At 40.9% G+C, this 144179-nt stretch overlaps 2 long non-coding RNA genes across 2 annotated transcripts; one reads left to right on the forward strand and one right to left on the reverse strand.

Annotated features, from left to right (window-relative positions):
* Window positions 1–6813: 6813 nt before the first annotated feature.
* Window positions 6814–114621, forward strand: LOC122426408. The gene is made up of 3 exons (XR_006265157.1): window positions 6814–6942; window positions 57740–57791; window positions 114556–114621. It is a non-coding gene; the product is annotated as an uncharacterized LOC122426408 (long non-coding RNA).
* LOC122426407 lies at window positions 68199–105298 on the reverse strand. Its single transcript, XR_006265156.1, has 3 exons — window positions 105184–105298; window positions 71314–71511; window positions 68199–68878 (listed from the first exon to the last, which is right to left on the reverse strand). It is a non-coding gene; the product is annotated as an uncharacterized LOC122426407 (long non-coding RNA).
* Window positions 114622–144179: the final 29558 nt, after the last annotated feature.

Genomic DNA, 144179 nt, shown 5'->3' on the forward strand with positions numbered 1-144179 from the left:
CAATAGATCACTTCTAAAAATTCCCAGACAACATGGTGCTTTTCATTAGGCAAGGATATTAGGACTCTTCGAAGAAAATCTTTGAGATATTCTAACATTTCTAATTGGCATTCCACTACTGACAGAAAAGCATGCATTATTCTCTGAAATGTTTTCTAATAATATTCTCCATCTTGACAAAGTGGAATAATTTCAATCTTTTCTCATTCCTTCTACAAGCAGAGAGAGAGAGAGAGAGGGAGGGAGAATGGCAGTAGAAATCATGAACAATTTTAGTTCATTCGGAAGTTGAAGAGACTTATTTTTCAAATGTATTCTTTCAAATCCAGATTCCTATAACAGATGCTCTCAGCTCCCAGGATCCTTCCATCTGTAATTCAATTTCCTTCCAAACGTGATGCTGACATCTGTTGCAATGCAGATACACACTCAAGTACCTGCGATTTCTCTGTCAAGCTCAGTGTCATGTTAAAGAACTGTGAACTTTGCAGGTCTGGGGAGCAGACACTGGAATCCTCAGGGCTGCAGGCAGAAAGAAATGTAATGTCTCTTTCATGGTTCTGATGTCTCAGCATCTTTTCCTCTCTGACACTTGGGCTTTTGTTAAAGATTTTTCAGGGAACATAAAGTGTTTATTTAATAGTGCAATTAATTGTTTCAGCTTCACTTCTGGAGCCACCTGAAATCAGCATGTGCTAAGATTTAGCGGGGAGGCAGAGATTGCGTCTTCAGATTCTTCCTGACAGAGTGAATTAGATAAATTACCACCCAATTCTCTAAAGTATTTTAAAAACAAAGACAAAGCACTGCATGTTGCATTTAAAGATGCTGATCTTTGCCCTGTTTCTTTTCTACCCCCTCCCCCAGTGCCTTTCTATAAAGCAAGCCCATTTGAGGCATGGATTGAATTCAATCATTCCATCATTAATTAATTCATTAAATAAACATTTATCAAGTCTGTATTCTGTGACTGGTATTATGCTAGGTGCTGGGGAAAGAAATGATGTAGGATCCATCAGGAATCCTTCAGTAGTGCTTTATTTTAGAAAAAAAGTACTAAATCTTACTGAGGTTCCCCGTGATAGGTGAAATCAGAGTTTTATGCCAAAGGAAAATTTTTATATTCTGACAAGATTACAAACCTATTATTGAGTTAAATACTCTTCCGTTTTAAAAAAGCAAGAACTTGTTTTTGAGCTTCATAGGAAGGTAGAAATCTTTGCTATTTATCATCTAATTTGGAGCTGATGAGAATAGGGGAGAATGGACTGTTCCTTCTGACCCTTCCTGCCTTTCTGATACAGACAATCCACTGACTTCTGAAGGGTGACACTTGATTAGCCATGTCATTGCTTCAGGTAGCTTTGCTGGGGCTGTGTTAAAATCACGAACATTCATTCAGGCCTTTAAAAAGGTTTGACACAATAATATTTAACCTGGACACCTTCTCTACCAATTACCATCTTTTCAGTTTTGGACAACACCGTCAAAAGGCTCAGCGGGTTGTGTGAATGTGGCTTGTATTGTTCAGTAGTGACTCAAGGAGGAGTCTGGCTGTGAGAGCCAGGCCAGTTGTGACTGGCAATAGGCAGAGGATAGGACTGTAGGCTGGGGTCACCAAGCTGCTTGCAGGCGGATCTGGTGTCAAGGACAGATAGGGAGGGTCTGAATTACTCACTGTAGTTTCTCAGGCATTTCCTTTAACTTAAGATATTACCAGTTGTTGGGCCTGGGCTGAACCTGGTCCACAGATGTGTGATATTGGGCCCCCATTGTATTATTATTTTTATTTTTTAAATTGATTGCTCTAATGTAAAATTTGGGAGATTTTATCGTCTGTCTGAAAATTGGAATATCTAGCAATGCAGGGTCTGCATGGCTCCATGACGAGCATCACTCAGCATCACTGATGTAGAGCTGAATCCCAGTTTTCCCCTTAGGTGGGTCCTGCATGTTTCCTATAGACCCAGTCCCCACCACACCATATTGTCGCATACCTAGCCTGCTTCAGTATTCGGTTACCTGCCTGGGTCCCTGATCTACATGAATTAATTAAACAAAAAGTATTTTCGGTCAATCAGAATGTTTTTATTGGATCACTTCTCTACTTTTAGATGCTTATTAGGTAGTGTAGGAGAAGCAAATGATGTAAAATGTGAAAGTGTTAGTTGCTCAGTTCTGTCCATGGGATTCTCCAGGGAAGAATACTGCTGTGGGTTGCCATTCCCTCCTCCAGGGGATCTTCCTGACCCAGGGATCAAATAGTACTGCAGGCAGATTCTTTACAATCTGACCCACCAGGGAAGCCAAAAGATATTCCTGCCCAAATGAGGAATAAAACAGTAATAAATGCAACAATCAGAGACATGGCCTTGAATAGACCACAAATCAACACAAGAATTTGGAGAAAGGAATATTGATATACTTAGTCATTAGGCTTCTGTATTTTATTACTTCTATTTTCCAGAAAAGGGAAAAAAACAAAACAAAACACTTCTTGTTCATGAAAAGGAAGTTCTTAGCAAGTTTAGAATGTAGCTATTTAACACATCTAAGTGTGTAAGGCATTTGTATTCTAATCACATTTTTAAGAAAATCTTTTTGTTTATGCAGAAAAAGAACCCAATCCCAGGCAAACATGTATTACTTACACCTGAGAGAATATAAAAAGCAATGATGCTGAATAGACTATAGAGATTTAGAAGAAGAAATAACAATACCAGGTCTATTCTGCAGGTCTTCAGGAGCCTGCACAGAAAATCTAATGCTTAAAACGGATTGTAATTGTTGAGAAAGACCTGGGCAATGTTTTAAAATTCTAGGTTTAATTTAATATCGACTCTCTGGCTAGACTTGTGGTCTGGATTTGCTTTGTGAGAGGATGGCTGACATAGAAAGCAGGAAAGGTCAAGGTCTTATTGGCATTAAATAGGAAACAGTTGGCTACTTTCCCTAGGAGCAAACTCATCGTCCATTACCCCAGTGCTTTGTTTATATCTGAAAACAAGAACTAGTCAGCACAGCTGGACAATTTAAAGCCACCACTGAGGGCTTGGAGATTCTAGTCTCTCACATGACAGTGTTCACATGTATATGCATGAGATGCCATGCGTCCAGTAGTGAATGCTGATCAGTGAGGACACTAAGCAGCTAGCAGCACCAGTGAAATCCTTGTTTGAGCCTTAATAAAAGTTAACGTTTATTGACCACTTATTATGTCTCAGACGTTGTGCTAAGTGCTTTATATGTTTTATTTAATACTTACTACAACCTTACGAAGTATGCTCAAGTAACACCTCCTTTTACCGGTTAAAAAAAAACAACAGACATAGAGAGGCTCAGGAACTTATCCAAGGTCACCAGCTAGCAAGAGGCACTGATAGGAACTGAACCCACACTTGATGCCTGTGTCTCTATGGTGAACCACAGGCTACACTCTAGGTACAGGACACCTTGGCCTTTCCTGGTATGGGTTATCAGCCCTCAACCTTTCCCTCTTTGGAGGAAGCTGCATCATTTTTTAAACATCCTGGGACATCTATGGATTGCAAGCAGTCCCTAATAGTAAGGACAGAACTTCAGTCATTTTCTTTAATCCTACTCCTGCACTTTCAGCCCTTGCTAGAGAAAATTACAAAATCAGGGCAAATTGGTTTCACTATGAAGTCCACAGAAACTCAGAAAGGGCCCCAGAGCTGCTGAGCCTGGCTTGCATTCGCTCGCTGGGGAGCCCAACCCAGCAGCTGTTTCAGACAGCCAGAGTCTTAAGCTGTAGCTCCCATACAACCCCTCCAGGGTTAGAGACGCCGGCAGATACCTTTGTTCTAATTCCACAAGAAAATGAGACCTAGGGGACACAAGCTAGCCTCCCTTGTCTTGCTAGAACACTCTGTGTGCTCACCCCATTTCTATTCTTTCCCTCTGATCTCGGCAGAAGAAAAACTCAAATCTTTCTAAGATTCACTTGCTACTGTGCTCACCAACCCCTCCCCTGGTGCTGCCTCCAAGCAGCCCTGCTTCCCTAGTTGCTCCTGGTATTTCTTGCATCTATAATCTGTCTCCTCCCCACTGCTCCTTCCAGGGTAGCAGGGAGGCAGTGGCCTGGTGACTGGAGCTCAGCCTCTGGGTCAGGCTGCCCACCACGTGCCTATGTCTTAGGCACTGTCACTGACCTCTGTGTGACCTTGGGCAATTTACTTCATTTTCTTATGACTACACTTCTTCTAAGCACTTTGCTCATAATAACTCATCTTAAATTTCTGAACCACCCTAAAAGGAGATGAGAAACTGAGAGAGAGAGAGGTTAATGAAAATTGGGAGTATAATAAGAGCTTATTTCTTTAAGGGGACAACAGAGGATGAGTTGGTTGGATGGCATCACTGACTCAATGGACATGAGTTTGAGCAAGCTCCAGGAGATGGTGAAGGACAGGAATGCCTGGCATGCAGCCGTCCATGGGGTTGCAGAGTTGGACACGACTGAGTGACTGAACAATAAATTTCTTTAAGAGGAAGAAACCTTTTTCTCTTAAAGTAAGTAGTACCAGAGGGTCTAGGTAGAACAGGAGAATCATGCCCATGGGCTCTGGGATCTTACTGCATGTGTCCATACTCAGTTGCTCAGTCACATCCAATTCTGTGCGACTCCATGGACTGAAGCCTGCCAGGTTCCTCCGTTCATGGAATTTTCAATTTTCCAGGCAATAATACTGGAATGGGTTGCCATTTCCTTCTCCACTGGGATCATACTGCTGCTGCTGCTGCTAAGTCGCTTCAGTCATGTCCGACTCTGTGCGACCCCATAGACGGCAGCCCACCAGGGTCCCCCGTCCCTGGGATTCTCCAGGCAAGAATACTGGAGTGGGTTGCCATTTCCTTTTCCAATGCATGAAAGTGAAAAGTGAAAGTGAAGTCGCTCAGTCGTGTCCGACTCCCAGTGACCCCATGGACTGCAGCCTACCAGGCTCCTCGGTCCATGGAATTTTCCACACAAGAGTACTGGAGTGGGTTGCCATTGCCTTCTCCGGGATCATATTAGCTGTGTTCAAATCCCAGTGTTGCTTCTTTTTCTCTGTGTGGCTTTTGGCAAGTTCATTAACCTCTCTGTGTCTCAATTTCTCATCTCTGTATAGAGTTGTTGAGAAGTTTAAGATAAGTTTTTTTTTCCATTTATTTTTATTAGTTGGAGGCTAATTACTTTACAATATTGTAGTGGTTTTTGCCATACATTGACATGAATCAGCCATGGATTTACATGTATTCCCCATCCCGATCCCCCCTCCCAAGATAAATTTTTATAAGCCAAGTGCTTAGAAGAGTGCTGGTTATGATTAAGCATTTGGGTAAATGTTACTTGTTATTATTAGAATTGGCACTTGTAGACCTCTCGTGTCCTGGATCAGTAGATCAAGTAAATACACAGAATTACAGGGATCTTAACATCACATTCAGAGGCAAGGGAAGCATGTGTTATCACCAAGAGGCTCTGTTTAATAGAAAAGGAAGTATGAGGCTACCGTAATGTTCAGTTCAGAATAATAAAGGGCTGGAACCTAGCCTCGTTCCTGAAGTGACGGCCTGGGAATCTTGATGAAGTCCAGAATTCCTTTTAGGTAGGTTTAAAGTCCTCCTGCCATACCAACCTCATTGGTTCTGATGTTACTTTAATTAGGACAGTCTGCCTCTTGAAGGAAGTTGGGAACATAAGCACAGCACATGGCAAAGCTTAAAGGGATGTTGGGATCCTGGTCCAGCTTTCAGTTTCTATAAGCTAGGAGAGTGTGCTGTGATGCTCACAGACTGACCTTATCATTTGGAAAACAGTGGGCTTCTAGACCCAGGGAGCCCCTCTTCCAGATGGTGAGAGGCGGACCTCAGAGAGACGGACCTCAGAGAGACATGTGCTGACTATTGACTCATTTTGTGCATTTCCTGTGTGGTTCTTGCATCTTCCATCTAAGTTACTGACTCAGCTTAACCCTGCTTAGCTTTCAAGACCTTTCAGGGAAATCAGAGAACGAGATGCAGTCACTGCAAGTTGTCACACATGATTAAGGAGCTGGAGGGAGTGATTTATGTGGAAAGATTAAAATCCCTAAATATGGATGGCAGTGCTGCCCTGACTGAGTGGGGCTCTAGGTATTTGCAAACTGCCCCCGGGAAGGCTGCAGACTTCAGTGGAGGTAGGACTGCTTTAAAGGAGTTGAAGGGCGATACAGATAGCAGAAATGTGATGATATGAAAATAGGATACTTCCTCCTGATGAAGCTGAAAAGACTTGATTCAGACAGGAAATTCTTCTGTGGCTTTTATTTTATCGGGCAACTGGCTGTCTCTGGAATTTTCTACATGAACTTCAAGCTCTGTGCTATCAGACAGCTATCAGTAGCTCTTACTTCATCCTCTGCAGGGTCCCTATTCTTGGGGTGCCTTTGCTTTCTCCCACTGTCCTTCCACTAAGGCTCCTCCCTCTAGGGTCTCTCTTGCTACTTTGTTGCTCCCCACCTCCCCAGTACCCCTCATCCACACTCCCAGTCAACTGGAAATTCCTGGTGTTCTGACTTTAAGTTAGGACTATGATGCTAGAGTTAATTGGATAAACTACTTCCTGTTGAACTTAAGCCAGATAATTAATTGTCTGGTTTTCCCAGATAACACTGACCAAGCTCTTAGCGAGTGTGAGACTTTTCAACACTTGTTGTGTGGGCGAGGGTTGTACGTCTGTGTGTGTGTGTGTGTGTGTGTGTGTGCCTTGTGTGTATAAAGAGGGAAGGAAAGGGCAGGGTGCTTTTTAGCAGTCTGTACATGATCCTGTGCAAACCAGACTACTCTCAAAACAGCTAAGCACGGATATGGTCATTGACCAACCAAAGTGATCAAGGAGGACTTTTTAAGGAAGTGATGCTGAAGTCAAAGACGGAAGGCTGAGTCTGAGTTATCAAGGTAAGGGAGGTAGGTGAGAAGGGGGATATATATTAAGTTTCTGAAAACAGTCTTATTTTTCAATACTCTGCTCCATGCAATGATTTGAACAATTTGGTTACTGTACCATTAACTGCAATAAACTAATTTAAAGAAATGGTGCCCTAGCTGCATGGATTTTCTTTTTCTATAGAGTAAGTCAAAGACAATCTATCCATGCCTCTTTCCTATCCTAATGGCCGTCCTCTGGCATAACAAGCCCTCAGCAGTCTTCACCTGACCTTTCTCTAATGTTCTTTATGCTCTGTCCTTGCAGCTCCCAGATCACACTGTTCTTTTTGGACCTCTGTACCCTTGAGCAGTCTTTTTTTTCCTTTCCTCTGAGTTATTTCCTTACTGTTTGGATTTGGCTGCCAAGCTCTTGACTTTTTTGCCAAAAGCCAACTTAAAAATCATCTCCTCTAGGAAGCCCTCCATGATTAAGGACATCTTCCACTATAGCATTCTGGTGTCTTACGCTTCTCCATATTTGGCACATGTGTCGGTATCATGTTTCTTTGAATATGTTACCCCTCTGGCCTATCAGTAGTGCCTACCATAGTGTTGGGCATAGTGTAAGTGCCTAGCAAATATCTCTTGAACGAACAAATAAACAGTGGCATACCTTTCTATATTCCATAACTGTAATGTGCATGTATAACCATTCACCCAGTAGCAATAAACAGGAGCTCAGATAGTGAACATTTGGACTTTCTCTTTTGTTGGGTAATTGAAAAAAGGTACATAGTCAGTCCATGAAGTATAATTCTGTGTTTTAGTGGGTAAATTGCAGATGTCTATCTTTAAAAATAATTTTCTTAAATGTGATAAAGTTTATTTTTTGGTTCGTATTTGTTAGGTTGTCATAGTGTTTTAAAATATCTGGCTTAGATCACTTAAATTTTTAAAATTATACTTCAAGTAGCTATTAGCTTAATGATATTATCTATTAATAGAGATTCCTACAGGAGTAAAGGTACCTGCAATTTACATGAAATCAGAAAACTTGGTGTGATTAGTAGCATCACAACAAACCCAGCATGACTATTGTAATGACTACATTTCCCATCACTGTAATTATCTCCTAAAACTTTTATTGGGAACATTGATTGCCATTTGCTCACTCATTCACTTTGAGAAAGTGGACTGATGAACATGTGCCAGGAGTGAAACAGTGGCTGTGCAGGTCCTCTGGAAAATACATGCTGGATGATTACAAAATGAATCATTTGTATCAGCCAGGAGAGCTGTCTGATCTTTCTGGGTTCAAAATAAATGATAGATTTCTTATTTCTTTCAATTACTAAGAATTTAAGTGAAGAAGATGAACAGGAGATGGTATTCTAAGAGAAAATGTGAGATGATTATTCCTACTTGAAGGACGTTAGACAAAATGTCACATCCCCTCCCCGCTGTAGTGTATCATTCCCCTTCATGCAATTGAGGGAAGGTGGAGATTTGGCTCCTTGAATCCGTCCACTTCTCTCCATTTTCACTGTTAAGTCTGTAAGCCAAGCTGCCATTGGCTCTTGTCTGGACTACTGCAACTGCCTTCTAACTGCTCTCCCCACCTTCCACTACGCTGCTTTCCAATTCATTCTCTCTACTGCAGACAAAGTGCTCTTTCTAAACAGCAAATCTGATCATGTCACTCCCCTGCTTAAAGTACTCGGACTCCCCGAGTCTTTATTCTGGTTTATAAGGCCTTTCACTATCTGACCCTCTCTTAGCTGTGCAGTCTTATAACTCACCATATCCTGGCCACACGGAAGCAGAAGGGCTCTTCTTCCTTACCACTCCCCTCCCACCCTGTCTTTGATCTAACTTCTGATCACCTTTCAGGGTTAGATATTCCCCTCTGCATTCCGAGGGCATCCTCAGCTGACTTCTCTTTGTGCACTTATCACACTGTCCTGAAGTTGCCTCTTGTCTGTTTCTGCCCTGTTCTGTAAACTGATGAGAGCAGAGTCTGGGTCTGACTGGTTCATCTTGTATCCTTAGCACTAAGCGTGGCGAGAAGACAGCCAGACACGGCTAATAGAGGGAGCAATTCTGTTTTCCAGTTTTGCTTGTTGCTGCTTTTAATTCAGGTCAAAGGCAAATGTTAATTTAGCCTCAGTGTCTATTTTTAGGCATTGCTCCACACTTTCCCTATACTAGGGATTTTCTTTGTGGAAGATCGCTCAAAGAACAGAATGAAAAGTGCGATCGTGGTCCTCATTGGTTGTTCTGAGCATAGGAAATATCACTGTGGGTGACCATGTTTAGTCTGTCCCTCCCAGACCCAGGCAGTGAGGACTAGAGGCTGATCAAACAGAATTTCAGGGTGTGTGTGCGCATGCGTGTGTGTGTGTGTGTGTGTATGCGCACACACATGCCTGTGTGGGTATTTAGGTGTGTTGTGTTGCCGGGCACAGGAATGGGTTAGCTTTGTTAGAAATTAATGCTTGTGAGTTCTTCTGATAAAGCAGTTGCTGGGCTCTGCTTTCTTTGCCAGAGAATGACCCATGTGTGTCAAAACGGTATGTCTCAGAAAGGAAAAAGTTGCCAGTCCTAGAAGGTTACCCTGAGATGTATTGATCACTACTCTGGTCATTAAAACTAGCCCAGTTTTAATGACCAGAAAAGTTTTCTTTTAGTCTTTTTGGATATGGCTATGTATGTGTGTATATGTGATTAGCATTGGAGCAAACCAATTTAGAAGAATGTAGCTTTTATCAAGAAAATGAAATTGCAGAATATGAAAAAGGTAACCTGGAGTATCTAGTTACAGATTGGTGGTAGAGATCTTGATTTGAATTTTTGGCATTTGTTAAAATTATTTTGAATGCTCATCTTTTTTTTAAAAAAAGCTTTTTTTCCCCCCCTCAAAGTCTCCCTGTAGCTCCCATTGAACCCTCTTGGGAGGTATGTTACACAAACCTTGCTGGATTGCTTCTTTCTGTCCCAGACTAACAGAGAATTGTGGCAACCTTTTGACATCACTTAACTGTGTGGCTGCAATGGGCACCTTCGAGCTGCATGTAGCCCTTTGTCTCACGAATAGTGCAAATTGGGTAATGCGTTTGAACAAGCCTGATGGATTCCAACCAGGATAAAGACAGAGTAAAGAGTGAGGGAAATCTAAAAGATGCCTGTTTCACTCCCTCCCTCCGCTTCCCAGTGCTGGATCCCCAGAGTCCAATGTAAGCACCGAACAAGTTGGCTTACAGAGATATCACAGAGCAAGGCTATGTGTCATTTGCATTTCCTGAAAAACAATCAGGTGGTGAGAGCCTGCCGTGGGCTGCTGGCAAGAAATTCAGTGATTATATAGCCACCCAAACAATTTCTTCTTCCCCCACTTTTCCGTTTGGGCTTTAATTTGTATCTTGTTTCTTTAAGCAAAACAGCTGACTTGACTTGTGTCTGACTTCTGGGAAAAACTGAATTCTTCTGGCAGGGGCTAAGTAACCAGAGAGCAGCAAATGAAAATTTCACTCTGAAACACACCCACACTCACCCACACACAGACTTGTGGGCTTGTCCGCAGCACTCTCTGTGGTTTGGAGAGAGAGATTTGGAGAATATTTGTGTATTATTTGCCTTTTTAATTTCCCAGCCCATTTTAAGGGGTCAGAGCTATAAATCTCAACATGGGATGTGGGAAAGAGAATTTTTGTCTGATCAAGAGGCATGTGGATTCTTAAAAGTTGAGAAAAACCGTGATGGCGAGAAGTTGGGTTGCTTTGTGATTTCTCTCAGCCCTGCTTTTATGGAAAAACCTTGTTAGGGAAGGAGGTCAGAAAGGCAGAGAAACTAACGATAGTTGAATGTTCAGTTCCTGTTCATGCACTTTGAGTGAATTAGCGTATTTAATTTTCACAGCAAATCTGCTACTCCACCTATTTACAGATGATGAAAATGAGGCTTGGAAGGATTCAGTAATGTGCTCAAGTACACCCATCCCGTAAGAGATAGAGTCAGAACTCAACCCAGATCTCTCTGATGCCAAAGATAGATCCAATTATATCACTTTAAATCACTGGGGGGAAAATATCTAAACCTACATATCTGTGATTGTGGAGTTGCTTCTCCACTTGTCACAGCCCTGTCTTTTCTCTTGCTCCCTTGCTTGCCTGTCTCCCTGCTTTGGAACACCTCATTAATGCTGGGTAGCTCCAGGGAACAACCTGAGTATGGCAGGCCTGCCTTCCTTTTGAAGTTGTACATGGCACCAGCTTGCATGTTTTTACGCTGAGTTGGGAAGGAACATTTTTTTCTTGTTTTTAATTTATTTGAATTTGAAGGATAATGGCTTTACAATGTTGTATTGGTTTCTGCCATGCAGCATGAATCAGCCGTAATTATACACATGTCGTCTCCCTCTTGAACCTCCCTCCCACCCTCTACCCCATTCCACCCCTCTAATTGTTACAGAGCACCAGGTTGAGCTCCCTATGTTATACAGAAACTTCCTACTAGCTAGCTATTTTACATACGGTAACGCATATGTTTCACTGCTACTCTCAGTTCATCCCACCCTCCCCTTCTGCTGTGTCCATGAGTCTGTTCTCTATGTCTGCATTTCTATTCCTACCCTGAAAATAGGTTCATCAGTACTATTTTTCTAGATTCCATACAAATATCTTAATTTATGATATTTATTTTTCTCTTTCTGACTTACTTCACGTTGTATAACAAGCTCTAGGTTCAGTTTACTGAACTAAAATGAAATTCATTCCTTTTTATGGCTGAGTAATGTTAGATGAGAATACCAGACCACCTGACCTGCCTCTTGAGAAACCTATATGCAGGTCAGGAAGCAAGAGTTAGAATTGGACATGGGACAACAGACTGGTTCCAAATAGGAAAAGGAGAACGTCAAGGCTGTATATTGTCACCCTGCTTATTTAAATTATATGCAGAGTACATCATGAAAAATGCTGGGCTGGAAGAAGCACAAGCTGGAATCAAGATTGCAGGGAGAAATATCAATAACCTCAGATATGCAGATAACACCACCCCCTTATGGCAGAAAGTGAAGATGAACTAAAAAGCCTCTTGATGGAAGTAAAAGAGGAGAGTGAAAAAGTTGGCTTAAAGCTCAACATTCAGAAAACTAAGATCATGGCATCTGGTCCCATCACTTCATGGGAAATAGATGGGGAAACAGTGGAAACAGTGAGAGAGTTTATTTTTTGGGGCTCCAAAATCACTGCAGATGGTGATTGCAGCCATGAAATTAAAAGACGCTTACTCCTTGGAAGGCAAGTTATGACCAACCTGGATAGCATATTTAAAAGCAGAGACGTTACTTTGCCAACAAGGGTCCATCTAGTCAAGGCTATGGTTTTTCCAGTGGCCATGTATGGATGCGAGGTTTGGACTGTGAAGAAAGCTGAGCGCCGAAAAATTGATGCTTTTGAACTGTGGTGTTGGAGAAGACTCTTGAGAGTCCTTGGGACTGCAAGAAGATCCAATCAGTCCATGCTAAAGGAGATCAGTCCTGGGTGTTCATTGGAAGGACTGGTGCTGAAGCTGAAACAATACTTTGGCCACCTCATGTGAAGAGTTGGCTCATTGGAAAAGACCCTGATGCTGGGAGGGATTGGGGGCAGGAGGAGAAGGGGATGACAGAGGATGAGATGACTGGATGGCATCACTGACTCAATGGATGTAAGTTGGTGATGGACAGGGAGGCCTGGTGTGCTGCAGTTCATGGGGTCACAAAGAGTCGGACACAATTGAGTGACTGAACTGAACTGAATGTTCCATTGGGGCTTCCCTGGTGGTTCAGCTGGTAAAGAATCTGCCTGTAATGCAGGAGACCTGGGTTCGATCCCTGGGTTGGGAAGATGTCCTGGAGAAAGGAAAGGCTACCCACTCCAGTATTCTGGCCTGGAGAATTCCATGGATGGTATAGTCCATGGGGTCACAAAGAGTCAGACACAACTGAGTGACTTTTACAATATTCCGTTGTATATATGTACCACAACTTCTTTATCCATTCATCTGTCAATGAACATCTAGGTTACTTTCATGTCCTGGCTGTTGTAAATAGTGGCATGCATGTCTTTACACCCACTTAGGAAAGAACTTTTTTTTTTTTTTAAGATTTTTTTTTTTTTGAGCAGCTTTAGGTTCATAGCAAAACTGAGAGGCAATCACAGAGATTTTCCATCTACTGCCTGCCCCCACACATTCACAGCCTCCCCTGTGTGGGACGTTGGTCTCACACCAGAGTGGTATATTTGTTACAACTAATGAACCTACATTGACACATCATTATCACCTGAAGTGCAGAGTTTGCATTAGAGTTCACTTCTAGAGGTGTACATTCTATGGTTTTAGACAAATGTGTAATGACATCCATCCATCATTATAGTATCATACAGAGTATTTTCACTGCCTTAAAAATCTTTTATGTTCCACCTATTCATAATTCCTCCCTTGTCCCCGCAGTCCATGGAAGCCACTGACCTTTTTACAGTCTCTATAGAAATAGTGTTAGTCACTTGGGTGTGCCTGACTCTCTGTTAATCCACCTACTGTAGCCTGCCAGACTGTAGCCCGCCAGGCTCCTCTGTCCTTGGGATTTCCCAGGCTAGAATACTGGAGTGGATTGCCATCCCCTTCTCCAGAGGATCTTCCCAACCCAGGGATCAAACCTGAGTCTCCTGCACTGCAGGCAGATTCTTTACCATCTGAGAAAGACCTACAGCCTCTATAGTTTTAATATATATATGTATATATATATTTCTTACAGCTGGAAAGGTAAGGCTATGGGATGATTTGTTGAGCTCACCATTACTTTTCCATCCATTCAGGACTGGCTTGTACATTTACACTGAGTCAACAATCGACACACATTCATGAAGGCCTGTACTAGTCACCTGCCTGGGAGATACAGGAGGACTCTAGCTGCAGTTAGGGCTTGTGAGCAGCTTAACAATCTGGTTAGTGGGATGGACAAGATATATCCATCTCCATATCTGTTTTGATCTCTGTATCTATGTCATTGACTACAAAATTAGAGCAGAGAGAAAAATTTTCAGGGCTTCCAACACCTGTTAATTGAGAAAGTGAGTAAATATAACCAGAAGGTTTTGAAAAGACTTGAAATTGAACATGTTATTTTTTAGAACCTGGTAATGCCTGCTTATTAGCTTTTTATGAGGATAGATAAGGGTTATTTTTTTTAAAAAAGCTCCTCTTTTGTACAATAGTAGCCCAAATAGTCAGGGGTTGGCAAAGCCTTTTCTGATGTTTATTGGAGCAGCTGTGGAAATAATTTTGTACCATTAGGAATAAATTTGGGATTGGGATTTATTTTAAGGCTTTCAAAAACTGGAAGTGCTCTGGTCTCAGAATTATTTTTTACTAAACATTGTCTCCCTGGCTACGTTTTAGGTGCTGGCTGAATTCCTCACAGTGGATTGTGTTAGCATTAGAAATGCTGTTGAATGATAGTAATGACAATAAATTTCATTGGAAAAGACCCTTATGCTGGGAAAGATTGAGGGCAAGAGGATAAGGGGGCGACAGGGGATGAGATGGTTGGATAGCATCACTGACTCAATGGACATGAGTTTTAGCAAACTCCGGGAGATAGTGAGGACAGGGACGCCTGGCAGTGGTGTAGTTCATGGGTCACAAAGAGTCAGACACGGCTGAGCAACTGAACAACAGCAACAATGACAATAAATACATGTATTAAAGGATGGAATTGGGTTCCAATTCTGTTTGGCTAAACTTGATATTTGACTTTGCTGACTCAGTTTGGGCATCCTTAAATATAATTTATATGTACTCTTACCTGGGCACAATCATGCTTGAAAAAAAAGTGAACCCTTGAATACAGGTGCTTTGAATGCAAATTGTTATATATTTCCATCAATACGTTTTACAGATTGACTTCTTAGTCCAGAAGGAAATCTTCCCTGTACTGTCAGTTCAAGCTGACTTCCAAATGAGGATTGAGTAAACATGGTGGGCAAGGAGGCTGGGAAGATCTTGACTTTCCAGGGGCAGCATTGCCACCTTGCTGCCACCATGAATGAGAACCGCATTCTTTTTCTCACGGTATCTGATTCTGGAAAGACAAGTTGCACGTTTTGCTCCCAATACATAGCCATGTACCCCAGCCTCTTTCTCACCCCATTCTCACTTTCTCTTCTCTCAAGCTCACTAATTCTCTGTCTCCATGGGAGCTTCCAAGAGAAACAGAGTGAATCATTCAGCAAGGAGAAAGCACCACCCAAACATCAACCATCAAACACCTGGAATCCTCAACACTGATTTAGAATCCACTTTCTTATGGTTTCTCAGTAAGGCTATATAACAATGTACAGAGAAGAGAAAAGTGGTTCATCTAATGAGGGCCAAGGAGACAAACTGAAATGTACTGCATATACTCTGAGTCAGGGCCCAAGGGAAATATACAAAATATGAAACTTGTTTTTGGTCTCTAGGAGCATAAAATCAAGTAGGGAAGAAAAGCATACTGACAGTTTATGAGACAGGATGAGACAGGTTATAGCTTTTACCACAGCATCACTTTGCTTCCATTTTCAAAATACAAAGCCCTCTTTCCTGGCTCTCAGGGCTCCTGGAAATCCATATGCCATCTCTTTCACTGTCCACAAAAGTATGCTGGTAGCAGATGGACACCTTGTCTGGGTGAGGGAGCCACAATCAAGATTGTCTTCTATAGTAGACTCTCTCCCAGTTCAATTCACAGCCACTCCCAGTACCATAAATGGATCCCCCAGTGCTTGGACATGAGAGGTTCAGATTCTTGGTCTCAGAGTCCTGACCTCTTTTCTTTCTCTGTAGCCCTGGCAGACTCATCCCCAAGGTCTTGAACTGTCTTTTCATATATCTTTCTTTTGTAAAAAAATTGATTTTGTTTTTGGCCTCACTGTGCAGCATATGGGATCTCAGTTCCCTGATCAAGGATTGAACTCATGTTCCCTGCAGTGGAAACACAGAGTCTTAACCACTAGACCAACCAGGAAAGTCCTTAGATCTTTAAAACACATAATTTATGAGTTTGGAAAAATGGAACCACCTTCCTATTCTCATTATGTAGATACCCTGATGATGATTACTATCTTAAGGACTGCTAAGCTGATCTTCCTTCTCATCTCCTGTTAAAGGGGAGAAAAATAAAGAAAGAAAATGAAAGCACAAGAATGGTTAATTATCAAGTAAGCAAAAAAAAAAAAAAATGTGCTGAGCAGCAGCAAAATAACAAACATTTTCATATACGTTATTCTATTTAATCTCCATAATAAAGACCACAAAGTGGTTGTTATTCTTCCCATTTCATTGAAAAAAAAAGTTGGGTCTCATAGGAGTTAAACAACTTGCTCAAAGTCACACAGTTAACAGAGCCAATACTGCTTATATTTCTGTTGTCTAGGACAGTATTCCTTCTACTACAGCTTCTCCTAGGTCAAAAGAGGAAGGACTTCCTGTGGGTTGGAATGTTCTCAGGGCAGGTTTATGAGGAGGAGGTATCTGAACTGGCTCTTGACTGAATTACAGGCTTTGGCTAGACAGTGGAAGAAGGCAAACCTATTTCTGGACTGGGAGGATTTGCATGACTAAAACCACAGGTTGGGAAAGTGGAAGGTGTATTTGGAAGACTATGTGTAGTCTGCGTTGGCTGGAGAGGAGGGTTCTTTCATAGAATGAAATGGCATCCAGCCAAAGAGAGGAGAACAATGAAGACGGTTCTGCCATTGTTGCAATTCGGGAGTTTCAGGCACCTCTGTTAAATGAGGATAAACAGGGCTGACCTTCCCTCATAGGCAGTCTGGGATTCTGAATCATCAGTGACTGGGAAGTGGCATGCTCCATTATTTGAGGCATGATATTATATCCACCAGCTATTTTGTGCAGTTGAATTTTTGTTCCATTGAAATGATTCTCTCAGTGTGAGCTCAATAGCAACGGGCATGATGGTGGTTTTTCTGTGTTGCCAGAAACTAGGTCTGAATTTCTTCCAGCTCCTCCTGCTCTAAAGCACCTCTTATGATTAATTAACCTTTTGTGGAGTAACTAGGACATCTGTGTGGGATGAGATGTACTTTGGTCAGACTTCAGTTTTCAGTTGTTCAGCAAGAGGGTAATTAATTATAAGAGCTGAATCTGAACAGAAGATTGTTGGAGGAAATCCAAATGAAGCAAAACATCTAATTATCAATGAACAGGAAGGGTTTTTTTTTTTTTTATTGTTGTTGTTGTAGGAGTGAACAAAATACTTAATGCGATGTAAATAAGAGATAGTAACAACTTAAGATGTCTTCTTGTGGTGTACACATAATGCAAAAAGTGTGAGATATTTGTATTTTTGGAGATACAATACAATGAACTAATTGTAACAAATAGGACAAATAGGAAACAGAGGCCAAGTTAGTGTCTGAAATAAATATGTATTCCCCCTGAGATAATTGTTATGTTGACTTTAACAAGGATATATCTAGAATCATCTGGGTATTATTGCCCCTGACAAATAACAGTAAACACCTCTTGTCTACAGAAGCAGGTTGGATTACGATGCAAAATAAGAGATAAAATTCAGAAGCTAAAAACAGCTTAAAATCAATTTCTTTAACATCAATGGTTACTGTGATAGAGATGTAGCTAGCTTTTTGAGGTGAGTCACCTCTAGCATTTAACTCACTTCTACTTGATACAATCTCCCCAACCCCACCACTAAGCCTGACAGCCAGAGATTCTAGCTTGACTTACTTAACTATGATGAGGGGGTACCTTAGTGGAAATGTGAGAAATTTCCACTCTCAAACAAAATGATTCTCAAGGGGTTGTGCACATTCACCGATAACTTCTATACAAATGCTGCATGATTCAATTTCTATAGGGGAATGTGATTCTGTTACCAGAAGGGGGGACCCTTCTAGGGCCCAAGGATGGACTCTTGTCTAACACTAGGAAATGAATTGTCTAAGGAGACACATGTGCTGACAAAGCAAAAGACTTTCTTGGAAAGGGATATTGGAGAATAGGAGGGTAAGGGAAGCTAAGAGAACTGCTCTGCCACGTGCCTCACAGTCCCAGGGTTTATGGTGGTGGGGTTCCCCTTCCAGGTTATCTCTGGCCAATCGTCTTGCCTGTGTCCATATTTGGTCCAGTTCAAGGCCATTCCTGGCAGTGTGTGCATCTCCCAGTCAAGATGGATTCCAGTGCAAGGGTTTCTCTGAGGTTGGTAGGATATATTAAGGGCTGGGGTCCCCTCCCTCTTCTTGGCTCTTCCCAATTCTTCTGGCTGGCAGTAGCTAGTCAGTTCTGAGTCCCTTATCAGGCCCTCCTGTTGTGAGATAACTCACAAAAGCGGTTATTATCATGGCTGGCCAGGGCTGGCAGTTTTGGTCAATGGCTCTGTGACAGCACTAGTTCATGTTTATAAATACTATCAGGCTCCCACTGGTATGAAGATGCTGTATCCTCTCTTACCTATTTCTTCTGCTGCTGTCAAATAATTTCAATTCCTACTTTTCTTTTCTCTCTACTTCTGCTGTCCTGTGTTAGAACTTGCTGCCTACTCTTTGTGTCTCTTAGTTATCATAACTTTCCATTGTATGTTGTTGTTGGGAGACAGCCCTTTGTGGGTCTCTTGTGTTTCTGCACATCTTTCAAGCAGAGGCACTGACAACTTATTCGCGACCATCTTTTCATGAGTGTGTATTGGTGAGCAGACTTGGAAGATGGAGACAGTGTTTCCCTCTGGAGCAGAGGGCAGCTTCACTTGCCATTCAGTGTAATAATATCTCTCTTATGGGGGCAAAGATAAGAAGGTTTGCTAGTAACTCATTATGAAAGATTTAGGTTTCCTAAGTTTGAATTTTCTCGGTGTTAATTGCTTAGTTGTGTCTGACTCTGAGACCCCATGGACTGGGGCCCACCCAGGCTCCTCTGTCCATGAAATTCTCCAGGCAAGAGTATTGGCTGCTGCTGCTGCTCACTTCAGTCGTGTCCGACTCTGTGCAACCCCATAGATGGCAGCCCACCAGGCTCCTTTGTCCCTGGGATTCTCCAGGCAAGAATACTGGAGTGGGTTGCCATTTCCTTCTCCAATGCATGCATGCACTCTAAGTCGCTTCAGTTGTGTCCGACTCTGTGCGACCCTGTGGACAGCAGCCCACCAGGCCCCTCCATCCACAGGATTCTGTAGGCAAGAATCCTGGAGTGGATTGCCATTTCCTTCTCCAGGGGATCTTCCTGACCCAGGGATCGAACCCAGATCTCCTGCACTGCAGGCAGATTCGTTACCATCTGAGCCGCCAGGGAAGCCCTGAGTTTCCTCAGCTGTGATGCAGACCCACTGCATCACCTGGCTGCTCTGTGTCACCCTTTTGGTGACTAAAGGGGTGAAGGACAAGGGGAACCAAAGCAAATATGATGTTTACGCTGCCTGCTGTGCTGTAAGAAGTCCCTTGTCTCTGATTCAGGTGTCTTGTGTCTCCTGCCACCATCCACAACAGTGTGGCAGGATAAATTGCTAGCTTGCAAGAAAAGTCAGATTTCTTCATACTTCTTGACATGTATGTCTTACATCCAAACTCCCCCAGAGAATCTGACTGGGTCAGGTAATCACCATCTGGTACAGAGGACTCCTGTAATATTGACTTCTTTTTTTCCCTTCTAGTTTTATTGAGATATGATGGACATACAGCACTGTATAATTTTAAGATGTACAGTGTAAGTATTTGACTTGCCTGCATCATGGAATGATTATCACAATAAATTTAGTGAATATCCATCATCTCATATTGATACAAAATTAAAGGAATAAAGAAAGTTTATTTTCCTTGTGATGAGAACTCTCAGGATTCACAATCTTAACAACTACAGTAGTGTTAATTATATTTTTCACATTGTATATTCCATCCCTAGGACTTTATCTTATAACTGAAAGTTTGTATTCAATACATTCGACTGCCTTCATCCAGCTTCCTCTCTCATCACTGAACTCCCAGATAAGACCCTCTTATAGGCTAGTCAGTAGATCACTGCTTTTGGATCAGGTACTTGTGCTTCGACCAGTCATCTGTGGCCAATTTTTCAAGGTCACTTTGTTCAAATATTGGAAACAGTGAATGAGGGACAGGAACTCATTGAAAGAGGATGTGAGCTTGGCAAACCCTGTTAAGTTCTCAGAAGCAGACATTGTATCTTGCACTTTTCGTAGATCATCTAGGAAAAGTTACTGAGGAAATGGCAAATTCACCTTAACTCTCCTTCATAATCTGGGATTTGCAATATTATATTAGTTTCAGGTGGACAACATAGTGATTTGATATTTTAGATTATACTCTATTTAAAGTTGTTATAAAATATTGGTTATGCTTCCTGTGCTGTATATTATATCCTCTGTCTTATTTATTTTATACTTTGTGGATCTTTTCAATAAGTACTATACTATTACATGATCCATGGTTGGTTGAATCCATGGATACAAGACCATCACTATGGAGGGTCAACTGTAAAGGTACACATGAATTTTTGATTGTTTGGGGGTTCATGCCTCTAACTCCACGTTGTTAAAGTGTCAATTGAACACAACTTTATGTGTGGAGATTATATATTAATATATTATACGTATTCTATATCTATACATATGTGTCATTGTTGTTGTTCAGTCACCCAGTCACGTCCGAGTTTTTGTGACCCCATGGACTGCAGCACGCCAGGCCTCCCTGCCCTTCACCATCTCCTGGAGTTTGCCCAAGTTCATGTTCATTGCATCGTTGATGTTGTCCAGCTATCTCATCTTCTGACACCCTCTTCTCCTTCTGCCCTCAATCTTACCCAGCATCAGGGACTTTTCCAATGAGTCACCTGTTTGCATCTGATGACCAAAATACTGGAGCTTCATATTCAGTATCAGGCCTTCCAGTGAATATTCAGGGTCGATCTCCCTTAAGATTGACTGGTTTGATCTCGCTGTCCAAGGGACTTTTAGAAGTCTTCTCCAGCACGACAGTTCAAAGGCTTCAATTCTTTGGCATTCTGCCTTCTTACAGTCCAGCTCTCACATCTGTACGTGACCACTGGGAAGACCATAGCCTTGACTATATGGACCTTTGTCGGCAGAGTTATGTCTCTGCTTTTCAACACACTGTGTATACATATAAAACTTATATTTTATATGTATAAACAGTAAGCATATAAAATATAAATTTTATGCATATATACATATAAACATACATATAAAACATATACAATTTCCACACACACATACATATTTCTATCTATCCACACACATACATATAATCCACATATCTCTATCTACCCATATACCTATCTACATATATCTATATTTATCTATCTATATTTCTGTTGAGAGATATTTGTTATGAGGAATTGGCTCACGAGATTTTAGAGGCTGAAAAGTTTCACAGTCTGTCATCGTCAAGCTGGAGATTCAGGAAAGCCAGTGGTCTAATTCAATCTGTGTTCGAAGACCTGAGAGCCAGGGACCTTGATGGTATAAACACCAGTCTGAAGATAGGAGATGAAATGTTACAGCTGATGCAATGAGGCAGGAAAGAAAGGCAAGTTTTTCTTTCACCTTTTGTTCTATGCAGGTCCTCAACCGATAGGATGATGCCCACTCACACTGGTGAGAGTTAATCTACTTTACTGAGACCACCAATTCAAATGCTAATCTCATCCAGAATATCCTCACAGTCTGCCCAGGAATAATGCTTAATCTGGGCACCCTATGGCCAGTTTAGTTGACAAAAAATTAACTATCACAGTCACCAGGAGGGAAGTTAGTTTGAAAATAAAGGTGATACTTGGAGGAAGAAAGAGCCAAAACAATAGCAAAAATTGGAGCCAGAGCCGTAATCAAATTATCCCCAAAGTCTATATAGTTTCTGGGCATGACACTTATGTAAGCCAATAAATTAACTTTACTATTAATATCAGTTTGAGCTGGATTTTCTATTACCTACCAACAAAAACATCCCAAGTGATTCATGTAGTAGTTTTCATAACATCTAAAGTCACTCAAGGATAATATTGGAGGTTACACAGGTCATACAGACATCTTTCTGAAGTTGGGAGAGTGCATTTTAGCCCTGGAGAGGTCAGATGCAAGTCTTATAGGTGCAATTCACTGTTCTTTCCAGTGCTGGAGATGATATTACCCATAAACTGCTGTGGAATGAATCCATGAATACTGCCTATTGCTTTTCATAACTTATCTGTTATTTCCTGACTCTGATCACACCTGCTTCATCATTAATGGGCTTTTGCTGCAGAATTTGGAGGATGAGATTAGTTACTAAAGAGTTAAATGAAAAGACCAAAAAAATCATGCTGTTTCCACAAAACAGTGACCCATGTCATCTTGGCCTCCACATTCTTTAGGGGTGGGTTTCCATACTGGTGATTCAGCAGGCCAGGCCATACTACTTAATCAGAAGTTATAATTTTGGTTTGAACTGGTCAGTGGTCCATTATAGTCTACAGTTTACATCTTGTGGAAAATGGAGAGATTAATCATTTTGCTGGAGTACAATCTTATTTTCTTCAGAAAATAATTAGACCTAGAGCTGTGTTTTAGATCTCAGCACTGCCCTTTGGTATTTAAAAGCATATCCTCTTTCCTAACTGAAAACTAACATTAAAAAAAAAAAATAAGTCAAGACAGAGATGGCCCTACCCCATGAACAGGAATCACTACCATCTGTTATAAGTGGAAGTACCAACAAGAACCACACCCAAAATGAGAGAATAATACAGCCTAGCTAACCACGGCTGAACCATGTTAAAATGATGAAGAATCCTGATGGGAACGCAGGTTAATACTCCCAGCTTGCCAGGCCACATGCTTGCTGATATCAGGATTTTCTAGTAGATGTGGAAAACTGTTGAAGTCAGAATATCTGGGTCAGCATAACTGAATGTGCACTGACAAAAATCTAACATGAACAGCCTTCCCCAATATGTTCTTTTCTTCTCTTTCAAATGCTCTGTGATACTTGAAGAATGGAATAACATCTCGAAATGTGGCCCGTGGACAGCAAAGCCAAGTTGCAAGTTGGTAACAGGGTTCTTAGGCAATCTGGGAATAAGGCACAAAGGCTTCTCCCCAGAGGTGCATCATTTATACCATCAAATACACCCACAACCCTTAAAATGTCTTTCTGGAATCTCAAAGGTGGTTCAAAGGGAAACCCAGGCCAAATAATTGTCTTATAAGTAGAGCTAAATCCAAGGCCATGCATCACTGTGGAGAGCAAAAAGCTTGTTGGAATTTTAAGCAGAAAAGGGCTGTTTGTCCTGGTCAAACTTGAATTCAGAGAAATCCTTTGGTTAAATTCTCCATGGTTTTTCCAATTGAGTTTCATTTCAATATTCATTATTTCATTAATATAGCTTTATGTACATTTATTTTCTTAAAGTAAGTCTATCCATTCATTTTCTTTAGTATTTAGAAGTCCAAAATACTATCATGCTATCATCACTTTCTTTCCAGCGTCAAGAAGCATCTTGACAGGTTTAGATTGCCAACTGACTTTTCTCTTCTGATCAGAAAAAAAAATCCTGTTAACCATTTCCGCATAATATTCTTCTCAGCAGTAAAATTCACAGCAAGGCTACTTAATTTCTTAGGTGCTCGTTTTTTCTTTCCATAAATGAGACTGCCAACAGACGGCCATATAATGGAAATCACCATTGACTCTCATGGATTATCTCTACCTGAGCTTTGTAATCTGCATCAGGAAAGCATTTTCAATATCCTCTGTCTTCCTGGATGGTCTGTTTCTACAAATTCTCTTCACTGTGCTTCTACCTTCTTGTGTGGACATTTCCGTACAGGAGTATATCCCTTTATTCTCATTACAGCTCTTGATTGTACTTACTTTGCAGTATTCTTTTCTTCTCTAGTGTCTTTTTTTCTTTCAAGCATGGATTTATTCCATCCAGATGGTTCCAAGAATAGGAAGCACATCTTCTAATTCTTCTTATGCCTCTAAACACCGCTTAACATGTTGAAGATGGAGAATAAATATGCTTCCCCAGTAATTTCAGTTTCCTAGTCCTAGCTTCATTTGCATTGGTTTCCTTTCCCTTAAAGACATCCCTCAAATTAATTTTTTATAGTTAATATTTAAATTGTTTAAAAGCCATTTGCAGCCCTCTTTTTTTTTTTTTTTGCAGCCCTCTTATAAGCTAATTTCACCTGGTTGCAAATATATTGAAACTGGATCTGATTAGAAAGGAGACTTAGGTGTATGGACTATGACTGGATATATTCCTTGTTTATCTTAGCATCTTGTTTATGTTCTTTTTGTTGTTAATGCTCTAACTGGTTTATTAAATGTGCTTAACTCAGTAGGGTTTAACCAAGAAACGTATTTATCTTTCTTTCTCGATAGCCGTTAATTATACTTGGTCAGTTTTCTCTACCTCCTTGATGACAAATTGAATAGATCGCACAGCTTTTCAGTCAATTTCTAGGTGTTAATAAATAGGTTCACTCTCAAGTATTAAATGGCAACTTTAATATCTCATCTAACTGAGGCTCCCTCCCACCTGTGTCCTTCCGTCCCCCTCCACTGCCCACCCAATGCTCAGAGAAGACAAGAGCCCTGGGCTGGTGGGCTTCCCAGGTGGTGCTGGTAGTAAAGAACGTGTCTGCCAATGCAGGAGACATAAGAGACTTGGGTTCTATCCCTGGGTCAGGAAGATTCCCTGGAGGAGGGCACAGCAACCCACTCCAGTCTTGTTGCCTGGAGAATCCCATAGACAGAGGAGACGGGTGGGGTCGCAAAGAGTTGGACACGACTGAGGCGACTTAGCACGCACATGCACTTGGCTGGTGGCCGGGCTGTGAGGCAGGTCCCAGCTTCCCTTTGCTTCTCCACTTTGCTCTTTCCCTCCAGGTGTCTGCTCAGAAGGCTGTTGCTTCCATCCTCCTCTGAGTCAGGCTGGCAAGTGGGGAGGACAACCAGATGATGACAGTTTCTCACTTGCCTGGTACTGGTATAAATGACCCCCTTGTTCTCTCTGGCATATGCCCCAGTGCTGGGATTCTCTCAGGAGTGTGTTTCATGACATCTTTGTCCTGCACAGGTCACACATTCTCTGGCTGACCTCTGTGATGCCCTCCGAGTTTCTTTGCTCTGGCTGTGTACCTTACTGAGTGTTTTTTGGGGTCCCGGTGCCCTGCTACCTGAGCCCTTTCAAGACAGGGCTGGCCTGTCTCCTCTCTGTGGCATTCAGATGGTCCAGAGTGCCTTTATCCTACTGGGACAGGTAGAAGCTCAGCATGCTCACTCGGATGTTGTCTCTGTTTGTTTATTTGCCAGGAATAGCTGCTGTCTTGGTGGACAGTTCAGATTCTCTTAAAAATTTTCTAGCCTCATTCTCTGTGATCATCAGTCATGAACTAAGGTGCTCTTATTCATGTATTCAAATAATTGCGCTGCAGCACTTTCTAGCTGGCTGGGTGTTTTGCATGGGAGATGGGAGGCAGAGCACTCCCCCCATCCCCCAGTTCCTTTCTCCATGGAAAAAGGATTGAGAAATCCACTCCCATGAATTTTTCTAAAGAATCTTTTATTTTATTTTTCCTTCCAGGTTATGGGCTCAAGTTCTCAGGACAGGTTTTGGCAACATCTAAGCTAGTCCTATAGGGAGGGTTTTTGGATTATAGGGTGTGAAGTTCCTTGTTCTCAGCTTTGGTTCATCAGATGAAATTCCAATTAATTTGGAATTAATTAATGTCATGATGCAAAGCAGCTTTTGAGACTAAAAGTTTTATGTTTCTCTAGTGAAAACTAAAGTATGAATGCACATTCTTTCAATGTTTATTCCAGATTCTTCTATAGGGTTCTTAAAAATGAAACAAGGCACTTTGAAAGCTTAGATGTTTCCTTTCTAAGTTTAGTATCACACTGTATTACCAAAGTCAGTGCATATGATTAAAGAAACACGAATTAGATGGATAAAAATTAGAGTGTAAATTTGTTGAGTGATATTTGAGTTTGGATTTCTTTTACTCCTCTTTTAGTTGGTCAGTTATTTTCATTGAAATATTATTTGGTTGAGAAACCTACTATAAAGTAGGCTTCCCTGGTAGCTCAGTTGGTAAAGAATCCGCTTGCAATGCAGGAGACTAGGGTTCGATCCTTGGGTCAGGAAGATGCTCTGGAGAAGGAAATGGCAACCCACTCCAATATTCTGGCCTGGAAAATCCCATGGACAGAGGAGCCTGGCAGGCTATAGTCCATGGAGTCTCGAGAGTTAGACATGACTTAGAGACTAAATTACCACCACTATAGAGTAAAACGTATTGTCTGTGATTCTTGACTTTAGAGAGTCTAGTTTCTGATATGGTTTAGAGGTGTCTTAATGCTGAGAATTGGATTCGCTTATTCGCACCAATGGGTTTCGAGTTAGGTAAACCGCTTAGCTTCATGATTTAGGACAAGGCATTTTTATGGGACTAAGTAGTACTATTTTTAAATTGAGAACATATTAGTGGGTAATTTTTAAAGTCTTTCAGAGCTCTAACAGTTTGTGACATTTGGATAATATACATTTGTGTTGGTGTAAATTAAAAAATACCAGCTTAAAAAAACCTGCTTTTTAAAAAATATCTGATTCAACATTCACATTATCAATAGTGTTGTTAGACAGAATTTCATCATTCACTATAATTCATATAGTCTTTAATTTTATTACTTAGTTTTGCTATACTTTCAATAAAGGAAAGCTTAATGATCAGTGACTTTGATTAAACATTTAATCTAGCACTAGCATTTTCCCTTCGCTAGCTGTGAAACAAGTTACTGTTTCCTTCAGAATATATACTAAAAATAAATGTTATTTATTTATTTTGTAGACTTCTTGATACTAAATATATTTAGTTTTCCCATCTGGACAATGGGTACAATAACAGTCAAAAAAAGCTAAGTATGTCTTCAGGGAAAGCATTCCTCAGACCTTCCTGCCAGAGAATGTTTCACCAAGTCACAAGACAGGGAACTCCCATGACTATTCTTTCCCCTCAAACTGACATCTAATCAGCTAGAAAATCCTTGGCTCAACTCCAAAGAGGGTCATGCATGCTGTTACCACCGATTCTATAAATTCTTGCCCAGATTAAGCAGCCACAGTGGTCCTTAAATCCATAAACCAGGTCACCTCCATCCTCTCCTTGGAAGCTTCCAGTGGCATTTGTATGCAGTTTGAATAAAATCCAAGTTCCTTGTCAGGGTATATTAGTTAAGATGGTGATAAATAAAACTCAAAACATCCATGGCTTAACACATGAAATTTTACCCCTGGCTCGTGTACCAGTTCAGTGTAGGTGATCCTGGTTTTGAGCAGATCTCCTCCACTGATGATTCAGGGACTCAGGTTTGTCATCTTGTGGTCCTGTGTTTTGCCAGCTGCCTCAGAATCTTCTGCATCTTGTGGGAGAATGGGTGGGAAAAGGTGCATCCTCTTAGTTGTTGTGGCACTAATATGGCTGCATTACAACGCTCACATTCCATTGGTCATATGACCCCCGCTAGAAACTATGGGGGCTGGGAAATGTAGTCTCTGGCAGGAACCACATCCCATGCACCTCTCTTCCCTCTGGAACAGGTGCATAAATTTTTAGGGGACAGCTAGCCATTCTGCCATACACAGTCTTGAAAGTCCCCCCAGTTGTCCCATCTACTTCCCTAGCCCCCTCTCATACACTTTCTCCGGCTGCGTTCCAGCTACACTAGCTTTCTCTTCTCATCTTAAGCTCATCCTTGCTTTAGGACTTCTGCATTTTCTTCCTCCTGCCTGGAAAGGTTTATCCCCAGACCTTTTTCTGGGTCATTCTCTTTAACTCTCAAGTCTCCGTTCAAATGTTGATACCATCTCCTCAGGAGTTCACTGCCTGACTGCCAGTATGGTCCTCGCCCATGTCACCAGGTTTAGTTATCTTCACAGCCGGAGTCAACTCTCTGGAATTATCTATTCTGATTACGTAGTTATTGCCCATTTTCCTCCCTGCTCTCACTCCTTCTGCCCTACTCCCCACCCTTACCGTGTGCAAATGTAAACTCTGTGCCTGACTGTCTTGCTTTCTCCCCTATGTATTTCCAGCATACAGAACTTCACTGGTAAATATAAGTCACTCAATACATATTTATTGAATGAATCCTGAGTCAAAATCCACAAAGAAGAGTTTATATGGGAAGGCTGGCATCACTCCACATTTTCAGTCACTAGGATTCAGCTCAGCTAATCAGTCATTCAACCGATACAATCACCTATCTGTTGCATTAAATCCTCATTGTAGTACCCTAGAAGAATCTGGTAGGGTATGTTAATCCAATGAACAAATCTTGGGCCTGTTAGAAGTCCATTTTTGCAAGATTTTTAAAACTGTACTTATGTCTCTTGGAATTTTAAAGCAGTCCTTTTCTGGCTAAATGTGAATATGCATTACAGGTGGTACACTTTACTTGTGAATGATTCCCATTGCTACTAAAAATACAACTGGGGAATACAAATGAACCAACACAAAATAATTCTAATGGCTGCTCCACCAGTCAGTTTCAAAACTGCTAATGGAACCTGAGACTTTTGAGTTTTTCATATACTCAGAATATTAGAATGACTATTTACTTCCATTTCCCTGCTATTTCCAGAGTGGAAACTCAAAGCCCTTTTGAATATTCTTGATGAAAGTATTCACACAGTTGTGTTTTAAGAAGATGTATTTTACTCTACTGAGAGGTGACATACGTGGGGGAGTAGAAAAATATTTATTTCAGAGCCCCAAACCCTGAATTTGAATACTTTGGGTGTGCCACTTACCAACTGTGTGACCTTGTGTAGGTATTACACAAGGGCTCCAAAATCACTGCAGATGGTGACTGCAGCCATGAAATTAAAAGATGCTTACTCCTTGGAAGAAAAGCTATGACCAACCTAGACAGCATATTAAAAAGCAGAGACATTATGTTGCTGACAAAGGTCCATCTAGTCAAAGCTATGGTTTTTCCAATAGTCATGTATGGATGGGGGAGTTAGACCATAAAGAAAGCTGAGCACTGAAGAATGATGCTTTTGAGCTGTGGTGTTGGAGAAGACTCTTGAGAGTCCCTTGGACTGCAAGGAGATCCAACCAGTCCATCCTAAAGGAGATCAGTCCTGGGTGTTCATTGGAAGGACTGATGCTGAAGCTGAAGCTCCAATACTTTGGCCACCTGATGTGAAGAACTGACTCACTGGAAAAGATCCTGATGCTGGGAAAAGTTGAAGTCAGGGGGAGACGGGGATGACAGAGGATGAGATGGTTGGATGGCATCACTGACTTGATGGACTTGAGTTTGAGCAAGCTCCAGGAGTTGGTGATGGACAAGGAAGCCTGGCGTGCTGCAGGCCATGGGGTTGCAAAGAGTTGGACATGACTGAGCAACTAGACTGACTGTGTAATTTTTTTTCTGTGCCTCAATCTGTAAATAGAGAAAAAAATATCTGTCTCATTGGACTTTTGTAAGGACCAAATATGACTGGTTAGTCTAAAGCCAGCACTTAGTAGGTACTTAAAGAATGTTAGTTTTTTTCCTTTATGGTATGTGAATATTTCTTTACTCAACTTAGCTCAAAGTTCTTTAGAAGAAAAAGCCCGTTTTTTGACAATTGTTCAAAAAAAAAATATGGAACAATTTTACACAAAATTTTTTACACACACCCAGGAGCAGATTAGAAATGTTGGAGTCACCTTTTTTCCATTGATTATACATTTAATAAGTTATAAGTATTGTTGATTCTACTCCTGAATTATCCGTAGAGGCCATCCACTTCTCCCTGGACTTCACTTCTGACTTTCTCACTAAGATAATTCCCAAATGGTCTTTTTAGCTCCTTTCTCTTTCAACTCTATCTTCTACATTGTGTCAGCATCAGTTTTCTAAAGTTCAGATATAATCATACTACTTTTCTTCTTAAGTCTCTATGATGGTGAATTTTATGTGTCAACATAAAATTATGTTGTTTAATTTTTTAATTATGATGTTTAATTTTATGATTGTGGGTTGCCCAGGTGTTTGGTTAAACATTATTCTGGTGTGTCTGTGAGGGTGTTACTGGAAGAGATTTGAATTGGTAGACTGAGTAAAGCAGGGTGAACACTGGTGAAAATCATCCAGTCCACTGGGGTCTTGAATAGAACAAAAATACAGAAGTAGGGAAAAAGTCTCTGTCTCTGCCTGACTGCTGAGCTGGGACACAGGTCTTCTCGGACCCTGGAATTGGGACTTACACTCAGTCAGCTCTGGTTCTCAGACCTCTGGGCCTGGGCTGGAACTTACCTGGGCTGGACACTGAATTTCCTGGAACTCTAGCTTACAGATGGCAGACTCTGAGACTTCTCTGCTTCTGTAATTTTGTGAGTCAGTTCTTCATAATAAATCTCTTTATGTATCATATTGGTTCTATTTCTCTGGAGTTGCCCATAGGTAAAAATTTGTCCTTACAAATACTTAGCATGGTATCACTCTAACAACCTTACTAGCCAATATTTCTTTCTTTCTACCCTCTTACATGCAATATTTTCATTATAGTGACTTTTTTTTATCATTGCCCAAACACTCAGTCTTCTATAAGACTTTCTGCTTGAAAAGTAGTTTTCTCTGTTTAGGATACCCTATCCTCTGTTCTCTACCTGGTGAACACCTACTCATCCTTCAGGACCCATTATGTCTTCAGGGTGGTTGACCATGTAGCATTGGTGAGAGTCTAGAGTTGCATCTACTGCTGAAGTATAGGCTTGTCTAGTAGAATAACAATTGGGGTGGGTAGTTGGTCCCTTCTGCTGACAGCCCTGTGATGATGTATAAACATTTTATGAAATTCAAAACATTATTACATTAACTTAACTATATTACTTAATAAGGTAAATCCTATGTTTAAAAATCTGAAGATAGAATTTAAACAAAACCATATAATATTTAAAAAAATGCTGTAAGAAGCCACATTTTACAAAAAGAGGTCTACAAATTGAGTCTAGGAAGAATAACATAAACCAGCTTCAAAAGCAACTTATTCAACAATAAAGCTCGATCACGGGTACAACATTAAAATCAGATAGTGCTGTGTGTGCTAATTATAAAATATATGAAATTTTAGCTTGCAATGAAAACCTCTAGTGAAAGTGAATAAAAGGATAATGCTTAAGTTGGTGATATTGCATTTTCTGATAATAAAAATATGGCATCTTTTACAAGTGCGATCTGCGCGCTTTAAATTAAGTAGTTATTAGTTAATCTACATGCAGACTCTGGGAGATAGTGAAGGACAGGGAAGCCTGACTGACTGCAGTCCATGGGGTCGCAAAGAGTCGAACATGACATAGCAACTGAACAATAGCAACAACAACGTGCAGAGAATATTGCTCCTCACTGCTTTAGGCAACCCACCAGGAATCAGTCAGGACACAATTTCAGAGTGTCCTCTATGCTCTGGACACTGTGCTGGGCATTGTGGGGATTATCAAGAAGTATAAAGAGGTGGTGCTTGTCCTCAGGGGGCTTTCAATCTGTTCTCTTGCTCATCCTTGCTTCATCTCTGATTTTGTCTCCTAAGCCTGTACTCAAAACTTTGATTAATGAGCACTGTCTGTATCCATACCATTCTTCTGTGTTGCAACATCAGCCCATCAAGTCCCTCACTCCAGTTAGGACCACCCTGGTCTGTATCTATGCCTCCTACAAGAGGGGATTTGAAACTGGTTAATGTAACTCCCATCTTACCCCAGAGGTCTCACCACTGTTTTTAAGAATTAGTGCCCTTTATTTACATTTAATTGTATTTACTTCTGTCCCTCTGACTCTTTCTCTCTACACTCTCATTTCCAGATCCTCATCTTATTGTTAGTTCTTTACGTTTAGAAAGCTTTTTGTTTTCTTCTTCTTTTTTCCCTAGAAGACTCTTAAAGTCCAAAATGACCCAGGGTAGACATTATGTCACATCTTAAGCTCTTTCACTTGAATTTTCACTAATGTTTTATCCGGAGAGAGGAAGAGTGAAACTAAGGGTAAGTGGAGGGATCGATTTGAAGAACGTGGAGTGGGGTGAGGACTCCTGAAAAAAGAAAGAGGAACTCACAGGAGAGGTGGGAGGCAGGGTTAATGATATGCTGTCGAGTCTTCCCTTTCCTCTAACAACTGGCCCTGAGTAATTAAAATGGCTTCTCTATTCAGGGTCTAGTTTCGTGAACTCTGCTGCTCAACACTTTTTTTCTAGTGAATATTTATTACCCCAACTGTAATCCTTCATTTAACATAATATAAAAATTGTAGAAAAAGAGAGTAATTAGTAATAAATCATCATCTCATCCATTAGCAGCAAATAATGCCACTTTGTCAAAGTCATAATCATCAAGCAGTCAGTTAGAGGTGATTATGTGTGCTCCCCAACTGGAATCAATCCAAAAACAAACCACAGCTCCCGTTTATTATCCTAATTATGCCTTAATATGATGCTGTCTTTTTCTCCCATAAACTTGATAACAATAAAAGAGTAACAGTGAAAACTGACAGGATAAATGAGCAAGAAAGGTGGCCTGAGAAACTTACCAGACCTGCCGCCCACCAACCTCTCTAATTTCTGATGCTGCAAAGGTTCTAAGACAGAGGAGGGAGCTGAACAGAACAGGGTAACTCTTGGGGTGTTGGATTCATGACTATATGGGATAATCTTTTGTCCATTAGTCCCTTAATCCAGTTAGAATACAGGCAGTCCTCACTTTACACCATACCACATTAACTGAAATGTGTGCACACCTGAACCGTGTCATTGTTTTACATGGTTCAGTGATACATTTTTGTTACCATGGAATTGCGCAGAAGAGAGAACATGGTTCTGATATGCACACAATTGAGTTAGCATGGTGCCACGCAAGGCGAGAACTGCCTGTGTAGTCTACTGTAAACAAATCTTTGTTAACTTGAGATTTATCAGACTGTTTGAAAGTGGTGGAGTTGATGGAAAATGAATGCAAGAGATATAAATGAGGCTTTCTGACATCCTAACCTATTACCTGGAATGAAAGATATACATCCTCTGGGTTAGGTGGATCCATGGTAGAAGGATGAGACTTCTGGAGAGGGTGAGTGAAGGATAGGGCAGGGGCTAAGAGAGCTAGTTGTCTAAAGATCAGAGTTAGGTGGAGAAAGCAGATTGAAATCCAGAAGAAGAATGCAGGTATGGTGACTGATATGGTTATGGGAGGTCCAGCTTAGGAAAACTAGGGCATTTCCCAGAACCAAGAGAAAGTCAATAAAGGACCTGTGTGGAGAAAGGTTGGGGAATCTTCTTTGAATTTGCTACTTAGGTAACTGTTATGATAGGATTTCTGACCTTTTGTGGAAACTCCCTAGAGGATTTGCCCAACTCAAATGAACACCTGACTGCTCCAACTGGCCACAAGCTCAACTTTCTGGTTTAAATTAGTCTGAGAAGGTTTCTATTCTTGCAATCAAACAATCCTAATATATGATAGAATTTAAACCCTAAATGGTTTAGGATAGAGAGAATGAGGATGAATGAGATCTTGATTGGGAGGAAAAACAGGTTAGATGAATAAAAAAAGTCTTGGTGACCAAAGGCTGAGTCCAGGGCAGTGGCTTGTGGCCAGAAAGTTCACAAAAACCTCTAGTGATTGGAATAGTTTATACCCTGTTGGGTGATATGAGATTTACTTGTGAAGTAACTATATTGTTTACTTATATATATATAAATATATATATATTCTTGTGAAGTAACTAATTGCCTCAACTATAGAAGACTGATGCTCTGCAATTTAAAAATGTTACCAAACAAGATCTGTCATTTTCTGGTCCTTATCTTTAAGTCTCACTTTAGCCATTTGTTATTTCATCCTATTCAGTCACCTCCAGCTGAATTGCTTTCAGTTCCTTTAATGGACGGTGTGGCTCCTAGCCCCTCTTCCCCCATATAATCTTGCCTGGAAGGCCCTGTTTCTTCGCACCTTCTCTACCCACTAAGTGCCTCCTAGGTGTCCTTCTAGGCACCTTTTTGAAAATAAACCTTCCCTAAACCCTATAAGCAGAGTAAATCTCTTCATCCTTTACCCCACAGACTGTCATTGCCTACTTGTTTTTATGTCTTCCTCCCAGACTCATAGTTTGTTTAGGGCAGACAGTAGGTCTTCATCATCTTTATTTCCTCAGTGTGAACACAGTTCACGAACCATATTATATGCTCAATAAACATTTACTGGCTCAACTTAATGACTCTTTTCAAGCCTGAATACAGATGGAGGAGATTGTCCATGAATGGCGTAAATGTGCTGAGGTAGGCTTGCTGAGGAAGGTGTACCTCTAGTGAACAGGGGATGAAAAACAGTGGTAACCTAAGAGCTGTGATTGCTTTGAAGATGGTATCTACTCTCTCCCTGATTCTTACCTATTCCAGGTTCTGGAGGTAGAAAGTCACTCAGGTGAAAGTCAGAAGAACCAAGGCTGAAGGCACGTTCTCTTTGGGGGATGCTCTGAGGATGACCCATCTAAACACACAGACACACAGGCCAGGACTTGAAGGAAATTGGATTTTGTTGATGCCCGTCTTGCTGCAATGTCCAAATCTGAATCTCTCATCAATTTCAGAGTGTCATTACAATGTTATCAGCTGCCTAATGGACATTGCGGATGGATGTTACTGGAACTTCAAACTTAATGAGTGTAAAACTAACTCATTATAATACCTCCCACCCCAGGTCCTTCTCCAGCCTTGTTAAGGTATCATCATTTTCTCATTCTCAGGCTCAAATGTTGTAATTTTCTCCCTATAGCAAATGATTAAGTCTAATCTCCTCTATGCTTCCCTTGTTGTGTCTTTTAAATACACTGTTGGTGGGAATGCAAACTAGTACAGCCGCTATGGAGAACAGTGTGGAGATTTCTTAAAAAACTGGAAATAGAACTGCCATATGACCCAGCAATCCCACTCCTGGGCATACACACTGAGGAAACCAGATCTGAAAGAGACACGTGCACCCCAATGTTCATCGCAGCACTGTTTATAATAGCCAGGACATGGAAGCAACCTAGATGCCCATCAGCAGATGAATGGATAAGGAAGCTGTGGTACATATACACCATGGAATATTACTCAGCCGTTAAAAAGAATTCATTTGAATGAAAGTTCTAAATGAGATGGATGAAACTGGAGCCCATTATACAGAGTGAAGTAAGCCAGAAAGATAAAGAACATTACAGCATACTAACACATATATATGGAATTTAGAAAGATGGTAACGACAACCCTATATGCAAAACAGAAAAAGAGACACAGATGTACAGAACAGACTTTGAACTCTGTGGGAGAAGGTGAGGGTGGGATGTTTCAAAAGAACAGCATGTATATTATCTATGGTGAAACAGATCACCAGCCCAGGTGGGATGCATGAGACAAGGCTCGGGCCGGTGCACTGGGAAGCCAGAGGAATCGGGTGGAGAGGGAGGTGGGAGGGGGGGATCGGGATGGGGAATACGTGTAACTCTATGGCTGATTCATATCAATGTATGACAAAACCCACTGAAATGTTGTGAAGTAATTAGCCTCCAACTAATAAAAAATAAAAAAATAATAAAATAAAAAAAAAATAAATAAATACTTTCTCCCTTTCCAGTTTCACTGTCACTGTCCTCCTTCAGCCTTGTTGTTGTTTAGTTGCTCAGTCATGTCTGACTCTTTGTGACCCCATGAACTGCAGCATGCCAGGCTTCCCTGTCCTTCACTATCTCCCAGATTTTGCTCACACTCATGTCTGTTGTGGAGAAGGAAATGGCAACCCACTCCAGCGTTTTTGCCTGGAGAATCCCAGGGATGGAGGAGCCTGGTAGGCTGCAGTCCATGGGGTCGCTAAGAGTCAGACACGACTGAGTAACTTCACTTTCACTTTTCAATTTCATGCATTGGAGAAGGAAATGGCAACCCACTCCAGTGTTCTTGCCTGGAGAATCCCAGGGACGGCGGGGCCTGGTGGGCTGCCGTTTGTGGGGTCGCACAGAGTCGGACGCGACTGAAGCGACTTAGCAGCAGCAGCAGCAGCATGTCCATTGGTCAGTGATACCACCCAACCATCTTATCCTCTGTCACCCCTACTGCAGAGCAAAAATGAATCTGTGTTCTTTCAAATAAAAATAGTATTCCATGAAAGAGATAGATCAATTAGCAACTCAAACAATTCAGTTCAGTTCAGTCACACAGTTGTGTCCAACTCTTTGCGACCCCATGGACTGCAGTATGTCAGGCTTCCCTGTCCATCACCAACTCCCAGAGCTTACTCAGAATCATGTCCATTGAGTCGGTGATGCCATCCAACTATCTCATCCTCTGTCATCATGTTCACCTCCCGCCTTCAATCATTCCCAGCATTAGGGTCTTTTCAAATGAGTCAGTTTTGCACATCAGGTGGCCAAAGGATTGGAGTTTCAGCTTCAACATCAGTCCTTCCAATGAATGTTCAGGACTGATTTCCTTAGGATGGACTGGTTGGATCTTGCAGTCCAAGGGACTCTCAAGAGTCTTCTCCAACATCACAGTTCAAAAGCATCAATTCTTTGGCACTCAACTTTCTTTAAAGTTCAACTCTCACATTCATACATGACTACTGGAAAAACCAAAGCTTTGACTAGATGGACCTTTGTTGGCAAATAATGTCTCTGCTTTTTGATATGCTGTCTAGGTCGGTCATAACTTCTTCCTAAGAGCAAGCGTCTTTTAATTTCAGGGCTGCAGTCACCACCTGCAGTGATTTTGGAGTCCCCCAAAATAAAGTCTGTCAATGTTTCCATTATTTCCCCATCTATTTGCCATGAAGTGATGGGACCAGATGCCATGATCTTAGTTTTCTGAATGTTGAGCTTTAAGCAAACATTTTCACTCTCCTCTTTCACCTTCATCAAGAGGCTCTTTAGTTCTTCACTTTCTGCTATGAGGGTGGTGTCATGGCATATCTGGGGTTATTGATATTTCTCCTAGCAATCTTGATTCCAGCTTGTGCTTCATCCAGTCCAGCATTTCTTTTGATGTATATAAGTTAAATAAGCAGGGTGGCAATATAGAGCCTTGACGTATTCCTTTCCTGATTTGGAACCAGTCTGTTGTTCCATGTCCAGTTATAACTGTTGCTTCTTGACCTGCATATAGATATCTCAGGAGGCAGGTCAGGTGGTCTGGTATTCCCATCTCTTTCAGAATTTTCCACAGTTTATTGGGATCCACTCAGTCAAAGGCTTTGGCATAATCAATGAAGCAGAAGTAGATGTTCTGGAATTCTCTTGCTTTTTCTATGACCCAGTGGATGTTGACAATTTGATCTCTGGTTCCTCTGCCTTTTCTAAATCCAGCTTGGATATCTGGAATTGTACATGGTGCATGTACAATTGAAGCCTGGCTTGGAGAATTTTAAGCATTACTTTTCTAGCATGTGAGATAAGTGCAATTGTGCGGTAGTTTGAACATTCTTTGGCATTGCCTTTTTTGGGACTGGAATGAAAACTGACCTTTTCCAGTCCTGTGACCACTGCTGAGTTTTCCAAATTTGTTGGTCTATTGAGTGCAGCACTTTCACAGCATCATCGTTTAGGATTTGAAACAGGTCAGCTGGAATTCCATCACCTCCACTAGCTTTATTCATAGTAATGCTTCCTAAGGCCCACTGAGTATGCATTCCAGGATGTCTGGCTCTAGATGAGTGATCATACTATCGTGGTTATCTGAGTGATGAAGATCTCTTTTGTATAGTTCTGTGTATTCTTGTCACCTCTTCTTAATATCTTCTGCTTCTGTTAGGTCCATACCATTTTTGTACTTTATTGTGCCCATCTTTGCATGAAATGTTCCCTTGGTATCTCTAATTTTCTTGAAGAGATCTCTAGTCTTTCCCATTCTATTGTTTTCCTCTATCTCTTTGCACTGATCATGGAGGAAGGCTTTCTCATCTCTCCTTGCTATTCTTTGGAACTCTGCATTCAAATAGGTATATCTTTCCTTTTTTCCTTTGTGTTTAGCTTCTCTTCTTTTCCCAGCTATTTGTTAGACCTCCTCAGACAGCCATTTTGCCTTTTGGCATTTCTTTTTTTTAGGGATGGTCTTGATCACTGCCTCCTGCACAATGTCACAAACCTCTATCCATAGTTCTTCAAGCACTCTGTCTATCAGACTTAATCCCTTGAATCTGTTTGTCACTTCTACTGTATAATCATAAGGATTTTATTTAGATCATACCTGAATGGTCTAGTGATTTTCCACACTTTCTTCAATTTAAATCTGATTTTGGCAATAAGGAGTTCATGAAACTGAGCCATAGTCAGCTCCAGGTCTTGTTTTTTCTGACTATGTAGAGCTTCTCCATCTTTGGCTACAAAGAATATAATCAATCTGATTTCTGTGTTGACCATCTGGTGATGTCCATGTGTAGAGTCTTATCTTGTGTTGTTGGAAGAGGGTGTTTGCTATGACCATTGCATTCTCTTGGCAAAATTTTGTTAGCCTTTGACCTGCTTCATTTTTACTCAAACGCCAAATTTGCCTGTCACTCCAGGTGTTTCCTCACTTCCTACTTTTGCATTCCAGTCCCTGATAATGAAAAGGACATCTTTTTTGAGTGTTAGTTCTAGAAGGTCATGTAGGTCTTCATAGGACCATTCAACTTCAGCTTCTTCATCATTACCTTTTGGAGCATAGACTTGGATTACTGTGATATTGAATGGTTTGCCTTGGAAATGAACAGAGACCATTCTGTCATTTTTTAGATTGCATTCAAGCACTGCATTTCAGACTTTTGTTGACTATGATGGCTACTCCATTTCTTCTAAGGGATTCTTGCCCGTAATAGTAGATATAATGGTTATCTGAGTTAAATTCACCCATTCCAGCCCATTTTAGTTCGCTGAGTCCTTAAATGTCGATGTTCACTCTTGCCATCTCCTGTTTGATCACTTCCAATTTGCTTTGCTTCACGGACCTAACATTCCAGCTTCAGCCTTGGACTATTATAATAATCCTAAAGTCTCTTGGCCTCAATACATCTCATTCTACAATTTATCCTGTATGCTATTATAACTGAATTAATCTTCCCATCTCATCATGCTAGTCTCCTAATAAAAATATTCAGAAGTACCCAGCACAGTGCCATACAAAAAGTTTGTAAGTTCATTAAAATTACAAATTTTCTTGCCCTTTGGAATTCTGACCATAAGATTAAATATTTAAATTGCTGTAATACCTTCACTATTATAAGTAGAAAAATTTATATAGATTGCTAGATGTTTTGTACTGTTAAAAGTATTTTTTTCTATATTATTGTACTCGATGTGGTGGAAACGGTATAAAGAGAAAAGTAGCAGTCTTTCACATTCAGTGGAGCAAGCGATTTGTTCCTTTATCTATTCAACACATTTATTAAGTACTTACTATGCATGGTGTTAGGTGCTTGGGTGTGTCAGAGAGAGAAGAATTGAGTGAGGAGAGATAAAGGGAATGTGATCCTGTTTTGAACCAAATGTTTGTGTCCTTTCAAATTCATATGTTGAAACCCTAACCCCCCAGTGTGATGGTATTAGGACGTGGGGCTTTTGACAGGCAATTAGGTTTTGGGTGTAGAGCCTTTATGTATAGGATTAATATCCTTTTAAGATGAGATAACCAAGAGTTTGCTCTGTCTGCTGTCTTCCATGGAAGGACCCAGCAGGTAGATGGCCACCTACATGTCAAGCAGTAGGCCTTCACTAGACTTTGAACTATACATATATAAATATAGAGGAGGTGCAGGAGATGTGGGTTCAATCCCTGGGTTGGGAAGATTCCCCAGAGGAGGAAATGGCAGTCTAGTCCAGTATTCTTGCCTGTACGAATCCATGGAGAGAGGAGCCTGGAGGGCTACCGTCCATAAGGTCATAAAGGGTCGGATATGACTGAGCAACTGAGCATGCACACACATGCACAGATGTCATCTTTTCATCTCCTGGATGGAGTTATGTGCCCTAAATTGCTCAGTTACATGTCCCAGGAAAATCACCCCATCTCTTTTCTAGCTAGTGTTGTTGCAGATGGTTTGACCTGTATTTTCTGACACTAGCAACTGGATTTTGATTAACAAAGGGATTGCACAGGGACCTAGTGAAGAAGTGGAAAATGTTACGATTATAGAGAGGGCTGAAACAAAGCAAAAGCTATTGTGTCTGGTGACATAAGGAAGACATTGCAGCATGAAATGCAGGGCACTGAAATAATTTCTCAATAGGGTGATGTTTTTGCCACTGGTTGAGATGGGGCCGTGTTATAAGATAGCAGCTTTTCAAAGCTTCAACTATAATTTAAAGAATGCATGTAGGAAAATTAATATGATTTAAAAATTTAAAACTATAACTTTTACATATGAATAATTTAATTGAGTAGTGTGAATTATTATTAGCCCTGCTCCATATGATAAATCACCTAGTTAATTAAAAAATTCTGTTATTGAGGATATTAATAAATACGACATCAATTCTCGATTGGCTATTCTCATTTTAGATATAAGGCAGTCCCAATAGCCACCTCTTTAACACTGACTTGGTTGGCAAAAAGTTATGCTTTCCTTGACTAGTGAAAGAAGCAGCCGTGAAGTAGGATGGCAGACAGGTGATTGAATTAGCATTTATACTTGACAGTGTCACAAGTACAACTTTAAAGGGAAGCAAGAGGCAATTGAGAGAAAAGAACAGAGATATCTAGATAAGAGTGGGGGGTGCCAAAGAATTCTTGAGGAGTAAGCTTGAACTGATATTGGAGAGTGAGTAAGAGTTACTAGATGATGGAGGGGCTGAGGGCATCCCAGGCATCATAAATACAGATGCATGGAGGACACAAGCATCTCAGGATGGCAGAAATGAAATGTGCATGTAGCCGAGGTGGGAGATGATGGTAGAATGGTAAGCAGGGACTAGGGACTTTGTGTGTTAAGCTTCAGAATTTGAACTCTGGCTGTAATTTATGGATCACCACTGAAGGACTTTAAAACAGAACAATGACCATTTATTTAAATCTCTCAAGACATTTTTTAAAAGCCTTGACTGCATTTGGTGCTAGTCATAATTGCATGGCAAATCAGGAAATGAGCAATTACTCCTATCTGTAGGGTGTTATAGGGAAAACCTTGACTATCTATGAGGCTCTGATCAACAGGACTTCCAAGGAGTGACTGGGTCATTGTTCTCATGGGGCTTAACCAAAGGCCTTAGGGAGAAAGACAGTACTTTGAGAGAAGGAGGCTTTGTACCAGAGGGTGGGTACTGATTCAAATTCATGTGTGTTGAGTCCCAGCTGGGGCCTTGACATTGATCTTCTGTACTCCCGGATCTGAAATAAATTCAGAAATATCATCCTTTGGAATGAAAGCAAAAATGAGGGTGGGAGAGAAATGGGAAAAACAGAAAAGAATTAGCCTTACTTTAGTGAGAAATTCCCAGCAGGGTATTCTTTTAAGTAGCATGTATTCTGTTCTGTTCCATTAATTTTAAAAGGAGAACCACTAGAAATGACTTATCTGAGTAACCCAGAAGATTCAGATCAGCTAGTCAACTAATGGGACCCAGGTCACCTTTTACATGAATGATGCATGAGTAGATGATAGATACAAAGAGCTTTACGAAGTCTGCTGATGTTCAGTGTCTAAGAAATTGAAGGGTTTCAGTCAGATGAATAAAGATTCTTCCAGTGTAGTGATTTCTTGTGTTTTAGAAGATTAACTAGTGTATGCTTTCACTAACAGTTTATTTTTCTGCTTTGACAAAGAGAAAAATGAAAGAAAAAGAAAGGGTGATATGTACATGTATTAGGAAGATAGGGAATTTTTAGAACTGTACTGTTTTACTGTTTCTGAACGACCCGTTTTTAATGGAAAAGAGACCTGTGACCTTATTTGCATTTCAAATATTCTTGGAGTGGAATGGTGAAGATCAATGAATTGATTGTCAGAGAAACAGCATGAGTGACAAATTTCTTAGTAAAGAGAAAAGAAATATAAAGGAAGAGGATAGTAAGGTCTTCTCAATTCAGAAGTAATGGAACAAAAATATCTCCATTCTATTCCTGGCCTCATTTTTTTTTGAAAATTCAAATAATCTGTGAGGATAAGAAGAAAAATGCTGACCTGAAAAGTGCAGTTTAATATTTTCTCAGTGCATAATGATGTGACATTTGATTACGGCCTGACATGTATTTTAGTGGTGGGCTGCATTTATCTTGTCTGGGATATTTTGAGAGGTGATACAATGTAATAGAAAATGGGTTGTCTTTGGAAGCTGAAGGCCACCTGTCTAGAAACCCAATCCTCAACTATTCAGGGCCAGAGGGTGGGCTTCTTTTCAGAATGAAAATTCTTCTCAGAGTAGTGGAAACATTTATATATTCAGAGGAAGTCTCATTCTATAGAGCAGGGTGTATATTAATACTAGTTCTATGCCTCTAATAAAATAATCACTTCATATGTCATTGTTCCATATCTGAATGGCTTACAAGTACTTATCTTTACTGATCACTGACTGGGTTAGGCATCTACCTGCGTGATATCAGGTGTCCTGTCTGTGTGGAGATGCAGCAAGGTCAGGGCAGCTCCTTTTCACATCCCTCCTCCACTGAGGGGTAAGGAGCTGGTCTGTAGACTTTCCATACCATTCATTACATCTGCTTTCCCATCTTGTCTGAATGGAGGGAGGCTGGATAAGGACTTACGCTGATTCATGAGCAGGTTGTGTAGGGACATGGCAAGAAGAATGAGATTGCTTACTTAGGGGTTTGGGAAATGGAAATATGATTAGAAATCTAACATGAGCCCAGAGTTAGATAATTTGTATGTTCTATGTGGATGCTCATTGTAGAATTGAGTTGTGTCCCCCCTAAAAGAGATGTCTAAGACCTGACTTTTAAGAAGTGTGAATATGACCTATTTGGAAATAGGGTCTTTGCATGTGTGCTAAGGCTGTGTGCCTTCCAGCTCTGTTCAACCCCATGGCCTGAAGCCCACCAGGCTTCTCTGCCCATGGGATCCTCTAGGCAAGAATACTGGAGTGGGTTGCCATGCTCTCCTCCAGGGGATCTTCCTGACCCGGGGATCCAACCTGTGTCTCTTAAGTCTCCTGCATTGGCAGGTGGGTTCTTTACCACTAGTGCCACCCAGGAAGCCCCAGGGCCTCTGCAGATGTATTTAAGTTAAGAATCTCAAGAGGAAATCATCGTGAATTTAAGGGGTGGGCCCTAAATACAATGACTGATGTCCTTATAAGAGAAAAGGAGATTTGAGATACAGAAGCCTCTCACAAGGGGAGAGGCCATGTGCAGACAGGGGCAGAGATTAGAGCTATGCTGCCATAAGCCAAGCAATATCTGGAACCACCAGAAGCTGGAAGTGTCAAACAGCCTTTGGAGAGAGAAGGACCCTGCTGACATCTTGATTTTGTATGTCACTAGAAAAGGTCTCCACAGTCTGGAACTAAGAGAGAATAAATTTCTGTTGTTTTAAGCCACCAAATTTGTGGTAAGCTGTTACTGCAGCCCAAGAAACCTAGTATACTTCTGAAAACACTACTTTGGGGACTCCAGTCAGAACCCCACACCATTGGGAGAAAAGGTCCAACAGGGGGTTATGGTTTTGCTGGCTTGTCTGACCCTAACACTGGAAGCGAAATGGGGTCGCTACTACAGTGCGAGAGGGAGGAGGGTGGACACCTGGTGGCAGAAATGAATGGAACACCCTTAGTCACCCTGTATTAATGGGACTGCCATCGACTCAGATCCTGCAGGAAGAAAACTCTGGGTCACTCTTTGAGGCCCAGAATACCCAACTGAGCTTCTGAAGGCGGAGGAACCTTTAGAATGGGTATGGAATCCATCAGTTCAGTTCAGTCGCTCAGTTGTGTCCGACTCTGCGACCCCATGGACTCTAGCTCGCCAGGCTCCCCTATTCATCACCAACTCCCACAACTCGCTTAAACTCATATCCATCGAGTTGGTGATGCCATCCAACCATCTTGTCCTCTGTCGTCCCCATCTCCTCCTGCCTTCAATCTTTCCCAGCATCAGGGTCCTTTCCAGTGAGTCAGTTCTTCGCATCAGGTGGCTATTGGAGTTTCAGTTTCAGCATCAGTTCTTTCAATGAATATTCAGGACTGACTTCCTATAGGATTGACTGGTTGGATCTCTTTGCAGTGCAAAGGACTCTCAAGTGTCTTTTCCAGCACCACAGTTCAAAAGCATCATTCTTTGGTGCTCAGCTTTCTTTATGGTCCAGCTCTCACATCCATACATGACTACTGGTAAAACCATAGCTCTGACTAGATGGACGTTTGTCAGCAAAGTAATATCTCTGCTTTTTAATATGCTGTCTAGGTTGGTCATAGCTCTTCTTCCAAGGAGCAAGCGTCTTTTAATTTCATGGCTGCAGTCACCATCTGCAGTGATTTTGGACCCAAAATAAAGTCTGTCACTGTTTCCATTGTTTCCCCATCCATTTGCCATGAAGTGATGGGACCAGATGCCATGATCTTGATTTTTTGAATGTTGAGTTTTAAGCTAGCTTTTTCACTCTCCTCTTTCACTGTCATCAAGAGGCTCTTTAATTCCTCTTCACTTTCTGCCATAAGGGTGGTATCATCTGCATATGTGAGGTTATTGATGTTTCTCCTGGCAGTCTTGATTCCAGCTTGTGCTTCCTCCAGCCCAGCATTTCTCATGATGTACTCTGCATGTAAGTTAAAAAAGCAGGGTGACAATATACGGCCTTGACACACTCCTTTCCCAGTTTGGAACCAGTCTGTTGTTCCATGTCTGGTTCTATTGCTTCTTGATCTGCATACAGATTTTTCAGGAGGCAGATAAGGTGGTCTGGTATTCCCATCTCTTTAAGAATTTTCCACAGTTTGTTGTGATCTACACAGTCAAAGGCTTTGGCATAATCAATAGAGCAGGGATAGATGTTATTCTGGAACTCTCTTGGTTTTTCTATGATCCAACGGATGTTGACAATTTGATCTCTGGTCCCTCTGCCTTTTCTAAATCCAGTTTAAACATCTGGAATTTCACAATTCACGTACTGCTGAAGCCTGGCTTGGAGAATTTTGAACATTACTTTGCTAGCATATGAGATGAGTGCAATTGTGCAGTGGTTTGAGCATTCTTTGGCATTGCTGTTCTTTGGGATTGGAATGAAAACTGACCTTTTCCAGTCCTGTGGCCACTGCTGAGTTTTCCAAATTTGTTGACATATTGACTGCAGCACTTTCATAGCATCATCTTTTAGAGTTTGAAATAGCTCAACTGGAATTCCATCACCTCCATTAGCTTTGTTTGTAGTGATGCTGACCTAAATCAAATCCCTTATGATAATAGAGTGGAAGTGAAAAATAGATTCAAGGGATTGGATCTAATAGACAGAGTGCCTGAGGAACTATGGACGGAGGTTGGTGACACTGTATAGAAGGCAGTGATCAAGACCATCCCCAAGAAAAAGGGAATCTGTAATTACCACTTATTGACTCATGACCAGCTAAAGTCTTTTTGATTGGGTTAAACATATTTTTATACTTTAATCTTCTTTCTCTTCCCTCTTCCTTATTTTCTGTTTCCTCCATTATGTTCATAGGGTGAACTTATGGGAATTAGCTTAAGAGTTTGTTTGGTTTAGAGGGTACAGAATACCAGAAGGTCAGGATAGAACTAATGTAAGAATGGACACTGAGAGATCTTGGAGCTGGGCGTAGGACCTGGGGAGACCCTGGGTCTTTGGATGCTCTTCGTACTGTGGGCATGAGGTGATGCGTCATTGATTAAATGAGGGATGTTATGTTAAGCAGCAATATTTTAAAAAGCAGAAGCATGGGAATAAGGATGCAAGTTGATATTTAAAAGCTAAAATGTGGACATTTATCAACTGTTTTGACACCCAGCGTCTGAAGTCACTATCTCTGTGTGGGAGATTCACTGCCTTATGAGTGTTGAGGGAGGCAGAGTCTGCTTTGTACAGGAAAAGCTAAACAGGTTCTCAGCCTCCCGTGCAGATAAGGCACAAGCGTGTGACCTGGGCCCCACCAGTCAGACTTACCCACCCAGAGCTGGAAACTAGAGATAGCAGGTGAGATGAAGCAAGGGTCGCAGGGCCCCTGTTGGCTGCAGCTATCCCCTGTCCAGTTTTGAGAGGCAGTGTGCTAAGGTTCTAGTGCCCTCATCAGAGTTCCGTGCTGTTGGCTTGGCGATGTAAGCTGTAGTGTCTGTGTTCGTGACTTCCCAGGGCTGGCTCTGCTGCCTGAGTTCTTGGTTGACCCCTAGACTGGCCTTCCCATCCTTCTGGCTGTTCTGTGATCTGCCCAGTATCTTATTAATAAGATCTTTTTTCTGTTCAAATAACCCAAGGTTGGTTTCTTTGCCTGGAGGAATCTGACTGATAAAATACACCAATAGGGCTTGAATTATCTTTTGAAAATATATCTTTTTATTTTATACACACCAAAGAACACACACACACACACACACATGTATGTTACAAAACATAATATTTATTCAAGATAAGACTGAGAATATTACCTTCCTTCATAGGAGATAGCCACTATCCTGAAATTTGTGTTTATTGCTCCTTTGTTTCTTAAAATAATTAATTTTATCACCTATTCAGATTTGTCTAAACAATATAATCTTTAGCTTTGTTTATTTTTGATCTTTATTAAATAGTATGAATTTTCCATATAGTCTTCCAGGACTACCTTTCTTAAAAAAAAAAAAAAAACAACTCAACACTATTTCATGTATCTAGGTAGTAAGAGAATTAAATTAGTGACATGTTTACTTTTTGACTTTTAAAATATTTATCACATATTGAGGTAGACAATTTTATTTGTTACACATTCTCCACTAGAATTGCTTGTAAGAAAATCTGACAGACCTGGAGAAGAACTGCACTTTCTAGGGAATGCTTTATGCTTTTCTTTCGTGAACAACAAGGAGAGAACAGGTACATGGAATAGGTATTGTTTAGGTGCTGTGTCATCCAGGTTTCCAGAGCGTCTGTGACTGACTGGCTAGAAGAGAAGTCTTTTCTTTTAGTGTGGCATGCGGGATCTTAATTCCCTGACCAGGGATCAGACCTGCACCCCCTGCATCGGAAGCTTGGAGTCTTAACCGCTGGACCACCAGGGAAGTCCTATGGAACAGAAGTCTTGATGGTGACACATTCAGGAAGGGCCTGTAGGTGAGGAATGGTAACAAGGGAGATAGCATTTTCTCAGCAAGGGATGATGAGAGAAAAAAAGCCATGGTTCCTGGGTGTGTGTGTGTGCAGGTGTGTGTGTGCATATGTGTGTAGGGATTTAAAAGAGCAAGAGGCTCTGGAGAAATTTTAGGTTGTGCAATATCTATAGAGAAGAGGAAAGGGGATTTTAAAGAAGTGTTTTTGTAAGACAAAAATATAATTTCCTCTAATACTCTTCAAAAAATGAGAACAAAATTTAGATTGCCTTTAAAAAATTTTTAATGACTTTCACTTTTTTTACAATAGTTTTAGATTTACAGAGAAACTGAGATGATGTACAGAGAGTTTCCATATACCTACCTGTATGCAGTTTTCCCTATTATTAGCATCTTACCTTAGCATAGTACATTTGAACCAATTACTGAACCAATATTGATACATCATTATTAACTAAAGCTCACAGTTTATTCATATTTCATTTAGCTTCTACCTCATGTCCCTTTTCTGTTCCAGAATCCTATTCAGGATACTACATTACATTTAACTGCTATGCCTTCTTTTTTTTCATTTATTTTTATTAGTTGGAGGCTAATTACTTTACAATATTGTAGTGGTTTTTGTCATACATCTGCTGTGCCTTCTTAGACTCCTTTGGGTTGGTCGTTTCTCAGGCTTCCCTTGTTTTTGGTGACCTTGCCAGTTTTGAGGGGTGTGGGAAGGTATTCTGTAGGATGTCTCTCCATTTGTCTCCTGTTTTTCTTATGATTAGACCAGGTTATATGGAGGAAGACCATAGAGGTAAAGTGCCAATTTCATGGTATCATATCAGGGGCACACACTATCTACGGATGTCTTGTGCAGTCATTTTGTTTCTTGGACTTAAAAAAAATGCAGCTTCATCTAATAGCTGAAACTGAAGAACTATAGGATTTATTCTGGTTGCAATTGAATATAGAAGAAACACCTGCTTGTTAAAACAACAACATGAGAATATTAGATATGGCTTCTAAAGAAGACTGTTACAGTATAGAAGCTGCCATTGCGTGTTGTGCATTATATCCCTTAACTCCAGCTGTGTCTCCTTCTCTGGGCCTCTGTGCTCCTGGGGGATAGATGTGTCTTAGGCAGCTGGTCTTGGCTGGTGCCTATTTGGTATGTTATTTACCTTGTTTTGCTCGTGTTTGCACTTGGAGTGTAATATTAGGAAGAGGCAACTCTAGATCTGGCCTCTCCCTTTTTTCCTCAATAGGCTCCCTGTTTCTTATTCAAATCTATCTTGCCCGTTATAGGCAAAATGGTTAGGAAGAGGGAGTCTGGGGTTTGTTTGTTTATTTTCTGAACATCATTGGAATTATCTTTAGAGAATTCTGGAGACCCTAATTTGTACATACCTTTGGGGAAGTAATGCTGCGATTCATGGGGTCGCAAAGAGTCAGACACGACTGAAGGACTGAACTAACTAACTAACTAACCACACAGAATGTCATACTAGACACTTTCTTGTCACATACAATGCATATGTGTTATGTTAGAGTTTGCAAAGTGCTTTTGCATACATAAAGATTTGACTCCCACAACGGATGTGTGAGGTAGGTAGACCATGTATTATTGTCTTGCCTTTGTAGGAATTAGAGAGCTTAAGAAGTAACTTGCCCAAGACGACAGGACAAGTCAATGATGACAGAACTCCACACCAGGCCTGCTGATTGCAAGTTATTAACAAGTACATTAGTTTGTTAGAGCTGCTATAACAAAGTACCACAAACTACGTGGCTTAAATAACAGAAATTTCCTGTCTCACAGGTCTGGATGTTAAAAGTCCAAGATGACAATGTCAGCAAGGCCATACTTGCCAAGGAAGGACCTGTTCCAGGCCTTTCTCCCAGCTTCTAATGGTTCCTTAACTTGAGGCAGCTTAACATCAGTCTCTACGCGGAGTTCTGTCTGTGCACTCCGCCTTTGGCCATGAAGCCACACGGCCTCTCTCATCATTCCTCGTTTCTTTCATCGGCACCTGGCTGTTTGGTTTCTATCAGAGATCCTTCACAAAGTTTGGAAGCATCTCTAATTTCAGGATCTTAAGCCTGTCCCTCCTGTGAGTAGGGAGAGGTTCATCACCCCTGCCCCCGAAAGGTGCAGGCAGGCTGAACAGCCCTGACTGACTTCCTTTTAAAATGCCAGAACCATTAAGTACAGCAAATTTGTTCTACTAGAGCGGGTGGGGTGTAGTCAGCGGGAGTAAAAGCCGTGCCACTTACTTGTCTAAAAAGGTATTTAGCAGCTGCAAATAACCTCCTGGATTAATGGAATCAACAGCCTTTAGGTCTCCAGATGTAAAGGGACCATTTATTCGACATCCATTCATTTATTCAACAAGCCGTGGTGCCGGTTTGGGTTGAGTTAACTCAAAATCCAGGCTGCTGTCCTTCCTCTTAAGGCTTTCTTCAATAATTATTCTGTTATTGACACATCACTGACCCAGGCATGACTAATGGGTTAGTATTACTGAGAGATGCAGCTAAAGGTCACCTCAGGGTGGGGGCCGCCGGGGGAGAGTCGAGCTGACATTTCCGTGGTGCAATGGTGGAGCAAATGGAGATTTTTAAGGGGGCAGACCCCATTCAGTCTTTACAGGAGACTACAATGCCATTATAATGCTGTGTAATCAGATTTCTTCCTTTTCTGTAATCTTTGTCCCACTTATTAATTAAGTGAAATGACACAAGAGGGTGAATGCTGGCGGTCTGTGACACATTTTCGTGTATTGTTAGGACCGTGGCACAGGCTTGATCACAGTCAGTGTGAACAGTAGCAGGTTACTTATTGGGTAATAAGACTGACCCAGGAGTGTCTTTATGGGAGTTGAAAGAGAAATTTTCAGATAAAAGAGAAAAAAAAAATGTTTTTAATGAAATTTAGAAAATGGGGTCAGAGTATAATTTATGGACTACATCTTGCCCTCTGGCATCTGCAAAAATAGATAGAAGCCAGGGAGGAGGAAAGAGTCCAGAGCTCAGGAAATTTCTCATTAGCTCACTGTCTGTCCTGTTCCTGCCCATCTATGACTCCATGTCAATGGACTGCCTACATTGGCAGGCAAGATTTGCCATCATCTCCTCAGATGCCTTTTTTTCTTTTAAATACTGGATGGTTGACCTGTAAAAGAGTTGAGCTGATTGCTTTTCTTCATCATCAGTTTTCCTATGTATAAAATGGGCAGGTGAGTCCTTGATACTGTATTGCCTCACAGAGACTTCTGGGGGCATGATGAGTACAAAGCTCTTTGTGTTCTCTGCGGGCAGACATGCTGGAAACGCTCATCAATCATTGTCGATGGGAGCCATGCCCACTGAAATGATGCAACAAATGTTTGCTGAAAGGATGTGCATGCCTGCTCAGTCACTCAGTCACGGCTGACTCTGCGACCCTACAGACTGTATAGCCTGCCAGGCTCCTCTGTGGAATTTTCCAGGCAAGAGTACTGGAGTGGGTTGCCATTTCCACCTCTAGGGCCGTGAACAGATGAACCCCAAAAGGCCTGTTCTATTTGCTTCCTGTGGTGCTGATCAGATCCCTTCTCTGTCCTATGGGTTTGATACCTCCAACTGCTGGGGTGCTGTGGGCAGCCAGCCCCTCTGGGTTCTCTCTGATGGGGAGAGCTGCTTTGAACAAGGCCACACCCCCTCCCTGGGATAGCTGCATCCGAAGACTGCTTGAGCAAGGGGTAGGGAGCCCTGGCCCTCTCATCCAAATGGGACAGCATTGAGAAGCCAGCCTCCAGAATGTTGGATGAGATGTCCATCGAAACTGCATTACAGGGACTTCCCTCGTGGTCCAGTGGTTAAGAATCCACCTGGCAATGCCGGGGACTTGAGTTCAATCCCTGGTCTGGGAACTAGGATCCCACATGCTGCAAGGCAACTAAGCCCGCACATCACAACTGAGACCTGACCCAGCCAAGATTAAAAAAAGAAAAGAAAACAAAACAAAACTGCATTGCAGCCCGACTTCCCCCTCTGTCCAGTTTTACTTCCTTCCCTTCCTTTCCCTTCCCTTCCCTGGGTGCTGGTATTGCAAGAGCAGCCCCTAAAAGTACCCTGCACTCTAATCTCTGACTCAGAGCCTGCTTCCTGGGACACCCAGGCTGCCACAGTCATGAAATTCTGTAGGTGTCATGTGCCGTACTACAAATGCAAAAAGATCGGGGGGCTGACAGGGTAGGGAAGACATGTGCTGCTCGTTGACAGCTGAGACAACTCTTGTTTGTAATGAGAACCTTAATGTGGCATTTGCAGGCTAGAACACGGCAAATTCTGCCAGCAGCCTCACCCCACCCTGTCCCTGTTTTAAGCTGGTGTCTCTTGGCTATGGCTCCCTTGGAGCCAGCCTCTTTTTGAGTCTCTCCCTTTTAAGGCTGTAGCATGTAGGACCTGGTTTACTGGAAATGTGACTATATTATACAGCAGATGTTAATGAAGAATGGGCACATGAATTTAATAGTACTTTTTGATTGGCTTATCGCATTGTGAAGAGAACACTGAAGCTATTAAAATGTGCAGTTGGGAAACAGAGCCTATGATGCCATCTACATATTCCTGTGACTCATGTTTAAGGGTTTCATTCAGTTCTCTAATAAGTGAAGGGAGCAGTTCTGACAGTGCCTGCTCTTTGTTGTTTTCCTCAGTTTTTCTTTTTTTCCAGGGCTGAGGACATGCAGACCTTCTCTGCATCCTGGATCTATGTTTACTTGCTCTTGCCACTGGCTTGGCCCTGTTGTTAAGGGAAGAGAATATGAGAGAAGAAAAGTTATGCTCCTTAGAGGCTTTTCTAATTAACTGTTTGAAAGAGACTTTTAAAAAATGCCTAAGTGTGAGGTTATTTGTATGCCTAATTTCGTTTTTATGTTACACTTACTTTTAAGTGTAATTTACCAAGGCTTAACACTTGTATTCTTTCAGGGGCATTACAAAGAGCATTGAACATTTATTACAGCCCTTTAAATGGCTGTGTTTTATTTCCATATGCTTTTAAATGGTTATTGAGTGGATTTGGTGCTCTTCCTGTAGTTAAAGTGCATTTTTTTTTATTGTGCATAAATGGTAAATAATTGATACCTGCCATATGCTTCGCTCTCCCTTTTTGAGCTCCCCTTTCCCTTTCCCTCTTCATTCTCTTCCCTTCTCTGTTCCAATTGGTTTCTGCCCTTATCTTGCTCTTTATCCTTTCCTCTGCTCTCTCTGCAGGTCTCCATTGCTTTCAACACCATTTCCCTTGCCGCTAAATATGCTCATTTGAGAGGGGGCTTTTACATGAATTCTTGAGACCATCGCATTACTCTGTGGGGGTGAAGGGGGTGGGTAAGGGCATCAGCTTTTTATTAGGTGATGCCAATATCAAGAATTTAAAATAAGAGAATGGTTTTAGAGAACATTTCTTGAATATATTTTCTTCAGATTGCAAATGGATGCAGGGCTAATTACTGTTGCCTCTTTCTCTGACTAACCAGTGACAACCTCTAAAGCTTGGAATTAAGAAAGATGTGGCCAAGTGTCTGAGATTGTTCTTAGCAGGCAAAGCTTCTCAAGCTGAACAATTTTAAAGAATCTCTCATTAGGGAAAGAAGAGGATAAATAGTGCAAGGGAAAATTTAAAGAATGTTCAATTGGATGAATTTGTTTGTGGGAAATTCCTACTATACTGAAGCCACAAGACTAGAAAAACTTTGATTTCTTTGTTCTTATATCCCCAAAAGGCAAAAAAAGAAAAAAATAAAATTATATATGTGACAGCTCACCAACACTGGAAGAGCTTTTCTTTTTGAAGTTTTAGAAAGGAGTTGAGAATTAATATGCAAATGTAAGGAACCCAGAAAACCCAAAAATAATCTTGGCAAAAAAAGAACAAAGTTGGAGGACTCATATTCCCGATTTCAAAAGTTACTACAAAGCAACAGTAATTGAGACAGTATGGTAGCAGAGTATGGATGGCCGTACTGATTGATGGAAAAGAAATGAGAGCCCAGAAATAAACCTACATATCTACTGTCAACTGGTTTTTGGGAAAAAATGCCAACATCATTCAATGGAAAAAGAATAGACTTTCCAACAAATGGACAGCCATTCTTCATGCAAAAGAATGAAGTTGAATCTCTTCCTTATACCTCTACAAAATTAAATCAAAATGGATCAAAGGCCTGAAAGTAAAGCTAAAACTGTAAGACTCTTAGAAGGAAGCATAGGAGTAAATCTTTGTGACTTTGGATTTGGTGATGGATTCTTAGATATGACACCAAAAGCACAAACAACAAAATGAAAAAAAAAAAAAGATAAATTGGACTTCTCTAATGTTAAAAACTTTTTTTTCCTTCAAAAGGTACACTATCAAGAAAGTGAAAAGACAACCTGCAGAATGGGTGAAAATATTTCCAAATCACAGATCTGCTAAGAATACTTAGAATATATATTTACAATATGTAAAGAATTCTTACAGTTCAATAATAGCTAGATTTTAAAATGGGCAAATGATTTGAGTAAACATCTTTCCAAAGATGGTACCACTTAAAAGGAAACAGGAGTAAATCTTTGTCACTATGGATTTGGCAATGGATTCTTAGATATGACACCAAAAGAACAAGCAACAAAATGAAGGAAAAAAGGACCAACAAACTAAAGAAAAGATGCTAAATGTCATTAGCTATCAGGGAAATGCAAATCAAAACCATCATGTGATACCACTTTATATATGCTGTGATAAAGAAGACAGACAATGGCAAGTGTTGTCAGGATGTGGAGAAATTAGAATCCATATACAAGGATGGCAGGAATGCAAAATGTTGCAGTCATTTTGGAGAAGAGTCTAGTGGTTCCTCAAAAGATTAAACATAGAGATACCATATGGAGTAGAACCCAGCAATTTCACTTTTAGGTATATACTTAAGACAAATGAAAACATATGTCCACACAGAACCTTGTACATGAAATGTTCATAGTAGCATTACCTGTAATAATTAAAAGGTAGGAATAAACCAAATGTCTATCAACTGATAAATGAAAGAAAAAAATGTGTTATATCTATAGAGTGGAATATTATTTAACCATAGAAAAGGATAAGTACCAATACATGCTACAGCATGGATAAACTTTGAAAACATTATGCTAAGTGAAAGAAGCCAGACACAGAAGTCCATTTACAGTATGATTTCATTTATATGAAACATCCAAGATAGACAGAAAGTAGAAACAGATGGCTGATAGGCAGAAAGTAGAGACAGAAGTTTGATTGTGGTTACCTAATACTGGAAGAGAATGGATGGGGAGATTGAGGTGTGATAGATAAAGGATATAGGCTTCTTTTGGGGGTGATAAAATGTTCTAAAATTGATTGTGTTGATGATTATATAACTCTATGAATACACTAAAGACCACTGAATTGTATACTTTAAATATTTGAATTGTGTAATATTTGAATTTTATCTCAGTAAAGCTGCTATACACAGAAGAACTATACAAAAAAGATATTCATGACCCAAATAACCATGGTGGTGTGATCATTTACCTAGAGCCAGAATTCTGGAATGTGAAGTCAAGTGGCCTTAGGAAGCATCACTACGAACAAAGCTAGTGGAGGTGATGGAATTCCAGCTGAGCGATTTCAAATCCTAAAAGATGATGCTATTTTAACATATTGAGTGCTACACTCAACATGCCAACAAATTTGGAAAACTCAGCAGTGGCCACAGGACTGGAAAAGGTCTGTTTTCACTCCAATCCCAAAGAAAGGCAATGCCAAAGAATGTTCAAATTACTGCACAACTGCCCTCATCTCACATGCTAGCAAAGTATGTTGAAAATTCTTCAAGCTAGGCTTCAACAGTATGTGAACCGTGAACTTTCAGATGTTCAAGCTGTATTTAGAAAAGGCAGAGGAACCAGAGATCAAATTGCCAACATCCATTGGATCATAGAAAAAGCAAGAGAATTCCAGAAAAACATCTACTTCTGCTTTATTGATTATGCCATAGCCTTTGACAGTTGTCATGTACGGATGTGAGAGTTGGACCATAGAGAAAGCTGAGCACTGAAGAATTGATTCTTTTGAACTGTGGTGTTGGAGAAAACTCTTGAGAGTCTCTTGCACTGCAAGGAGATCCAACCAGTGAATCCTCAAGGAAATCAGTCCTGAATATTCATTGGAAGGACTGATGTTGAAGCTGAAACCCCAATACTCTGGCCACTTGATGCGAAGAACTGACTCTTGGAAAAGACCCTGATACTGATTGAAGATTGAAGGTGGGAAGAGAAGGGGATGAAAGAGGATGAGATGGTTAGAAGGCATCACTGACTTGATGGACATGAGTTTGAGTAAGCTCTGGGAGTTGGTGATGGACAGGGAAGCCTGGTGTGCTGCAGTTCATGAGGTCGCAAAGAGTTGGACACAACTGAGTGACTGAACTGAACTGAACTGAAACCCTTTGACTGTGTGGATCACAACAAACTGTGGACACTTCCTCAAGAGATGGGAATACCAGACCACCTTACCTGTCTCCTGAGAAATCTGTATGCAGGTCAAGAAGAAACAGTTAGAACTGGACGTGGAACAACAGACTGCTTCCAAATTGGAAAAGGAGTACATCAAGGCTGTATATTGTCACCCTGCTTATGTAACTTATATACAGAGTTCAGTCAGTTCAGTTCAGTCACCCAGTTGTGTCTGACTCTTTGCGACCCCATGGACTGCAGCATGACAGGCCTCCCTGTCCATCACCAACTCCTGGAGCTTATTCAAACTCATGCCCACTGAGTCAGTGATGCCATCCAATCATCTCATCCTCTGTCTTCCCCTTCTCCTCCTGCCCTCAATCTTTCCTAGCATCAGGGTCTTTTCAAAAGAGTCAGTTCTTTGCATCAGGTGGCCAAAGTATTGGAGTTTCAGCTTCAACATCAGTCGCTCTAATGAATATTCAGGACTGATTTCCTTTAGGATGGACTGGTTGGATCTCTTTGCAGTCTCAAGAGTCTTCTCCAACACCACAGTTCAAAAGCATCAATTCTCTGGTGCTCAGCTTTCTTTACAGTCCTATTCTCACAACCATACATGACTACTGGGAAAACCATAGCTTTGACTAGATGGACCTTTGTTGGCAAAGTAATAATATCTCTGTTTTTTAATATGCTGTCTAGGTTGGTCATAACTTTTTTCCAAGGAATAAGCATCTTTTAATTTCATGGCTGCAGTCACCATCTGCAGTGATTTTGGAGCCCCCCAAAATAAAGTTTGTCACTGTTTCCACTGTTTCCCCATCTATTTGCCATGAAGTGATGGGACCAGATGCCATGATCTTAGTTTTCTGAATGTTGAGTTTTAAGCCAACTTTTTCACTCTTCTCTTTCACTTTCATCAAGAGGCTCTTTAGTTCTTCTTCACTTTCTGCCATAAGGCTGGTGTAATCTGCATATCTGAGGTTATCTGCATATGTGAGGTGGTTTCATCTGCATATCTGCATATGCAGAGTATATCATGAGAAATGCTGGGCTGGTTGAAGCACAAGCTAGAATCAAGATTGCAGGGAGAAGTATCAGTAACCTCAGATATACAGATGATACCACCCTTATGGCAGAAAGTGAAGAGGAACTAAAGAGCCTCTTGATGAAAGTGAAAAAGGAGGGTGAAAAAGCTGGTTTAACACTCAACATTCAAATAATGAAGATCATGGCATCTGGTCCTATCACTTCATGGCAAATAGATGGAGAAACAACAGAAACAGAGACTTAATTTTCTTGGGCTCCAAAATCACTGCAGATGGTGACTGCAGCCCTGAAATTAAGAGACGCTTGCTCCTTGGAAGAAAAGCTATGACCAACCTAGACAGCATATTAAAAAACAGAGATATTACTTTGCCAACAAAGGTTCATCTAGTCAAAGCTATGGTTTTTCCAGTAGTCATGTATGGATGTGAGAGTTGGACTGTGAAGAAAGCTGAGCACTGAAGACTTGATGCTTTTGAACTGTGGTGTTGGAGAAGACTCTTGAGAGTCCCTTGGACTGCAAGGAGAGCCAGCCAGTCAATCCTAAAGGAAATCAGTCCTGAATATTCACTGGAAGGGCTGATGCTGAAGCTGAAGATCCAATACTTTGGCCGCCTGATGTGAAGAACTGACTCACTGGAAAGGACCCTGATGCTGGGAAAGATTGAAGGCAGGAGGAGAAGGGGACGACAGAGGACGAGATGGTTGGATGGCCCCACTGACTTGATGGATATGAGTTTGAGCAAGCTCTGGGAGTTGGTGGTGGACAGGGAAGCCTGGCGTGCTGCAGTCCATGGGGTCACAAAGAATTGGACTTTGAAAGCTGAAAGCTGCTATCCTCAAAAACTATAAACTCCAAGAATTTAAATAAAAAAGAGTCAAAGCATTTTAAAGTTGTGAAAGCAAAGCTGCAACTTCTTTGAACAATAACTTGTAAAACTCAAGACACACCGGGTGTCAGTAAGCAATTATTCCTGTTTTACAGATGCAGCAATCGAGACTCAGAGGATTAAATGACTTGCCGCATAGTCATACAGGTAATTGGTGGGAAGATGGGGAACCTAGATCTCTCACAGCCTCTTAGTGCATGATTCTGACATTCCACTAGCTCCTCTCAGACTTCCTTTTTCACAGGGCTTTGGAGGCAGCAAAAACATGAAACAAAGCTCCCTTTGCTTATTTCCTTACATTGTGGTTAACAGTGTATTAGTGGCTCAGTCGTGTCCGACTCTTTGCAATCCCGTGGACTGTAGCCTGCCAGGCTCCTCTGTCCATGCAATTCTCCAGGCAAGAATACTGGAGTGGATTGCTATTCTCTTCTCCAGGGGATCTTCCCAACCCAGGGATCAAACCCAGGTCTCCCAAATTGCAGGCAGATTCTTTATTGTAACTAACCCAAGGCTATTTTTAATGAACAAATCTCAAGTTCTTTGGGGGATATAGCAGAGCCTTGAAGAAACTTGAGGTGGGTGAATTAGTTATTTCCTCACAACCTCTCAATCAGGTGAAGGCGGATCTCAAGACAAATTCTGCCCCATATATGAATATGAGCAGGTTGGCACAAAGGAGCTCATACAACCTGCTTTGCCAACCTGATGACATCTCAGGGCTCTCACCTTTTGTTTATCTTCACTTGTATGAAAGGTCCACTGGGGAAGACGCGGTGATATTGTAGAGGTAGGATCTGCAACTGTTCAGATCAGTTTAGGCTACAGAAGTCCTGGCTAATGATCGGGTGTAAGACCATTCAAACATCAAGTCTGGGGCATCATCTTAAAGAGACAGGCTACAGGTCCAGCTCGATTCTGATACCCAAGCAAGGATGCAGAGAGCCTTATAAATATTTTGTTCAGTCTATACATCTTGAGTACATCTAATTTTTACCAATAAAGCACATTTTTAACCTTTTGAACCCCAGGTTTCACTTCTGTAAAATAAGATATTTAAGGAGTGATGTTACAAATATGTGGAAACTTCTGTGATACTCTAAAGAGCCACTCATTTATTTAATAAATCACCATTTTAAATATTTCTAAAATTCACTTCACTAATTAGAAAACCTTGGGTACTGATTGAGATACAGAAGACAAAATCATTTGCAGTAGCTGCTTCTAGAGCAGTCCTCTCAAATGTGTTGCTAACTGGGCACCCCAGGAGTATAGATTTTCCATTAAGGCAGCTGACTGCCCCTGGAGTGGGAGTTTATACTAAGTGGCATATTCAGAATATCTCAGTCTAGGCTAAAATATTTCAAATTAAATTATAATTAATAAATAAATTAATAAATATGCAAAAAAACTCCAAGCAATGTACTAGGGCTGCCACTTGCTTTACATATTTTAATTACATAATTGTGATGCTTATGTCCTCAGGCTTGTTAGCAAAGGACACAATTTTTCTTTTCAAAAATTTTTTTTAATTTTTATATAATTTTTAAATGTTACTTTCCATTTACAGTTATTACAAAATATTCACATATTCCCCATGTTGTACAATACATCCTTGAGATTATCTTATACCCAGTAGTTTGTACCTCCTAATTCTCCCCCATCCCACTGGAACCATAGTTAATTCTCTGTATCTGTGAGTTTGCTTCTCTTTTGGTATATTTAATAGTTTGTTTTTCTTTAAAAAAAATCTATTTTTTTAAGATTCCACATGTAAACGATATCATGCAGTATTTGTCTTTATCTGACTTATTTCAATTAACAATGCCTTCTAAGTCCCTCTATGTTTTTGCTAATGGCAATATTTCATTCTTTTTTATGAATGAGTAGTATTCCATTCTATATTTATAACACATCTTCTTTATCATTCATCTGTTGATGGACACGGGTTGCTTCCTTGTCTTGGGAATTGTAAATAATGGTGTTATGAACGTTGGGATGCATGTATCTTTCCAAGTTAATGTTTTTTTCAGATATATAACCAGTAGTGGAATTGGTAGGTAATATGGTAATTTTATTTTTATTTTTTTGAAAATTCTCCATACTGTTTTCCACAGTGGCTGTACCAATTTCCATTACCACTGACAATGTAGGAGTATTCCCTTTTCTCTACATCTTTGCCAATGTTTGTTATTTGCAGACTTTTTGATGACAGCCATTCAGAGAGGTGTGAGGTGATATATTATTATGGTTTTGATTTGCATTTCCCTGATGATTAGCAGTATTAAACATTTTTTCTTGTATGTGTTGTCCATCTGTATGTCTTCTTTGGAAAAAATGTCTACTCAGATCTGCTTATTTTTAAAATTGGGTTTTTTTTTTTTGATATTGAGTTGTATGAGCTGTTTATATATTTTGGGAATATATAAATTTAACTCTTTATTGGGAATATAATTTGCAAATTTTTTCCCCATTCAGTACATTGTCTTTTCATTTTATTGATGGTTTCCTTTTCTGGTCAAAAGCTTTTAAGTTTAATTAGGTTTCATTTGTTTATATTTGCTTTTATTTCCTTTACTTTAGGAGATGGATCCCCAAAAATATGGTTTTGATTTATGTCAAAGAGTGTTCTGCCTCTGTTTTCCTCTGGGAGTTTTATAGTATCCAGTCTTACATTTAGGTCTTTAAGCAAATGATGTAATTTTTTCAAATCAAATAAAGAGAAAAATGGATAGAAGAGGAAGACATAGAGAATGGATAGAAAGAAAAAAAAAAGTCAGAGGCAGAGAAAAATGGAAACTGAGGAAGGAAGAGTTTTAGAGACTCAGAGAGAGGCACAGAGAGAAGAAGAACCAAAATAATCAGGCATCCTCAGGTTGGTCATTTTTTAATTCTCATGTGATTCCTTCAAAGACCTCTTTTTTACTGCCAAGCATAGCAAGTCTCTCTCATCAAAACTATCCCTGGCTTGGCTGGAGGGATACACAGAGGACAACAGAAATATCTTCTGAGAACCCCCATGTTCATTGCTGCAGTATTTATAATAGCTAGGACATGGACTGAATCTGTGTCCATCAGTGGGTGAATGAGTAAAAATATGTGACATATATAAATTTCAGCCATAAAAAGAAGGAAATTCTGCTGTTTGGGACAATGTGGATGGACCTTGGGGGCATTATGCTAAATGAAATGTGACACAGAGAAAGACAAAGGTTGTATGATCTTACTTTTATGTAGAATCTACAAAATCTGAATTCATAGAATACACTGATGGTTGCCAGAGGTGGAGAATAGGCCATGGAGGAAATGGGAGAAGATGGTCAAAAGGAACAAACTTCTAGTTATATGATAAACAACTTCTGGGGATAAAACATACAGCATAGAGATTAGAGTTAACAATACTGTATCATATATTTGAAAGTTGTTTAAGAGTGCTCGGGCCTGGTGCACTGGGAAGACCCAGAGGGAGCGGGTAGAGAGGGAGGTGGGGGGGGGATCGGGATGGGGAATACATTTAACTCCATGGCTGATTCATGTCAATGTATGACGAAACCCACTACAGTATTGTGGGGTGATTAGCCTCCAACTAGTAAAAATAAATGGAAAAAAAAAAAACAAGTATTTTCTATTAGGCACACACACACAATAAAAGAGAGTAGATCTTAAAAACTTTCATCATGAGAAAAAAATTGTTACTGTGTGAGGTGATGGATGTTAATTAAACTTACTGTAATGAGCATTTTGAAACATACACATATATCAAATATCATATTGTACACTAATGTGTACGTGTGTATGTGCTCAGTTGCTAAGTCCTGTCTGACTCTTTGGAATCCCATGGACTGTACCCTGCCAAGCTCCTCTGTCCATGGGATTTTCCAGGCAAGAATACTGGAGTGAATTGCCATTTCCTCCTCCAGGGGATCTTCCTGACTCAGGGTTTGAACCCATGTCTCCTGCATCTCCTGCACTAGCAGGAGGATTCTTTACCACTGAGCCACCTGGGAAGCCCCATGGTACACTAATATGATTGACTAATACAATGTTGTTCATTGTTCAGTTTCTAAGTCTTGTCTGACTCTTTGCGACACCAGCACACTAGGCTTCCCTGTCCAACACTATCTCCCAGTTTGCTCAAGTTCATGTCCATTGAGTTAGTGATGCTATCTAACCATCTCATCCTCTGTTGCCCTCTTCTCCTGCCTTCAGTCTTTCCCAGCATCAGGGTCTTTTCCAATGAGTTGGCTCTTCACATCAGGTGACCAAAGTATTGGAGTTTCAGCTTCAGCATCAGTCCTTCCAATGAATATTCAGGGTTTATTTCCTTTAGGATATGTTTTATGTCAATTTTACCTCGATAAAATTGGGAAAAAGTGAGCAATATCTCCTGAGGAAATAAACATAAACTCACTCTCTCTGAGTCTGGCAGGGTGCTGCAGTGCTGGTAGGCACGTGGTAGAATCCTTCCTAGAGCAAGATGGCAGTGCTGCAGCTACACGCCAACTGCGGGGGATCCCAGGGCTCTTTCACAGAGGTGGAATGAATGACTGCCCATGGGCAATGATACCAGGGTTTCAGAAAAGGATCTCCTTACTCACAATCTCTATTCCTTGCCTGCCTTGACTTTGCCACTCAATGTGGCGTCAGACAAATTATTCAGCCTTTCTGAATCTCAGATTGTACCTTCATACAATGAGGACTAGTGCCATAAGTATATGCTATATGTACTGTAAATACTTCTTTTTTTCTTTTTCCTTAATTCATTCTCTCTCTTTTTTGGTAACAGATTTTGTTTTTCATTAAGAGTATCTTTTTAAAATATCAGTGACTCTGGGAGAGGTGCATTAAGACAGTTTTTCTCAAATACCCATCAAAGTGCCCCTAATGGAGGAGGAAGATAAACATTTAGACCCCGGAGATCGGGGGAAGGATTTGAAAGTTCCTGCTTCAGGGTCAAAATTTATTTATAGTTTTAAGATTTGTTTTATTTTAAAAGTCCATGAATTTTGCATTTTACTCCATGTTTCTATAGTACTCTAGTTTGTAATGCTCTTTTAAAAAAAAAGGAATTTCCCCTATTACTGGCACTCCAGGAGAATGTCCCATGTTTATCCTGCAGCTTCTTGTTTTCTTGGCATGTGGCCATGTGCTCCTTAGGGTCTATAATCCCTGGCTTGAGCAGAGTGGCCTTACATATCAGATAACACGCTGGCAAATAAAGCTACAGAGGAAATAGGACACCCAAAGATGATTCCAGTTTTGTCTTGAGGCCACCGAGCCTGGTATTCTCACGTCTGTGCTGTATGCTGTGATGTGCTTAGTCGCTCAGTCATGTCCGGCTGTTTGCGCCTCCATGGACTGTAGCCCGCCAGGCTCCTCCATCTATGGGGATTCTCCAGGCAAGAATCCTGGAGCGGGTTGCCGTGCTCTCCTCCAGGGAATCTTCCCAACTCAGGGATTGAACCCAGGTCTCCTGCATTGCAGGCAGATTCTTTACCATCTGAGCTGCCAGGGAAGCCCGGTATTCATGTCTAGGCTACTCTAAATTTCTAGCGAGAAACTATGGTGATTTTATTTCAGACTGAGACCAAAAGGTGATAGGAGTAGTGAGTTTAAGAACAAATTTAGGGGTTTTCTGATTGTATCAGCATCCTAAGAATTTGGCTTTAGACTTGAGGTCTTTTTGGCCATGTACAGAATGACAAGGGTTTCTAGTCTCTCAAAGATCTTTATCAGGCTCATTCATCTGGGGCCCCGAGAGAGGGTGAGAATTTGAAATGGGATATGAACCTGAAATATCCTTCTGGGTAATATTTATAGTCTTGGGGGCCTTGAAGTTCTCAAGGTCCTCTTGGTTGCACAGTGCAAGTGTTCCTTTAAGATGGCCATGTTTGTGAGAAGGCATCGTCTAGTCTTCTGCAGCTACTAAATTAATGATCCTACTGTCATGAAAAGGTATTAAGAGGTTAAATGTTCCTTGGAAGCGGATCTTTTTAGAGTCATCTCTCAACAAGTTGTCTTAGGCTGTACAGATAGTCTCAACCATTACTAACAGATGCATCTGCCGTGAGACAATTTTGCAAGCCCAGGCAGAAAAGAACTCATGCTTTTCTGAATCTTCCTCTTGGCTCATATTAAAACTAGCCAGGAGAGGAGTCATAGCAAAGTTTATTAGGGACAGTTCCCTGGAGGGGGAAATAATGGGGATAATGAGACAAATATTCTTAAGGCATCCTGGGGCTTCTGGAATAAGCAGGCTCTGGTCCACCGGAATAGCTGGTGGAGAAATGGCTTTGTTATACATAATTTCAGAAAATATGTTCTGTTGTTATATTCCAAATACATTTGAAATTTCCTAGAGAAGTTCTTTGTTGTTGTTTGTTGTTGTTCCATTGCTAAGTCGTGTCTGACTCTTTTGCGACCCCATGGACTGTGGTCCTGCAGGCTCCTCTGTCCATAGAATTCCCCAGGCAAGAATAGTGGAGTGGGTTGCCACGCCCTCCTCCAGGGGATCTTCCTGACCCAGGGATCAAACTGGCGTTTCTTATGTCTCCTGCATTGGCAGGTGGGTTCTTTACCATGGGCGCCACCTGGCAAGCCCAGTGTAGGATAACCTTAATCAGGAAGGAAGCAGATGAAGTGTATGTGTGCATATGTGTGTGTGTGTGTGTGTGTGAGAGAGAGAGAGAGAGAGAGAAAGGGAGAGAGAGAGAAAGAGAGGAAGAGAGAGAGGGAGCGAGGAAGAGGGAGGGAAAGCTAGAAACTGATTTTCTGGTTAAGGTGAGATAAGCCATCCATTTAATGGCCTAAAAGCTATTGGAACCATCATTTTAGGTTCAGGTAAATGCTACCACAGGCTCCACAAGTTAGTATAAGGTCCAGATATGAAGAAAGGAACTTATATCTATTCCAAAATCACATTATAAAGCCTTATTTAGTGCATCTTTCCAATGGCATTGTAGATAGCTGTGACCCTAGATATATAATGGGGAGGTGAGGAGGGTGTTCTGTGTGCAAACCAGGGAAGCTCCTCCATGCATTACTTCCAAATACATTGACCATTTTCTTATAGACCTGGCCTTGACACTGAGAATATGAAATCAAGGAAATCTGGACATAGTTGAATGTGAGGAGCTTCCGGTCTACTGTAAAGGATTTATGCAGAGGTATTATACCATGGCTAGAGGCATATACAGAGGCATTGTAGTGTAGTGTAAGCTCACAGACTTCCGAAGTCAGGCTGTCTGGGTTCATGCGCTACCATTGCCACTAATTAGTAGTTCAAGATCACTGAATTTCAATTTTATCATTTGTAAAATGGGATTGGTCTTACTCTATATACGTATAGGATATATTTATATATATATATACATATATATATATATATAGGTCCTCCTATAGGACTATTTTGGAGAAGGAAATGGCAACCCACGCCAGTGTTCTTGCCTGGAGAATCCCAGGGACGGGGGAGCCTGGTGGGCTGCCGTCTATGGGGTCGCACAGAGTCGGACACAACTGAAGCGACTTAGCGTAGCATAGGACTATTTTATCTATAAATGAGCTGATACACACATACAGACACACACACACATATATATATATAAAGTGTCTGACTCATAATAAACATTCAGTAAATGGAGAGATATTATGATTATATATATAAATACATTTTGTTATTGTTGATATTTAGGGAGAAAATTATGCCAGGAGACCTTTGGTAATCCTCAGATTTGGGAATAATGTCATAACTGCTTTGGAGGTAAATTATCTTTACTTCTATAAGTTAATACTTTGGAGAGGAAGAGGCAAGTAGACCTCAATGAGATATTCTAGTCTCACAAACTAACTCTCTAACCTATACAATAAAACTGAAGTAGTGCTCAGCAGATGAGAAACTGCCTCTTGCCATGGACTTTTGGAGTTAGACAGGAATAGTCTATTAGGACTATTAAATTTCAGAGACTGTTGAAGGTCAGAGACTGTTTAAGATAGCAAAACCAGCATGAGAATGCTGATTTGCTCAAGGAACAAAAGATTCCTCCAGTAGTCCAGTGATGAGCTTGGAAATTCTGGCTCTGCCCAGGTTGCAAAGAGTCTGACACAACTGAAGTGACTTAGCACACATACACACCCACCCACCTCTTCCAGGTGAGACAGGAACGGTAGAATTTCAGGAGCTGATCTAGGGTTGGGAGTTGTTGGTTGGCCCAAACCTGAGATACAATTAGGCTATGACTGCCTTGAATTTTTGTAGATTCCTCCCATTTTTCTGAGTTAGGTGTCCATTTTCTGTTTGATTTTGAATGACTATACCTGGACTCTTTCACACATCTGTGAAGGGTTGAACAAGTTCAAGGTGAAATAGAGGTACAAACCCAGATGACCTTCAGAAAAGGTTTTCTTTTTCTGCTTATTTTTCTCCCCTCTGCTAAAGTCTCCCTTCTTAAAGGCTTCTTCACCCTTTCCTATCTCTGCCCTCCCCTTCATCAATTTCTGCTTCTGCAAAGCATTTGACATTAGTCATTTATATTTCATAATGAATTTCAGCCAACATGTTACTTCTCTCAGGAGTAATTTTTCCCTTAGCCTCAGATATACGTGACTGTTGAACTCACCTTGTATTGGCTTTGCCTCGGCTCCTATGTTCATTGCAGCATGATAACAGCTTCAGGGGCTCTGCTGTAGATTTTACTGTGATACAACATGGAGGAACTTTTGGTTTCAGAAGGAGTTTTAATTCACTGGTTTTCTTTGATCAAACAAAAAGTTATCCATACCAGGAAAAGGAGCATGTTTGCAGGCAAATCAGGAAGCACGCTATCCAAAGCTGAATGTTAAAGCAGAGGGAGAATGAAGAGAAGAGAGAGGAGAAGGGAGGGGAGAGGGAGGAACAAGGAAGGAAAAGGAAGAGAAATAGAGAGAGCATCATTCTCTCTTCCTGGCTGAGAACAAAGAATCCGAATGACAATGTGGACACATGGCTCCTGGAAGCGTCAGCTTGATGGTATAAACAGGTGCCGCAGAGAACCACAATGATTTTTTACAACTCTTTTCTCCTTTTCTTTGCTTTACAAATCTTTGCCTATGAAAAAGTAGCTTACCTTCTTTCTCATTTCTTACTTTTTTTTTTAAACTCAAAATTTCCTTGCTTAAAACACACATACACAAAAGAAAAACAACACACACACAGTCCATTTTAGGACTTTTCTGTGTCTTCCTGTCCTTGTTAGATTTTTTTCCCATTCTGTTCATGACCTAGTCCTTCTCTCTTTCTAACTGATTTCTTTGAAGATGTTGAAGGTCAAAGCTTATTACATTATTACCTTTAAAAAGGTACATTAAAAAAATAGAGCAAAGAATATTCTGAAAAATGAGCCAGGTGATGTACAAAACCCAGAAATTTTTTCAGTTTCTACTTACAGGGTTTAAAAGTTTGCTTTTGAACAGAGATTAAAACTAAGGAAAGAAAAGAAGAAGATCATCAAGCAAAGGGAAAGAAGTCTGAAGTATCCAAAAAGCATTATGTTTTCTTTTTTCTCTTTTTAACAGACTAAAATAATCTAAATAGCCCCTAATTAAAATGCTTAAAATGCCTAAAATGCTTAAACATGCTTTTCTTAAAAAATGGCTCCCCAGCTCCCAAGTTACAATGTCAAACCGGTGATGTTGTAGTTGCAGGGGGAATATGTAGCTTGAGGAAACACAGTATCTGAGTTACGGGTTAAAATTGAAATTATGAAATAATGGCTTTCATTCAGCCTGATAGAGTATAAGCTGTGATGGCAAAGGTCCTATTAATACAAGTCACATGTTCTAATCCATTTGTCCAGTGAATAATTTCACCTTTCTGCTGTGTGCCACTATTTTACAGGCTGAAAGAATTGGGGTTTCTTCCAGCAAATGGAGGATCCCCAGGGCTCCATCTGTCTGTCACTCTCAGACTATATTAGGGGTAACCTTTCCCTCTCCCCAGCAGTGGAATCCAACGCAGATTTTTTAAGATGCATGACTAAATTCTGTTACAGAGGGCACAAGGGTAAAAACTGTGTAACAACAATAGCCATTTGCTGCATGTTTCCTATGTGCCAAGTGCAGTACATGGTGCTTACTTCATTCTCCACTGTCTGCAAGTCAGGTAAAGCCAACATCTTTAGCGGCCCCCCCCCACCCCCCCACTTCTGATCTGTGGAAGAGAAAATTTCTTTCCTGTTTAGGCTCCAGGTTGATTTCCGCCACCCCCCCCCCCCCCCCCCCCCCCCCGTTAGCAGGGCCTTTCCAGGCTTTGGGAAAAACAGTTCTCATGATCAAGCTCACCATGGGTACCTAGGGTTGGGGACTGTCAGCTACTTTCCAGAGTTGGTCCCCAGCAAGGGTCCTCCTGCTCGGTGTCCTTTGGGCTAACAGAATCAGGCCAAGCTGGGATCATAAGCCAGTGAAACTTTTATTTTTGGATCAGAAAATGGACAGATGGGAGATTGTGCTGTATATCAGGGATCCCCAACCTTTTTTGGCCCCAGGGACTGGTTTTGAGAAAATGTTTCCTTGGCCTGGGGGTGAGGGTGGGCGGGATGGTTTCAGGATGACTCAAGCGCATTACGTTTATTATACACTTTATTTCTATTATTATTATTTCAGCTCCACTAGATCATTAGGCATTAGATCCCAGAAGTTGGGGAACCTTGCCCTTTAGCACACGATCTCCCCAACAAGCCACTAGCAGGGCTGCTTTATTGAAGTCTTAGTATGGAGGAAAGGGGGCGGAGCTTTCACGAGTCTGGCGCAGGCATGTCGCTCAGGGCTGTGGGTCACAGCGCCAGAGCAGCGACTGTGCACGAGGCCTGCTGCCGCCATCTTGAATTGCAGTGCCATTCACAGCACTCCTGCGCACGCCCTGAGCCGAGGTGTGGGCACGGCCATTTTGCACTAGGAACTGGTCTGAATGGCCAGTGTGAGGCCTCTGCACATGCCCCACTATGAGCAAATGAAACTAGTCCAAGCACAAACGAAAAAAAGGTTAGACTGTATTTTATTACCCAGATTCTAGTTTTAATTCTTGGAAATTTTTCCTGGGCTTTGCTGGTGACAGGAGGAGGGATGCTAGCTCCATCAGAGCTGAGTGGTAGAATCCTGGAAAGCAGGGGCAGGTGGCTGGCCTGAATCACGTATTTCCGCAACAATGTGGTCCACCTGCAGACAGTACTGTACAGTTTCTGTTTTATAGTATTTGAGATTTCGACCTGGAAAACAAATGGAGAACAGAACAGTTATACCGTTTTGTCATGCTGTGAGGTGACTTGTGCATGAGTGGTCCCATTCACGGTCTCATCCTGAGCCAGTTATTGACAGTTGCAGTGCCTGGAATGGTGAGAAGTGTGGGGTCTGAAGTGAGACCCTTGGATGTGGACCTCTGCTTGGCCACTTATGAAACACATGACCTTGGGCGGATCACTCAACTTCTCTGGGTCTGAGGCGCTTCCTCTACAAAATGAGGGTTAAACAAGACACATAATATATGCAAAGTGCTTAATGTAGTGCCTGGCAGTTGGTAAGCATTCGGGAAAAGTTGTTCATGATTATTATTCTGATCATCAGTCCGAGAGCTTTAAGTAGCATGTGCTACATGGACTAATGCTTCTGAATACAGATTATTAGCCTTGTTAATCATGTTGAAAATAAAAAATGTGCTGCATATTTTCTTTTTATAGATACACAGTTTGTGATGGTTTTACTGTTTGTTTGTCTTTTCTTTCTTATACATTTTAATGATCTCTTAAAGTGTCAGTTGCTCAATACTGTCCAACTCTTTGCAACCCCATGGACTATATCCAGCCATGCCCCTCTGTCCATGGAATTCTCTAAGCAAAAATACTAGAGAGGGTAGCCATTCCCTTCTCCAGGGGAATCTTCCCAACCCAGGAATTGAACCTGCATCTCCTACTTTGCAGGCAGATTCTTTATCATCTGAGCCAAATGTTAGACTAAAGTATACTTTAAATCTCTTGATTTAAGGTTGGCAGTTATATATTTTTACTTGTATACACACATACATATTACATGATAAAAACACATATATGGGGCATGATGCATAACATGGTTCTAAGTGAGATTTATTAGATTTATTTACCACATTGTTTACAAGTTTTGTGCCCAGGAAAGACATTAGTCAACTTATAATATTTTTTAAAGATATGTATTTAATCAACAAAAATAATAGACAACTTGATAAATTTTCATATTCTAATACAAATTCATCTAGGCAGTTAAAAATAGTATAAGTTGACTAATGTCTTTCCTGGGCACAAAACTGGTAAACAATGTGGTAAATAAATCTAATAAATTGCACTTAGAAGCATGTTATGTATCATGCCACATATATGTGTTTGTATCATGTGATATGTGTGTGGCTCTACAAGTAAATATATATAACTGGTGACCTTAAATCAAGAAATTTAAAGTATAATTTTGTCTAACATTTCTTAGATAAAATAAGTTGATTATCCATTTTTGGCCTCATTCACATTGCAGGAAACCTATTTACCATTTAATGTAGTTAATAAAATTACTTCTGAGGTCCTTCCGTATCTAAAGCTGTGGCTTTCTCTTGAAAATTTGCCATTTTGATATCTGAGTGATTTGAGTTATTTAATTGAGAATTCTTCATCTTTTGATGAGGCAGTTTAAACAAGATTTGTCACCATAGAGGGAAGAACTTTCTCTAAATTCTGTTCATGAGGAAGTTGGTCCCTTGGGCATGGTATTATTTTCCTTTGAGAGATCGTTTCCTGATAAAGGGAATTCAGTATTTCATAAAGATCCTCTAGTTTTGTCAAAAATTGGTTTAATAATCTGTTTCATTTCCTGTGCCAAATACTAGTGTAAGACTTTTTTTTTTTTTGGACTATCATAGTTAATTCATGAACTGCTACATGCAGCAGATCGAAAGCTATGTCAGTACGAGGTACACCTCGGGTTTTTGAAAAAATTTTGAACCTACAGAAAAATTGAAAAAGTAATATAATCCTGATAATATTTACTAGACCCAATGATTACTTTAACATTTTGCCAGTTTTGTGCCTGCACTCACACAAGCATCTATGTCTCTTGATTTGGACTTGTCTGGGTTTTTCTCTCCTGATAAGAATCAAGCTAAACGTTTTTGGCAAGAGTGCAACACAGCAGAGGGTTGCAAAGCTTTCAGAGCTAGGTGATGAGATAGGAAGGTGACAATGTCCCCTTTTATAGCAGTAATGAATGTGGGCAGAGTCATCTCTCAGATCAGGTGATGTGGGGTGACTGTTTTATATTTGGGGACGGGCTTAGAGAGTGAGTCACTTAGGGATTTGGTGAATGAGAAGGGTCAAGACAGAAAGAGGTTGGCTTTTGCCAGGTGGTACATTTAAATACTTCAATATTCTTGGGTCTAATTTGTATAAATATCATCAGCTTATGAAACTTTCCTTCTCTTCCTATATTTCCAAGGCAAAATCTATGATGCTGTCCATAACATATCCATTTACAACTTCTAGGTTGACCTTCCAAAAACTTGTTTTTCCCTTCAAGGAAATTAAAAAAAATTTTTTTTCTTTTTTATCAAGTTTGACTTAAAAGAAAAGATTTATGGATTGGGGTAAGGGCAGGGGAGGGAATCACAAGCCCCAGGTCTTGTACTTACTAAAGTCAGCTCAAAACTTTGTTTTATTTTCATTTTGAAGCCATGATTCTCTAGGGATGGAGGCAGGGGATTCTTAGAAGGAGAAGAGTTGAGAAGTTTTCCTTAAGTGGGCATCTGAAGAAACCATGCTTGCAGTCCTTCAAGATGGGATGAAACAAATAAGGAGATTGCCTGAAGTCCTGGAGTCTTCAGGAAAAGCTGTAAATAATAGATTTTTCTCTTTAAAATAAAGTTTAGAAAGTAAAAAGCAGAAAAATAAATGATAAATTTCAGAACATTTTCCAAAATTATTTACTTTTCTTTTTCTAAACTTTCTTGCCCTGGGGCTTATTACCTCTGTGGCAAGATCTCAGAAAAATTGATAAAAAAAAAATTGGTCTGACTCTATAAACAATAATGACAAACAGCTATCACATAAGTTCAGGGAGGATGGGAGGTCCTAGAACCCATGCTGAAACTCTGTCTTGAGTCCCTGGACCATACCATAGAACACAATGGCAGCTACTAGGATTTTTTTTCCCACTAGGTGGTTCTGTAGTGGGCCATTGGCAAAACTCATGTGTTAAAAATCTGGCCACCTCTGACTGTGCTCCAGGTCTTGGAATCTCCTCTCTCCTGATGGATATAGCAGAAGCAGTAGAGCAAGAGAGTGACACCAGAGTGAATTTACCAGAAAGATTGAGTTTCCTGTTTTCTTATTATCAATGGCTTCTTAAAGGTTGGGGGATAGTTTGCAGAAAAAGTGGCACATTGACTGTGAATTAATTACTGATACAATTTCCATCTGTGTCTTCCATGGACAGGTGGCTCATATGTAAGTCCTAAGAATCTTCAGCTTCAAGGTGCCCTGGTGGGGTTGGCATGTTGTGAAATGAGCTACACACCCTCTAATACCATACTTATCAGCAGCTGTGATAAAGAAACATCTGCCCCCGTGAAAAGTCAAGGGCAGAGGTCATCTGGCATTCCAAGGGAACGCTCCACAGCAGGGAGCCTTCTAATTGGCTGATATTGATTGGTAAATTGTGTCCCCACTGTGATTAATTCTAGCCGCCCCCCAAACTCCCACAGCAGGAGCGTGATAGGTCAAGATTTGGGGCCTCTAAGCATCCCTTACAAATGGAGCTCAGGTCCTTAAAGGTGCTAGTGAAAGACACAGCTTGTTAACTCTCTCCCGGCTGCTAGTGCTAACCCAGGAAGCTGGTTTCATTCAGTTTCCTTGCTCTCACTAATAACGGCTTAATGGGATGCTAATGTGAGGAACAGAAGTTATCAGATGGCTTGTATGATTCATGATGGATTTATTACCACTCTGAGTTCCCTTGATGTTCAATGCATCCTTTCCCCATCCATCCCTGTTATTGGCCTTAGCAAATGATTTCATAATTAATTAATTTTTTTTTTCCTGGAGGGGGTTAAATTATTTTTGCCTTGCTGCCTTTTCTCCATATCTAATTCCCAATGAATGATTCTTCTCTGTGTGCCTACCAAAAATGGAATATACTAACTAACATCTGTTCTCTCCATGGTCCCCTCTCTTTCCCACCTTTCCTGCCAGCTAATGCCTATTCATCTTTCTACAATAGTGGTTCTCAACTTTGACTCTTCACTGAAATTACAAGGGAGACAGAGCTTTTAAAATACTTATGCCTGAATACCTTTCCTAGAGATTCTGTTTTGATTGGTCTGGGTTACTTCCTGGGTAACAGGAGTTTGAAAAGCTCCCCAAATGATTCTAATGTGCAGTCAAGGTTGAGAACCATTGGAGCAGACTCTAAATTCATCTTAACTGCTACATGTCCCATGGTGCTTTTTCCTGTCTCCCAGTAGACATGACCTCTCATTCCTTAGAATCCATGTATTTCTTTGTGTATGTCCTTGGAACTCAGAGTGCTTTGTGTATTTCCATTGGCAGTTTACCTATTTGTGAACTTGTCTTATTGCCACTATTAGACTCTGAGCTTACTGTGGTATTGTGAGCAATGCCCAAGCTGTCTTTGTGCCCTTGTGGTGCCTTGTACCTACCTGGGACTCAGTAAATAATTATTGACCTGTGTTTTACCAATAACCACACCCTATGGGGGGCTTCCCTGTTGGTTCGGACAGTAAAGAATTCACCTGTAATGCAGGAGACCCAGGTTCGATCCTTGAGTCAGGAAGATTCCCTGGAGAAGGGAAGGCTACCTACTCCAGTATTCTTGCCTGGAGAATTTCATGGACAGAGGAGCCTGGTGAGCTACAGTCCATGGGGTCACAAAGAGTCATACATGACTGAACGACTAACAGTTTCACGTTCACACTCTATGGGAAGTTGCTCTCTAGCCCCCAATCTCAATTACATCTCAGGCACTGTGAGTGGATTCTGTTTTATGATCTTTAAGATAGATTTTGCCTGCTAGTGCATCCCTGCTGCCTTCTAGCATCCCTTCTCACCAGGGTGACTACCTGACCTGGTTTGCTGGGGACAGTCACTGTTTACACCTTTTGTCCCAGCATCATTATGTATAATACATCCTTTTGCTCTCAGAGGTATTCCAGTTTGGATGACAGATTATATGTTTCTTCTCCTCATCCCCTTTCTCTTCCAGCTCACTTTCCTTAAGTTACCCAAGAAAAGGCAAGCTTCTTTAGGGCTCAGACCTTCTTGATGTGGTAAGCTTAACTAAGCTTCAGAAAGGCTTATACTAATAATTCCATACATAAAATTCCATGTCTAATTCCATGTTTAAAAAATTATAAAACAGATGAAACACCTACAGCATTAGAAGTTAGGCTAGTTGTTTTCTCTGGAGTTTTCCAGTGTGCAGGATGGGGTACACAGGGGCACTTTGAGGATGCTGGAAATACTGTTTCTTCATCCAAGTATTGGTTACACACCTGTGGTCATTTTGTGAAAATTCATCACATTGTAACACTTAGACTTCTTTTCTCTATGTATATTCAGTTCACTTCAGTTCAGTTGCTCAGTCGTGTCCGACTCTTTGTGACCCCATGAATCGTAGCACGCCAGGCCTCCCTGTCCATCACCAACTCCCGGAGTTTACTCAAACTCATGTCCATCGAGTTGGTAATGCCATCCAGCCATCTCATCTTCTGTCGTCCCCTTCTCCTCCTGCCCCCAATCCCTCCCAGCATCAGAGTCTCTTCCAATGAGTCAAAGTTTCACATGAGGTGGCCAAAGTATTGGAGTTTCAGTTTCAGCATCAGTCCTTCCAATGAACACCCAGGACTGATCTCCTTTAGGATGGACTGGTTGGATCTCCTTGCAGTCCAAGGGACTCTGAAGAGTCTTCTCCAACACCACAGTTCAAAAGCATTAATTCTTTGGCGCTTGGCTTTCTTCACAGTTCAACTCTCATATCCATACATGACCACTGGAAAAACCATAGCCTTAACTAGACGGACTTTGTTGGCAAAGTAATGTCTCTGCTTTTTAATATGCTATCTAGGTTGGTCATAACTTTCCTTCCAAGGAGTAAGCATCTTTTAATTTCATGGCTGCAATCACCATCTGCAGTGATTTTGGAGCCCAAAAAAAATAAAGTCTGACACTGTTTCCACTGTATACCCATAAAAAGTTTTTCTAAAGGGAGGGCTAAATTATAATCAGCACAGATGCAAAAGTCAACACTTACCCTTGTCAATTAATATGATCACCCTGATTGATGAATTCTTGTTAAGCATGAGCAAAATATTGCAATGGACAGAGCATGCAAAAATCTATTGTTTATCTTCTTGGGGGCATATGTTATTATTGTTTTACTAAGAAAATGTTGCCATTGATAGCAATATATGTTGTCAATCACCAAATATGGTGCAGTCTTGTTTATTATATAATTCTTCTGGTGACTCTATGACCTAGGTGGCTGTTTTCTCGTGTTGCAGTTGAGAAAGTTGTTACAGACTGGTGAAAAAGTGGGCTGAGTTTCCATACAGGCTGAATTTATGCCTAGAAGGTTGAAAAATTAGCTGGTTTTTCAGCTGTCTCAAAGACAGAAGCAAATTAAATGTATGGCTGATGTTATTGATTGGGCAGAAATCAAGTAAGAGAGTTTAAATAAAATAAAATTAAAATACATCTAGAAAATAAATAATTTCTTGAGTTTAAAGAGAAAAGCCCAGAGACTTGGTAGCTCAATAGCAATTAAGACTGATAGTTTTGAGTTTCTGGAAAGCATTATAACAATCCAGGTCTTAGTGAGGGTTTTAGTTTCATTTTTTTTTTTCCATTTATTTTTATTAGTTGTAGGCTAATTACTTTACAATGTTGTAGTTGTTTTTGCCATACATTGCCATGAATCAGCCATGGATTTACATGTGTTCCCCATCCTGATCCCCCCTGCCACCTCCCTCCCCATCCCTTCCCTCTGGGTTTTCCCAGTGCACCAGCCCTGAGCACTTGTCTCATGCATCCAACCTGGGCTGGTGATCTGTTTCACACTTGATAATATACTTGTTTCAATGCTATTCTCTCAGATCATCCCACCCTTGCCTTCTCCCACAGAGTCCAAAATTCTGTTCTATATATCTGTGTCTCTTTTTCTGACTTGCATAAAGGGTTATCGTTACCATCTTTTTCAATTCCATATATATGCGTTAGTATACTGTATTGGTCTTTATCTTTCTGGCTTACTTCACTCTGTATAATGGGCTCCAGTTTCATCCATCTCATTAGAACTGATTCAAATGAATTCTTTTTAATGGCTGAGTAATATTCCATGGTGTATATGTACCACAGCTTCCTTATCCATTCGTCTGCTGATGGGCATCTAGGTTGCTTCCATGTCCTGGCTATTATAAACAGTGCTTCGATGAACATTGGGGTGCACATGTCTCTTTCAGATCTGGTTTCCTCAGTGTGTATGCCCAGGAGTGGGATTACTGGGTCATATGGCTGTTCTATTTCCAGTTTTTTAAGGAATCTCCACACTGTTCTCCATAGTGGCTGTACTAGTTTGCATTCCCACCAACAGTGTAAGAGGGTTCCCTTTTCTCCACACCCTCTCCAGCATTTATTGCTTGTAGACTTTTGGATAGCAGCCATTCTGACTGGCATGTAATGGTACCTCATTGTGGTTTTGATTTGAATTTCTCTGATAATGAGTGATGTTGAGCATCTTTTTTTTTTTTTTTTTTAGTGTGAGCCTGAATATGGCTTGATTTTTATTTTTCTTTTTTTCTTTTTTTTTTTTTTATTAGTTGGAGGCTAATTACTTCACAACATTTCAGTGGGTTTTGTCATACATTGATATGAATCAGCCATAGAGTTATACGTATTCCCCATCCAGATCCCCCCTCCCACCTCCCTCTCCACCCGCTCCCTCTGGGTCTTCCCAGTGCACCAGGCTGGAGCACTTGTCTCATGCATCCCACCTGGGCTGGTGATCTGTTTCACCATAGATAACATACATGCTGTTCTTTTGAAACACCCCACCCTCACCTTCTTCCACAGAGTTCAAAAGTTTGTTCTGTACTTCTGTGTCTCTTTTTCTGTTTTGCACATAGGGTTATCGTTACCATCTTTCTAAATTCCATATATATGTGTTAGTATGCTGTAATGTTCTTTGTCTTTCTGGCTTCCTTCACTCTGTATAATGGGCTCCAGTTTCATCCATCTCATTAGAACTGATTCAAATGAATTCTTTTTAACGGCTGAGTAATATTCCATGGTGTATATGTACCACAGCTTCCTTATCCATTCATCTGCTGATGGGCATCTAGGTTGCTTCCATGTCCTGGCTATTATAAACAGTGCTGCGATGAACATTGGGGTGCACATGTCTCTTTCAGATCTGGTTTCCTCAGTGTGTATGCCCAGAAGTGGGATTGCTGGGTCATATGACAGTTCTATTTCCAGTTTTTTAAGGAATCTCCACACTGTTTTCCATAGCGGCTGTACTAGTTTGCATTCCCACCAACAGTGTAAGAGGGTTCCCTTTTCTCCACACCCTCTCCAGCATTTATTGCTTGTAGACTTTTGGATAGCAGCCATCCTGACTGGCGTGTAATGGTACCTCATTGTGGTTTTGATTTGCATTTCTCTAATAATGAGTGATGTTGAGCATCTTTTCATGTGTTTGTTAGCCATCTGTAAGTCTTCTTTGGAGAAATGTCTGTTTAGTTCTTTGGCCCATTTTTGATTGGGTCATTTATTTTTCTGGAATTGAGCTGCAGGAGTTGCTTGTATATTTTTGAGATTATCTTTGTCTGTTGCTTCACTTTGCTATTATTTCTCCCATTCTGAAGGCTGTCATTTTCACCTTGTTTATAGCTTCCTTCGTTGTGCAAGCTTTTTAAGTTTCATTGTCCATTTGTTTATTTTGGTTTTTTCCATATTCTAGAAGGTGGGCTCTAGGGATCTTGCTGTGACTTTTATGTGGAGAGTGTTTTGCTATGTTTCTCTAGGAGTTTTTATAGTTTCTGGTCTTACATTTAGATCTTTAATCCATTTTGAGTTTATTTTTGTGTATGGTGTTAGAAAGTGTTCTAGTTTCATTCTTTTACAAGTGGCTGACCAGTTTTCCCAGCACCATTTGTTAAAGAGTTTGGCTTTTTTCCATTGTATATTCTTGCCTCCTTTGTCGAAGATAAGGTGTCCATAGGTTTGTGAATTTATCTCTGGGCTTTCTGTTTTGTCCCATTGATCTATATTTCTGTCTTTGTGCCAGTACCATACTGTCTTGATGACTGTGGCTTTGTAGTAGAGCCTGAAGTCAGGCAGGTTGATTCCTCCAGTTCCATTCTTCCTTCTCAAGATTGCTTTGGCTATTCGAGGTTTTTTGTATTTCCATACAAATTGTGAAATTATTTGTTCTAGTTCTGTGAAGAATACCATTGGTAGCTTGATAGGGATTGCATTGAATCTATAGATTGCTTTGGGTAGTATATTCAATTTCACAATATTGATTCTTCCAGTCCATGAACACGGTATATTTCTCCATCTATTTGTGTCCTCTTTGATTTCTTTCATCAGTGTTTTATAGTTTTCTATATATAGGTCTTTTGTTTCTTTAGATATACTCCTAAGTATTTTATTCTTTTTGTTGCAATGGTGAATGATATTGTTTCCTTAATTTCTCTTTCTGTTTTCTCTTTGTTAGTGTATAGGAATGCAAGGGATTTCTGTGTGTTTATTTTATATCCTGCAACTTTACTATATTTGTTGATTAGCTCTAGTAATTTTCTGGTAGAGTCTTTAGGGTTTTCTATGTAGAGGATCATGCCATCTGCAGACAGTGAGAGTTTTACTTCTTCTTTTCCTATCTGGATTCCTTTTATTTCTTTTTCTGCTCTGATTGCTGTGGCCAACACTTCCAACACTATGTTGAATAGTAGTGGTGAGAGTGGGCACCCTTGTCTTGTTCCTGACTTTAGGGGAAATGCTTTTAATTTTTCACCATTGAGGATAATGTTTGCTGTGGGTTTATCATATATGGCTTTTATTATATTGAGGTATGTTCCTTCTATGCCTGCTTTCTGGAGAGTTTTTATCATAAATGGATGTTGAATTTTGTCAAAGGCTTTTTGGGTTTTAGTTTCAAATTGAGAAAATCCTCTGAAGGTTCAGTGAGAACCCTGCCTGTGTTTAAGTCCTCTCCGAGCCCAGAACAGAGATTTGTCAGAATGGAAGCATCTCATAGAGTACTTAATGGCCATCTCTGTCTCCTCTTCATTCTACCCCTATAAGCATGATCAGGAAATAAATGTCTTCCCTTTTTAGATGTAGCTAATGTAGGGAAATGAAGTGAATTAGTTTCCACTATAACAGATAATAAATACACCTAGTGGTGAAATAAATAATATAATATATAATAATGGACCAAAAAATATGGCTCATAACTCACAAAGCTGTATCAAAACAAAAACTATCAAAAGTAGAAAAGTCAGAGAGCTATGTATTCGAACAAAAATAAAGCAGTGAAATCCTGGGAGCCTCATGCACTGTGCCAAAGTGAGTTTTAGCTATTCATGCTGTGTTAACTGCTGATGAAATGTCATTGAGCTTAAAATAAAATAAGTTTGTAGTCCCAGATAACACTTCACAAGATCAAATAATGTTAGGCTACTATAGCCAGTTATATGAAGAAATAACTCATAGCAATGTACCAATATGTCAGGATTTTTCACAGGAGGCAATATGAAAACTAGCTGGATGGTGTCAGGCTTGTTTAAAAGCTCATTTGCTCCCCTTAGTCACTGTCCTTTCACCTTTGCATGTCGTATATCCTGGTCTCATGTCGATGTAGTTGTCAAAGCACCAGCTTAATAGTGCTGGTCCCTCAACAGAGACATGTTAAATGTAAAGATGGCAAAGTTCCCTGCCAGAAGGGAAATGCAAAGAAGTGGAGCCAGCTGAAGTCATGAGATATCAGGTGACAATGAGACTGTGTCATTTCATAACACATTTCCCTGAGGTCCCAATGAACTTTACATGAAGTTTTTTTCTGTTTTATTATTTTGACATCCTGAGGGACAAAAGGGGTTGAAGAAAGACATTTCCATGCTACAGAAAGGAAAACTTGGCTTCAGAGGAGTAAAATGGATTTCTCTAGATCACTTTAATTTTCGGGATTTCCTGGTTTTCGTAAATAACCACAAATCTGCCTGTACCTCTCACACACATCAAAACTCCATCAATATTCTTGCATTTGGAGGAGCAGACTTAATGTCTGTGATGGAGAGGGGGTGTAGGAGGTGAATGAGAAAGTTCATAGCTTCCTGCCTACTGAAGTGACCACAACATGAGTCATCCACAAAATCCCTTCCTGGTTCAGTGCAACAACTGTTTGTTTAATTAAACTCAACCTGTAGGCACTTCTCTTCCACTCCTGATATTGCCCATCTATAAGATCCAGTGAATGCTCCCAAGTCATTGGAGTCCAACAAGAAGACTACACACTTTCTCTGAACAGTTATTTCCTGGAGAGTTTCATCTTTACTTTGGGAACTTCTACATCTTTGTGATAGTGGGAAATTCATCTGCAGTTAGATAGGGGTTGCCGGTCCTAGAAAACAGGACAGAGTAGAAGCATTGCAGCTCCCTACTTCTGAGTGGGCTCAGTGAGGAGACATCTCAGATGTTGGTTCAGCCTCATGTCTCTGTTTTTTTTTCTTTTGCCAAGGTTTCTATAATTTGATTTTTAATATTGAAATCTTCAGACAACCAGATTTTTTTTTTTTTTAATCTTTGGCAGGGATATATGGTGAGTCTAAATCTTTTTCTCTCTAAATTTCAGTATCACTTAAAAAATATCCATTCTCCATTGCTTTGTGAGAAAAATATAGTAAAAGGAAGCCTGCTTTGGGAGGTCAAAAAATCTGGGCTCAAGTCCCCATTCATCTTCTCTTTATTATGTTGGGCAAGTCATTTAATTTCTGAGTATCAATTGCTTCATAAAGAAAATAAGCATAATGATAATTCTTGTTTCACTGTATGATTTTGAAGCATAAATGGTAATGCAGGTAGAAAGCTTTGTAAACTATAGAGCCATCTATAAAAGTGACACTAAGTGTAACAGAATCTGTCCCCAGGGTGTTTGGTCTTTTCCTTTGGTTTACATTTTTACATTTATATCAAAACTCACAGTTATAATTGCTGATTCTCCACATCTATATTCTGATATCTGACAAGACTGATCCCTAAGAATACATTTTGCTAATTATTCCTGTTTAGAATTTTGGTCCCTTGTTATAAGATAAGCACCAAGCTTAACAGTTAGTCCACACTAATTCTAATGACTACCCAGAAAGGTCCTGTTGTATTTTTGGATAGAATTATTTTAATAAGTTTGAGAAGCCATGATGCCTTTATGTTAAAATTTTCCATTTAATATAAATGTAACTCTTCCTATTAATTATTCAAATTGTATCTCTCAATCAAAGTTTTAACAGTTTTAATACATTTCACATTGAGTTGGTATGTCTTTTATTTGTTGCTCTTTGAATAGCTTTTCTTTTCCATTTTATGGTATATTTGGTTATTGTCAGTTGGAGTATTATTGCTTTTTAGGTATTTATCCTATTCCAAGTCACTTTATAAGTCTTTATTAATGAAGAAAGCTTTTAGTTAATTCATTTGGCTTTTTCAGATATATGCTTATGTGATTTTTGAGTACTTTATTTAGTATCTTAGTTCACAAAATGGATTCTTTTTGTTTCAAGACTTACTGCCTTAGCCAGAGAATATAAGGTGATAAAAATATTGAAGGACATCTTTATGTTTATTTCTGATTTTGAATATTTCCAGTGTTTACTCATTAAATATATGCTTTATTTATTTTAAGCCAAGAGAACCTTTATCACATTTAAAGGTCATCCTAATTCTATTTAAATGTTTACTTCATTATTAGGAAAAGGTATTGATTTTATCAAATGTGGTGTCTATGAAATTATCACATAGGTTAATTATTGTTGAATCAGTGAATACTCAGTGGATTCTTTTTTCCTTGGAAATCAATCTCTGTTATCAGCTGACTGGCTCTGCTAACAATGACAAATGTGTAAATGGTGTCTTGATGAGTTTGAACATACCAGGGCCAAACTCAATACACAAGAAAGTGGGCCAATGTGGAAGCAAGGGTTGTGGGAGAGAACCCCCCTGAATCTGTCTCTTTGGGCACATTCTCTAAAGTTGGTAGCTTTGAACAGTTGTCTAAGATAATGGCAGTTGACATCAGAGTTGTTAACACTATGAAAAAACCACATTAGAGGAGGCATTATGGAATACAGTAAAGGAGTTGAGGACATGCCGCCTCAATATGTGATGCTTCAGTGTATTAATTACTTTGTTTTAAATGTGCTTGAAAAACAGCAGATGTAAGGATAGCACTCGGATGTTCCTTTTTCTTCCTAAAGGCAAGAAATAATGAAAGGTGCCCTCCCTGTGCCAGGAGAAAGAAACATTCTTATCATTGGAAATGGGGAATCGAGGCTGAGAAAAATCTGTACAAACAAAAAACTTGTTCCACAGCTTGTCCTCCTTTGGCCACCCCTTTTGTTTTAGGTACTTTTCCAAAACTGCTACTCTTTGTTCCACCCAGTAGAGAAGCACTTTGGTCTAGTCACTTCTTTCGCTCTTCATTTTTCATTTTTCTTATGGGGACCCTCATTTATATGTAAATAAAATGTGTCTACTTTTCTCCTGTTAATCTGTTTTTCAGTCCCAGCTGGAGGCTGCAGGAAGGTAGAGGAAATTTTACTTTCCCTACAATGGGAATGGAAATCAGTGGCCTGCTCATGACATGTGCAGCTGGAAGGTTGTCCAAGATGGTGCCTTTCGTGTCTGCGCCTCTCTCTCCAGCCAAAGGTTCAGGCCCTGCTCCCTCGATTGCACCCCCCCGGCCCCGCACCTCACTGGCTCATACTCAGCAAGCTCTGGCCTCCGGGTTTAAGACTGAGAGTAGAATTTCAATGCCATGAGTCTTACATTTTTAAATGCCAAGCTTAAAAATAGCCTCCAAAATGTAGACAAATGAACTGCTAGCATCACTGTCTATACCAGGTTCTTGCTGGCACTCTGGCCGCTTGTATGACCTTTCAGCATAGCATTTGAAAAATATGAGCAGTGCTTTCCTCTTCCCCTGGCAGCTCAGAATAGCTCTGTTTCCTTTCCTATAAACAAGTCGTATCTCTGGGAATTTCTAAAGCCGAATATTGTCTGCTCAGAAGCTGTGACTCACGCTCTTTCCTGGCAGTCCTGACAAATTCATGAATGCCTCTTGAGGAAAGAATCCCAGACAAAGAGTGGTCACAGAAAAGCCTCAGATTCCTGCATGTCAAACCCAGGAAGCTGAGAGACAAAAGAAAATACCAGCAAGAATCGCTAGTCACAGCATCCCCCTCTACTTGGCTCAGCTCACGTTCATGACTGTTGGAGCAGGGAGGGGAAACCCGCCTGGAAACTTGTCCTGTCTGTCTTTAGGTCATCATCTAGCCAGCCCCTCTGTTTGGGAATTTACCTAGCTCAACTTCCTCCTGATTCTGGATATACAAGTTCTCTGAGGGGGACTCCCCAGGGAAATTACCAGGAGGTCATACACAGTGGCTGGTGGGGCTTCCTAACTGCTTTTATCAGGAACTCTGTGCCCCACCAAGTCTCCTTTCTGCAATTCTTGTCCCAGTACTTTCTCCCCTCCTCCACTCCTGGTCCTGTCTCTCTATTTTTTTTTTTGTCCCTCTTTAGTGTCACGTCGTTTTCCTCATACTCACTAATTTGTCAAGAAACAAAGGAAAAAATATTTATCCTACCTCTCCCATCTCAGCAGCATAAAAATCTGTGTGTGTGTGTGTGTGTGTGTGTGTGATACATATGTAAACAATAACGCAAAGACCTTGGTTGAAAAGTCTGCATGAATAAAATTGAAAAAGCTCTGGCTTCATACTAGTGAAGGGACAAAGGATTGATCTGCTTATGGCTCTGCAAATACCCTGTGGTGGAAGATTTAATCCCAGCTGGCCCACAGCACAGTCTGAAATCAGACTCACTATATCCAGAACCCAGAAAGTCTGAAATATCCATAACTATGTGATGTGTGAGATAATAGCACTTACCATATATACAAGGTGACATAGGTGTCCGACATGGTGGTAAATACTTCACATGCATTTTCTCAATTGCCAAACCTAAACAGCTATTAGTATTTTACAGTAAGGAAGCAGTACTGGAGAAATTTAGTCATTCAAGATTCTTAAAAAAGTCATGACAAGACTGGAACTTAGCCATATATCTATTTGGAAACCAGAGTCTGGTTCTTAGTCAATGTGCCATAGAGGTACCCTGAGATATGAATATGGGATGGGAAAGGAGAGAGAGAGAGGATGAAAAAGAAGACAAGCATGACTGGGCGCATGATACTGTGATTTATAATAAGAAATAGATACTCTTCATCCCAGTTTCTTGCACACAACTCTTAAAACCCTCAGAATTTTTAATCAATGAGAATGATAAAGGTGCCTTTTGTTATATTAGTGAGGTGACTTTTCAACCACACCTAAGGATGGGGGCTGGTTGCCAGTGGAACCAACTGTGTGATTAGAGGGTGGAACTTTCAGTTTCCCCACCTCCTACTCCCCACCTCCACAGAGATGGAGTGGGACTAGAGATTGAGTTCAATCAACAGTGGTTAATGATTTAATCAATCATGTCCATGTAGTGAGGGGTAGTGGGGGTTCAGAGAGCTTCCAGGTTGGTGAATGCAATAGGGGGTTCAGCAAGAGTGTGGCTGGGAGACGGCATGGAGGCTCTCTGCACCCTTTCCTCTTACCTTGCCCCTCTGAATCTCTTCTATCTGGCTGTTCCTGTCCGTTCTGTCATATCTTTTTATAGTAAACTGATAATCTAAGTAAATAAAATGTTCCTCTGAGTTCTGTGAGCAACTCTACCAAATTTGTCAAACCCAAGGAGTGGGTTATTGGAGTCTCCAGTCTAGAGCATGTCAGTCAGAAGCACAGATGACAACTTGGACTTAAAATTGGTGTCTGAAGTTCAGGGTGGGGAGCAGACTTGTAGGTCTGAGCTGTTAACCTGTGAGATGTGATACTATCTCCCAGTACATAGGGATAGCATTGAGCTGAACTGTAGGATGCTCAACTGGTGTCAGAGAATTACTGAACAGTGTGGGAAAAACCTACACACAATGGAATTGGTGACCAGAATTATAGTGACTATTGCACTAATATGATTTACTAATTTCATTTTTTCCTCAGCTCTTTAGTGTGAACCACTTATCCAAGTTTGCCTGGGACCTTCCCAATTTTAACTCTGGAACTCTGGCATCCTAGGAACTCTCTCTGTCTTGGACAAACCCAAACAATTAGTGAACCCATTGGTTGCCATCTAGAAAATTTCTGCTGCAGACCACATGGATTATTAGAAGACAAAAGCAACCCATTTGTGACCTGAAAGAACCGAGTTATTGGGGGATAACATTGTAATCCATGTCACAAGGAGTACTGTGCATATCCTGTCTCTATACCTCTCACAGAGACTACATAATTTGGGGCATATAACAAGCATGGAATAGTTGTTGACTTGATACATAAACAGCACGGTAGTTTATGTGTCAACAATTTGTGGGATGGACACAGCTGCAAATAATATGATTTTGTTAGGGGAAGCACACTGATTGAAACCGCACACCCTGGCCAGGCACCATAGTAACCATTTGCATGAGTTGTTCTATGACAGGAGATCCTGATAAGGAATATGGAACTAATAACCCACCACCAACCGGAAGAGTTCGGGAAAGGTCAAAAGGAGACACGGCGTGTCCGTCCACTTCCCAGAATCCCTCTTGCTAGCATCCATCTTGGCTGAGCGATGCGTGCACCACCAGGAAAGATTCTGAGTTAGAATGATTGGCCAAAGACCACCCGGAAACTAATCCCATCACCATAAAACCCAAGACTGCGAGCCATGCGGCAGAGCAGTTCTCCTGGTTTCCCTTACTCTCCTGCTCTCCACCCAGGTGCCCTTTCCCAATAAAATCTCTTGCTTTGTCAGCAGATGTGTCACCCTGGACAATTCATTTCTGAGTGTTAGACAAGAGCCCAGTTTCAGGCCCTGGAAGGGGTCCCCCTTCCTGCAACAATTTTAGGTAAAACCAAATTCATGAGCAGTGAAATTTTAAATATAAAATCTTTGTTTTCTATATAAATGGGCAAGTTTTTTGAACAATACTAAATCATATATCTTGACTATTTTTTTGTGTGTCTGAAACCACCAGTATTCACTTTTTATAATAATGGTGCTCCTGAAAGATACTATGAAAAAATATTTTTTTTTGTAAATCATAGTTTTAGTGCCTTAGGCTTCCCTGGTGGCTCAAATGGTAAAGAATCTGCCTGCCAATGCAGGAGACCCAGGTTCTATCCCTGGGTAGGGAAGATGCCCTGGAGGAAGAAATGGCAACCTATTCCAGTATTCTTGCCTGGAAAAGCCCAAGGACCCTGGCAGGCTATAGTCCATGGCGTTGCAAAGAGTTGGATATGACTGAGTGAGTAACATAGTGCATTAGGGAGGCTCTTTGAGAGAATCAATATAGCCCCTCATCTGACTGGTTTTGTAAATGTCAGTTTTAGATATATAGTTATTGTACTAATTGAAAGTAGATAATACCTACGCTAAAACACTTGGGAAAAAATAAACTTCAAGAGTAATATTAAACTTGCAGATCTGGTTCTACGCAGATATGGGTTTAATCTTCAACAAGACAGTTTTCCATTTCTCTGGAGATAGAATTAACTTCCTTTTCTCCTGTGGCTCTCTGTGACCCCGATCTAAAAAAATCCCTTTTCTGACACTTGCTTCCTCTTACCTTGCAAAATTTTCTCAGCACCTTGTCCTTCTGATATGATGTGTCTGGGTCTTGTCTTGTACAACTTTCTAAGAACACCAGAGAGAGGCAACAGATCACAGTCGTGAGGAGTACTGAAAGGAGATTGACCACTTTGGGGGTAACCAAAGCCGTATCACTTACAAGCAAACCCCAAATTGTGGTCAACTTGTAGTTCAGTTCAGCTCAACTCAGCTCTCTCTTCAGTTACTCAATAGGACCTTTGTTCTTCCAATCTGGAAGACCTCAGACACCCTCCATAATCGAAGAAACATGGTTTCCAAGGGCATCAATTAAAATGAAAAATCTAGGATAACCCCTGTCCTCCTCCCACTTTCTCAAAAGCAAAAGAGAGATCTGGGGACCTCTTGGGTACTGTAGCTGCTGCCTAGGGTGTGAGCACCCACTGGTCTCTCTTGTGGATCCTTACTTGGTTTCCCCCTCCCAAATGTTCTTATTGTTGTTTTCAAGTCCTAGATTGGGCTTGACCTAGGCTGGGGGAAGTTATCTTTCTTTTTCACTTCTTCTTCAGGTGAAAAACGAGGCTGACATAGTTATGGATTTTTGTTACTTGTTCAATAAATGGCACCCTGGGACGCAATGCTAGGAAAATGACACTTTTAGGAATAATGTCTCCAAAGGTGGTGACTGGGCAGAATTAGCCACTGTGGTGAGAAATATTCCACAGTACGCATTTCCAGGAGACTGGAGGTGGTCAGAAATGCTCCTCTTGATTCTGTCTGCAGCAGTGTATACATGTCAGTAAAATGCCTCTCGGACATTTACAGGACTTCAGGACTAGACGAGGAAAAAAATGGTTTTCCTCTCCACTCTTTATGCTAGTTTGTCATTTCAAATGGAAGCGGCAGGGCTGAAACATGCCAGAGAGCTTGTCATACTTCCTCCAGAATCTGAAATACTTTTCTGAAGAATGATTCCCTCCACTTTTTAAAAAAAATTAATTAATTTGTTTATTTTTGGCTGTGCTGGGTCTTTGTTGCTTCACGGGCTTTTCTCTAGTTGCTGCAAGCCAGACTTTACTCTTCGTTGTGGTGTGTGGGTTTCTCCTTGAAGTGACTTCTCTTGTTGCAGAACAGGGGCATTAGATCAAAGGCTTAGCAATTGTAGCGCATGGGCTTAGCTGCCCCTTGGCATGTGGGATATTCCCAGAGCAGGGATTGAACCCATGTCTCTGCATTGGCAGGTGGATTCTTATCCACTGTACCACCAGGGAAGTGTTCCCTCCACTCTTTTTAATGACACTCTATTTCTCTTGAGAGACAGAAAATAATGACTTTGTTTCACAGGGTGTTGGGCTTCCATTGTGACTCAGCTGGTAAAGAATCCGCCTGCAGTGCGGGAGACCTGGGTTCAATCCCTGGGTTGGGAAGATCCCCTGGAGAAGGGAAAGGCTACCCACTCCAGTATTCTGGCCTGGAGAATTCCATGGACTCTATAGTCCATGGGGTCGCAAAGAGTCAGACACAACTGAGCAACTTGCACTTTCAATGGAGAAAGTAGGAGTCGTAGTTATATAATTTCCTCATATTTTAGAGATGGGGAAACTAAGGCCCAGGGAAATAAAGGAAGTCATCCTTCATCTCACAGTGAGTTTGCATGTTATCAATCAGGCCAAATCTCAGTTTCCCCTTCCGGTGCCCAGAAATAATTCCCTGGGAATAATCTCAAGAGAATGTGTTTCAAAACTTGGAAGCCAGTGCCTCAGCCCCTCCTTTTTCCTTTTTCTCATTCCTCACCTGCTCTTTGTTCAGTAATGGGCCTGCTGTAGCCAGTTCACCAGGTGGCCCATGGGCTCCTTAGAGAGCATTAGTCTTGGGCTCTCGCCTCAAGGGCCCTGATTCATTTCTAGCCATGATTGCATCATTGTGCATGTGTGTCTCTGTGTGAGAGATGTGGGTGTTTCTCCAGTCATATGAAAGAGTTTGCCACAGCTATCCACCCTCCCCTCCCGACTCTGCCTTCTATCACACTCCATCAGCTATGGCTAAATAATAAAATCAAGAAGGAGGCAGCCAAGGCGGACTTCATACAGACGAGAGGTCTGGTCCTCTTAAAGATTATACATGCTGCCATAGGAAACATTAAGAATTAAAACCATGATTATATTGGGTGTTTGCTTTGCGATCCTTACTAGCATTTTGAGTCAGTGAATAAAGTGAGGTTGCTGTTTTAATTGACTCCTTGCAAAAGTGGTTGGGCAGGGTACTCAGGCTTTTTGGGGAAGTGTACGGACATCTCAAGATAAAAGGTTTTATATGAGGGAAAGGTTATTGCTATTATTTTGAACTTTCAGAGTGATTTCCTTTTTGCATATTTATGATATTAATATAACTTTAATAGAAGGCTTAATGTGCAAGTTGCTAAGCACATTGCCCAATGGAAAAAATTAATGATACAACTATTGCAATGATAAAGCAGTTTTCAACTACACTTAATTATCTCTCTTTCTTTAAGTGCAATCGAAAGACTTGATGAAATCTTAAAAGTATGCTGGAAAAGCTTCCAGAATGAAATAGTTTAATTTTAAGATTTATGTTTTAAGTAAAGACCAGGTAATATTCTCTCTGTTTAAAAAACAAATAAAGGTGAGATTTAAAAGTTTTATAATTGTGTGATATGTATTACTATCAGAGAAATCGGATGTTAAAATGGACAAGATGGAAAACTGAAGTGGATATATTCTTAAAAGTGGTGTGAAAGAGGCAGGGAGTATGGGAGTCCTTAGTGAAATAAATCTGACGTTGACCTAAACCTATTTTAGCACTCGGCTTTGGTGTAGACTATGCACAAATTGAGTAAGGAAAGTTTGGGCACCATTTGTTCTTTACTAGTTGAAACTGTGGCTTTGGGCTTGTAGATCATGTTTTATTAATTCTTAAGAAACTGGATATGGTGTCTGTGGATGGAAGTTTTATTGCAAAAACTGTTTACTCTTATGTGAGTCTGTTTCATACAACCATGTGCGTTGGTTCAGCTACATATTTACAACCTCTAGCTTTTGCTGGGTCCTCATTGCAGCCATAATCCTATGCTTCCTTTCCTGTTCATTCTGAACTGCCTGGCTCATGACATAACCTCCTGAAAGTGAAAGTGCTAGTCACCCAGTCATGTTCAACTCTTTGCAACCCCATGGACTGTGGCCAGACAAGCTCCTCTGTCCATGGAATTCTCCAGGCAAGAATACTGGAATGGGTAGCCATTCCTTTTTCAGGGGATCTTCCTGACCCAGGAACCAAACCTGGGTCTCCTGCATTGCAGGCAGATTTTTTTATCATCTGAGTCACCAGGGAAGCCCATAACCTCCTAATTCACAGAATACACATATCCTAACCAGCAAGAACTCTTTCAACTTCTTGTTTCTCTCATATATAAGCAGTGACAGCCACACCCCTCCTTCTCTCCAGAGTCCTCCTTTGTTCAGACCTAGCCCCTCTGTGTGAGCTCTGGGTTGCAGACACTTCCACTCCCATCTCTTCAGGGGACTCAGTTCAGGGTGCTTTACTTGGTGCTTTCAGTCACTCTTTTTCTATTGGTTTCTGTCCTCAGCACATAAATACACTCAATTTTTCCCCATCTTCAAAAATATATATACAACTTTCCCTTGACTGAGAGTGTCCTAGCTACTGTAAGACTCCTTTCCATATATAGTCATAAGAGTAGCTTATTACTTCTACTTCCTTATGTTTCATTTATAACTTAATTTAGCTCAACCTTACCTCCATCCCTATCACTAACCATGAAATACTTTCACCCAGATCATTTAGCATCTTCTAAATTCCAAAGCCAATAGACTTTTTGTTAGGCCTCTGATTATTTGGCATTCTGGGTGTTCGCTTAGAGAAAAATCTTCCATGCGATCTCCTTCTCATATTCCACATCTGATCCAACAGCAAATTCTGTCAGCTCTACTTTCAAAATCCATCCAGAATTCAACTACTTCTCAACATCCCACTGCCACCTGGTCCAAGTTAGGATCACTTCTTGCCTGGATTATTGCAATGGTTTCTTAACTGGTCTCCCAGCTCCTGCTCTCACCCTCCCATACCCTGTTATCATCCTGTAGCCAAAGAGTTTCATGCTTAAATTCAGTTCAGTTCAGTTCAGTCGCTCAGTCGTGTCTGACTCTTTGCAACCCCATGAACTGCAGCACGCCAGGCCTCCCTGTCCATCACCAACTCCTGCAGTTTAACCAAACTCATGTCCTTTGAGTCAGTGATGCCATCCAACCATCTCATCCTCTGTCATCCCCTTCTCCTCCTGCCCCCAATCCCTCCCAGCATCAGGGTCTTTTCCAATGAGTCAGCTCTTCACATGAGGTGGTCAAAGTATTGGAGTTTCAGCTTCAACATCAGTCCTTCCAATAAACACCCAGGACTTATCTCCTTTAGGATGGACTGGTTGGATCTCCTTGCAGTCCAAGGGACTCTCAAGAGTCTTCTCCAACACCACAGTTCAAAAGCATTAATTATTCAGTGCTCAGCTTTCTTTATAGTCCAACTCTCACATCCATACATGAGTACAACAAAAGTGCAATATGATAAAAAGTGAATGGGGATAGAGTCAAAGAGGTATATAAACTGAGCACTTGAGCGAAACCTGAACAGTAAGTGGAATCTCCCAGCAGAATATAAGTGGAGAGAGTTATCCAAGGAGTAATAGCAAGTATGAAAGTCCTGAGGCAGGAACAATATTGTCCTATCCATGGAACAGAGACCAATGCAGCTGAAGCTCCATGAGACAGGAATAAACAAGGTTAGTATAAGGCAGGCGGGCAGAGGTACGAAGAGACCAGATCACTTAAGCCAGGGGTCGGCAAACTGTGGTCTATAAGACAAATGTAGTCAGAGAACTGTGCTTTTTTTCTTTTTAATTATACATTAAAAAATGTTGAGATACTTAGAGATTCACATGAAGCTTTAAGAAACAACGCTCAAATGGTAAAGAATCTGCCTGCAATGTGGGAGACCAGGGTTCCATCCCTGGGTGGGGAAGATCCCCTGGAGAAGGGAATGGCAATCCACTCCAGCATGCCTGCCTGGAGAATCCCCATGGACAGAGGAGCCTGGCGGGCCACAGTCAATGCTTAAATTAGGTAATGCTATTTCTCTCCTCAACCCTCTCCAATGACTGTCATCTCACTCTGAGTAACAGTTAAAGTTCTCAATAGAAGTCACAGGCCCTACAGGATCCTCCCCTTATTCCTATCTGTTTTTAGCTCTGAGACTTTCTTTTGCCTCTCCCAGGCCAGGACTAGCATAAAGATCACAAAAATTGTCTGGGGTGCAAAATTGAAGAAGGTTCCCTTTCTCCATCTTGTATGTCATTCTTGAAATGATTATTGACAACTATCGACAACTTCTTAAAACCCCCTTTCTTAAAACTCTTCTTTTCTTGCTTATGTTGCCTGGTTTACCTTCAGTTTCTTTGACTTTCTCCTTAATTTCATCCCCACTCCCATCTAAGCAGCATGGTGTAACCATGGAATGGTCAGGTTTTTGCTGTGCAGATATGGAGCTAGAGTGCTTGAGTTCAGTTTCTAGAACCATGTGACCCTAGACAATTATTTAAACACTCTAAGGTTCGAATTCCTCATTTGGAAAATTGAAATAATAATGTTTACTCTGTAGTGTTGTTGTCTGATTAAATAAGTCGTATAGGCATTTAGCATGATGCCTGGCATACAGCAAGTGCTCAATATTCATTATTATAATGATAGCAACTAACATTATTACTCCTGTGTGCACACACTTAAAGCCCACTGTCCTCTCTAGTAAACTAATTGAGTTTTCAGAACAACTGCAAAAACAATTCCTGATATAAATTAAGTGATTTTGTCTTTAAAGGCAAAGGAGAGGAACGGCATAGTTCACATTCCTTTTCTTACAGGAGAAATGTTAAGGGTCACACTTTTGCCAAGAAATCTGAAGACCAAAGTTAATTAAAACATTATTCCTAGAAAGAAAGAGGAACATGACATTCACAAAATTCCCTTATCAAATCACATGCTGAAGTTATACAGTATCAATGACATACAAGATGGAAGAGAAATTATAATCACATGTGTGAGGACCAGCAGAGATTTTTACTTGGCACATAGTGGGCTGAATCTTGGCATATGAGTGGTATATATGAATGAAGTGTTTGATGACTTTAAATTATATTTTTCTAAAACTCCAGGCTACTGGGAGGGAATTTGTTTAGCTAACAATGATTCTGTGAGTCATTCTATGAGACGCACTGGTAGGGTTTATACTGATGGAGCACAAGCTGTGGGCTCAGCAAGGAACTCTGTGTGTTCCTTCTGCCTAGAATATTCTGTCTTCAGATTCTATCATGACTGTCTCCTTCTTGTCAGTTAGGTTCCAGTGCCTTAATCTCCAGGAGTCAGAACTCCTAACAGTCATCCTCCATCTCATACACTGTGTTATTTTTGACTGACAGCTGCAGTCAGAGAATGGAGTGTGGTCATCTTTCTGCTTCTTTTCAACTCTTCCCTCTGCATATATCTAACCTTGCTTTTTGACTCTACAAGTGTTGAAGCTCAAGGAAGTGCTTTGTAAATGTTCAGTGCTTTCTCTTTCCCTTCTGGACACTTCCTGGCTTATTTGGAGACACTGCCGGTGTTCTCTTACCTTGAAGTTCCCTTCATAAGTGAATAAATTTCTACTGTGGCAGTGGATGAGAGCCCTAGGAGAAACCTAGACAGTGTATTAAAAAGCAGAGACATCACCTCCTGACAAAGGTCCATGTATTCAAGGCTTTGGTCTTTCCAGTAGTCATGTACAGATATGAGAGTTGGACCATAAAGAAGGCTGTGTCAAAGAATTGATGCTTTTGAGCTGTGGTGCTGGAGAAGACTCTTGAAAATCCCTTGGACTGCAAGGAGATCAAACTAGTCCATCCTGAAGGAAATCAACCCTGAATATTCATTGGAAGTGTTGACGCGGAAGCTGAAACTGAAGCTCCAATATTTTGGCCTCCTGCTGCAAACAGCCGACTCAGTGGAAAAGGCACCGATGCTGGGAAAGATCGAAGGCAGAAGGTGAAGAGGGCAACAGAGCTTGAGATGGTTGGATGGCATCACTGATTCAATGGACATGAACTTGGGCAAACTTTGGAACATAGTCAGGGACAGGAAGGCCTGGTGTGCTGCCATCCACGGGGTCACAAAGAGTCAAATGTGACTTGGTGACTGAACAACAACAAATGGGAACCCTTAACCTGGCCTCATTGCTTAGCTACAACAACAAAAAAATCTCAAGTCAGTCTCCTTTTCCTGCTCTCTCAACCCATTTTCAGGCAAATGGTAAGCCTGCCTGCTACCCTCAGATAGCCTCATTATATATGTAATGAATCTTTCCCTATCCGTTTCGTGTGGTATCATCGGTCTTATATTTGGAAACAGATTTTGGGAAGGAGGGTCCATCTTGCAAGGGACCCACAAAAATTGGTGCAGTAATCAGGGTGACCACATTATTTAATGTGTTTGACAGTAGTATAGCCCTTCTAGTTCTCTTATGGTTGCTGTTTCCGTGATATACCTTTTTCCATCTGTTTACTTTCAATTTACTTGTATCTTTCAATATAAAGTATTTGATGTCTTCTACCAGCAGATAGTTGGGTTTTGTTTTTTGTTTTTTAAATCCAATCTGATGGTCTTTTTGATTAGATTGTTTGATTCATTCATGTTTAATGTTATCATTGATATAGTTGGACTTACACCTGACATTCTGATTTTTTGTTCTCTGTGTCTCATGTCTTTTTTCTTGTTGTTTTTCTATGTCTCCTTTACTACCTTTTTTTATTTTTAGAAAGTAGACTTTATTTTTCAGAATAGGACTCCGGGAGTTGGTGGTGGACAGGGAGGCCTAGCCTGCTGTGGTTCATGGGGTCACAAAGAGTCGGACACGACTGAGTGACTGAACTGACTGACTGACTACATTTATAGAAAAATAGAAAATATTAGAGTTCCTATATATGCCACTGCTAATTTTCCCTATTGTTAACTTCTTACATTAGTATAATACATTTGTTACAATTAAAGAACCAGTATTCCCAGTGGTAAAGAATCTGCCTGCTAATGCAGGAGACACAGTTTCAATCCCTGGGTCAGGAAGATTCCCTAGAGAAGGACCAGGCAATCCACTCCAGGCAATTCACTCCAGGCAATTCACTTGCCTGGGAAATCCCATGGACAGAGGAGACTGGCAGGCTACAGTCGACGGGATCACACAGAGTCAGATATGACTTAGCAATGAAACAATGACAACAATTGATATATTAAGTAAATTCTATAGTTGATTTAGATTGTCTTAGTTTTTAAAAAATTCTAAAAAGTTTTTTTTAAAAATTTAAGCTTTAAAAAACTGAAAGCTATCATTTTGGCCATTCAAAAATGTACAGTTCAGTAGCATTTAGTACATTTATATTGTTGTGCCCCCATCACCATCATCCATCTTTTCATCTTCCCAGACTGAAACTCTGTACCTATTAAATACTAGCTCCAACCGTAACTCTGCTCAGCCCCTGACAACCCCCATTCTGTTTTCTATCACCATGAATTTGACTAACTAGCTACGTCATATAAGGAGAATTATGAAATATTTGTCCTATCATGTCTGGTTTATCTCATTTAGCATTATGTCTTCAAAGCTCATCAATGTCAAAGTTTTCTTCCTTTATATGACTGAGTAATATTCCATTGTTTGTACATACCATATTTTGTTTATTCATCTGTTGATGAGCAGTTGGATTGCTTCCACCTTTTGTCTATTGGAAGTAATGATGCTATGAACATGGGTCCACGAGTATCTGAGTTCTGCTCTTGATTCTTTTGGGTCTATATCCCAGATTTCCTTAGTTTTTACTTATTTTCTATCCTCTATGGTCCCATCCATGATACAAGACTATTTTTGGAAATCTGAACATATATTTGTAATGAATATACAAATTTGAACATTATATTTGTAATGTAATACAACATTATATTAGTTTCCTCTTGGGAGTGACAGCTCTCAGACTTCCCTTATTTTTGATGATCTTGATAGTTTTGAAGAATACTAAGATATGCAGATGATACCACCCTTATGGCAGAAAGTGAAGAGGAACTAAAAAGCCTCTTGATGAAAGTGAAAGAGGAAAGTGAAAAAGTTGGCTTAAAGCTCAACATTCAGAAAACTAAGATAAGAAAACTAAGATCATGGCGTCTGGTTCCATCTGGGAAATAGATGGGGAAACAGTGTCAGACTTTATTTTGGGGAGCTCCAAAATCACTGCAGATGGTGATTGCAGCCATGAAATTAAAAGACACTTACTCCTTGGAAGGAAAGTTATGACCAACCTAGATAGCATATTAAAAAGCAGAGACATTACTTTGCCAACAAAGTCTGTCTAGTCAAGGCTATGGTTTTTCCAGTGGTCATGTATGGATATGAGAGTTGGACTGTGAAGAAAGCTGAGCACTGAAGAATTAATGCTTCTGAACTGTGGTATTGGAGAAGACTCTTGAGAGTCCCCCTGGACTACAAGGAGATCCAACCAGTCCATCCTAAAGGAGATCAGTCCTGGGTGTTCATTGGAAGGACTGACGCTGAAGCTGAAACTTCAATACTTTGGCCACCTCATGTGAAGAGTTGACTCATTGGAAAAGACCCTGATGCTGGGAGGGATTGGGGGCAGGAGGAGAAGGGGATGACAGAGGATGAGATGGCTGGATGGCATCACCGACTCGATGGACATGAGTTTGAGTAAACTCCAGGAGTTGGTGATGGACAGGGAGGCCTGTGCTGTGATTCATGGGGTCGCAAAGAGTTGGACACAACTGAGCAACTGAACTAACTAAGTAAGATGCTCCTTTATTGGAATTTGTCTAGTGTTTTTCTTATGATTAAACTGGGATTATAGGGTTTACTTGATCATAGAGGTCAAGGGCCATTTTCATTACATCATACCAAGATACATACTATCAGCATGACTCATCATTGTTGATCTTGACCTTGATCATTTGGCTGAGATAATGTTTCTCAGGTTTCTCCACCATAAAGGTACTCTCGCCTACCTGTATCTTCTATATTGATTCTTTGGAAGGAGGTCAGCAGTCTACACTTAGGGAATGGGAAGTTAGATTCCCTCATTAGGAATGGAATATCTACATAATTTATTTGGAATTCTCCTGCCAGGAGATTTTTCTCTACTCCCTATTTATTTACTTATTCAATAATTTTTATATCAGTGTGGGCACATGGATACTTATTTTTATGCTATGAGCTATAATCTAATGCTATTTTATTTATTTATTTTGCTCAAATGATTCTAACTTTGGCCACTGGGAGCTCTCTCAATTGGTTCCTACATTCCTTTGGCATTCTCTATCAATGTAGGTTTTAATTTATTCATTTTTTAGCACTCCCTTGTTTTCTGTCATTACAAAATGCTCCAGGTTCATCTTGTATATTTCGTGCCCCTGTCCTAGAATCAGTCATTTCTCCAAGAAAATACTGTTTCCTTTCGGTTGAGAATGGTATTAGAAACCAAGATCTGGGAGCTAGGTGTGCTTATTACTATTGTTTTGCATGTCTCACATTTTTTTTTTTTTTTTGAAACTGAATTTCTTGGTAGTATATTATAGCAACTCTAGATACTGATTCCCTCCCTTAGACCCAAGGGATGGTGGTGATTGTTGGTTTTGTCAGTTGTTGATTTGTTTAGTGATTTGGCTGAACTAATCATGTGGCATCTATTTCCCCCTCAGTGGGCAGCACCTTTAATCCATGCTCACATTTTCCCCCTTGTTTTTGCTTTTAAGCCTGTCTACCTAAGGGCTTCCTTGGTGGCTCAGACGGTAAAGAATCTGCCTGCAGTGCAGGAGACCTGCGTTCAATCTCTGGGTCAGGAAGATCCCCTGGAGAAGGAAATGGCAACTCAATCCAGTATTCTGGCCTGGAGAATCCCATGGAGAGAGGAGCCTGGCAGGCTATAGTCCATGGGGTTGCAAAGAGTCAGACATGACTGAGCAACCAACACTTGCACTTTTCTTTTTTCACCTAAGGGTTATCCCTAGGTCTCGGTTGGTATAAGCCACTTATTGGTCAAAGGTAGTAAAACTTAGCCCCCTTAGCCAGTCAGATTCTTGCTGTATATTTTATGACATCTGTGTGGCTTCGAGGCTGCTATTACAGTTCAGGGAATTTGTGTTTATTGCCCTATGTACAGCGAAGGACTTCTAGCTTGGAGGTTCTTTCTCTGATTGTTCCCAGGAGGGCTCAGCCTTGGGGATGCCCATAATCTGCCAGTTTGTTAGGGCTGAGTGTGATATTAGTTTTAAACCCAGGTATCACCCTGGATCAGAATTCCTACTCTTCATGGTTTGGTCAGGGGTTGTGTTTAAGCCCATTGTGCCAGCAAGGCTTCCCTCCTGGACTCTGACTGCTCCCAGGAGGGCTCTTCCTGGATGCTCTTTTCCCAGTTCTCTCTATTAAACTTCTGGCTGCTCTGTTGTTTTGCAAGTCTTCAGGAGCTATCCTTCTCCTGTTAATTACTCTCTACCAAGATCTCCAATGTTTTTTAAAACACCCTTAAGCATAGAGATCTCTATTTCCTTTTCCAAGTGCTTAACCCCCTCAGGCAGAGCTTCAGGATCCTTTATCCTTCAGGTCTGCCTCACCTCCTCGGTGGGACCCTCATGCCACTCTACTAGAATTCTACTCCAGTTCTCTGAGGGCACTGGTTCGGGGTGGGGCAGTGCCAGCCCCTGGCCTTCTCAGCTTGCCCTTTCCGAATGGAACCTCTATAACGGAGCTGGGGCAAGGGTGACCATGGTCCTTGTACCTTTGGTGTGCTACAACTGGGGCAGGACTTGGCAAAGCACCCCATCCCCTAGATCTTTCCTCCTAGGAATAGGGCTTCTGCAACAGTGGGTTAATTGGAGTGGGCTGGGGGTATGAGAAATATTGCTGGCAACATGCCACTCCTGAGGTGAAATCATAGCCCAGACGGTGCACTTCAGGGAGGGGAGGCCCCTCTCTTCTTTGCTGCAGATGCCTAGGATATGGGAGTTAAAGGAGCAGATGGCGGCAGACATGCCATAGATGCTTGTCCTTATGCAGTTCAGCAGATTATTTTGCATGAGTATTTCTCCTTTTGCTCTATGCCCTTAAGATAATTCCCAGAGACATTAAATGATTTTACTTTAGTTTTTGTGATTTTCTGTATCTAAATTGTTGCGATGCTAGGGAGAATTCACTAGGAGTCCCATTCATCCTATTTTAATGTTCTTTTACACCAACAATATGTTCCCTTCCCTACCATGAATACTTGACACAGTCTTCCACTATGTTAGTGTTGCTGCTGCCATGGATTGCTTGGTGGGGACGTGGGGTCTGAGAAACAAGGAGAGTGCAAGAACTATAGGAGGGCTAAGGAAAGACCTGGCCCTACCAGCACTGGGGAAGGAAAAAGGTTTTCATTTTATCAGGGGCTTCTGATTGTAATTCAGGTTGATGATCATCACCCTGGTCTTCTTACTACTTTCATTCTAGCCTTCTGGGGATCCTGATATAGCCATCTGATGTTTCCTCAGGCATCTGAACTAATATCAGCATCAAATAGCATCTGTTCACTGTGAGGAGAGAAAATGCACTTTAATTGTAGCAGGAGGAATATGGGCTAAATGTGAGGAGATAGTCCCTGATCAAAAGCGTCAGCCTGAGAGGCCTTTTTCAAGTGAAAATCAGATCATGCCTCTCTGCTGCTTCAAGCCCTCCAATGGCTGCCCAGTGCAATTAGAATAAAGTCCAATCTCCTAACCAAAACCTACATTTCATTTCACTCTCTGTCATTCACCATGGTTCAGTAACTCGGCCTTTCTTTCTGTCTTTCAAGCCTACCAGGCTCCCTCCTACCCTAGGACCTTTGCATTCTCTGCTTGGAATGCCCTTTATCAAATCTCCACATGGGTAACTGTGATCAACTGTCTTAATTCCAAGTTTACCTTCTCAGGAGGACTTTCTGGACCACAATAGCTAAGGTAGGTTCCCCACACCCCGATTCTTCATTGTTCACTATTCCTTATTAACCTGCCTTCACTCTCCTACTAGAGTGTAACTTCTAAGAAGCAAGAATCTGATGAATCTTGGTTATGCTGTCTGCTCTCACCTAAGTACTAGAAGTGCTTCCTATCCAGTGGGAATTTAATAAATCCAAAGAATAAAAGGAGGAACGAAAACATGGATGGGATGAATGTCCATGGTTTTCTTTTTAGATTTTAAATAAATGAATAAAATACTCTCTTGATGTCTCAGAAGAAAGGCCTAGATGAGATTTCATGTTGAGTTCTTGCAATGCGAGAATCCATTTTTACTAGTAGAAGAGTGCTTTATAGAAAGTGGCAGCCTGAAGTGTTTTCCAGGGAAATAAATCCTCCAAACAAGAACAATTCAAAATATATTCAGCTATTGAGTTGTTTGGATCCTGGTTTTTAGTTTCACTCTGGCCCCGAGACAGTTTCATGTACATTTGTGCCCTGTTTTGTTATAAAACCCAAGGACAGGCTCAGTATGAGGATAGCACCACTGTTGACCTTATATACTTGTGATTGAAATAACTTTGAATATTATGACTCATGGAAGACACAGAAACCCCGAATAATGGTGGCTTTGTCAATGGAAACAAATCCTGGTTCCTTTCTATTTCATCAACCAATTGCATTTGGTGTTTCTAGTCTCTTTTAATCTGAAACTGATCCCACCCCCCTTTTCCCCATGACATTACTTTTTGAGAGGCTAGGCCAGTTATCTTGTAGAACTTCCCAAATTCTGAATTTTTCTTATTGTTCTATTGTGGTGTTATTTAATTTTCCCCTCTATTCCCTATAGTTCTTGTAAACTGGAAGTTAGGTCAAAGGCTTAGTTTAATTCAGGTTGTCAAGAGCTCTTCAAAAGTGATCTATACTGCATCACAGCAGGAAGCATGGAAGGTTAGGATATTCTACTACTAGTGATGCTAACTTTTTAAAGTTCTTTAATTTCAGTGTTTCTATAAGAAAACAGTTTATATTTTGGACAGTAGAGAGCTCCTTTGTACTAAAAGTAAGGTGATTTGCAGCTTACAAAATAGACACAAGCAACAGTTTGCAAGAATAGTCTAAAATGATGACTCACTATCCATTATTCCATCAGTGATGGGGGAGACACGACTGGTTGTCAAAGGGACTTGAGAAATAGCTGAGGTCAGACTACCTCTCCCCTGGAGGATGAGCAAATTCCCATGTGTCCTGGATCCTGGCAATAACTTCAGGGACGTGGATTTGGGGGTCTAGGGGACACCCAGTAAAGGGCTTAGGAGGTTGGTGGTAAAGTTCAGTCACCTGTCCCCATTGCTTTTCCCCTAAATTTTAGGAAAATCTTCATGGAAATAATTAAACAGCCAGAGTGGAAATTCTGGCCCTACTGCTTGTACTGCTGTTATTTCAAGTGCAACGACTTTACATTTATCTATTTGATTTAAAAAGCTGGTTCCTGCTTTAAAAAGCTTCGGGGCACCAGAACAGTAAAATTGTCCAATAAAATACTTAAATCAGTTGACAGCACCACATTTAAAAACACAGTGTATCACAAAGTAACATAAATGCCATGACCAGTATGAGATTCCCTTTGGCTACACAAATTTTTAAGGACAGGCTTTACTGTGGATTTAAACACATGTAAACCTGGGTCTGGTTGAACCAGTGAAGGCAGATGGAGTGAGAGGTTAAGCAAACTTTCCAATGTCACTGTTTGATGATAAAGCTGGGATTTGAACCCAGACATGTTGGTTCTAGAAGCTATACTTTTAATGTTTTAAATTTCTACTGTAAACTGACAGCATTCATTCATTCAATCACTTACTTAATGAATAACGTATGCAGGTGCATGTCCATGGGCATGCATCTTACTCTGTGCCAGGCATTTCATTTTACTGGGCTCTGAAATGAAATGAAAATCCAAAACACATGGGGCTCCTCAATTCAAGCTGACCCTAAATAGTAAAGGCTTTGGAGTTGTAGATAAAATCTGATGAGGGGGCCACATGTCAGCAAGTTATGTAACTGCTAATGGAGGCATTTCAGGTTAGGAAATCTTTCCAGTCTAACCATTCTATGGGCTCTCTGCTATTAACATTTACTGGCATTTTGGAGGTCTGTTAAAGTTGATCACAGTGTAGACAACGTACAAACATAAGAAGGGGCTCAAGGAGGCTACTGTTACAAGAAAGGAGTGATGGAGGAAGAATCATGAGGCAAGAGGTTTACTTGAAAAGTATCTCCCATATGAATTGCTCATGTTTGCTGTGTTTTCTTTCAAGAATAGAAACTAAACATAACAAGAAAAATGCCCACTTTAACAGAACACATTTATGTTTCTATTTTGGACAGAAAAATTTTTTATGAGGCGATAAGGTGGCTTATTTCAGAGAGGGATGTTTCAACAATAGCAACGCAAACAGGAGAGACTTCTTTTCATTTGCACAGTCTGACCGAAAGCTTATCAAACCTATACAAGTGCACCGACTATGAGTTGAAAACACACTTGATTTTTTTTTTTTTAAAGACCAATAAGACAGTAACATTTGTCATTGTTTGGGACTTTATAGCGTTCAAACTGCTTTCAGATACTTTATCAGAAATAGCTTATGTGTATCTTTTCACCCTCACTGGATTCTCTCATCCTCACTCACCTCCCAGCCTGGACTCTCAGCTCCTCGTTCTGAGGAGCTGCCCTTCCTGAAGCTGTGGGCCTGTGGTCAGTCTTCCACAGGCCTGGAGACTTTGTCTCTTCCAGAGATTTTCAGACTTGGACAAACTTTCAGACTATGCTCTTTCAAAAGGACATAGGAGTAGACTTTCTGGGTGCTTTCAAGGGGTAGAGGGATAGGGCAGTCTGGAAGTATGGGGCAATAAGTTTTTCAGTGGGTGAATATTCATCATGCTTCATCTTTCCTTGATGGGTTGCCTCAAGGTCTAGTTTCTCCATAGATATCTCACGTAATCCTGTGAATATACCTATCAAGTAACTGGTGGTGACACTTTGTGGCTTCACATGAAGCACTGGTCAACGCAGTAACTCATCATCTTTTCATTTCTTCCTGTTTTCTTTCTTTTTTTTTTTTTGTCTTGTTTCCTTTTGCCTTCAATCTGGATGCTTAGGACTGTACCTTCTAAATAAAGCAGCAGTACTTAATCCCTGCCTCAGGCTCTGTTGGGTCTCATACACATATTTATTTCAGACTCTCTCCACACTTTGAAGCAGACAAGTATGTTAGGGTTAGTCATAAGATGAGAAAACTGAGGCTCAGAAAGTTTAAGTGATTAGTCTGAGATTACATTCATTTATTTGTTCATTAATTCATTTATTTATTTAACAGATATTTCTCAAGCACATTCTGTATGCTGATGAAGTCTAAGACAGACTAGGCGTCTGTCTCCATGGAATTTAAATTTTAAGTTTGAGGAGACAGATGGCATGTAAGTACCATTAATGTCTGCTAAATGAATGAATTAATGGACAAATGAAAGATTCTTATCTTTCCCAGGATGACTGACATGAAAATGTTCATCACTCAGTCAGGTCTGTCTCTTTGCTACCCCATGGACTATAGGTCACCAGACTTCTCTGTTCATGGAATTCTTCTCTAGGCAAGAATACTAGAGTGGGTTGCCATTCCCTTCTCCAGGGGATCTTCCTGACCCAGGGAATTGAACCCAGGACTTCTGCATTGCAGGTAGATTCTTTATCATGTGAGTCACCAGGGAAGATCAAAAACCATATCAAATTTCAAATTATTTTCCCCATATAACCTTTTCTTGGGGTCCCATTGCTTTATTGTTGTCCTATACTTATGCTTAATTTGCCCATCGAGTAATCCAGTATTTGTTGAGAGCCAAATGATTAGTAGGTTCCTTTTAGGACAACACAGGCAGAGGGAACAAAGGTACGAAGACAATGAGGTATAAACACGCCTAGTGACTTCAGAAACAGAAAGAAGGCTGGTGCAGCTGGAAGTAAAGTGTGAGAGGGAGAGAAGTGTGGGATAGGGTCAGAAAGATGAGCAACAGCCAGAGCATACAGAGTTCTGAATACGGGTTATGACTTATCATAAGGGCAGTAGGAAGCCACAGGAAGATTTTAAGTGATGTGGTTAACATGACTGCTAAGTGGTAATTCTCAGACCTTCTGACTCTTGGGCCTATAGACTTCTACATGAAGCAGGTGTCAGAGTCTGGACTAGAAGGCAAGCTCTGAGGCTCTGACTTTTGATGGAGTGAAGCAAGTTTCATAATGATGACTCAGCTATGAAGCCCTCTGGTAATGCAGAAATATGTCTCCAATGGCACACCTTCCAATACAGTAGGTGAAAAGGCAGGCTCATGGAGTCACTTCCACCCAAACAGGCCTTTATTGTTCCATCTATAGACTGGGAATGATGTAACCTCTTATCCAGTAATGAGGTGGAGGGGCAGAGACCTACAGGTCCTTGGGAGCAGGGAGCATGTGACCTCGAGAATCATCTCTGGTTCAAATCAGTCTGAGTAATCCAGGCATCAGATAGGGAGTGTCTGTCCTGATAAATTCCACAAGTGAAGATTATGATATTGCCCTGTCTAGTGTAAGAGAACTGGCTGATTATATTCAGTGACAAGACAGGTGTCAGCATGGGTTTCACATTGTTTTGAACATCATCCAGAAAAGTCACAGGCAAGATAGGTAAATGCAACCTGATTAATAAAGTTATGTTTAATTTTTGTTTGTTATTTTTGTATGAAAAGGATGATGGATTTTCCTACACAGGGGGCCTTTGCAAGGGACTCTGTGATCCTCAGTAAATGGGCAGGGAACTGCCAGTGTTGGGGTCACTGTCCTGAAGAGAATTCAGGACTTATCCAAAGGCTTGAAGCTTGGCTCCCCTTTCCATCTCAACTTCTATTTCCCTAAAAGAGAATGCCAGCTTGGGGACACAGCTCCTCTTTCCCTCGGATGCCTCCCTCCAGGAACTGTGGACCAGGCAGTCCTCAAGCCTTTGCTAACTCACAGCCCTGTGCCTTTGCATCATGAGTCCCCAGTGCGGACACTCCTTAGTTCCCAGCCCATTCTTTCTTCTGACTTTGCAGCTCTCAGTCCAGTAGTTTGCCTTGAGGCCAGCAGAGACTGTCCTTTTTGAGCTGACCACTAAGTGACATTTTGATGTTACTAATGTGTATTCATCTGCTCCCTTTCTTCTCGCAAAAGCAGTCGGGGAGACAAACGTTACAGAAAAGAGATTATGGGGACTGACTGGTGATCACGTACGTGGGGGAAGGGAGAGAGGAAATTCTAAATGAGATGAGCTTGGTGGAGCAGAGGACGCGGAGAAGACGCCCAGGAAAGCTGATAAACAACAGTGTCTGTGCATCGCAGAATCACACCTTCTCTGAGTCTGCTGTTTCACCAGCCTGCCCCCACCAGCCCGGCGCCTCTTAGCAATTCCCCAGCTGTCAGCTCCCTACCTGCCTGGCTCTGGCTGCTCGGCTCAGAGCGGCTCCCCTGGGCCTCTCGCCGGCTTGTCAGTGGGCTGCGTCAGCATCACGCCACACTGTCTCCCGTTGGCCCGGTGATCAACGCCTGACGGGCCGGCCCTCTCTCCCTTCTCAGCTGGGGCCAATGGGAGTCAGGGGAAGGTTTTGGTTACAAATGAAAATAAAATAAATAAGTCATACTCCTGCACTCAGGAGTCTGGGAGAAACATCTTCATGGACTCGTAAATCTTTCCTTTTAAATTTGTCCTTCTCCTTCTAGATGCCCCTCCCAACCCCCTGCATACCCTTGGCTGCCCCTCACAGTGCAGGGAATGCAAAATGCGAGGCTTGGGCGTGGGCTAGATGTCGGTATCCCCCCTCCGCAAGAACCCCCAAAGGCATCTGCGCTGTGCTGTGTGTGTGTGTGTGTGTGTGTGTGTGGAGAGAGGAACCAGCTAGATAGAATCCAGGCCAGCGACGGCTTGTTCCCAGTCCTACTCTTCTGACCTTGTCAGTAAGACACCCAGCCCACTCCCAAGGCTCTCCCCTTGACCTGGCTACATTACCCCCAAAACCTTGGTTTCTTTCTTTCTTTCCATTACAGGGGGTTCTGATGATTAAATGTAATCTATTTTAAGATTTTTCTAAATGTGTATGAGATGTTTCATTAAAGCTGTTGACTTTGAACGTTTTTCTTAAGACTTTGTTGTCTGTTTAAAGACACATATTAAGGCGGGGGGTGCTAGTAATATCATATACCTGAATGCGAAAAACAGTACCCATAAGCTGGGCCTCAGAGGGTCAGGGGAAAGTGCTAGAGGTCCTGAAGGCATGAAGAGTATGACGTGTGAGAGGCGCCAAGCAATAAAAGCTGGAATAAGCCTTAGACCCCTTTGCCAGTTCACCTGGGGTTGCCCAGCTTGGTCCTTAAGGAGGATTCACCCTGTTCATCAGAGGGGGTGTCCCCTGAGCAGATGGGGTAGTGGTAGGAGGGGAGCAAGGTCACAGGGGCCAAAGGATGGAAGGGAAAGAAAGCAAGAGGGTGGCTGCTTGGGCAACCAATGCTTGGTGCAGGGGAGCTCCCCCCACAGAGGATCAGCTCTGTTCTAAAAGGTCTTTTTACTTCATGAGGGTAGATGACCCTCCTTGATCACTGCTATGCCAGACTCCTTTCCCTCTCTCACTTTAATGCATAATTGATGAAGTGAATGGAGGTGAAAGTGAAAGTTGCTCAGTTGTGTCCAACTCTTCGCGACCCCATGGACTTGGTTCATGGAATTCTCCAGGCCAGGATACTGGAATGGGTAGCCTTTCTTTTCTCCATGGGATCTTCCAACCCAGGGGTCAAACCCAGGTCTCCCACATTGTGGGCAGATTCTTTACCAGCTGAGCCACCAGGGAAGCCTAAGAATGCTGGAGTGGGTAGCCTCTCCCTTCACCAGTGGATCTTCCCAACTCAGGAATCGAACCAGGGTCTCCTGCATAACAGGCAGATTCTTTACCAACTGAGTTAAAAGAGAAGCCCTGAATGGAGGTGTGCCACCCATTAACCATGGTCAGAGGGCCCACTTTGCCAATATCATGAGTTGTTGAGGGGCTGAGGAGGGATTTCTACCTGATGTGTTATCTTATCGGGTTAAGGAGGAGGAAGAGACTGGGAAAGGGTCAGGTTTAAGGAAAAGTTCCCCAGTTTCTGCCAAATGGGAACAGTGGAGGCACCACATGGCAATGGGCTGCCCTCAGAGGGATGCCAAGATGGCGCCCTGGCAATACAGGAGGGTAGACAGTCAAGATGTCTGCTGTCACATAATTATTATCCAGGAAGATTTCAGTGTTCAGAGCCATGTACAGTTCTATCTCTTTGAACCTTTTCTATCTGCTTCCCCTGCATGGTCGCCATGCTGAGACGGTAGTGAAATTTTTATAGACTACTTCTGGGGGGTAGAGTAGCTTCCACATTGGTTTGGGGCCAAGATAAATAGGCACCATCACAGAAAATCTGGGTGCTGTGTAGAGGTAGATTTGCCACAACTCTGGTGAAGTTTAAGGCTTAGAGTCCCTCATTTGCATGAGCTCTGTCCGTGGCAATGAGGTTGTCCTGGGAATGTTTACAGTGGGGTAAAGTTGGCCCTTGGGAGGACAGACAGAGGAAGAGGGCAGGTGTTGTGTGAACAAGCAATCCTAGGATCCCATATACCTGGAGCAAAATCAAGAAGTGGCAAGCATTGGCTTTGAGTGAAAAGTGAAAGTGAAAATGTTACTCGTTCAGCTGTGTCCGGCTCTTTGCGACCCCGTGCACTGTAGCCCTCCAGCCTCCTCTGTTCATGGAATTCTCCACTTAAGAATACTGGAGTGAGTAGCCATTCCCTTCTCCAGAGGATCTTCCCAACCCAGGGATCGAACCTAGGTCTCTCGCATTACAGACAGATTTTCTTCCATCTGAGGGCATTGAGTATACATGTCAATTTGACCCCATAGACGCCTTGCCCTGTGTAGAAGGACAGAAAAAGAGGAGGAATAGAGTGTAGCCTGTAAATTCAGATTCCCTCCAGCCTGGGTTAAGGGTGTTTCTGAGAGCATCCCAATAAGATGCCTGAGGCTGGACGTACATATGTATACAGGGAGTAAAAATATTTCAGACATGCAGAGCCAGAAGACAGTCTGTGGAAAGTTCTTTCAAATCCTAAATCTCATATATATGAAAGAAACTTGATGATGATTTCCCCAAATTTGACAACCATGCTAACAGTTTATATGACAATACCAACAATGACTTCTGAAACTGAAGGTTTTCTAAACTATTAATAATAAAAGGCTAATTTTGACCAATCATGCTAGAGGAAAAACTGGTTTATCTTTCTATTTCCTCTGTGGGATAAAATATAACAAAATTATTGTCATGTGAAGAAATTATCAAAGAGTAAGCAGCCAAAAATTGTTTTCATAGAGGCATGTCAAGAAGTTAATAAAAATGTTACTTTTTTCTATTTGTGATGTATGTGATATTTATGCATTAATTTTGAAAAATTATGTGTATTTTGTTTCTTCATTCTAAATTTAAATGGGCTTTTAGGTACCTAATTTTGAACTTGTAGTTTAGCATTATTTTTTTCAGAGGGGCTTCTACATTTTACAAACTTCAGCCCCCCCCCCAAAACCTGTAGCAACACCTATCACCCTAACTTTTTTCTGGGTAACAATGTTTGATTTCCTTCATGACTGTAGCTGAGAATAAGAGAAAATTTGCTGTAACCACTTGAAGTCCTCAGTAGATTGGGCTGTATATGCTAAGGCCAAGGTTAATAATATTTGTGATGTTAGAAAGTTTATAAAGTTTGGGATATTTACCAAACTTGCAGTGTCATATGATCTGAAGTAAGCTATGAACAGTTTGAATTTTGGATTCCTCATCTATAAAGTGAGAGGAACAGACAAAATGTTTTCTAATTTTCTCTCCAGCACTAATATTCTATACTTTTCCCACTGAACACTGAACTCAGCATTAGCAATTGGTATAAGCTGAGGACTGTCAGTATGAATTATGATCCACAGCAATAACTAGACACCCAGATAATGTCTTCCCTAAAAAGCCACCAATCGCACAACTTCTCTCCATATCCTACCTCCATAAAGGCATGGCTCACAATTTACATGTGCTTCTTCAAAGTCATATTTTCCTGATTCAGAGTACATAATGGATATGCTAGGGAGGACTCAAGAAAGAAAATCTATCATGAAGCTCTTTTTGGCAAATGTAAGCAACTGTGACTTTACAAAAGGATTCTTCAAGTGGATTCCATCTATGCAAAGATATTCACACCTCATATATAATTTCTTAAAATTCATGTATTCAGGTTAAGTTATATGGAGCCAAATTAAAAATGGCAAAAGTGACAAATAGGAGAGCCAATTTTGATCTTAGAATGGGGAGAATGGGATAAGATGGCGAGATTCCAAGTCTGGGGAAGTTGAATATGCCAGCAGAAAGAGGCCCTGTTATCCCCAAATATCTGGGTAAGACCAAACTGAAAGACAGTTCTTGGGATGTGTCTCAGGTGCCACACTTATTCCTGCTTTGACTGTAATACTTTCTGGAGCCGGAAATATGGCCAAGACAATTCCATAGGTTCCTATAAGAGGATCTGTTTCTGTTAATACATACTGTGTATAATACAGAACTTCCCAGGTGGTGCTAGTGGTAAAGAACCTGCTTGCCAGTGCAGGAGACAGAAGAGGCACGGGTTGGCTACCTGGATCAGGAGATTCCCTGGAGAAGGGCACGGCAACCCACTCTAGTATTCTTGCCTGGAAAATCCCACTGACAGAGGAGCCTGGCAGGCTACAGTCCATGGGGTCACAGACTGAAGTCGGACACGACTGAAGTAACTTAGCACGTATGTGTATAGTATGTTCAGAACTGGAGCTTTCGTATATGTCTCTAACTGGATCCATGCAGTGATGCAGCTAAAGAACTTCTGCCCCAAGGAGTCTCGATCTCCAGCTCTAAGAGACAGACAGACTGCGTTGACACCTTGCAATTGTTCAACAGGCATCTCTCCCCTCTTTCATGATCTCTGGGAAACTGTTTCTATGTACACACACCCCCACCGTAAAATGCACTCTAGCTCGGTGCATATGTTATTCTGAGGCAATAGTGGCTCTGAGTACACACTTCTTAATTCATTCTGCTGTGTCACTGTCTCACTGGATCAATATCTGGCACAGGAAGTGCTAACTCGGAGTGAAGGCTGCTTCCTCTGTCCTCTTGCAGGGGAGTCGGGTCTCCCTGGAGTGTGGCTTACACTTATGCACTTACCATTCTTTTTTGCCCTCCTGTTTCTGTCTTCCTTTGTCAGCTGAGGCTGACTCTGTTTTAAGAATGGATTTAAGGATGGAGGACTTAGGTCTTATTTTTTTTTTTCCCCTTTCATTCCTATGCAAAGTTTTATTTTAAAACAAGGAAAGAGTCTGTCTATTTTAGTCTTCATCCACTGCCCAGGCAGTGTTGAGCAGCGTTTAAACATGTGGATGTGGAGAAAACTTCAATTATTTCATATCTGAGTGTCCTTGGGCAAGTCACTTAACCTCTTTATGTTGTAATTTCACAATTAGGAAAACGGAGATTAAAAACTTACCTCCCTGAAGAGCTGTGAGATTAGATGACATGATGAGTGTCAAGTTCCTAGCGTGGCTCCGACAAGTGAACAGTAAACGCTCAATGGGTATTCACCAAGATTATTGCTTCCCATGTTTCCAGTTCATTCTGCACTCCTGTAGGTGGGGGGGGGGGATTTATTTTGTGACCTGAGTTTCTGCAACAGAGACAAGAAGTTGTCTCAGATCTGCATTATTAGCCTTTTGGCACTGTATTGTTCTCCCCCCCCTCCCCCCCCCATACACACACACCTTTTTCTTTCTTTCTTTTTAAATCTTTCTTCCAGACCACACCTCCCTCACTCTTTACCTCACATACACATTCACCCTGACAGGGTGTTTCTCAGTGGTCAGTAGTGAGTGCCTTTATCTCTCATCCCTAGCTCCTGACTTAGGGCATGATTTATATCAAACGTCTGATAAGTGTCTTTCAAGTAGTTTTCTGTCTATATTCTGATTAGATTCTTGTCTCTTTACTTTTTATTAGAGTCCTATAGTCTGCACATTGACTTGTTTTGGCAATGGAGTCCACATTTGTAAGATATTCCTGTAAGGCTGTGTCCTAAAATATTTCCCAAAGTAGGTATGACTTGCAGGGACACTAGCTCAATGGGAAATATCAGAAGAAAAGATGTCTACGGCCATCTGCCTCCCCTCACCGCTTTGTGAGGAGTGGACACTTGTGAAGAAGTGTCTAGTGGAGAGCAAAGTAACAATTAGAAACCTGGGGAGGAACATCAAGGGTTCTGTGCTTTCCTTCTGCTTTTAGCCTTCCTGCACAGAGATCTTCTTGGGGAGATCCTATCCAACATCCATACCTGGTCCCCTTCACCTGTCATCTCTTTCCCTCCTTCTTTTCAAGTTATTCTCCTTGAACCTTCTAGTAGTTGTAGATAATTTGTCTGGCCACCCTACATCAGCTGTCTACCTTCATACATTTTTCTATGTGAAGTAGAAGTTTTCTACTCCTCTCCTTTTTTTTTTTTTAATAACCACACCGCATAGCATATGGGATCTTAGTTCCCTGACTGGGGATCAAACCTGTGCCCTCTGCAGTGGAAATGCAGAACCCTAGCCAGTGGACCTCCAGGGAAGTCCCCTACTTCTTTTTTTAAGGATATCTAGCAGTGTGATGGCTCATCCCTCTGTCCTTCCCAGCTGCATTCTCCCCCGCCAAAAAGCATTATTTTTTCATTGGCTTCTCTGCAAAGAAGGGTCATGGTAAGTTCAGTCATCTTAAGCTAATTCCTAGAATACAGAAGTTGAAAGGTACCGATCTATGGTAATAATTCTTTTTTAAAAAATTTAAATAAATATTTTATTTTAAAAGTATTTTTAGATTTACCAAAAAATGACAGAGATAGTACAGAGAGCTCCTATATACCTCACATGCATTTTCTAACCTGTTGCTAACTTCTTACATTATTATACTGATTACAAGTAAAGAGCCAGCACTGGCACATTACACCGCTTTTAATGAAATTGCCTGTGCGGTACTTAGTCGCTCAGTTGTGTCCGACTCTTTGTGACCCCATGGACAGTAGCCTCCAGGCTCCTCCGTCCATGGGGATTCTCCAGGCAATAACACTGGAGTGGGTTGCCATGTCCTCCTCCAGGGGATCTTCCCAACCCAGGGATTGAACCCAGGCCTCCCATATTGCAGGCAGATTCTTTACCATCTGAACCACCAGGGAAGCCCCTTGATTTGCCTACTTTCTGTAAATGTTCTCAGTTTTCCCCATTTTCTGTCATTTCTGTTCCAGAATCCCATCCAGGATACTACAGTACATTTTGTTGCTGTGTCTCTTTAATCTCTCCTGGTTTGTGACAGTTTTTTGGACTTTGCTTGTATTTGATGATCTTGAGTAGTGAGGGCTTCCCAGGTGGCGCTAGTGGTAAAGAACTCACCTGCCAATGCAGGAGACATAAGAGACATGGGTTCGATCTCTGATTCAGGAATATCCCCTGGAGGAGAACATGGCAACCTACTCCAATATTCTTGTATGGAGAATCCCATGGACAGAGGAGCCTGGTGGGCTACAGTCCACAGGGTCACAAAGAGTTGGACACCACTGAAGCGACTTCTTACATGCACGTTCTTATCTAAGGGCTTCCTGGGCAATGCTAGTGGTAAAGAATCCATCTGCCAATGCAGGAGATACAAAAGCTATATTTACATATCCATAGAATTTATCAGTGTACATTTTTATAGTATATCCACAGATATGTACAAATATCACTGCAGTCTACATTAGAGTATTTTCATGATTTCAAAAAGAAATTCCATATCCTTTGGCTATCACTGCTCCCAATCTTTAACCCCCTGGCCCCTGTTCTATGTGCCCCTTTTCCCTAGGCCTAAGCAACCAATAATCTACTTTTTATAATAGTGTTGCCTATTCTGGATATTTCATTTAAATGGAATAGTATAGTATATGGTTTACTGTGATTGGCTTCTTTCATTTAGCACAGTGTTTTTAAGGTTCATCCAAGCTGTACAATGTACCTCATTCTTTTTTAAGGTCAAATGCTGAAGTCAGGTGTTTGTTATCTGTTCTTACCCCTGAATTCTGAAAATGGCTAGGGTACTTTCCTGCAATTAGAAAAGTACTTGTAGAGAGAACTAGATATATTGCCTGTGCAGTAAGTGCCCATTGATCCCAAGTACATGAAGAATATAGTTTTATAGCTAATTTAAAGTAATGTAGGGAATTAAGAGCACAGCCTCTGCAGTCAGATTGCCTGGGTTTGCTTCTTGGATTTAACCTTTTATTCACTGTCTAAGTAAGTTGTCTAATCTTTCTGTACCTCTGTAAAATTGGAATAATATAACTGTATTCACCTTAATAAATGTCAGCCATCAGGGAGGTTATACACATAGTGGGCTTTTGAATTTTGTTAGATCGAGTCAGTGGTAAAGAATCAGTATTAGTGAAGTCCCTCAGTTCTGTCTGACTCTGCAATCCCATAGACTGTAGCCTCCTAGACTCCTCCATTCATGGGATTTTCCAGGTAAGAGTACTGGAGTGGGTTGCCATTTCCTTCTCCAGGGGATCTTCCCAACCCAGGGATCAAACCTGGGTCTCCCACATTGCAGACAGACACTTTACCATCTGAGCCACCAAGGAAGTAATGCAGTTTTATATATATATATATATATATACATATATATGTATAATATATTATATATATGATATAAATATAATTTATATTATTTATAATTTATATAGTCTTTATCAGGGAAGTGGTGAAGAATCCACCTGCCAATTCAGGGGACACAGTTTCGATCCCTGGGTGGGGAAGATCTCCTGGAGAAGGAAATGGCAACCCACTCCAGTATTCTTGCCTGGAAAACCCCATGGACAGTGGAGCCTGGCAAGCTACACTCCATGGGGTCGCAAAAGAGTTGGACACAACTTAGCAACTAAACAACACATAGATCAATGGGATCATTTAATGAGAAGCATGGAATATCAGTTTTCAAAAAAGGAATTAATAATGCATTCAATTATGATCAGTGTAGTTAAGTGTTTCTGGGGTGATTCAGAAAGCACTTAGGCATTTTACAGGAACCCAGCATCATGCCTCTGAGAGGAAGAGGTGAGGGAGATGGGCTGAATCCAACCTGGCCCAATGACATCCCCCAGAAGTTAATTTTGTAATGAACCCTTAAAATCTGCTTAGCTTACTAACCATTTTTCTCTTTTCTAAAACAAGTATGCCAAATGTATGAAGAAAAAAACACTATTGTTTAAATGCTGTATATACAAAATTTTATTGTATTCCAAGCACAACAGGTGTCACAGCATTTCCTGGGGGGTTGGATAAGACAAGCCATGAGGTCTCTTCTCATCCTGAGAGTGCATGATGCTTTGTATCAGCATCATCAATACTTCTTCCTCCAAAGCTTCACTCACGGCGCTGCCAAGAAGCAGCCCCACAGAGCCACTTCGGTGAAGTAAAGCTTACTCTTACTCCTTCTGCAATCATTATAAATTCATCATTTCCAGCTGCTCCCAAACTCATTTCTTCCTTTCTTCTTTGTGCTTTACAAATTGTGTAGCTTGAGGGTGGAAAGGGGATAACTTTAGAAGGGAAGCTACTGCCAAAAACATAAAATGAAAGAACCACTTTTCTTTGTTTCAATTCTGCCATCTCAGAGGATTTCTTTTATTTTATTTTTCTTGTTAAATTACCTCTCCTAATTAGGTCATGCTACTGGAGGTGACCTACATTTCAGAAGCCAACAAGCAACAACAGAGAGACAGGGAGCTGAGTGAGACAAAAAAGAATGACTTCAAAATGGCTTCACACGCAGCTTTCCTCAAGTGATTTGCTTGCAACGGAGGTCCATAAACTTGATCTTTAAATGAGAGTTGGTTCAATGCAATATTTTGAAAGCCTATCTAATGGGATACACTGTGCTCTTTTATTCATTCAGTATGCCCACTTTATCAAACATATTGTGTGTGTGTGTGTATATATATATATATATGCCTACAATGTGGAAGACCAAGGTTCGGTCCCTGGGTCAGGAAGATCCTCTGAAGAAGGGCACGGCAATTCACTCCGGTATTCTTGCCTGGAAAATTCCGTGGCAGTGGAGCCTGGTGGGCTAGAGTCCATGGGGGTCACAAAGAGTCGAACATGACTGAGTGACTAAAACTTTCACTTTCATATATATATATCTGTATTTATATATGTATAATTATTGGACATGGTTGAAAATGCAAAGAAATACAGAAAATGATCTCTGCTCTCAGTTGCAATCTAGGAGGAGAGGAGATACCAAGGGAACATTTTATGCAAAGATGGGCACAATAAGGACAGAAATGGTATGTACCTAACAGAAGAAGAAGATATTAAGAAGAGGTGGCAAAAGTACACAGAACTATACAAAAAAGATCTTAATGACCCAGATAACCATGATGGTGTGATTACTCACCTAGAGCCAGACATCCTGGTGTGCAAAGTCAAGTGGGCCTTAGGAAGCATTGCTACAAACAAAGATAGTGGAGGTGATGGAATCCCAGCAGAGCTATTTCAGATTCTAAACGATGATGCTGTGAAAGTGCTGCACTCAATATGCCAACAAATTTGGAAAACTCAGCAGTGGCCGCAGAACTGGAAAAGGTCTCTTTTCATTCCAATCCCAAAGAAGGACAATGTCAAAGAATGCTCAAACTACTGCACAATTGCACTCATCTCACACACTAGCAAAGTAATGCTCAAAATTCTTCAAACGAGGCTTCAACAGTACATGAACTGTGAACTTCCAGATGTTCAAACTGGTTTTAGAAAAGGCAGAGGAACCAGAGATCAAATCGCCAACATCCATTGGATCATAGAAAAAGCAAGAGAATTCCAGAAAAACATCTACTTCTGCTTCATTGATTACGTTAAATCCTTTGACTGTGTGGATCACAACAAACTGTGGAAAATTCTTCAGGAGATGGGAATGTCAGAACACCTTACTTGCCTTCTGAGAACCCTGTATGCAGGTCAAGAAGCAACAGTTAGAAATGGACATGAACAATGGACTAGTTCCAAATTGGGAAAGGAATATGTTGAGGCTATATGTTACCCTGCTAATTTAACTTATATGCAGAGTACATCATGTGAAATGCCAGGCTGGTGAAGTACAAGCTGGAATCAAGTTTGCCGGGAGAAATATCAATAACCTCAGATACACAGATGACACCACCCTTATGGCAGAAATGGGAAGAGGAACTGAAAGAGTCTCTTAATGAAAGTGAAAGAGGAGAGTGAAAAAGTTGGCTTAAAACTCAACATTAAAAAAACTAAGGTCATAGCATCTGGTCCCATAGCTTCATGGCAAATAGATGGGGAAACAATGGAAAAACTGAGAGACTTTATTTTTTTGGGCTCCAAAATCACTGCAGATGGTAACTGCAACTGTGAAATTAAAAGACACTTGCTCCTTGGAAGAAAAGCTGTGACCAACTTAGACAGCATATTAAAAAGCAGAGACATTATTTTTCCAATAAAGGTCTGTCTAGTCAAAGCTATGGTTTTTCCAGTGGTCATGTATGGATGTGAGAGTTGGACTATAAAGAAGGCTGAGAGCCAAAGAACTGACGCTTTTGAGCTGTGGTGTCGGAGAAGACTCTTAAGTGTCCCTTGACCTGCAAGGAGATCAAACCTGTCAATCCTAAAGAAAACCAGTCCTGAATATTCATTGGAAGGACTGATGCTGAAGCTGAAGCTCCAATATTTTGGCCACCTGATGCAAAGTACTGACTCATTAGAAAAGACGCTGTGGCTGGGATAAATTGAAGGCAGGAGGAGAAGGGGAATGACAGGATGAGATGGTTGGATGGCATTACCAGCTTGATGGATATGAGTTTGAGCAAGCTCTGGGAAAGCCTGGTATGGTCCATGGGGTTGCAAAGAGTTGGTCATGACTGAGTGACTGAACTGAATTGACTGAACTGAGGAGGAGTAAAGATATTCCCCAAAACATCTTTATCTTTAGAGTCAAGCAATTGAGCTAGTGTGTGAGAGTAAGAGTTGTATTATTTGTCTATTGTTGCTGATAAAATCACTCCATCACCTAGCAGGCTAGAACAGTAGATATTTGTTACTTCATATAGTTTACATGGGTTTGGAATCCAGGAGTAGATTATCTTGATAATTCTGGTTCAAAGATTCTTATGAGGTTTCAGTCAAGATCCCAATCTGGGCTACAGGCATCTGACAGCTTGACTAGGATTGGAGGATATGCTTCCAAGTTGGTTCATTCTCATAAATGGTGAGTTTGTGAGGACTGTTACCATGTGTCTGTCTCCTTAGGGCTTCCTGAGTGTATAATGACATGACACCTTGCTTCTTCCAGAGGGAAGTGTCCAAGAGAGCAGGGAAGTTGCTGCAGTGACTTTTATGACCTGGCCTCCGAAACCACACACCATTTCCATAATATACTCTTGGAAATATATATCAATCCTATCACCATGGGAGGGAGCCACACAAGGGCATCAGTCCCATGAGGTGGACATCCCTGTGGGCCATGTGGGAGTCTGGCTACCACAGAAGCCAAAGGATTTGTTTAGAATTTAGAAACTATGGGACTCAAGGAGCAAAAGAGGGTGATCATGGTTAGGAGCAGTGTATTAGTTCCCTAGGGCTACAGTAACCAATTATTATAAACTGGTGATTAAAAATAGCATGAATTTATTCTCTCATCACTTTACAGTCCAAAGTCAAGGTGCTGCAGGGTTCCCTCTGAAGGCTCTAGGGGAAAATCCTTGCTTTCCTCTTTCTTAGCTTTTGATGGGTACACCACTCCAATTTCTGTGTCTATTTTCACATGAACTTTTTCTCCCTATGTGTCCCTGTATATTTACATGGTCTCTTTATAAGGACACTATCCATTGGATTTAGTTCCCACCCTAATCCAGTATCACCTAATCTTAGCTAATTATCAATACATCTGCAAAGACCTAATTTCCAAAAACAGTGATTCACAGGCACCAGGTGTTAGGACTTCAGTACGTCTTTTAGAGGGACACAGTTCAACCCACAGTGATCAGGAAAAGGGGTCATGAGGAAGCAACATCAGACTTTCCTGCATGGTGAAAATATGGATGGAGAAAAGAATAACACTTTGGGATAGAGGGAGGAGGTGTGGTTGATGTTTTGCTGAAAGTTTTCACTTTCTTCTCAGGTTCAAAGAATTTGTTAACAAAATAAGCCACATAAATAATGCAAATATTTATTAGAGAATTATCTAGTTTACTTTCAATATACTAACATTGAAAGAAAAGAGAAATAGAAAACAGCAGAGGATACATCACTAAATTGGGTTTTGACAAACATCCAGACTCAAACAGCACTGGGAAGTTCCATGTCACAGCACATCTGGAGTCCCAGTTGGAAAAAGGTCCCAGGCAATCCATCCACTCCGTGGGTGAGACTTCAAAGATTGAAGTTTAAGGTTCCTGCTTATAATCCCAGGATGTAAAGTAATATCATCATCAATCTGTGAGCAAATTGCAGCTATGGTTTCGCGTTAATGGTGTTTGTTTTGTCATGTGAAACTTGGAATGTTGTTAAGCCTGGGGCTTGGTTGTCCGAGAATTCTCTGTCAACAAAGGTCTTTCAGTCAAAGCTGTAGTTTTTGGGAGTTGGACCATAAAGAAGGCTGAGTGCCAAAGAATTGATGCTTTTGAACTGTGGTGCTGGAGAAGACTCTTGAGAGTCCCTTGGATAGCAAGGAGATCCAACCAGTCCATCCTAAAGGAAATCAGTCCTGAATATTCATTGGAAGGACTGATGCTGAAGCCGAAACTCTAACACTTTCGCCGCCTGATGCGAAGAACTTACTCATTTGAAAAGACCCTGATGCTGGGAAAGATTGAAGGTAGGAGGAGAAGGGGATGACAGAGCATGAGATGATTGAATGGCATCACTGACTCAATGGACATGAGTTTGAATAAGCTATGGGGGTTGGTGAAGGACAGGGAAGCCTAGTGTGCTGCAGTCTATGGGGTCACAACGAGTTGGACATGATTGCGTGACTGAACAGAACTGAACTTGGTAATTTTGGAGGTGATCTTTGCGCCACCCTTTGAGAAACACTGATGAAGAATTTGAAATTTGGGAGAGAGAAATTGAACATCTAAGTATTTTCTCACTGACATGTCTTGATGATCACCTGAACTAGGATGTTGCCCCTGGGAGTGAAAAGGAAGGGATGGTTATCAGATGAGAAAGACAGAAGGGAGACTCAACAGGCATTGTTGACAGACCAGCAGTGAGGAGTGAGGGAGACAGATGAGTCTAAATGACTCTGTGGTCATGCTGGAATGACTGTAGAAAAGGTGACATCATTTACAGTGATAGGAATGTCATACTAAACAACTTGTTTTATGGAGCTGATAGGTTCAGGGCAGTCCTGTGGTTTGAGAAGATGATGTAGGCCCATGACAACATCTGGATGGTGATTGAGGAGGCTGTGTTGAAGGTCACTGCTATTTTCTGGTCAGATTTATGCCATCTCATTGAGCTTAATGCCAGTCAAGTTTCTAAAATGTCAATTCCGAGAGGTCCTCAAAGTCTTTCTGGTCTGCTCTCTGTTGGTAACCAAACTCATCCCGAAAGAAGACTAGGTATAACATTGCTTAAAATTTCCAGGCAGACCCACAGCTTCTTTTGATATTGTTAGAAATGGTTCTGAGTAGCCCTCTAGCTGAAATACTCAAAGATTTAAACACCTATTCAAAGTATATCTGGTTGCTCTTGGACAGCCATGCATTTGTTGTTGTTCAGTCACTAAGTTGTGTCCAACTCTTTGCAACCCCATGAACTGAAGCATGCCAGGCTTCCCTATTCTTCACTGTCTCCCAGGGTTTGCTCAAACTCATGTCTATTGAGTCAGTGATACCATCCAACCATTTCATTCTTTATCACCCTCTTTTTCTCCTGCCCTCAATCTTTCTTAGCAGCAGGGTCTTTTCCAATGAGTTGGCTCTTTGCATCAAATGGCCAAAGTATTGGAGCTTCAGCTTCAGCATCAGTTCTTCCAATAAATATTCAGGACTCCTTGTTGTCCAAGGGATTCTCAAGAGTCTTCTCCAATACCACAGTTTGAAAGCATCAGTTTTTCAGTGCTCAGCCTTCTTTGTGTCCAACTCTCACCTCCATACACGACTATTGGAAAAACCATAGCTTTGACTAGATGGACCTTTGTTGGCAAAGTGATGTCTCTGCCTTTTAATACACTCTCTAGGTTTGTTATAGCTTTTCTTCAAAGGAGCAAGTGTCTTTTAATTTTGTGGTGGTAGTCACCATCCACAGTGATTTTGGAGCCCAAGAAAATAAAATCCATCACTGTTTCCACTTTCCCGCCATCTATTTGCCATGAAGTGATGAGACCTGATGCCATGATTTTTCTTCCAAAGAGCAAGCGTCTTTTAATTTTGTGGTGGTAGTCACCATCCACAGTGATTTTGGAGCCCAAGAAAATAAAATCCATCACTGTTTCCACTTTCCCTCCATCTATTTGCCATGAAGTGATGAGATCCAATGCCATGATCTTAGCTTTTTGAATGTTGAATTTTAAGCTTTTGCCTTCAGTTAATTCATAGAAACACTGGTTGTGCATATCCCTTCATATTAGGGTTGAGAGCTCCCTTTTCCTACTAGTCCTTCCTTCTTCTGGAGGATATATTTTACATTAGTTTTTCTGCATAGATCCAATTTCCCAAATCTTTAACATTTTTTGTGCCTCTCATCTGGAAACATGTGACTACATGCTTGACTAAGAGAAGCATTTGTTTTCTCCATACTGTGCTAGGATTACTGGAAAGTGCTGGAAGAATGTGATCTACAGGTGTAGTTCACTTTTAACCATGGATGTGCTCCCTTAAAAATGTGCATGTAAAATCACCCTTTGGGGGTGAAATTGAACTGTACTTTCCCTTTTGTTTAAATTGTAATCTCAGCAATACTTTTACTTACTTCTCATTGAACTTCTTTGAACTCTAACGTCTAACACATTAGTTGTAAAGTATATTCCTCTTTCTAAATTGTCAGCAGCTGCAACAATTTCCCCCTGAAAAGCATGATAAAATGTCTCTTTATCATGATTTAACAATGATCACTTCCTCAAAAATCAGATTTATCTAATTGGAAAATTTTTAAGTCTCTTTAAGTTGAGAAGTGGTAAAATACCAGAGTGTCAAAATCTCTGGCAGGAGCTCAGGTAGAAGGCAGAGACCACTGATTCAAAACAAAAGGATATTGAGAGTGAGCCAACTTCTCTGTAGCCCAGAGAAGTACCTGCCCCACCCCACCTCTTGTGGAAGGCAGAACTCCATCAGTCCTCTTGGTGGAGCTGGGCAGGGCTTATACACGGAGATGAAAAAGGAGAGCAAAGCAAGCAAGGCTGGCCTTCCCATTCAGAGAATCACTTAAGTTTGTGAATGCTTCAAGCAATATAGAAGCATCCTCTATCTTGCTCCTTTGAGTATTTGAAGAAAGATAAGGGTAATTTCAGCTGGCAAAATATTTGCAGCCCAGAGAGTTTAAATGATTAGCTGAGGATGACAATGCAAGTAAGTGATAGGGTTAGAAGAACTAAAGATTACAGATCTAGTGTTTTCTTGCCAGAAACCAGAGGATTATGATCATGGTGAATGATGTCAGGCTTGATAAAGATGTTTCTCACTGGGGCAGCATGGATACATGCCCAGACAGGCAGGAAAATCCTGTCTTCCCTCATAGCCATCAGCCTTTCTAGCTTCCACCTGGAGAAAGTGTTCCATAGCCATTTCCCAGGAAGAAAGAATGATTTATGTAGGACTTAAAGAGAGGGCAGAGCCAAAGTGGGGAATGACATTCCGTTCTCCCAGCTGTTCATGTTGATTGACAGGGTTTTGTCAGTTGCCTCTTCTGGTTGTCCGTCTTTGTATTGAAGCTTGCCCCCCAAGCCCCAGCGTCAGCACCGGGCTTTGTTTCGATGTTTGTGAGCTTCCAGAGGAGGTCCTGGACTCCAGGCAGAGGAGTAGTGTGGGTGAGAAAAGCAGAGCTCCATGTGCCCCAAACACAATTATGCCCGGACACATTTCCTTTGGTGCATTTCTTAAGGAAAGTTCAGACTAAATGATAAGGCTCCATTTCTTAACTGTGGTAGCAGAACTGTACTACTGCTTTTACAACACCCTGTCAAATCTGAGGGGTGCTCAGAGGCAGTTTGCAGAATGCACTGTTTCCCAACCAGGTTGTTTTCTCACTAGTAAACAGTCTCTTCTAGGCAGTGAGGCTGTCCACACATTTAACAAGTAGTTGGAGAAGGCAATGGCACCCCACTCCAGTACTCTTTCCTGGAAAATCCCATGGACGGAGAAGCCTGGTAGGCTACAGTCCATGGGGTCGCTAAGAGTTGGACACGACTGAGCGACTTCACTTTCACTTTCATCTAACTAGAGCCACCGGACATACCCTCGGAAGGATTCCTGGCTCTGTGTGACTGGGTTATGGTGAAGTTGAAACAATACACACTCAGGGGTATTTATCTCAGGGAGGCCACGAGCTTTCCCCTTCTTTTAGGGTAAATATGTCTTGTTTACCATAATAGTATGATAAAATGAGGGCTTTCTTGTGATGATGAGTTCTCAGTCCCTGGAGTCTCTGAAAAATCCAAAGGTCTCTGCTCCCCTGCAGAGGGCATGGGGAGGGTCAACCCTGCGTAGTACTTGGGTCATCTATGTTTGGAGAGCACTTTCTTAGCTGTCTTCTTATTTTTACTTTAAAAAAGTATTTATTTATTTACTTGGCTGTGCCAGGTCTTAGCTGTGGCACGTGGGATCTTTAGTTGCCACATGTGGAACCTAGTTCTCTTACCAGGGATCAAACCCAGGCCCTCTACATTGAGAGTGGGGACTCTTAGCCACTGGACCAACAGGGAAGTCACTTATTTTTACTTTTTAAGGAAGCTTTCTATTGGTATGTAACTTATACATACAGAAGTGCATAAATCCTAAGTGTATAGCTAGATGAATTTTCACAAAGTGAAATCTGACAATGTAAACAGTCTATAGAGGACTAAATGGGCTTTCCTGATGGCTCAGTGGGTAAAGAATCTGCCTGCAATGCAAGAGACACAGGAGACCCAGGTTTGATCCCTGGGCTGGGAAGATCCCCTGGAGGAGGAAATGACAACCCACCCCAGCATTCTTGCCTGGAGAATCCCACGGACAGAGGAGCCTGTCAGGCTACAGTCTGAAGGGTCGCAGAGAGTCATACACGCCTGGAGACTGAGCAAAGAGGACCAAACAGAAGATCCCAGGACTCAGAAGACTCCTCATTGCCCCTTCCTCTCATGGACTTCCTCTTCCAGGGGTTGCTACTATCTGTGAGCTCCAACACCCTGGAGTATTTTTGCTTAAAAAAAAAAAACCATACAGAAATGAAACACTGCACTGTTCTTTGCATGTCTGGCTACTTTTGTCCAACATTATGGGTGTGACATTCAATCATTTCAAGAAGATAGTTCTTCTTGTTGTCGGTTAGTCGCTAAGTCATGTCCAGCTCTTCACGACCCCATGTAATAGCTAATACATGTGATTTTCAGCTAATACATTAAATATGTGTATTTAGGAAAAGCTTAAGAAGCATGTAAAAGCAATCCAAGTTATTTATACAGAATTTGAGCACAACAAACTTTTACATGACTGATATGAAGAACATTTTTACCCAAATTATACTTCTTACCCATCTTGATGGGGTCGTCTTGCTAATGTATATTTTCTTTATCACACATTTCTCACTTTATAAGGCTAAGCATTTGTTTACAAGTGCGAAGTGAAATGTTTTTGGAAAGGGCATGACCAGGTATAAAGTGTGTGGCAATTGTTGTAAGTTTATCAAACATTTTGATATGATTTTTACCTTTCATATTTTCAGCCATTAGGGATGAGAAAATGGTTCACCTTTCTTTTTAGTATATGTATAAACCAAACTATTGAGGTTGTTTTTACTGGATTAATAACTACCCTTCCCCAACTCTGTTTGACTGCTTAAAAATCCTCAATTATGTTAGCCAGTACCACGTAAGTAGCTACACTAAATTATCCTATGTGCCAACTGGAAGATAAACATAACTCTTCCCAGGACAAAATGAGGCAAGCAGTGAAATTACCAAGAATACTTTTCCCCCTAAAATTACAAGCACTTTTAAATGGACTCAAATATGTGAACCAATATTTGGAGAATATTTTTGTGTAACACATGTTTACAAGAGTCACCTATGAACTACTAACAAAGTAATTAATTTACTACGCAACTTTAGTTGGGAAAATGACTTGAAATTGTAAAAATGTCTTGTAAAGAATGATTTAATATAATGACTTAACAGCAAGTATTATCCCCTTTAAACTCAAATTTATGGAAGCCCCTTCTGTGGTGTCTCCAACTTGCCTAGCATAGTAATTCAGTGAGGAAGGGGAACCATTATAGGAAAGCAGTCCCCTCCACTCCAGAGGGAAGGTAGAGGGAAATCATCCTGCCTCACCCCTGCTCTTCTCCACTTTTCTTCAAGGAGCCTTCCTTGAGGCTCTCTCATCAGCCTGTACTCCCCTTCTACCCTCACCTCCTATGGAATAACTGAAGATGTGGCCGGAGGAATGAAGACATAACGTGCACAAAATTTGCTTCCGTTTGGTCCAGATGGAGTCGAGGGCAGAGGCCGTTTATGAGTATATGTTTTCATTTGTGTCAGTGACCGGCTCTCATGCTGAAAACTCAAGCAGAAAAATCCTGATAACTTCCATGTTTCTTTGATTACTCAAATAATTTACCATATATAGCCTGAGTTCCCTCCACTCCTGACCATGACATTGGACAGTCACTTAGCCAGCCTGAATCTGGAAATGGGGATGACCACACCCTCTCTTTGCTGTTTTGTGACACTCAAGCAAAATAATATCATTGGAAAGCTCTTTATAAGAGGAAAAAGAGGAAAGCATTATAATTTTTATTATACTTGAGTAAAGAAGTAAGATTTTTTTTCAGACTGAACTGTATCAGCTCTTCTGGCTCACTCTCTCCAGGTCCTTTAATTAGTTTTGTGTAGTATGGATTCAGTCTGTATGTATTCTGATATTCTGCCTGTTTTTGGAATGGTAAAGACTTTAGTGTTCTAAGGATTATATGAAGTTCTTATCCAGGCACAGTGGAAAAGCTTCGTGTATTTTTAAATAAACAGTAACAAAAATTTTACTATTTTAATGAGCCAACATATGGTCTTTATATGCCTGCTATGGACTCAGCTTTGTACGATTTCTTTCTATTTTTTTTAGAAGCAACAATAACTAGAGAAAACTTTCATGGTTTTGCTCCTATAAAGTGTAACAGGAATTTTACCTGGCCTCCAGCCAAAGGATGTAGTTAGGTAGAAATTAACAGTAAAGTAGCTAGTCTGTGTTTGATCTCGTTCAGGTTCTTCCCTCTGGTTTCCTAGAGGTGTGTGTGGGGTGTAGAGAGAAGGACTTTGTAGGGCTCGTCAGTGTTTGCTCTTAAGATTCCCTTGTGATCCTTGTGATTCCTGTGTGACTCCAGCCAAGTCTCCCTGGAGGACCCGCCTAGCAATGCTTCAGGGATTCACAGAAGTCTGGAGGGATCTCTCTGCTCCTAGAATCTCCTGTTTTCAGCTTGGGAAGGCATGATTCGGGCCAGGATGTGACTGTGGTTTGCTGGTTGCTCTCATGTCCAGGGGAGGGAGGGCGCCTCATACTACTCACAGGACTCTAGGGTGCTTCTTTCCAGGAGACAAGTGATAACAACTCCTGAACTATTCAGTTTGCTTGTTTTTACAATGCAGCTGTAATATTATCCATCATGGCAGCTGTTCTGAACATTCAGTGAGATAATACTTATAAAGCAGTCAGTGTCTGGCTAAGGTTAGCTTTTTAGGTGATACTGCATGTCTCCCGTGTTCACCTGGACAGAGAGCTCGACCTTGAGATTTCAGTGTCCTTGTCAAGTGCTGCTAGCCTCTCTCCCGAAGCTGCAGCAGTCTCATCCCACTGGGGATCCACGAGAGAGGGACAAGGATCCCCACCTTTGTCTTATTTCTGCTCATCCAGATTCATTCTCCATCAGCCGATTCACTCTTTTGAGCAGATGGTCTTTTCCAAAAGGCGTGTGCATCATCTTCTGTAGGAACCAGCAGTCCCAATCTTTGAAGGGATGACTGGGAGCATAGTTTAAAAATAAGCAACAATTACAATCATTAGAGCAATAAACATTGATTGGCCTGAATTGGGTTCTTCCCTGTACATGTGACAGGGGAAGAGGGTGAAAGAAAAAAGTCAAACCCTCTGCTTTAGCCTCTCCTGTGTGGGGATCCAGGGACTCTTCCCGAGTGAAAGGAGCAATGCTATTTTTCCTGGATGAAACGCAACGTGACAGTAACATGCCCCCAAATTCATAAATGTTGGAGGGAATTGACAGCTGGTATTTTAAGGGGAGATGATTTAGTGGCTAATTTTATTTATCTTGCTTCCTTTGCCAAGATCAGCTGCTTCTTTGCCCTGTGCCATTAAGTCCCAGGGGGTCCATAGGCAGCTATTTAGAAATCTATTCCCTTCCCGTGGCTAAGGTTCTCTCTACCACCATGGATTTTTCACAGAGAAAATAGAGACTCTAGAAGCCATATAACCAGAGACATCTTTAATGTTTCATCAAAGGCTGTCCTATATGAGTATTTATTTATACTTAGCCCTGAGTGAGAGGCCCCAGGAGGCAGCAGGCTGAGCAGATTTGGCTCAATATCTGCAAAGGAATTTAAATAAGCTCACCAATGAAGAAAACGTCCTACATGAAGACAAAAACCGGAGCTTGATTCTGGTTGACCTTGGGACAAAGACAAGCTGGAAACCATTCAATGCCAATAGGACAGCTAAGCGGCATGTGTACTCATGTCTTTGTGAGTGTGGTTATGTGTAAATTGGGCCAGGTGTGGAGGGAAGGATACAGTAGCCTCAAGAGGTCTCCATGGCTGCATTAGATTGGGAGGAGGAGTTGATGATTTGTTATGAGGGCAGACTAAAAATCAACATTTTGAAAATTGTTGACAATCTGGTTTAAATAAAATCATAACAGATGAGTTTGAAAATGGTATTGCTGGAGATGAACTGTTGTATAATGGATATCCTGGTGTACAACATTTATGAATAATGCATAATTATTGTCTTTTATCTTGTCTATTATCATTAAATCTATCCAGGATTAATAGTGTTGCAGATTATTAATATCTACAATTTAAGGGATAAAATCAAGACATATATGTTTTGCTAATCAATGATAATCAATTTGTTAAAAAACGAATATTGAGCCAACTTCCGTTAAACCCTTAGAGCTGTCCTTATTCTCTGATGTGCTGGCTTATTTCCTAAACTGCAGCTACCACGCTGGGAAATTTGGGATGTTGTCTTCATAATCTATGTCAGTATTGCGGGGGGAGGGAGGGGAAGAAAAGACCTCCAAATCTTAGGAAAAAATACAAAAAATCTTCTCCAGGAGTTTCAGTCTAAAGGAACAAAACTATCTATTGTCCTTGGGGTTTCGCTGCTGCATCTCCTGGCACTGTGGGTTGAACAATGAGGTTTCCTTTGATAAAAAGATCTATGGGAAAAGAACAGCTGAGTCAGAGAAGGCTACCAGGCTGTGTGACCTAGCCCTGAGGGCTTGGGCAGTGCTGGGAAGCACAGAGGAGGAGCAGTCCTTGCTCGGCTTCCCGCTGTCCCCAGGAAAACAGCTGGTCTGGAAAAGGTGGTGACCGGCTCCACTCACGTTTGGAATGATCTGTATTTTTCCCCATTTCAACATGGATAACTGGGTAGAAACGAGTTGAACCTAGCTTACTGACAGTGTGGGGCTCAGGAGAGATTGCCCCACCCTCAAATCTTGTGCTATTCCTTTCTGTCCTTGAGTTTATCCACTCAAGGTATGCCCTGATTTCAGACTTATTATGTCTTTTCCTCTCCCTCCGCCTTTCCTTTCCTTTTTCTTTCTCCACAATGCTGAGCTTTTGGCAAATATAACAAATAGACAATCCATTTGCAGCCAAAAGGCAGAGTTTATGTGCATGTTGATTGTTTCTGATGAGTGAATTGAAACCTCAGCTTCTCTGTGCCCTTGAGCAAAAAGAGCTGAACAAGTGGTGTGTTTCCACATTACATATTGTCGAAATAGCTAATTCCTCGGTTGCAGGATATTGTCATATATTGGATTCTGGGGTTGTAGCTCAATTCACTCTCCTTCATAACCACTGCACACATTTTCCTGACCGTGTGTCACAGCTTTTTGTTTAGACCGATAGCTGGTTTCACAGGGGTTAGAAGCTTGTGTTTGAGAAATGTGTTTTGCATCGATTAAAATTTCTTAAAGGACATGCAACAATTGAATGACAGGCTATTTTTAAATTATTTACAAGCTCGACATTTTACTCAAAGCAAATTGTCAACTAAATCTAGTTATCATTTTATCTGCTGGACCCACTCCCCCTTGAGCTTACCAACCACCGAAAAGATTATCCCCTCAATTTATTGCTTTAGCAATTCTGTAGACATCTTCTTGGCACCACCCCCCACCCCAGTACTAATGGTGATAGGAAGGCATTGGTGAACTTTGGAGGACATTTGTTTTCAGAATTTCCCCAGACACAATTTTTCAACTGCATTATTGAGGAAGGCCATGTGTGACGGCTTTTTCTGGATTTAATTTCTACTATAATCACTCTGGGCTTCCCTGATAGCTCAGTGGGTAAAGAATTGGCCTGCAGTGCAGGAGACACGGGAGATGCAGGTTTGATCCCTGGGTAGGGAAGATTCCCTGCAGGAGGAAAATGGCAACCCACTCTTGCCATGGCAAGAGTGCCATGGCAACCTAGTCTTCTTGCCTGAAAAATCTCAAAGTCAGAGGAGCCTGGGGTACTACAGTCCAAAGGATCCCAAGAATCAGACATGACTGAGTGACTATGCACGCATGCATATAATCATGATAACTTTTTCACTCACACTTTCCCCATATTATTAATACTGTAAGTTGACATTGTTTCCTCTGTAATCTTCTATCATGTATGTATTGCCGTTGAATATCATTAATACAGTCCAAGCTCTTCTCATCTTATTACTTTTGTACTTCGATTCTCTCTGACCAGGAAGTTCTTCCCACTGAGTTTTGCTTGACTCTGTCTTTATTATCTTTCAGATCTTAGTTCAAGTATCAGCTCCTTTAGGGGTCTTCCCAGGCTGCCTTATCTAATGTTGCTTGCTTCTCCTAACACTATTCCAGTGGCCATCCATTACCATGTTACCTATTTAATATCACTTGTTTAAAATACTCCTGTTTATTAACCTACATGATTACTGTTTGCCTCTTTCAATAGAAGGTAAACTCCATGAAAGCAAGGATCTCATTTTCTTGTTTATTACTGTTTCCCAGTGCTTGTAACAATGCCCAGGATATTATAGGCACTCAAAATAAATATTTCTTACACAAATGAGTGAATAAATGCATAATTGCAGTTAGGAGACCTGGCCGCATTTCTGTTTGTATTTTTGGCTTTTTGCTTAACTCTGGACCAACCACTTTCCCTTTGTATGCTCAGCTGCTCAGTCGTGTCCAACTCTTTGCGACCCTGTGAATTATAGTCTGCCAGGCTCCTCTGTCCATGGAATTTTCCAGGCAAGAATACTGGTGTGGGTTGCCATTTCCTACTCCAGGGGATCTTCCTGACCCAGGGATTGAACCCGCGTTTCTTGCATCTCCTGCATTGGCAGGTGGGTTCTTACCAACTGAGCCTCTGGGGAAGCCTGGACCCTTTTGAATCCATTGATTTTCTGCAAACTCACAAAAGATGGGTTTCAGGACCAAAGCTATCTTGAAGATAATGTAGTCTTGAGGAAATGGAAGCCCAGAGAGATTGGATCACCCAACTAGTAAGTGTCAAACATGGGGTTTAATTCCAGATCTCCTGTTTCCTTACAGCAGTGACTTTTCAACCAGTGCAGTCTAGCCTTTAGATGACATCTGGAGACATTTTTGGATAACTTGGTGGGAAGGGAGTGATGTGTGTTACAAGAGTAGAGGTCAGTGATCTGCCAAACATCTTACAAGGCACCCGATAATCTCCCATGACAAGGAATTATCCAGCCAAAAACGTCAATAGTGCCAAGGTTGAGAAACCCTGCTACACCCAGCATTAATGAAACATCTCCTTCTGTTTGAAGATGAATGAAGTAAGATCCATATAGATATGGGTTTTTAAAAAAATTTCAAAAATCAATTGGCTTTTTTGCATATAAATTAAAAAAATTTTTTTAAAGTAGCTTTAGTATTTTTTGAATATAGAAATTATATATACTTATTATGAAAGAATATGGTAAAACACAAAGGTATTAAAAAGAAAATCATTCATAATCCTACCACTTTTAGATAAACATATGACCATGTTGGTATGTAATCTTCAAGACTTTTTTTCTATGCATACATACATATAGATACACACATTTTTGACAAAAAGGGAATAAAGTGTTTAATATATACTATATTTAATTTGTTTTATTCACTTGACAATATCTTGTGGGCTTCCTATAAATCTATAAATATGAAGCTATATTATTACTTTTAAAGATTTCATAATATTTTGCTGTACAGATGATCCAAAATGTGTTTTATCAGTCTCCTATTGATGAGGATTTAGGTTGTTTCTGGTGTTTAGGATGAAAAACAACCTTAGAGTGAATATCCTTGTTCGTTCATTCTTTGTTCATACTTAATTATTTCTTTAGGATAAACTAGTAGAGTGGGATTGCTGGGGCAAATGAAATGTAATACATTTTGCCAAGCTGCCTGCCTGAAGGTTTGCCTGATTACAATGGGAAACAAATAATTAAAAATCTCAGTATGTTGGGATTTTTCTGTGCCACTTCCCTTTTAAATGAGAGATGTAATTCACAAGGCAAAAAAAATGTCATATTAGGCTTTTTTTTCCTTTATGCCTACTGTCAGAAAAAAAATCATTCTTATTGCCTATACTAATTTAAATTTGACTTGGGAAAAATTACTTCAGAGAAGCAAAAGGAACATTCACTGAATCCTACTACGTACGTGCCATGGACTTTATGCTAGGAACTTGTATTCTTCCAACAACCTTTCCCTTTAGGCCAGTTGTTAGGCAGTTTCCTTCTGCTTGCAGATGGGAGCACTGGGAATCAGATACTCTCACTGGAGAACCCAAACTTTGTACCAGACAGAATCAGAATTTGAATATAGTCCTTGCCCTTAAGAACTTATAGTCTACTATGAGACAAAATGTGCAAGGGATACTTTTCATATCACTGCCATGTATGATGAGATTAATGTTCAAATTATAACCCTGAGGATCTTAAGATTTTACACCTGTAAAGAAATAGTCAGCTATAGTCAGGATATTGTACTTACCAAAGTGGGAAAGTAGATGAATATGCATTTGCAAAACACTTTCAGTGAATAATGCTGAAAATATATAGATGTCCAATCTCTCTTTAGTAACCAAAAAACTTAATCATTTAATTGAAGTTTGTATTTGATAATTCCTTACTTCAAAAGATCCCAGGATACTTGCCAATCATCAACATACAAGACGTATATCAATATACAAGATATACTGCTCAAGTCAATATCTAGGGCATAAAGATAATTTCTTTTAAACTGCTGAGAAGGCAAGAAGAAAATCTTTGAGAGACTATTAGAAAACCTCTTGCCTAAACATTTTCTAATGTCCTTTTATTCCCCCTCATCAGAATTCTTATCTTCTCCTTAAGCCTATGTACCCTGGTTAAGATATTCCAGGGTCTTTAAAAGAAAAACAATATTGGGCAAGGCTGAGGCCAAGGGAGTACAGTTAGTTTCAGAGTGAGATTTGCAAGATGGGAGAAAACTCATCTGAGAAAAAATATCTTTCCATTGGCCCTTGTTGTTTGAAACTCTGCTTTATCCCATGACTCTGTAACCCATGTTTGGGTAATTCATTAGGAAAACACTCAAAGATGTACAAGTGTATTCGTTACACACTTATTTAGATAATGAACTAATAGAAACAGACTAAATGATCATAATTGGGGGATAAACATAAACTATGACACGTACATACTATGGAATAATATGCAAAGTTAAATCTGTTCTGAATACGAGGTTTTGTTAAATACATTTCTTGTAAATATCTTGTGTGGCTTGTCTTTTCACTCTCTTAATGGTGCCTTTTGATAAACAGAAATTTAAAACTCTGTAATTTATAATTTTATACTTTTCTAAATTAGATTTTTATATTATATTATATTTAATATATTATGTTTATATTATAGTTTTTATATCCTGTTTTTAAAAAGTTTTCTCTCAGCATGATCATTGAGATATTTTTTTTCTTTAAAAAATGTACTGCTTTACTTTTTATAGTGAAATCTACAGTTTATCTAGGATTTATTTTTTATTATGGTGTGAGGTAGGGACTAAAATGTTTATTTTTCTGTATGAATATCCTTTTGACCCAACACGATTTACTGTAAAGACATTTTCCCCTACTTTTCATCACTTCCAGTTTTATTACAAATCAAGTGATTGTATATGTGTGGAATTTCTGTTTTTTTCTATGGATCTATTTATCTATTCATATGCCAATACACACTGTCTTAATTAACTGAAGCTTTAAAATAGATAAAGGACTTAAAAGTTTTATAAAAGAGAATATTCAAATGTCCAACAAACTTATTAAAAAGTGCTCAACCTTAATAATATTCAGGGAAAATATATACTAAAATCATAATGAGATATCACTACTTATCTACCAGAATGGTTAGAATGAAAATAAGAAGACTGACAGAAAATACCAGATGTTGATTAGGACATGGAACAACTGGGACTCTCATTTACTTCTGAATATACATTGGTACAATCGTTTTGGAAAGATATTTTGTAGAAATATATGAATAATATATGTATATTACATCATTTAGCAATTTCATTCCTAGACATATACTCAACAGAAATGCTTACATACACAGGCCAAAATATATATACCCACATTACATACATACATACACAGGTATGAGTGCAAATGTATCTTAATAGGACTTTCATGTCCATCAGTAGTAGAATGAGCAAATGATTTGTGTTATAGTCAGTCAATGAAACTGAACAAGCTATTGCTCATTTGTAAGGACAAGCTATTGCTTACTTGTATGGAAAAACATGGATGGATCTTACAAGGATAAGGCTCAAAGAAAATAGACACAAAAGAATATACTCTCTGTAATTCCATTGACAGAAAGGACACAAACAGGCAAAACTAACACAAGTTAGGTAGAGACTGGGGACTAGACACGAGAAGAGGAGCTGAGGCAGGATTCTGTGATGATATTAATTTCGATTTCTTGATTTTTGTGGGGATTAGATAACACCACCCTTATGGCAGAAAGTGAAGAACAACTAAGGAGCCTCTTGATGAAAGTGAAAGAGGAGAGTGAAAAAGTTGGCTTAAAGCTCAACATTCAGAAAACTAACATCATGGCATCTGGTCCCATCACTTCATGGCAGATAGATGGGGAAACAGTGGCTGCCTTTGTTTTTCTGGGCTCCAAAATCACTGCAGATGGTGATTGCAGCCATGAAATTAAAAGATGCTTACTCCTTGGAAGGAAAGTTATGACTAACCTAGACAGAATATTAAAAAGCAGAGACATTACTTTGCCAACAAAGGTCTGTCTAGTCAAGGCTATGGTTTTTCCAGTGGTCATGTATGGATGTGAGAGTTGGACTGTAAAGAAAGCTTAACACCGAAGAATTGATGCTTTTGAACTACGGTGTTAGAGAAGACTCTTGAGAGTCCCTTGGACTACAAGGAGATCCAACCAGTCCATCCTAAAGGAGATCAGTCCTGGTGTTCATTGGAAGGACTGATGTTGAAGCTGAAACTCCAATACTTTGGCCACCTGATGCGAAGAGTTGACTCATTGGAAAAGACCCCGATGCTGAGAAAGATCGAGGGCAGGAGGAGAAGAGGACGACAAAGGATGAGATGGTTGGATGGCATCATCAACTCGATGGACATGGGTTTGGATAGACTCTGGGAGTTGGTGATGGACAGGGATGCCTGGCGTGCTGCGGTTCATGGGGTCACAAAGAGTTGGACATGACTGAGCGACTGAACTGAACTGAACTGAAGGAATGTTCACCTTGCAAAAATTCTTTGAGCTGTACACTTGTGCCCTGCTTAGTGTATATTATTTTCAATAAATATTTATTTTAAAAATTAATCAGATATTTATATTATTGAGTACAAATTAATGAAATATGTGTATGTATATATATTTATATAGCACTTTTATGAGTACCCACAAAGTTCAGTTCAGTTCAGTTCAGTCGCTCAGTCGTGTCTGACTCTTTGCGATCCCATGAACCGCAGCATGCCAGGCCTCCCTATCCATCACCAACTCACGTAGTCCACCAAAATCCATGACCATTGAGTCGGTGATGCCAACCAACCATCTCATCCTCTGTCATCCTCTTCTCCTCCTGCCCTCAATCTTTCCCAGCATCAGGGTCTTTTCATTTGAGTAAGCTCTTCACATCAGGTGGCCAAAGTACTGGAGTTTCAGCTTCAACATCAGTCCTTCCAAAGAACACCCAAGACTGAGCTCCTTTAGGATGGACTGGTTGGATCTCCTTGTAGTCCAAGGGACTCTCAAGAGTCTTCTCCAACACCACAGTTCAAAAGCATCAATTCTTTGGCACTCAGCTTTCTTTATAGTCCAACACTAACATCCATACATGACCACTGGAAAAACCATAGCCTTGATTAGACAGACCTTTGTTGACAAAGTATTGTTTGCTTTTTAATATGCTGTCTAGGTCGGTCATAACTTCCCATCCAAGGAGTAAAGGTCTTTTAATTTCATGGCTGCAATCACCATCTGCAGTGATTTTGGAGCCCCCCAAAATAAAGTCAGCCACTGTTTCCACTGTTTCCCCATCTCTTTGCCATGAAGTAATGGGACCAGATGCCATGATCTTAGTTTTCTGAATGTTGAGCTTTAAGCCAACTTTTTCACTCTCCTCTTTTACTTTCATCAAGAGGTTCCTTAGTTCTTCTTCACTTTCTGCCATAAGGGTGCTGTCATCTGCATATCTGAGGTTATTCATATTTCTCCCGGCAATCTTGATTCCGCTTCCTCCAGCCCAGCGTTTCTCATGATGTACTCTGCATATAAGTTAAATAAGCAAGGTGACAATATACAGCCTTGATGTACTTCTTTTCCTATTTGGAACCAGTCTGTTGTTCCATGTCCGGTTCTATCTGTTGCTTCCTGACCTGCATACAGATTTCTCAAGAGGCAGGTCAGGTGGTCAGGTATTCCCATCTCTTTCAGAATTTTCCACAGTTTATTGTGATCCACATGGTCAAAGGCTTTGGCATAGTCAATAAACCAGAAATAGATGTTTTTCTGGAACTCTCCTGCTTTTTTGATGATCCAGCGGATGTTGGCAATTTGATCCCTGGTTCCTCTGCCTCTTCTAAAATCAGTTTGAACATTTGGAAGTTCACAGTTCATGTATTGCTGAAGCCTGGCTTGGAGAATTTTAAGCATCACTTTACTAGCCTGTGAGATGAGTGCAACTGTGTGGTAGTTTGAGCATTCTTTGGCATTGCCTTTCTTTGGGATTGGAGTGAAAACTGACCTTTTCCAGTCCTGTGGCCACTGCTGAGTTTTCCAAATTTGCTGGCATATTGAGTGCAGCATTTTCACAGCATCATCTTTCAGGATTTGAAATAGCTCAACTGGAATTCCATCACCTCCACTAGCTTTGTTCGTAGTGATGCTTCCTGACGTCCACTTGACTTCACATTCCAGGATGTCTGGCTCTAGGTGAGTGATCACACCATCGTGATTATCTGGGTCATGAAGATCTTTTTTGTACAGTTCTTCTATGTATTCTTGCCACCTCTTCTTAATATCTTCTGCTTCTGTTAGGTCCCTACCATTTCTGTCCTTTATTGAGCCCATCTTTGCATGAAATTTTCCCTTGGTATCTCTAATTTTCTTGAAGAAATCTCTAGTCTTTCCCATTCTGTTGTTTTCCTCTATTTCTTTGCATTGATCACTGAGGAAGGCTTTCTTATCTCTCCTTGCTATTCTTTGGAACTCTGAATTCAAATGGATATATCTTTCCTTTTCTCCTTTGCTTTTTGCTTCCTTTCTTTTCTCAGCTATTTGTAAGGCCTCCTCAGACAGCCATTTTGCTTTTTTGCATTTCTTTTTCTTGGGGATGGTCTTGATTCCCGTCTCCTGTACAAAGTCACAATCCTCCATCCATAGTTCATCAGGCAATCTGTCTGTCAGATCTAGTCCCTTAAATCTATTTCTCACTTCCACTGTATAATCATAAGGGATTTGATTTCGGTCATACCTGAATGGTCTAGTGGTTTTCCCTACTGTCTTCCATTTTAGTCTGAATTTGGCAATAAGGAGTTCATGATCTGAGCCACTGTCAGCTCCCGGTCTTGTTTTTGCTGACTCTATAGAGCTTCTCCATCTTTGGCTGCAAAGAATATAATCAATCTGATTTTAGTATTGACCATCTGGTGATGTCCGTGTGTACAGTGTCTCTTGTGTTGCTGGAAGTGGGTGTTTGCTAAGACTAGTGCGTTCTCTTGGCAGAACTTTATTAGCCTTTGCTCTGCTTCATTCTTTACTCCAAGGCCAAATTTGCCTGTTACTCCAGGTGTTTCTTGACTTCGTACTTTTGAATTCCAGTCCTCTATAATGAAAAGGACATCTTTTTGGGGTGTTAGTTCTAGAAGGTCTTGTAGGTCTTCATAGAACTGTTCAACTTCAGCTTCTTCAGCGTTACTGGTTGGGACATAGACTTGGATTACTGTGATATTGAATGGTTTGCCTTGGAAATGAACAGAGATCATTCTGTCATTTTTAAGGTTGCACCCAAGTAATGCATTTTGGGCTCTTTTGTTGAATATGAGGGCTACTTCATTTCTTCTAAGGGATTCCTGCCCACAGTAGTAGATATAATGGTCATCTGAGTTAAATTCACCCATTCCAGTCCATCTTAGTTCACTGATTCCTAGAATATCGATGTTCACTCTTGTCATTTCCTTTTTGACCACTTCCAATTTGCCTTGATTCATGGACCTAACATTCCAGGTTCCTATGCAATATTGCTCTTTACAGCATCGAAGCTTGCTTCTATCTCCAGTCCCATATGCAACTGGGTGTTGTCTTTGCTTTGGCTCCTTTCCTTCATTTTTTCTGGAGTTATTTCTCTGCTGATCTCCAGTAGCATATTGGGCACCTACTGACCTGGGGAGTTCCTCTTTCCGTATCCTATCTTTTTGCCTTTTCATGCTGGTTGGGTTTTCAAGGCAAGAATACTGAAGTGGTTTGCCATTTCCTTCTCTGGTGGACCACGTTCTGTCAGACCTCTCCACCATGACCGGTCCATCTTGGGTGGCCCCACATGGCATGGCCTGGTTTCACTGAGTTAGACAAGGCTGTGGTCCTGTGATCAGACTGGTTGGCTGTCTGTGATTGTGGTTTCAGTGTCTGCGCTCTCTCAGTGCCTATTGTCGTACTTGGGTTTCTCTCACCTTGGATGTGGGGTATCTCTTCACGGCTGCTCCAGCAAAGGGCACACAGAGTAATACCACATATTCTTTATGAACATATACGTCAGTGCATATATATATATATATAAAGGGAGGATATTAGATGTTGAGCATATGTTGGCTCTTTAGAATCAAAATGATTTTACTTGATTTAATTCTCACAATTCTGTTGGCATCAGTGTTGAATCAAATTGGGAATGAGATTACTGGGTATATCCAAGTTTCCTAAGAGAAGGACTATTTTTTTCCTTATTCCCATTTTAGTTTATTTTCAAACTTTAAACTTTTTATTTTGTATTGGGGTATGGCTGATTAACAAAATTGTGGTAGTTTCAAAGGAACAGTGAAGGGACACAGCCATACCTACCTATGTATCCATTCACCCCAAACCCCTCTCCCTCAGGTTCCGACATAACATTGAATTGGGTTTCATATTCTATGCAATAGGTGTTTGTTGTTATCCATTTTGAATATAGTAGTGTGTATGTGACCTTCTCGAAAACTCCCTGACTATTCTTTACCTCCAGCAACTATAAGTTCATTTCTAAGTCTGTGAGTCTAAGTTCATTTGTATAGTTTCTTTTTCAATTCCATACATAAGGGATGTCATACAATATTTCTCCTTCTCTGTCTGACTTACCTCAGTCAGTACAACACTCTCCAGGTACATCTGTGTTGCTGCAAATGACATTATTTAATCTAAGAGAGGGACTCAGCAAAAGGGGGTAATCAGGAAATTCCTATTTTCCTAGCACTAAATAGAGCAGAAATTATAAGTTGACCAAATTGAAGGATCCCTGAGTACCAGTTGATCATAAGCAACCCCTCAAACATTGTATAAACTACTTTAACACTAGCTGTCAAATTTAACCAAAAAACAACCCCTGCAAATCCAAAGTGTTAAAAAAAAAATCAAACATTCAAAAGTGCATCTATAAAGAGAACCAAACAAATTCTTCAAAAATGGGTACTTCTTTTACAAATTGAATTGGAGAAAATTCAATCATAACAATGTTTAGGTAGTTTGGGAGAGTAAGCATGGGGCCAGGGTATGTGTTTATTTAAGAACAATAGAAAATCAAAATTTGTTATAAAAAAGGTGAAAGTCGGGACAGCCAGTTAAGGAGAACTCTGCGTATCATGCTTCCCAGGTGGCGCCTGTCTCCAGCTTCAGGAGGGTAAAAGAGAACAAATGTATTTTGACTCTTTAAATTGGGGTTTGGATAGCAGCAAAGCCAGGAGTCCTACTGAAACTTCCTGTGGACTTGGCTCCTGGGAAAGCAGGCAAGGCCAGTGAAAGATCTCCCCACACTTAGCCTCCTCTCTTTTGGGGATATTAATTAGTAATTAAAATTAGTGATATTAATAAGCAATTAAAGATAAATCCCTTTGTTCATGTAAAAGCTAGAATTGGCTCTTTGGCCTTGGATGCTGGAGGTCCTGTATTAAATATTTATACCAGAGGAAGGGGCCATCATGTGTTATGGATGAGGAGCCTGCAGAGGGTGAAAATGCCTTAGAGCTCATGAGTTCTCAGCCCAAGCTATCTATTAGATTCACATGAAGGACTTTTACAACACTGAACAGGATCTCAGGGGTGAGGGCGAGACATTGGTAATTTTTAAATGCCCCCAATGGATTCTGGTACCTTTTGTGGATTGAGAACCACTGGTCTATTTGGTCCATTGATTTTCATCTCTCTAGGACTCCGTGGTGTGCCACATAAATTTCAGCTGAGATGCCCCACTTGATTCTACTTTACAGTTTCACAATTTGAGGAAAGGGTTCTATTTCTAAAGGCTTAAATATTTAGAACCACTGATGTGATCCAATGAGTTTTCAGACTTTCATCTCTCTTCACCTGAATTTGTCAGATTAATCATTTGGCAATAATCTCACATGTGTGTGTGTGTGCTCAGTCATGTCTGACTTTTTTGTTACCCCGTGGACTGTAGCCTTCCAGGCTCCTCTGTCCATGAGATTTTCCCAGCAAGAATACTGGTATGGGTTGCCATTTCCTTCTCTAGGGGATCTTCCTGACCCAGGGATTGAAGCTGTATCTTCTGTATCGCCTGCATTGCAGGTGGGTTCTTTTATAGCTGAGTCATGGGGGAAGCCCCATAATAGCATGATGGGACTGAAATTGGTAACAGCCGTCCCAGATTGGACTCTCTAGAAAGAAATTCAGAGCATTGTGCTCACTGGGCTCCACCCCTGTGAAGGGGAGGAACCAGGAACAGATCGGGCAGAGAAAGAAGCCTGCTGTGATACAGGCCCCAAAGGCCTGGGCCCATATCGCCAGGAATGCTGAGACTGGCGTCCTTGGCGTCATGCTCTGGTGGGCCCCTGTCTCTGCCAAGGGTTGTAGTCTGTCGGGAAAGAGAGTGACGTTGGGGAGGAGAGTCTCCGCAATAGGAGCAGATCCCAGAACAGCTGACACCTGAAGTACCACTGCTGCTGACGTTCCTCCCACCGAGCCCTCCCTTGCGGGAGATGCTAGGCAGCACATCAGTGGATCAACAGGACAGATATGAACATTTGCAGAGGAAGGGAATGCCTGTGGACCAAAGATCTCTGATTCAAGAAGAGGAAGGCAGTAACGCGGGCAGCACAGACATGGTAAGCCAGGCTCCGGGCAGTGGGACCTGAGAGGCTCCTGCAGGAGCCCAGAGAGGTGGTGCAGGTCAGAGAAGAAACAGCGCACCTCTCCTCTTCTTGGGACACCTCACGTGGTAGACCTCCTCTACAGAGCTTCCTCTTGAGGATTAAAAGGGAATAAAAAGAAATTTTAGACCTGGGATGGGGTCAGATATCATGCCAGAGGATACGGTTGTTAACTTGTGTCTCTCGCAATAGACTAACTTTAGCACAAAGGAACTTCAACTGTCAGATTCAGCCTGTGTTTATCAATCTCCTGGCACTGGCTACCCTCTGGATTAGGTCTTTTTATACACAGTCCCATTGACCCATATTCTCATATTAATCTGTTTGTCGAGAAGATAACCCTGGGGGTGATTTTCTTTTCTTTTTTTGACTTACCTACTTTTTTTGTTTTAAATCTAAACGTAAAGGACATAATTTTTCTGAACTAGAAACAGTAGAATCCCGTTACTAATGTGATGAATCCTGTTCTCATTGTGTTTAAAAGATACACTGTTGTCAACACTTTAATTATACTTGTAAGATAAATCCTTATGAGCAGAAATGCCTTTCGCTAGGTCTTAGTTTTAAGAGATACAGCACAATCCTTTTATAGTGGTTGAGTAGATTAGATCAAGAGCAGTGAACTAATACTGAGTTAATTATCACCAGATTTGTGCTTTATATCAACCTCCTATGACCAACATAGGTTAGAAAAGTAAACACAGGCTGTTTTCTACTACAGACCACAACATTCAGTAACACATTTTTACAACAAACATATGTAGTTTCCCACAGTGAACACTTACAGTTTCAAGGCTATAACAGTTCTTAGAACTATTAAAAGAAACTTTTTAATATTGCAAGAAATCTCATTGCAGTAGGAAAGAGATTTAGGCAGAAAGTTTAACATAAGGTATAAACAATGGGTTGAAACAGCTTAAATTATGGTAACTGGTATGTAAATATTCAACAATAATTTTCCTAACCATTTATCAAGATGTAATTTCTAACTGAAAGATTTGTCTCTCAAACTACCTGTGTTGACTGTCTCCCAAGCGTTCAAGGTTTCTCATTAATCTGCTCACTGAAGCTTATAACTGCTGGCTTCAGTTATCATTTCTAGTCAGAGGTAAGTAAAAGAATATGGAGCTTATTAATTCCCGTTGCCATGCTAACTAGACTAGGTTTGGAATAAGCTATCTGTTATGTGTATTCTCATTTGTCACAAGCACAGACATCCATGACAGGCCCTGAGACAGTGGCCGTAAGCAGGGGGCAGATACTACAAATCATGTGTGGGTGTATGGACACCCCAAAACCAACTGCCACCCAGGGTTTCTGACCAGCAGCATAAAGTGAGGGTCAGGAAGAGAGCTGGACAGGAGGTGGCAGAAATGAAGGAAGGAGGGACTTTCCCAGAGCTTTCAGGTGTCACTGGGCCACCCCACTCCTCTGACCCCCAAATTATGTGCAGTGTACAGTATGAAAGGGAGGCTGGTCGAAGACGGTGGAGGAATAGGATGGGGAGACCACTTTCTCCCCTACAAATTCATCGAAAGAAGATTTGATCACTGAGTCAACTCCACAAAACAACTTCTGATCACTAGCAGAGGACATCAGGCACCCAGAAAAGCAGCCCATTGCCTTCGAAAGGAGGTAGGACAAAATATAAAAGCTAAAAAGAGAGAGAAAGGGAGGCTGGTCATCATGGGTGATATGGTTTGTTCATAAATGAAGGCTAGGGCAGGGAGGCACGTGGGGACATTGTGATTTTCCTGGGCCCTGTGCCCACTGCTCAAAGCCTAAGTGGGCTGTGTGTGTCCAGACGCAGTTTCAGAGTTCTAAGTTCCAAGCCTCAGTTTCACAGAATAACAGGAGCAGTGCCACCTTGTCTACTTGGCAGTGAATCTGGCCACTTCAACCTCTGCAGGGAAAAGCAGGTAAGAGGTACTCATCAGGGGCATAGATGAAATGTAGCATCTTGTGGAAGAGTCCATCATCATAGGTATGTTAGTCCCTCAGTTGTGTCCAACTCTTTGCAACCCTATTCACTGTAGCCCATCAGGCTCTTCTGTCCATGGGATTCTCTCATGGACAAGAATACTGGAGTGGATTGCCATTTCCTACTCCAGGGGATCTTCTGGACCCAGGGATTGACCCTGGGTGTCCTGCATTGCAGGCAGATTCTTTACCATCTGAGCCACCAGGGAAGTCCCCATCATCATCATCATCATCATAGTAGCTGTTTGAAAAGATGTTTTCAATAATTAAGGTGGGGGGAGGAAGTGGGTAGGTTCTAGAGAGCCAGTGTTCTGTTAAATCTGTTACTCTAGAAACAGGAAGACCCCAGAGGAAGACACACAAAGAGGTTAGGAAGGTACTGAGATGAATGCTTACCCACCTTGTCACCTCACTACTAAAATCTCTTGAGGGTAATGCCTTCAAGTTTCACATCTTCAGTTCACATCTTATCGCTAATATAATCTCCTTTCAGGGTTGGCCCTTTAACATCTGTTGCGACATGCCAGAGTGTACAAGAAACAGCATGAAAAGCCTCCTTTGGACCTTGAGGAATCTGTTTAATTTGTGATGGTTTGCATTTTGTTTGTGGGAGGAATAAAAACACAACAAACCCTAGGAAATAACTACTTCATTGCATCTTATAATTTATTCCCCTAGGAGGTTGGAAGTATGCCTCCAAATCTCCCTAGCACAATCTTTGAGGATTTGGTGGCTCATACTAGCAAATCTGAAGTCAGTGGAAAATTTCCACATGAGAGAATTATAGTATTGGATCCTTTAAAACAACAACATGTGCACATACCACCCCATCCCAGTCCCACTCCCCCAGCATTTCTGAATGTCTGGAAATCCCGATTAAGAATTTGAAGAGCAGTCAGCATCTATTGCATCAGTTGTATTCCAAAGCATTTATGCAGTATATGTTTTAATACCAAAAAATGATTTGATTAGACTTAGCATTCTCAGCCTCATTCTCTGAGAGGAGTTTTTAATTGCTGCTTTAAAAAGTCCTGCTTTAAATCATTAGATAATATACAGGGGTTTGATGGCTTGGGTTCTTTTTAAAAGTTAGGTAAATGATATAGAATGTGGTGATAACCTAACGCTGGCTTCTATAAAATAGCTAATGAGAATGAACCAATCTTTCTTTTTTTGCTTTGTTCCTTCTTCCTTTCTCTCTTTTGTCCTCTCTTCCTTTCTTTGTTGCTTAAACAATCCTAAGACTAACAAACAGACTAAGAGCCACTCTCCTTACATATTTTGTCTATTCTTGCTCTCAGATGGCAGCTGCATTCAATTCATTTTGACCCAGAATGTCTTGAAATCTGGAAGTAGATGGTGGGCAGAGAACTAGAAAGGTGCTGGTTTTCAATGTCTGGTCTTACTGTTCTGATCATCTCAGTGCTACGGGACGTGGTCCAATGTAATCCCATAACAGTTACCCTGGCTTGGAATAGGTTTCCCCACTTGGACCCATTTTCACCTAGACAGAGCTTTTTCTTCCTTCAAACCCATATTTTTCATTTTTTATGGGAACCTAAGTGCAGGCAAAGAGAGGCTGGGCTTGGCAAAAATGGTGACAGGTCAGTGGAGGCTGTCGGAATGGCAAGATCATCAATCCTACTCAAAATTATGACTGTGGAAGTGGGGGAGGGACTGGTGGTGCTGGAAGGATCCCAATTCAAACTGGACCAACCAATCAGTTAATGGAAGTCTCTCAGCAGAAGATGCCATGCAGAAAGCCAGAGTTTATAACAGAGGTGCTTGGTAACATAACAGGAGTCTCCTCATTAAAACCCCTAGTTGCCAGCAACTTCAACTGGCTCTACTCCCTGAAGATATTTAAAATCTAATATTCTCATCACCTCTGCCACTAACATCTAGTTGGAGCCACCACCTTCTCTGACTTGGATTATCAAATACCTCCTGGTTTCCCTGCTTCTGCCTTCTCTACTGCAACTTCTTGGTCTCAATCCATCAGCCAGAG

Source organism: Cervus canadensis, chromosome 24 (genome assembly GCF_019320065.1).
Source record: "Cervus canadensis isolate Bull #8, Minnesota chromosome 24, ASM1932006v1, whole genome shotgun sequence".
In the NCBI taxonomy this organism is placed as follows: Eukaryota; Metazoa; Chordata; class Mammalia; order Artiodactyla; family Cervidae; genus Cervus; species Cervus canadensis.